Raw genomic sequence first — 144,179 nt, 5'->3', positions numbered from 1 at the left:
TTTTATTTTTTAGTTTCGCCCTGCAGTGGTAGAAACACGGTAGTAAACTGGTCTGAACTAATTTATACTGGATAAGTTTAAAATGAACTGAATCATAAGTCAGTTATACTCAAGTGAACTAAATTTGGAGCCAGAATACTAGCTCAATCGACTGAAGTTAGCTTGATTTGGATTGAATGGAGCTAAAATGAGCTAAAACAAAGGCCCGAGTGTGTGAAAAGTGAATTTGAACTGAAACTGAACCTATCAAACTTTTGATGAACTTAGATTAGACTTCTGGGGATAGTATCTACTAGATTTGGCTAACTGAGGGACAGTCTGACTAAAATTTGAGCTAAAAATGAGCTTATTTTGCCTGAAATGAACTGAATTTAGCTTGCATAAACTGACACAACTCATTCGTGAGCTCAGTGGAGCTAGAAATGACTGACATTCTAACTCTTTTGAATTTAGAATGTGTTTGGATATGATGGACGAACGTAGGGCTAAGGGTGACTCGAGGGCAAAATTAATATTTTTATTGTCAAAATGGGGTAAACTGGCCTCTAGACTGGGATAAACCTAGGGGTGAGATTCTACACTGCCCTGCAGGGGTTTGGCATCTGAGAAAAAGAATGTCTCGAATGGACCTGAAAAAATTGAGGTGTTTACACCCACGCCACAACTTAATTCATTCCACCCACTGGTACATGCTTAGGGATGTCAATGGGTATCCATCCAAGTTCGAATCCATTAGTTGCACTTTTTTATTGAATAATACAAGAGAAACTCCCCATCACCGACTACACTTTGGCTGGCCTCCTATTGATAAAACCCTTAAGGTCTTCCCTGCCCACCAAGGAGTACACCCAACTTTGACTTTGTAGCAAGGGACATCATGGGTTTCGAACTTGTGATGTCCCCTCAACTTGGTGACATTCACAAGCAAATCCTTTTAGTTGCACTTAGTAAGCCAAACCTATATCTAATTATAATAGAATGTGCTCACTCGTTGCTTTTTCTTTTTCTTGTTCCGTGAATAAATCCTCTCTTAAATAACAAAGAAGTTACACTGGAACTTACTCCCTCCTGGGTAGCTGATAACCCAGCGTGAAAAGTGTAACAGTTTTACGATATGAGTTTATCCAAAATGAATCACACTTCATTTTGGATAAGGCCCTCTTATGGGTGGTTTCACTTGTTGGAGAGAGAGTGGGCCCACCTCTCTTCAACGAGTGAGACTCTTCGTGAAACATGGCCACAAAGGTCATGTATAACCAACATCTCCCACTTGGCCATGCAAAACTATTCATGATGCAGGATTTTACCTTCCACTATTGGAGTATTTTTCTTGCATCAATATTACTGGAATGAGTTATATTTTTTAGTTTCTCATCAAGGCATATGTCTTTGTTAGACATATTTTTATTCCATACTGAATACATGTTTCAAGGATATTTTCTCTGATATGCCCTTTGTTAAAGGATCATCAATCATATCAAACATAGGTAAGTAGTTGACTTTGATTTCATTCCTTTCAATCATATCATGAATATAATGATACTTTACCATTATGTGTTTACTTTTCTAATTATTTACTCTACTCTTCATAAGAGAGATGACAACCTGATTATCACAATAAATATGAACTGACCCGTTGGTTATATCTTGCTTTAAATCATTAATGAAGCGACTTATCCAAACAATAAATGTGGCAGCTTCCTAAGTATGCGGAGCTACACAACCTTGTTTCTTACAAAACAAAAAAATTTCTCATCTTTTAAGGAGAAAAACATATTCATAAGTGGATTTACTATCATCTCTGTTGCCTGCAAAGTCAACATCAAAATATCCAATTAATTCTAAAGAATCGGTTTGAAAACATAGTTTTAAGTTTATAGTCCATTTTAAATATTGAAATATTTTTTTTACTGCTTGCCAGTGTGGCAAACCAGGATTACTTTGATAGCGACTAATAAGGCCAACAACAAAGCTGATATCAGGCGTTGTGCATAGCATAACATACATCAAGCTTCCAACAGTTTGTGCATAAGGGATATTTAGCCTTTCTTATCCATCACTAGGACTATCATTCTTACTCAATTTGATATCTTTTACCACAAGTGTTCTAACATGTTTACAATCACTCATTTTAAATTTTTTGAGTATATGATTTAGATACCTTTCTTGACTTAAGCTTAAAAGTTTGGAGTTTCTATCTCGAGTGATTTTAATTTCAAGAACATAGGATGCTTCTCCCATGTCTTTCATTTCGAATTGAGAATTCAACCATGACTTAGTTTTGACAATCATTTCGTTGTTGTTTTCAGACAAAAGAATGACATCCATATATAGTAAGAGAATAACAAATTTATTCTCACTTTTTCAGACATAAACACAGTGATCAAATTTATTTGCCACAAACCCTAATGATATGATAGCCTTATAAAACTTTAAGTACCACTGACGTGGTGATTGCTTGAGTCTATATAGGGATTTTTTCAACCTATATACTTTATCTTCTTTGTCTTTTATTATATAGTCTTCAGGTTGCTCTATAAAAATAATTTTCTTAAGTTCACCATTAAGAAAAGTGGTTTTAACATCCGTTTGATGTAGATCTAGGTCGAAGTGAGCTACTATAGCAAGAGTTATCCTTATCGAGGCAAATTTTACAACTGGTGAATATGTGTCCATATAATCTAATCCTTTTTTCTGAGAAAAACTCCTAGCAACTAATCTTGTTTTAAATTTATAAATACTATCATTAGACTTGACTTCTTTAATATCCATTTACATCCAATGGTTTTCCTTTTTCTCAGATAAAGCAATCAATTTTCAGACCTGGTTTTTCTCAATGGACTCAATTTCCTTATTCATGGCTTTTACCCAGTCTGTTGACTCACGTGAGTTTATTGCCTCACAATATGACAGGTTATCTTTCATATCATCTATGTCTAAAGCATAACATAGTTCCTTCGATAGGTAGACATAATAGTTATCTAAGTAAGACAGAGAAGCTCTAGACCTTTAATTTGTACCCAACCTGAAACTGATGAGAAGAAGAAGATGGTGAGATTTAAGAAGGTTCACTATTACTTATAGGTTCTTGCAAGTCATCAGAATCATAATACAAATCAAGAGGATCATATTCATTTATTTCAGGAATAATTTCTTTTATGTTTTGATCTTTCAAGAAGATAACATATCTACTTTCAATTAAACCCTTATCTGGGTGGTAAAATCTATTGCCTGTAGATCCTTTGAGATATCCAATAAATATACATCTTATAGACCTGGTATTGAGTTTATCTCCTGATCGCTATATAATTTTTATATAAGCTACAAAACCCCATCTATGAAGATGACTTAGATTAGGTTTTCTTGCTGTCCATGACTCATAAGGTATAGAGATAATAGCTTTACAAGGAACCCTATTTAAAACATATGTTGATGTATGTATTGCTTCTCCCTAAAATACTTTGAGTAATGAAGTGTTAGATTATATATATATCTATATCTATATCTATATCTATATATATATATAACCATACCAAGAAGAGTCCTATTAAATCTTTCAACCATACCATTTTGTTGATGCGTGACAGAAGTAGTAGTTTGCGGTATGATCCCATTGGCTTTGCAATATTCAGAAAATTCATTTAAGGTATATTCTTCTCCTCAATCAGATTGTAAAATTTTAATCTTTCTACTAAGTTGATTTTCGACTTCTTGACGATATTCCTTAAATTTATCTAATGCTTTATACTTATAAGTTATAAGATATACATAACTGTATCTAGAAAAATAGTCAATAAATAATATAAAATATTGCATTCCTTTATGAGTTTGACTCGTGAAAGGACCACAAATGTCAGTGTATATGATTTTTAATGTTACGACAATGAAGCCATACATGATACTTCAAGTACAAGGTTTTGATGATGAGCAAGTGGAATCAACTGCATTTCAGCTAAGGCTATGAAGAAATTGAAGAATTCGATGAAGAATCTTTGAAGACTAGTGTACAAATGTTTAATTCATTAAAAGTCTTATATTCTTGTAAGAGCCTTATTTAGAGTGCATATTTAGGTTGCATTTCACCTTAAAAGTCTTTAGAAAAGCTTTTCTAAAAAGAACCCTCTTGAAAATCTTTTTAGAAAACTCTTTTCTTAAATTTTCATGTTTATTAGTCGACCAATAAACTTACCAGTTGACTAATCCTTTCGCGCCATATTTTCTAATAAGTCATTTTTGTCAAATTAGTCGACCAAAGGTTTTATCAGTCGACTGGACAAAATGTCTGTTTTCTGGAAAATTAGCAGCAGTCGACTAATGGTTTTATCAGTCGACTGGACAGAACATGTGTTTTCTGAAAATTTAGCAGCAGTCGACTAATGCTTTTATCAGTCGATCAGACAAAATGTTTGTTTTTCAAGAAGATTTTAGCAACAGTCGACTGAAAGGTTTTTCAGTCTACTGATGATATTATCAGTCAACTAATTTTTCTCTAGTCGACTATGTTTCAAAAGTTCAGATTTTCAAACGGCTCGATTAACAGATCAGTCGACCGAAGATAACTGTCAGTCTACTAATAACTAACTATTAGTCAACTAACTGATATTTCAGTCGACTAATTTTGCCGTTTTCTTGAAACTTCAAAAAGGTGTGTCTTTTCATTTTTCAAACGTTTTGATCGTTCAAAATGGATGGTTTTGATACCCTTTCATACTCTCAATGTATGAAATCTTTCAACTATAAATATGAGTGCATTTTACACTCAAAACAACAAGAATTCAATTGATTTGAATCATTTACTTCTTGCTTTTCACTTCTATTCAGTCAAGTATTTATTTTCTCACTCACGTGATATTTTTTCACTTCAGTTTTTCACTCAAATCCCTTTGAGAGATAGTGAATTCGTGAGTAGAGTATTTCAACAACCTCAAAAGCTAATTGCATTTCATTTGCATTCAAAAGAAAGGCTCATAGGTTGTTTTGTAAGTTGTTTTCTGTAAAAAGAAGGACTCCTTGGTGTAAAGGAGTTGTTTGCTTTCAATAGGGTTGTTACTGAAAGTGTGACCGGTTTTGGTCTGTGTGATCTTGTAGTTAACAAGGTTGATAGTGGAAATCTCAAGCGGGTTTTGCTTGGGGACTAGATGTAGGTCGGGATAGACCGAACCAGGATAAAATCTTGTGTTCTTTGTGTGTTTGCTTTTTAAATTGCAAAATCCTTCAATATTCCGCAGACAATTTTTAAAAGCACTATTCACCCCCCCTCTAGTGCTTGTTGCCTCGATCCTAGTGCACTTTCATTTGATATCAGAGCAAGGTTTGCTATTATTTTGATTTGATCATCATCTAGCATGGCAACTACAACATCTCAGCACAAAGAAGGGTGCTCCTCTCTTTGACGGAACAAACTATGGTTACTGGAAAGTAAGAATGACAATATTCTTGCAATCCATGTTTCTAGATATTTGGAGAGTTGTTTCAGAAAAGTACCAAACTCCATCAACTGATTTCAGCCGATGGACCGATGAAGAAAAGAAGACTGCTTCACTTAATGCCAAGGCAATGAATGCATTATATTATGGTGTTGACAAGGTAGAGTTTAATCGCATCTCTCAATGCTCTACAACAAATGAAATCTGGCATACTCTTCTCGTGACACACGAAGGTACGTCAAAGGTAAAAGAATCTAAAATTGCTTCTTTAGTTCATAAATTTGAATTGTTCAAAATGAAGCAAAATGAATCTATATCGGACATGGTAACTAGAATGACCGATATAACTAACACTTTGAAATCCCTTGGAAAAGAATATTCACAAGTGGATTTAGTCAGAAAGATCCTAAGGTGTTTAACTCCTGAATGAGAGAGAAAAACCACTGCTATTGAAGAAGCAAATGATCTCAATACTCTCACTCTTAAAGATTTGGTTGGTAACCTTATGGCATATGAAGTCCAACTTCAAGACAGACAAGAAGAAGAGCCCAAGAAGAAATCTCTTGCTTTTAAGGCTACTTCTGACTCAGAAAATTCAGAAGAAGATGAAGATGAAGATGGAGATATTGCCCTCATCACAAGGCAATTCAGAAGATTCATCAAAAAGGGAAGATTTCAAAGAAAGGTAAAGAAAGCAGATTCTTCCAATCCCAATGAAGTCAAGTGCTTTAACTGCAAAAAGGCAAGACATATCAAGAAAGATTGTCCTCTTCTCAAAATCAAGCCTAAGGACCAATTCAAGAAGAAAAAGGCATTTCAAGCATGTTGGGATGATAGTGACTCCTCTTTCGATGAAGAATCAAATGAAGAAGTCGCCAACATGTGTTTTGTAGCACAAGAAGATTCGGTAAGTCAATTTGACTATGATGAATTATTTGAAGCATTTAATGATTTATATGCTAAATTTAAGAGTCTAAGTTCTAAAAATAAAGAGTTAAAAAGTGAAAATTTAACTCTTGGCTCTCAAAATAAAGTGTTACTTCAAGAGATAGAAGATCTCAAGAAGGAAAACTCTTGCCAAGCATTTGAGATAAAAGAAGTTGGAGTTAGAACCAATCTCTTACAAAAAGAAATATCTAGTCTAAAAGAAAAATCAAATGATCGTTTTTCCATAGTGACCAAATTCACAAATGGTCAAGAGAATCTACAAAAACTTCTTGGTTCTCAAAGATGCTCGGTTAATAAAACCGGATTGGGATATAGCTTCTTTGATACTCAAAATAGACCAAACTATGTGATGAAAAATCAAAGACATTATTCTCAACCTTTTGTTCATAGAACTAAACTTTCTAGTTCTAATAGAAATGCATCTAATCATGGATACACAACATAAGAAGCAAATGGATATTGGACAACAGCTGTTTCAAACATATGACTGGAAGGCCGGAGTTATTTTCCACCCTCCAAAATAAGGATGGAGGAACCGTCACCTTTGGTGACAATAACAAGGGAAAAGTAATAGGTATTGGTAATATTGGTAATCCAAAATTTCCCTTGATAGAAAATGTTCTTTTAGTAGATGGTTTAAAGCATAATTTATTATCTATTAGTCAATTATGTGATAAAGGTTTTCATGTTTCTTTTGAAAATGATTTATGCTTAATTTCTGATTTTCAATCTAAAAAGATCATTTTTAAAGGTAAAAGAAGGAACAATGTGTATGAACTATATCTAGATGAATTACCCATTTTTAATGAAAAATGTCTTATTGTTTCAAATGAAATTCAATGGTTATGGCACAAGAGACTTGGACATGTTAACTTTAAAATTATTTCAAAGTTATCCAAGAATGATCTTGTACGAGGCCTACCTAGAATACCATATAAGAAAGATCACTTATGTGATGCTTGCCAAAGGGGTAAACAAATCAAGAGTTCTTTTAAAGCAAAAGATATTGTTTCAACAAAACGTCATCTTGAACTTTTACATTTAGATCTATTTGGACCATCTAGAATTCAAAGTTTGAATGGTAGAAAGTATGCTTTTGTTATAGTAGATGATTATTCTCGGTTTACATGGATAATTTTTCCAAAAAGCAAAAATGATGCTTTTTCGGAATTTTCTAAACTTTGTAGAAGAATTACAACTGAAAAATCTACATTTATAATTAAAATTCGTAGTGATCATGGTGGTGAATTTGAAAATGAATCTTTTCTAAAGTTTTGTGATTTACATGGTATATCTCAAAACTTTGCTTTTCCTAGAGCGGCAACACAAAATGGAGTTGTTGAAAGAAAGAATAGAACTTTGCAAGAATGTGCTAGAACCATGCTTCAAGATAAAAATTTACCAAAATACTTTTGGGTTGAAGCAATAAATACAACATGTTATGTTTTGAACCGTGTTCTTATTCGACCAATTTTACATAAAACATGTTTTGAATTGTATTATGATCGTATACCAAAGATCTCATATTTCAAAATTTTTGGTAGTAAATGTTTCTTGTTAAATACCAAAGATAATCTTGATAAGTTTGATTCAAAATCAGATGAATCAATATTTCTTGGAAATTCTTCTAGAAGTAAAGCTTACCGTATTTTCAATAAAAGAACATCTTGTATTGAAGAATCTTTACATGTTGCATTTGATGAGAATTGTGAGCAGATTATACCTCTAAGCGAAGGAGAAGAAGTAATACTTCAAGAAGAACCCTTGATAGAGAGTACTTCTCAAGAAAATATTCCTCTTCAACCGGTTTGGAAAGAAGTTCCTAATCATCCACATGAACAAGTTATTGGTGAAATAAAGAGTGGTGTCCAAACTAGAAGGCAATTAGAAAAATATATTGCAAATGTTGCTTTCATATCTAAATTAGAACCAAAGAATATCAATGAGGCATGTGATGATGAATTTTGGCTTTTGGCCATGTCTGAAGAACTTAACCAATTTACTAGGAATGATGTTTGGGATCTAGTTGATAGACCAAAGGATCATCCAGTAATTGGAACAAGATGGGTCTTCCGAAATAAGCTGGACGAAAATGGTGAAGTCATTTGTAACAAAGCAAGGCTAGTAGCACAAGGCTATAATCAAGAAGAAGGCATAGATTTTGATGAAACCTATGCACCAGTGGCTCGATTAGAGTCAATTCGAATGATGCTTGCTCTTGCTAGTTACATGAACTTCAAGTTATATCAAATTGATGTTAAGAGTGCATTCTTAAATGGACACATCAATGAAGAAGTTTATGTAGAGCAACCTCCAGGCTTTGAAAATGAGAAATATCCAGAAAAAGTCTACAAATTGAAAAAAGCTTTGTATGGACTCAAACAAGCACCAAGAGCGTGGTATGAAAGACTACGAAATTTTCTAGAACAATCTGTTTTTTCCATTGGTCGGGTAGACTCCACTTTGTTTATTAAAAATCCTAATTCAGATATTCTTATTGTGCAAATTTATGTTGATGACATAATATTTGGTTCTACTAATGATTCTCTTTGTAAAGAATTTGCTAAAGCTATGCAGAAAGAGTTTGAAATGAGCTTGATGGACGAATTAAACTACTTCCTTGGACTTCAAATAAAGCAAACTGAAGAAGGAATCTTCATCAATCAGGCTAAGTATATAAAAGAACTTTTCAAGAGATTTGGGATGGACTCATCGAAATCAAGAAGGAATCCTATGAGTACAACTACTTCTCTTGATAAAGATGAAAATGGTAAAAGTGTAGATACTAAGCTCTACAGAGGTATGATCGGATCTCTATTATACTTAACTGCTAGTCGACCTGATATTATGTTTAGTGTTTGTATGTGTGCAAGATTTCAAGCTAATCCAAAGGAATCTCATTTAACTGCAGTAAAATAAATTCTTCGTTATTTGAAAGATACTTCAGATTTTAGTTTGTTTTACCCAAAATCATCTTCCTTTGATTTAGTTTCATATAGTGATGCAGATTTTGCAGGAAGTAAATCTGATCGCAAGAGTACTAGTGGAACTTGTCATTTCTTAGGAAATTCTTTAGTCTCTTGGTTTAGTAAAAAGCAAAATTCAGTGTCACTCTCAACAACTGAAGCAGAATATATAGCGGCTAGTTTAGCATGTTCACAAGTACTATGGATGAAACAAACCTTAAAAGATTTTGGTTTGAATTTCTCCACAACAAGTATTTATTGTGATAACACTAGTGCTATAAATCTTTTGAAAAATCCTGTTCAGCACTCAAGAACTAAGCATATTGAAGTTAGACATCATTTTTTAAGAGATCATGTTTTAAAAGGAGATATTTCGTTAAATTTTATTTCCACTAAAGAACAACATGCCGATATCTTCACTAAACCTCTTAAAAATGAAGATTTTATGAGAATTAGGAGAGAACTAGGTATTTGCTCATTTTTGGATTTGTAAAAATGTTGATTTTTAAACAAAATCTCAAAATCGCACTATATTAGTCGACCGACAAAATTCTAGTCGACTGATGTTTTAAAATTTTAGAATGAATCACACCATATTAGTCGACCGATATATTTCTAGTCGACTGATGTTTTTAGAATGAGTCGTACATTCTTAGTCGACCGATAAAGTTTTAGTCGACTAAATTTTTTTTTAAAATTTTAAATGAAGGGACCCGATACCCCTTGGATTTTTTTTTAAAAAAAACCCGTCTTTTTTAAATAGGCATCGTTTTAATTTCGTACCTTTTCATTTTTCTTAAAAACGAAACCCTTAAAACGAAAACCCCTTTTTGGTCTCTTTCCTCTCTCTCTTCCGAAAAACCCTCGGAGTGTCGTTCAATCCCATCTTCGTCGGGATTTTCAGGCCGTGACAGGGACACGCCGGAATCTTCTGGCCATGATCTTGAAACGCCGGAATCCTCTTGCAGTAACTGGCGCATCTTCAAAACACGCCGGAACCCTCTTGCTGTGACAGTGTATTGTCCGCCTTTGCTGGAATCCCCTTGTGGCCGACTTCACACTCGCCGTCAGCCACCGCATCTTCCTTCGTTTCTGAACGCCAGACAACATTTTCCTTTTGCCGGACGTCATTTGGAAGCCGACATTTTTTTTGGTAACTCTGTTTTTAACCATGCCTCGTACGAAGTCTGCATCTGCAAAAGGTTTAGGTTCTCCTCCTCCTACACCATCTTCAAGACATGGTTTTTCACTCATATTACTCAGAAATCCTCTTTTGTATGATACTTTTGGATCAATTTTTGCACTACCTATTTTACCAGGCCGAAATGTTCTATTTCACTTATTTTCTTGTTACAACATAAGAAAATTATTTCCAGGAATTTCACATCTTTTTGATGCTTGTGCAGATACCCTTCACTATCCTTTTCTGATTCACTTGTTTTACACGAATTTACAAATTGATCATGAAACTGAAGTTCTTTCTTCTCTTGTTTGTGATGTTGAAATCGAGTTTGATTCAAAACTATTTGGAGAAATTCTTGAAATTCCACCTTCAGACACTCTTTTCAACACTATTGAATTAAATGATGAAAGAGTTTTTGAACAAATTCTTCTTCCAGGTGCACCTCACTATCCTCCTTTCAAAAATACTAATATTTAAACTCGTGCACGCATTGCTGGACGAATCCTTGCCCACAATGTTCTTCCTAAAACTGGTTCTTTTGATTATTATTCCACAGATCTATCTACGGCTCTTTATGTTTTATTTGGAAATATTTCTGTAAATTGGGTCAATGTGTATTTTACAAATTTGTGGAAACAAAAACCATTTCTTCCTTATGGATGTCTTCTAACTCGTATTTTTAGACATTTCAAAGTTTCCTTAACAAATGAAAAATATATTGAGCAAAAAGAGTTCTTTGATCAAACAATTTTTAAAAGAATGAAAATTAAATATCTGCCTCCTTTAAATGTTGATCAAAATAAACCATCTTATTCTACTGAACCATCAATTTCTGAACCTTTACCTTTTGCGACACCTTCATCTCATGCAAAAAGAAAAAAAATTTCTACAAGTCAAGACAATGATGAAGTTATGCAGAGACTGGAAGCTTTGAAGCTGCATTAACACACTTTTCGTGAAGATGTGACTCAACAACTATCTTCGATTCAGAAAGAGATTACTTCAATCAAGGATTTGCTCAACTCACTTTTCTGATCTTTGTTGTCTAAACTTTCATACTTTATGGGTTGTAATATTTTAAACTTATATATCTATTTTGCTTATGCTATTTCTGCCCTTATTTTTTTTTATTATGACAAAGGGGGAGAAAAAGATAAAAGATAATAAAAGATAAAAGATAGCATTACATTGAAATTGCAGGAGATCTTGCAAGAGAAATGCGAAATTAAGAGAAAAAGTAAGCTTTGAATGAATGCATTTGTAAATGCATGAAGTAATGATGAATGAAAATGCAAATCAATCAATATGTGATATATGTGCTTTAAATGTGCTAACTTTTAATGTTTTGCAGCATATTGATAGGGGGAGTAAAATCTCCATCTATGCATCTAAATGCTTCATCTTTGATTAAGTTTGTCATCATAAAAAAAGGGGAGATTGTTACGACAATGAAGCCATACATGATACTTCAAGTATAAGGTTTTGATGATGAGCAAGTGGAATTAACTGCATTTCAGCTAAGGCTATGAAGAAATTGAAGAATTCGATGAAGAATCGTTGAAGACTAGTGTGCAAATGTTTAATTAATTAAAAGTCTTAGATTCTTGTAAGAGGCTTACTTAGAGTGCATATTTAGGTTGCATTTCACCTTAAAAGTCTTTAGAAAAACTTTTCTAAAAAGAACCCTCTTGAAAATCTTTTTAGAAAACTCTTTTCTTAAATTTTCATGTTTATTAGTCGACTAATCCTTTTGCGCCATATTTTCTAAAAAGTCATTTTTGTCAAATTAGTCGACCAAAGATTTTATCAGTCGACTGGACAAAATGTCTGTTTTCTGGAAAATTAGCAGCAGTCGACTAATGGTTTTATCAGTCGACTGGACAGAACATGTGTTTTCTGAAAATTTAACAGCAGTCGACTAATGCTTTTATCAGTCGACCAGACAGAATGTTTGTTTTTCAAGAAGATTTTAGCAGCAGTCGACTGAAAGGTTTTTCAGTCTACTGATGATATTATCAGTCGACTAATTTTTCTCTAGTCGACTAAGTTTCAAAAGTTTAGATTTTCAAACGGCTCGATTAAACGATCAGTCGACCGACGATAACTGTCAGTCTACTAATAACTAACTATTAGTCGACTAACTGATGTTTCAGTCGACTAATTTTGCCGTTTTCCTGAAACTTCAAAAAGGCGTGTCTTTTTATTTTTCAAACATTTTGATCGTTCAAAATGGATGGTTTTTACACCCTTTCATACTCTCAACGTATGGAATCTTTCAACTATAAATATGAGTGCATTTTACACTCAAAACAACAAGAATTCAATTGATTTGAATTATTTACTTCTTGCTTTTCACTCCTATTCAGTCAAGTATTTATTTTCTCACTCACGTGATATTTTTTCACTTCAGTTTTTCACTCAAATCCCTTTGAGAGATAGTGAATTCGTGAGTAGAGTATTTCAACAACCTCAAAAGCTAATTGCATTTCATTTGCATTCAAAAGAAAGGCTCATAGGTTGTTTTGTAAGTTGTTTTCTGTAAAAAGAAGGACTCCTTGGTGTAAAGGAGTTGTTTGCTTTCAGTAGGGTTGTTACTGAAAGTGGGACCGGTTTTGGTCTGTGTGATCTTGTAGTTAACAAGGTTGATAGTGGAAATCTCAAGCGGGCTTTGCTTGGGGACTGAATGTAGGTCAGGATAGACCGAACCAGGATAAAATCTTGTGTTCTTTGTGTGTTTGCTTTTCAAATTGCAAAATCCTTCAATATTCTGCATACAATTTTTAAAAGCACTATTCACCCCCCTCTAGTGCTCGTTGCCTCGATCCTAGTGCACTTTCATTTAATAGTTCTAATGCTCTAATAATATTTTGTGGAAAGGATTTTCTTGTCATTTTCCATAAATACATGGTTCACATCTATAAAATGAAGATTCATTAAAGTCAATTATTAATTTTAATTCAATAAGTTTCTTTATCTTTTTTAAGATAATGTGTCCAAGTCTTTGATGCCAAACATTTATATCCATATTAAAGACAATATCAATATAAGCAAAAATCAAAGGAATTTTATTCATGCAAGAATCATCAATTTTGAACAATCTATAATGTTTATCAAAAACTCCATCAAACAGAACTCTATCATGTTTCTCCGTAGCAACTTTCCCTATGAGAAACCTCACTTCAAAACCTTTGCCAACCAGGGTCAGAACATATGCTAAATTACGTCTCATGGATGGTACAAACAAGACATTAGACTATAATACATTGTTTCTTGGAGTTTCAATGTGATAAGTGCGGACACCCATAACATCAGAGTAGGTGTTGTTGCCCATATACACCCGATGTTCACCAAGCTTATACTCGACCATGTTCACCATTCCTTCCTTACTCATTGCTATATGACGTGTTGCCCCAGAGTCCACCCACCAACTAGAAAAAGCTTGGTTCGCATAAGAGCATTCCGATATCATGTAGATTATACCTCGTCTTTCCTTTTGCTGGTTATTTTTGTTATTCCTGCCAATATTGTTGTTTGATCGGCTCATGCAATCTCTCTTGAAGTGTCCAGTTTTTCCACACTTGAAGCACTTTACAAGGGAGGCAGACCTGCCTATGGCTTGCAGAATGTTGGACCTTTCTTCTTATCAAATTTGTCATTTTCTTAAAAAAAAAAATCTTACAATGTGAACGTCTAGAAGGGCTATAACAACGATTGGGAGCATCTTTCGCGAAGTGTTATTCACTTTTTCTATCTTGTTTCATATGTTGTAGCTCAATTTTTAGTTGAGCAGGAAGCTCTTCCAAGGTTAGATTTTTTGAATTCAACCTAAGAGAAGTTTGTACCATCTTCTATGAAGATGGAAGATTATGCAGAATGGTGGATTCTGCATACAATCAGGGATCATATTCCCAACTATTGCCAGATACTTTGCCATAACAAGCATTTTTTTTTCATGATCAATGACATTATCGCTTTCTTGCATCTGACATGAATTATATTGTTCTAGTAGTAATTGTATGTGTGTTTCAGAAGTAGTGTCATATTTCTTAAAAAATGCATTGAACATTGACTTAGTTGTAGGGTAATTTTCAAATACCCTAACAAGGTCATCATCCATATATGTGAGCATGATGGTTCTGGCCAACATGTTGTCCTCTTTATATTTTATAAAAGCAACTTTGGCCTCTTCAGTAACTTTAGCACCAGGGTCCCTCATTTTAGTAGTGAAGGCATTCTTGATGCCCTCTAAAGTTAAAACAAGAGGGATCCTCCTCTTTTAAATGTGAAAATTGGTGCCATTAAGTTTGTCAGTTTTGGCAAGTTCAGTGACACAACCCTACTTCTCATTTTTTTGTTTTTTGTTATTTTAAGATGGCAAAGCATGATAAGAATACATTCAACATTCAACAAGTAGATGAATAACAGAACATTAGCCATAAACTCATGAAATATAACTTTCATAATTAGCAATTTCATGAAGAACTACCTTATTATTTCATGTAAGTGCCAAATATATATATATACACACACAACAATCAATTGCTTGATTTTTAGAGAAAATGAGCAAATATGCACTTTTTAAGCACTTTTCTGTAATTGCAGAAACTACCTAGTTATTTTATGCAAGTACTAAGCAAATACGCACTTTCTAAGCATTTTTCTGTAATTTCAAAAAAACTACCTAGTTATTTCATACAAGTACTAAGCAAATATGTACTTTCTAAGCACATTTCTATAATTTCAGAAAATTAAGAAAGGAGCACTGTAATAAAAAAATTATTATCCAAAAACAAAAAAACAATTAAAAAAACAAGAGGTTTTGACTATAGCAATTGACACATGTTTTTTCACATGAATGAGATTATGCTTTCTTGAAAAAGTTATTTAGTCCAAGTGAAAGATGTTGGATATTTTATATGTCATTGCATAACTTTTATTAAAATTCATGGATATTCAAATATGACTATGATTATGTTCATGATTTGTGTTTTGGTATTGCATGCGACTATAATATTGCATGCAACTATGACTTATGTAATATTTTATCATGGTTTTGCCAATTTTGATTGCAGGATAAGCTCATCTGAAAACTTATATAAGTTGTGTCAATTTGGATGCATGAAAAAATGTTAGCCTTAAAACTTTGGATACATTGTCTTTGATGTCTCACAAATCATGTTAGGAGTGTAAGCCCAAGTGAGTTTGGATGATGTAGTGTATCTTATTCTTTTTCTGCAACAGGGTTTCTTGAAGATGTGACCTTGAAGAGATTGACCTACTCACAGTGTTAGTATGAGAAAATCACTCGAGGACCCAACACAAACCGTGGATCATGTGACACATGCTTATAGTAGACCTGACATTGTCTCTCTACCAATTAGGCAATTCGATATATGTGAGGGAAGGTAACCCTACTAAGAGACATTGATTCACAATTACACACATTAGTAGCCTTCAAGATAAGATTGACAATGTGAATTTTGGTCTAAGACAATCAACATGTCCTATATTGGTACCGTATGTTTATGCACTGCATGAGCAAAGCTTTTTTTATGCTCATAATGGTAACTAATATGAGCGTATTATATTAAGGTCAGACCTCTAGTATATTTTTCAATATGGCCTCAATTAGTATACTAGTAAGTATGTATATATTGAATGACAGTTGTGATTGTTAAACAAGTTTTTTTTTTCTCTATCACCAAATGAATATGCTTATATATTCATTCATTAAAAAATAAACATGCTTATACATACATTAATTCATTTATTCAAAAATCATATTTGTCATTTATTTTGTTCATTCTAAACCATATTTCTTATTCATTTCATTCAGTAATAAACCTCCATAACTCTAATATTTACATTTGAAACAATGTAAGAAACACAATATTTAAAGCATACATACACACACAACTATATATTTTTTTCTTCAACCCTCCATAACTCCAACCTTCAAAACTCCAATATTTGCATTTGAAGCCTTGTAAGAAACTCAACATTTAAAGCGAACAACTATATATTTTTTATTTCAACCCTCAATAACTCCAACATTCACATTTGAAACCCTGCAAAAAACACAACATTTAAAGCATACAAACATACATAATTATATATATTTCTCCGTTCAACCCTCTATAACTCCAACCTTCATAACTCCAACATTAACATTTGAAGCTTTGCAAGAAAGACAATATTTAAAGAACACACACACACACACACACACACACACACACATATATATATATTTCTTCATTGAATCCTCCATAACACTAACATTCACATTTAAAGCTCTACAAAAAATATAGCATTTAAAGCATACATACATACATACACAACTATATATATTTCTTCTTTCAACTCTCTGTAACTCTAACATTCACATTTGAACTTAAAAAATATAGAATATTAAAAAAAATCCATGAATTCACATGTTAAACAATATCAGCTAACAAATAAATAAATAAATTTTGTTTCAAATATGTACAAACAGTTTTATAGTTTATGAAATAAGGAAATGATAACATCTCATAACCTAAAGTTTTACTATTGAATATTTAACATCAATTGTAATCCCTGATGAGAAGGGATGTAAGGTGGACAGGCGCTTATCGAGAGTATTATGTTGTGTGAAGATCTTCTCAAGCTCGTATATGAAGTTTCTTCAAGCTTTTGTGTATTCCTTCAACACTCATGCTTTTATCATCTCAAGAATGTCAAACTTTTTCTACAATAACAATATATGTATCTTATAGTTGAATGAATAAATGCTAAAAATTTTAAAAATTATATTATATATATAATATACATATCAACACTAAAGTCCAAGCATCTGCCTTGTAAGAATTTGGTAATACATGTCAGGAAAAAAATTTAAAAGTGTGGTCAGAATCTCGTGTGATTGTTCCTATGAAGATACTTAGTATTTGTGCCTCTCGTCCTATGAATCCAAATTATTTATCCTCTTTGCACGAGGACTAAGGATATCATACCATTTACACTTGAATATAAAAAATCATATATTTTCACAATATTCAACTTCAATACTGTCAGTAATATATCCATAATAGATGACATCACCAATTGTTGGGTTTCTATCTCTTGCACTTGAATAACTTGAAGTTTGAGTATTGACAATGACACCATTATTTTGGGACTTTTTTCTTTCTTCATGTCATTTTGTATGAAAACAAAAACCATTTATGACAAAACTCGTGTATATCCTTTCAACTTTTCGAGGATACTGAGAAAGCCATATTATCTTATTTCAAAGTTTATCGTCGGTACCTCCATCTTGTAGTTGAGGAATTTATTACATTAAAAATATGATTAAACATATAATTTCTTGAACGAAATAAAAAATGTGCATGAGAGGATAAGGTAGTAGTTTCTTATATGGTTCCAAAACCAATCTGCAAATTTGGCCTTATGAATAGGGATGGCAGTGGACCGGGGCGGGGGCGAAGGACAAGGTCTCCACCTCCACCCCGTTTCAAAATCTGAACCTTCATCCCCGCCTCCATCCTGCACGGGGATGGATTTTAACCTCCACCCCTGTCTCCATCCCCATTTTATGTCCTCCATCCCCGATCCAAACGGGGGTGAAGCGGGGCGGGTCCCTATTTCCCCTCGGTCTATAGTCATTCCTTAAAGGATTGGGGATGGGGCGGGGAAAGGCGGGGATTGAGATGGGGGCGGGGCGGGGGAAAGTGTAAGTCCATCCCCATTTCATGCCCTTTATCCCAGGTCCAAACGGGGTGAGGCAGAGTGGGGCTCCATTGTCCCCCGGTCTACTTCCATCCCTACTTATGAATTAGCTCAAGTTCGCGTCGACCCCTTAAGCGATATTAAGTGTTGACTACAAGTCCAAAATTTGGCTCAAATGTTACAAATTTATATAAATAAATTGCAAATAACATTTGAATATAAAAACAATTGTAATCTTATGAAAGATACGACAATACAAATTCATGATTAAATAAAATGTATGTATGAACTCAGTTCAATGATGAGGGTGAGAGGTCAAACAATTCACTTGTGTCCAACGTACATTCCCTTCGCAATATTGAATTATTGTCAGCTACAACACCAACAGCTTCTTCATAATTTCTTTCTGGCCTATTGAACCTTGCCTCCATACCATGTAAATATTTGGAGCAAAATGTTAAAAGCTTTTTTTAGCCAGGTATCCCTCTGTGACTGAGCTTTTAGGCTAACTTTTGTTACACACATATGCTTTCAACTTACATAAGTACCTGGAATATGTACACATCAGTTGTAATCATTTCCTTATGATGTGTCGCATCACCTTCACTCTTTCTCCATCCTGAAATTCCACAATACCCACATTTTTCTTTTTCTTTGTCTTCTTTTCAATTTAACATGTAATGTTTGGGATATGCATCTATTTTTTCGTAACTCAATCCTAGTTTTTCACTATTTTTTTTGTCTCGTAATAATCTTTAGGTAATTATACACTAGCATGAAAAGCTTAATGCAATAGATCCAGTAACTTATTAAAGGACTTATTACTCCACCCGTTAATGCATTTCAGATAAAACAATCGCACAAGAAAATATTGTTTAGTAAACTTTGAGCATCAAGGGTATAATTCCTATGCATTTTCATTTAACAACCTGAAATAAGCATCGCCCTCTAGACTTTTACCAATAGGTACATCATTTACATGATCAGCAGTTGTCAGATTTGGATGTACTCCAAATCCATTTGCTATCAACTCGTCTATATTGATGTATTTCAGACATTTCAGTTGGCAGATCACTTGCAGGTGGTCTCATAGGTTCACTATGAAAATGCTAGTTGACATAAATTTCTAGAATCATTTCCACATTATATGATCCAACACATCTTATATTGTCTGCCACAAAATGTTGACACACTTTCAACATGGGCACTTGAGATTTTCTTGGTATACCACATTATTATTCTGAGCAACTTGTAAGAAATTCTTAACTCCTTTCAAATAACGATAAAAGTTATTCCTATGAAATAAAGGTTATCGAGGACATGTCATTATAAACTATTACATCTAAATACAATATTAACTTTGGTGAGTCACCCAAGATTTTTTGCCTTTTGAACCTTACTTTTTCTACCACTTCTTGGTAAAAACGCTACAAGAAATCAAACTTTGCTAGCACAAAATTAGTGCTAATAAAAGTCTGCTTAGCACCAGTAAAGACCTTTACTGACGGTAACGTAGCACCAATAGTTTCACTAGTAAAAGTATCGTCGGTAATACATTTATTGACACTAATGCATAGTGCCAGAAAAAAGCTTTTTCTGATAATATTTTAGTGCAAAAAAAAAAGACATTTTCTAATGCTATTTTAGCACCGGTAAATAGTTTTTATTGGCGCACTAAAAAAGTGCACCAGTAAAAGTGGCTAATAAAAAAATTATACTATAATATGGTAGTATACTTGAAAAAAATTCATAAATCATAAGCTTGAAAAACATAAATCATAAATCATACTTGAAAAAATAAGATTTAGCATACATTCACTAATATAAATAACAAAAATATAGATTAAAATGTAAAACGCCTAAAATCTAAAGCATATATGAGATAAGGAGGGACATGGTAAGTGGCTCAACAATTATGTTTTCAGATATAGATATACAAAAAATATAGACATGTAGACAAATGTAAGGCAACCTCAAGATGGAATGAACATAACATAAACAAGCTTACATGAATGATAAGTCCGACTCAAGATAAATGTTCAATAGTCAACACATTTAGCATGTGGCCACCAATATTAAGACCTGTCTGCAACAATATTATGTGGCCACCATCGTGTAAAAAACAGATTCAGTATATTTCTTCACTAGCTAATGCACCATCATATTTGAGATAAGTAGAACAAAAATGCAATATCAAATTAAAAAACAGATGACAGTAAACTAGTAGATGCAGTTATCAAAAAACATTCATCATGCATGAACTGTAGGTGTTAATGCAAAATGCCAACTTCTGCTAATGTGTAAGGCGTCGGAGATCCACCGACTCAAGCTTAACAAGAAGCTGCCAAAAAGCAACACAGAAGGATTACTTGTGTGCCTATGATAATATATATTTCTACAACTACTTGAAAACAAGGGAACACATGCATAACAGTTCATCTCTGCGCTGTAGCTTCAGCTTGTGCAGCATCAGATACCCTATTTAGATCAATTGAACTTGTTGAAATCTCACTGATTAATCAGAGTATAGGCAGATTCAAAAGTAAAAGTAGATCATAAAAGAGACTAATGAATCAAATTGGGAAGCAGATTTTTTCTTGGTGCATCATTTAATATAACATAAATCAGTTTATGCTGAAATGTTGAAAAAGAAAATCATGGCTCACATATTGAGGGAGGTAAGGTGGAAGACAAGGCAGAGCACCCAATGGTCTGGTGAAGGCTCTCTCTAGTGCTCTGTGAACATTTACAGAAATTTTAATTTTTGCGAGATTTTGCCATTTTTTATTGTCACTTGATACAATGAATCACAGAAGCATCAGTTAAATTGTAAGTATGACCTCAATGAAAAGGCCCTAAAAGAGCACGAAGACAGAGAAACCCTAGAAACTTCAACTAAACCCAACCTTTTGTCCTCAAAAAAAAAAAATGTCCCAATTTTTAGCATGCTCGATCTGAGAATCACAACGGAAATGACCAAGCCCAATATCAACAACACATCACATCTCCACTAAACCCTAGATTTGATCTAAATCCCCAAAACCGACACGTAATTCTTCCATTAAAAAAAAGAAAACTTAGATTTAACACGATCAGAGTAACAAACAGAACCGAAATAAAGAAAAACCAACCTCAATCTCTATTTCATTTCCCCTAATTTCTGGCTCCCATTCAAACACAATTCATCAAATCAAAACGAGAAAACTCGCAAGAAAAAACCTAATTCGGCATGCTCAAAGCAAAAACCAAGAACACAGAAAGCAAACCAGATTATCTCAACGAATGAAGCACCTAAAATCCCTGGATCTCTCCAGAATCTGAATGAAGAACACTTCCAACTAAAACAAAACAATCCAATGCGATTGGAAAAAGCCTAAATTAGATTCGATAACGAAAAAATTGAAGCCCTAAAATGAGGAGAACGAGAGAGAACATACCCGTAGACGAGGACGAGGCGGCATGGAGAATGCAGTGCTCCTGGATATTGGAGCAGAAGCCGACAATGATCTTGTTGAGGTCACTGCAAAGGTTCTTCACTGGCGCTAAGAAACATAGCGCCAGTGAATATGTTTTTTACTGCCAGGGGGATAGTGAATGAGATTTTTCTTGTAGTGAAAGATTGACATGGTCCATTGCCAATGTTGTGAGAGATGTAGTTAGGTTATCAATCCTGAGCATTGACCAACAAAAATCCCTCTCCTAGGACACACATGCATTGCAAAGCCAGTGTGGAAAGGATTTCATCAAAGTTAGAAGTCCTTCCCTCCATCAAAGTTGGAGACCTGTTTCTCTTGGGAAACTAGTAATGCAAATCTAGGTCAATTTCACACGAGACAACTTAGGCATTAAAGCCTGTTGGTCCTGAAAAAACAATATTGCAAAGCTAGTTCCATCTCAAGTAGATGGGTTGTCCATCTTTAGTCGGAATGATTGAAAGAGCATCCAACAATCTTTAGTCCCAAGAAATCCCTAGCCATTTAGGAATCCTAGTCTACCATAACATTTGTCCTAAACCATTTAGGAGTCTTAATTTACCATAGTAACCACCTAGGAGTTCTAGCTTATCCAATCCTAATTTTTAAAACCATCTGCAACAGTTGAAGTTCATCCTTAGAAGCCCATTAGGAGTATAATTCCGAGTCAAACTTAACTCCTAATCAACATAAGAAACCTCAAAAACTTATCTCTATTCAGTCAAAATCGTGCCAAATGACCTTCCCTAGAGTTGGACCACACCCACATCTAGCCACCATCCAAAATTAGAGACATCATTTGAAGTCATACTACATTTAGCCCAGAAATGTAGTCTGTGCACACATTTTGTTGAGACCTGCAGATGCAGAATTTCGAAAATCGTGAAGGAGTCCACACTCTCAACCCTTTCACTTTATAGATGTGAAGAGTTCAAATTTTTGGAACACAACTTTGAAAGAAATCCCTTCATCCCCCAAGTGACACTCATCTTTCATTTGAATATTGTGACTATTGGAATGACCTTGTGGCCACATGGCCTTACACATTTGGCCACTGCATCTTTATGCTATTGTAGTCCAAAATCACTATTTCAAACTGCACATTTAGTTGTTGATTGGTTTCATACTGCAATTTGTGTGGAAGTGCAGCTTGGAATCACTATTCTAAACTGCACATTTGGTCGCCATCCACATTCGGATGGCACCCCATCTTCACCCACCCAATATTGCGAAAGTTAGAGATAAGGTTATCCTAAGCCCGTTTAGAGCACTACCCTATCTCATTTACCCTCCTAAGCTACCTACAACTCGTCCTAATGAGTTAGGATATGATTAGAAAGGCTAGAATTAGCAAAACTTTAGGTTTCCTAACCTCTAGAGAGGGTCTTCCCAAAGCTTCTATAAATAGTTGTGGGATTCTCTGCTTGGGGACTCTCTCCTATCTCTAGACCTGATATCCCTAAGGTTTTTCCATCTTCTGACCATCTCCTATTCACCTGGCTCTAGCCTTCTAACATCTTATTGACAACAAGGAGGTTCTGCTTGAATGAGGATTCAAACCCACAAGTCCGAAAAAGTTACTTTCACCCTCCATCTCTTTATTTTTCCTTCTTATTTAGTTGAAAATAGGATATGAGCATATACTAACTCGGATCTTCGTTTTCATTGCAAAACTCGAATCCGGCTTAAAAGGATCCAAGCTCGAAAAGGTCAAAAAATTGTGAGGACTTTACACTCTCATTGTGAATGGGACGGTCCAAACTCGTATCCCGATCGTGGCTCCATATCTCTTCTAAAAAAGAGGAAAATTTGAGAAAAAAAGATTGGTATTTTATTTGTTTCAAAATTTTTGGATACACTACCGAATTCGAAAAATATCCAAATTTAACAAACATTTGAATCTGTTTACATGTAAGAATCTGACAAATATACAAATTTGACGGATATCAGAATCTGTTTACATGTAAAAATGTGGATCTTCTATGAGCTTTTTACCATCTGAATTTGAATCAATTAAGCACACATCCAATTAGTCAGATATGGTATTGGCTACACCCGATCCGGATCTGGACCGTTGACATTCATATTTGGAACTGTGTGATTAAGAAAAAGGTCATGCCCCATTTTCATGCTTTGCCATAACCTAAATGGGTCATGGGTCATGGCATTTAATGGGTCGGTTAGGGTCAATTTGAGCATACCCGACTGACAACTTAGTCAACGTTGTGCTGGCTGAGTCAAAACGGAGCCCACTCGCCGTCAACTTTTCACTAAACTAAGGGCACGAGCGACCCAACCTGCTTATCTAAAAAACCAAAAAAAGGGCAATGAGTGACATTGACGGCAATTATAAAAGGAACCATTTCTTAGCTTTACGGTGCTTGAAATTAATGGTCCGTTTTATTCTTTAGTATTTTCATTATGACTCTTTTGCCCCTCCATGTTTCTCCATGGCTCATCTTACTTTGAAGAATGGTTTTCAACGTATTGGGAACTAATCTCACCAAAATACTGGCGATAATTTGACTTTAAAATTAATGAAATGGTAATGAATTCAAATATAATTGTTTTTTAAAGGTAAAAGATTTAACCGTGATTCTAATGAGTTCTACTTTTTCGTATGTTTATTTATATTTATTATTTTTGTGCAATTAGTGTTTTGAATTTAAGCACATAGAGATTTTCTCGTTATTTTTCTCATAACCTTGTTTTTAATTTACCGCGAGATTTTCACTTTCCCAGAAAAAACCAGAGAAAAAGCGTGCCTCTTCTCATATTGAAATTCAAAATTCCAACTTAACGGCCTAACCACAATCACGGATTTGTGACGTTTAAAAAGGACATCCACGTATTTTTTTAATAATTGAGGGCAAAAGTGAGAAATAGTCTCCATCTTATTGGTCAAAACGGCAGACAACAATGAAACCCAATCTCCATCATTCTCATGATTGTCACAAACAAACAACGCTTTCCCCAACAAATACTCTTACCCATAATTCCAACCCTCTCAAAGACGAAAATGACCAAACTATCCCAGTTCAAAAAGTTTCTAGGGTACGTTTGGCTGCATTGGCTGACCCGAATCCATCTAATTGGATTTGTTTGATTATTTCAACATATGTTCGGAGTTTTGCTGGTTCCAAATTCAAGCCCACTAAGGATCTAGATAACAAATCAAAAGGTGTGATGGAAGCCGATCTGGATATGCCCAGATCTAAACCAAGTTGCTCCCGTATTTGAGGGGTGCACATGGGTCTTCTATTGACCAGATCGTGGTAGATTTAAATCCAAATCTGAATACCGAAAAACAAGTTTGATTCTGAGTTTGAATCAAACCAGATCAACTGTGGAATTTTTTGAATTCATCCAGTAAAAAAGGGTTGAAAATAATGGTTTTATGTTTTAAAAGTACAAACAGAATTGATTTGATATGAATCTGAACATTGATCCAAAACAAAAAAAAACTGCCAGATCTGAATAAAAAAAAAAACTCCAATTATATGTTGTCAAATCCAATACGAATATATTAATTCAGACCTTAGTTTAAGATTGATATCCTCAAACAATGTGCCATATTCAGATCAGAGTCCAATGACCCGGATCTATTAGCACCACTTTCGTGTATATACTTTCCTTCTCTATCCATGGAGCCACACTTTCAAGGGCAACACTTCATTTGCAAGAATGGTAAGTGTCTTATCCCCTCAGAAATTGCCCCTACAAACTTAAACGAAAAAAAAAATTAGCCACAAGCACTTGTATACCCAGACTAGTAGAGTGCCCCTTTTAAATTCTTCACACCACCATATTAGAATCCTTGAATGGCTTACTCACATGTATTTCTCTTGCTAGTCTTGCTGTTTTCAGGCTCACAAGGGAGAAGGCTCCACCCCAGATTGGAACAAGTGGAAATGAGTTATGAAGAGGGAGTAGTACTTGAGCATTTTCATGCAACAGTGGATGGATGGTAGAGAGTTTCTAAATGCCCTCCCCAAAGGTATACATTTTCATTTCTCTGGACCTTCTAGAAGGCACAATGACATGATTCTCTGGGAACCAAGATCCCCATGAACCAAGGAGCAGAGTTTTTGGAGCTCATCATGGCTGTTCTTCACAGTAGATTTGTTTTTCTTGGTCTGGTTTGTTTAACAAATTTGACTTGAAATGAAAGGATTGTAGGTTCAAACTAGTTCTTCTGTATATGGCTGTCATTCAAATTTTTGCATCTCTATCCTGTTAATGTTAAAAGTGGCTTTATATGATATATTTGTGACATGTTTTGGGCTTTGTTGTATGTAAAATTCTGCTCGCATGCATTGACTGTAACAGACCTTTTTTATTTTTATTTTTTGAGAGGGAGAGATGAAAAACTGTAATAGACTTGTTGGTGCACGAGTGAGCGCATGCATGAAGTCACAGATATTTTAGGTGGTTATGCCTTTGTTCATGTGTGCAGTGCTAAAAACACACACAGAGAGAGATGTCGTTTACAATATATTTGGAAATAGAATATCAATTGGCGTAGTGGAGTGGGGCCATGGCTGCTAGATGGGCAGTCAAGGTTCGATTCCCATGGGCGCCGCCGTCCCTCTGCGTAAGCCAATGCATAGCATAGGCCCCGGGGCAGGGGTCCTAGCCTCAGTGTTTTACCCTGCAGGCACCACGACCGTAGGTATGGCAGGCTGAGCCAGCACGACCAAGTCTTCGTGCCGGAGAGTGTGGTTTCTTTGGGTTATATATAAATAAAAAAAATACATTTGAAAATGTTTGATATATTATTGTGTATCGTATTGATATTGTTGATAAGGCTTTGTTTAATAAGAGGTGTATGAAGGTTTCCCCAGTGCTTTCATGCTCTCTGACTATTTGCGAGCAATTAGACTCTGTTTGGGAGCCGATGTTAGAAAAGAGATGATGAGAGTGGACAAGAAAATGAGTGATCCGTCTAAGGATGTAGTTGAAAATGACCCGTCTCCACTCTTAACACCATCCTCATCTCCCATATCACATGTGCCAGCATAGGTGATATTAATTAAACCCTCATTAAATTTGATCTCCCCTCCCAATTTTTTGGCTCCCAAGCATGGACTAGTGTTGCCAAATTAATATGGCATTGAGAATGGAATTAGCAGCCCGAACACTACTCACATCATGATTCTTTTAGCAACTCCATCCTCAACAACACCATGCTTTGGCAACACATGGAAATGGTATTTTCATCCCAATGCAAGGCTCCCACAGAGCCTAAAAGACGTACAGTGCAGGCTGTGCAGCTCCCACATGGAAATGGTGTTTTGCAGTATAGGCCATAAGGCATGCAGGATCCTGTGATCTATTCCATTTTGTTTCAAAAATTCAGAAACAGATTGGTACTCTCACCCCCCGAATCACTTTGGACAACCTTGATTTTTTTTCCAAGTTGAATATCAATCAAAATTTTGAAGACTTCGAATGTTGGAAAAACTTAGATTTGTAGGAGATAACATAAAGGCACATATACTTGAAGGCATCAATAAAGTGCACATAATACCGATGTCCCTTAGTCCACTAAACTAGGGAAGGTCCCCAAACATCAAAGAAGATGAGATCTAGGGGAGCATTTATTTTGTGAGAAGAGTTTTCAAAAGGTAGAGCGTGACTTTTACCCATTTGACACCCCTTATCCATTGGACATGCCTCACAACTGGAAGGATCGATCTTCAAGACTTTTACCCATTGTGAGAAGAGTTTTCAAAAGGTTCGTTGAGGTCCTCTCACCTGTTAGAGATAAGAATCTGGAAGGATCCATCTTCAAGACTCCCCAAATGAACTCTTAAGATAATGTCCATATGAAAGGAAAGTCATATAATGTTAAAGATCACCTGTTTGGAAAGTCGATAACGATAAGAGACTCCAAACCGTCACTTACTAAAGATCAGCTTTGCTTACCTAATCCTAAAGATAATAATAGGAAGGAAAGATCTTCAGTCAAGATTTGTATTCCTAATTCTAAGATTATTTCGGATTTTTCCAAATGTACAAAACCAGACTCTTATTATAATTTATATAAAGATAAGAAGAGAAGAGTCCCTATTCAAGTTTGAATAGTGAGACTATCATGGACGTAGGTGTTTACCGAACCACGTTATATCGGCCTTGTGTGTGTATGAGTATATTCAGTATACTAAGTATGTGCATCCTCTATTATGGTATTAGAGTCATAACGCTTTCATCGTCAATGACAAGCTCACTATCATCTACCAACAATACTCAACAACCTAGAAGTCAATAAGAAGCTTCAGGTACTCTCAATATGATTTTACCACAACTAAATTTTCAATCCGGGCTCCATCATTTTTTGACCACCAAATTAATGGCCGACAATTATTTGTTATGAGAATCACAATTTCTTCTCATCTTAAAATCATATGACCTTATTGGTCTCATTGATGGAACAAAGCCATGTCCATCGAAATTCAAAATGGACTCAAATGAAATCAATCAAGATTTCATATTATAGTATTGTCAAGACCAACTTTTACTTAGTTGGATTATCTCATCATTGTTAGAATCGGTCTATACCCATGTTGCGGGACTCTCAACATCCTATGAGGTCTAGAGTTCATTGAAGCTTGCTTATGCGGCCCAGTCTTCGGCTTGAATTATGCAGTTAAAAGTCATCTATTTGAACTAAAGAAAGGCTCTCAAACTGATGAGGAATATATAGAATGCGAAAAGAATTTTGCACCAACTGGTCATTGCATCCAAGGTAGTATATGAAGATAACTTGATGGCGCATGTTCTTCGTAGCCTACCTTCTGAATTTAATTTGTTTCGTACGGCCATTGGAACTCGTACAAAACCTATCTTACTTAATCAACTTTATGGACTTTTGTTGATCCATGACGCGCAACTAAGTGAAAATGATCCAGTTCCATATTTGTCCATGGCCACGGCTAATCTTATTACCCGCCAAAATCAAAATCCAAACTCAAATTAGTGTGGTGGCTATAAAGGCAAGACTAATAATGGAAATCGTAGTGGTTATAGAGGAAGAAATAGCGGATATTCTCCAAACAATAATCATCCTCGAAGTGAACAAACTTATGGAGGTAAATGAACTCAATCAAACAAAGTTGCTTGTCAAGCATGTGATAAATCGAGTCACACTACAAGGAAGTATTTTCAATATACCTTATCATGTCAATTAAGTTCTTCGCAAACTTATCATGTTGCCCTTGTGATGTACAGTTATGATTTTTGGTACCCCAACTCTGGCATTACTTACCATGTCACCAATGATCTAAGCAACATGTCTCTTTATTCTGAATATCAGGGCAATGACACCTTAAAAATTGACAATGGCTCAGGTTTGCAAATTCATAATGTTAATATGATTCATTTTCCTAAAGCCCATCTTCTTCTGAAAGATGTGTTGCATGTTCCTCATTTCACAAAGGATTTGATGTCAGTTAATAAATTGACTAGAGATAATAACTTATTTGTTGAGTTTCATCGTGATTGTTGTTATATTGAGGATGAGGCTTCGCAGAGACTTCTAGCCAACAGAAAGAGTGATAAAGGCCTTTATCATATTTCTCTTCAAGCAGGACAGAATAAATAAGCAATGGTGGGTGAACACACAATGTTTGATCATTGGCACTAACACCTTGGTCACCTTTCATCTAAAATTATTTAGCATGTGCTTCATTGTTTTCATTTGTCTTTTAAAAAATGGTTTCAAAATAAAGTATATGAGGCATGTCAAATTGGCAAGAGTCATAACTTTCATTTTATTTCTTTCTCTCATCAAGTGTCTATACCTTTGGACTTAATATTTTTTGATGTTCGAGGACCATCCTCTATTTCTTTAGTTAATAATGAACGCTTTTATGTCAGTTTCATTGATGCATATTCTAGGTATTGTTGGATCTATATGCTACAACATAAATCGCAAGTGTTTGATATCTTTAAGCAGTTGAAAGTACATGTTGAGAATATTTTTAACAGCAAGATTAAATTTCTTCGTACTGATTGGGATAGTGAGTATCATAATGTTTATACGTATCTGCAAGCTTGTGGGATTGGCCACCGAGTTTTTTGCCCCCCACACACATGAACAAAACGGCAGCGCCAAACACAAACATTGACACATCGTCGATGTTGGCCTTACTCTTATGGCTCATGCTGGAGTTGCCTTGAAATTTTGGAGTTATGCCTTTCAAACTATGGTCTACCTAATCAATAGGCATCCTTTGACCACCATTGCTCACAAAACTCCTTTATATGTTTTTTCATAAACATGGACCTCTCTTCAAAATCATTTAGAGGGGAGAGAGTCCACTCAAAACTCTAACTACCTAATAATTTAGGGATTAGTCCATTTTTTTGAACTTAGGTAGTTTTATCCTTTTTAACTGTAATTAACTTTTATAAATTTAGTTAATTTTTACTTTAGGTAGTTACCTAGGAATTCAAGACACCTAGCCTATCCACATGCCCAAGGTGGGACCCACTCTAAAACCATGTGAGAGTGGTTGGATTCCTTAGTAACTTCTCTTGTTCTCATTTTTATCTTTTTAATTAATTTAACCACATAGTAATTTGTTAAAAATTTAATTTATAAAATCACCATTTGTTAGGATTTTACTTTTTACTTTACCTGAGTTTCACCTAAGAGAGGGAATGACAGTTGTCTCATCCTGAGCTTGTCCAAATTTGGACATAATCCAGTTCCAGTGCCACTTGACAATTGGATCCAGGTGGGGCCCAATAAAGGGGCGACTCACCCTATGGATCTAGATCTGAATTGAATCCATTTGAAATGTCGAATTTAGATCCAACTCCAAATCAAACATTAAATTAACAACATTGTTGGATCAAATTTTGTATTAATTTAAGATAAATTAAGAACTAAATTTAAGCCATAAATGCATATAAAAAATAGTATTTATTTTAATTAAAAATTATCAAAAAATTTATGGTTGTTACAATGATATATGGGAGAAGCTTGATAAGTGGATAGATAGGGAACCAGCTTCGTAGCAAATGTATGATGCAAACCTACAATATGAAAACATGTGAAGGTAAGGACATTTACAACACATATTTATGATTGTCGGACACGTATTTTCGAACGTATGTTTATACTTTATATGAGTTTTTCGTTAAAGGATGTTCGTATGGTATCTGCACGAAAGTCATGACATTCACAAATATGTATCATGAACTTGCAATCAATAAACATGCGAAGGTAAGAACATTTGAAATATATATTTGTGAATGCCATGCAGACATTTGCGAACGTATATCTTGACTTTAAGAAAGTTTTTAGTTAAATGAGGTTTTCATGACTTTTGTATGAATGTGAGGACTATCACAAATGTATGGAGTAAAACTGCCAAGCTTGAACTTTTAAATTATGAAAGATTTGCACTATGGTTGTGAATCTCATAAGATCTATACATTTTATATGTAAATCTTCTGTGTAGGGATTCAAGTTAACCATGTTCATAAAAATTTTTTATGCAAATTTGATCAGGTCCACAAAATGTTCAAGTGAATCTTCATTGAGATGTTGTGACCTTCAGATGGTGTAAATATTTATTGTGTGATCATAAGCAAGTTTGCTTGGGAGAAGGGTAAAAATGTCTTCAAAATCAAGAATCGAAATTTTGGGCATGTAGAGAATTTCGGCAAATTGTCAAGTGTTTTCGAAATTGCACCATTTTACCAAGACAATACGGTTATTTTCCATTTTTCAAAAGTGCCTCATTACGCCACCCAACCCTTAGGATACGTTTGAAAGCAAGAAAAAAAAACTCAAAAACAAATTGTCTCTGAGAATTTTGATATGAGAACTTTTCCAAATGATTTTTTTCCCTTGTTTGTGTATAGGGCTGTCAAAATGTCGGTTTAGTAAGCAACGAAGTAGTGATGAGAGTGTAGTGAAGCTTGGTGAGCAAGAAATATCGATGGATGATTGTTTCAAATATTTGGGATCTATCATTCAAAAGTATGAAGAAATTGATCGAGATGTAAATCATATGATAAAGGTTGGGTGGATGAAATGGAAAAGTGCAACTGGAGTGTTGTGCGATCGTAGAATGCCATTGCGATTGAAGAGAAGGTTTTATAGGATGACTATTAGGCTCGCTTTACTATATGTTTTGGAATGTTGGGCTGCCAAGAGACATCATATTCAAAAAATGAGGGTAGCTAAGATGCGTATGCTTAGATGGATGTGTGAAAATACAATAAAAGATAATATTCGGAACGAGGAAATACATAAGAAGGTAGGCGTTGCACCCATTAAAAATAAGATGAGAGAGAATCGTTTACGGTGGTTTGGACATATTAGGTGAAGGCCTAATGATGCTCCGGTTAGAAGGATGGAGAAATGGAAAAATATACTAGTTAAAAGAGGTCGGGGTACGCCTAAGAAGACTTGGATGGAGATGATAGGAAAGGATATGATTGCTTTGAACCTCACCGAGGACATGGCATTGGATAAAAATGATTGGAGGAGAAGGATTCATGTGGAAGACCCAGAATGATTTTCTTTTTTGGTTCATATCACCGACCCCAATTGTTTTGGGATGAAGGCGTAGTTGTTGTTGTTGTGTATAGGGCAGTTGTTGTTGTTGTGTATAGGGTTGTCAAAGGTTCGGGTTTGTATCAGGTATGGCATGAAATTGCCAACCCAAATAATATTCGGGTTGACCTGAGCAATATGCAGGCCGGTTTGGATTATGATTTTTGCTGGGTACTCGACCCGATCGGGCATTTTTGTCATGTACCTGACCCGACCCAAGTATTTTATATGTATTTTTAGTAAAAATAAATTTCTGAAATAATGCAGGTCCATGTTTGAGATGCCATTTTTGTGACCCAACAAAAACCAAACCCAAAGCTGGTCATTAATTTTATGGGCGGATTCGAGTGAACCCTGACCCTACCCGTTGACATCCCTATTTGTGCATAACAAGAAAATTAGGGTTGGAAACTCTTCCTCCATCGAAGGAAGATCAGAAGGAGGATCGTATGGAAGTTTATTCCACCACCCCAAGTGAGAAATTTTTCCTATAAAAAATATGACTAAAAAAACTTTCCTCTCAAAAGTTTTCTCCTGTTTGGAACCGAAGGAAAAGCTTAAACTTTTTATTTCCTACTTGCATTTTTCTACCATTTTCTAGCTTCCAAGCACGAACTTGATGCTTTTTTCTTGCAAACTCACTGTCACCACCCTAATCAATATGAAAAACATCATAAATATCTACAAATTCATTATTTTTAATTTTTTTCCTAATAAATAAATTTAACTTTTTATCTTTAGACTCATGGCCAATCAATTAGTGTTTTTTTTTACCACCGCAGGGTCACCCACATGGCCAGCAGGTGGTTGTGAGGGTGTTGAGATAAAGGCACCGGATCAAATCCCGCTGGTGCACGGGTGTCTCTACAGCTTTCAAAGGTGGGCCACGTAAGAAAGGGTGGCCATGGGGCTCCACCAGGGGTTTTCTACAGTAGTCCAACGAAACCCTCGCCGAAGCATTGGAAAACCCCAGGGTGGGTCCCACGACCACACGGCCGTGTACCAGCAGGGTTTGATCCCCTGCCTTTATCTTAGCACCCTCATAACCACCCTGCTGGCCAGCAGAAAACCCAAGGTGGTAAAAATGATTGATTTCACATCTTCGCTACATTTTGGTCAAATGGCCAGCAGAAAACCCAAGGTGCTTGCAGTTAGACTATACAGAAAATAAAAATAAAATAATAATAATTCTCGTACCACCGGAGGAGGTGAAGGCCCATACAAAAGAAACTATTTGCTACAGTACCATCAGAGAGAGAGTACCCCTGTGGACCTAAATTTTTGTCAACTTGGATGTACATCGGCAATAACATTTATCAAAACCACATGGTGAATCCGTCTCAAAAAGTAACGAAGCATATGAGCACATCCGCAGGCTTTTATTTCTCAATAAAGTAAAAGGAAGGTAAAACAAGAATTGAAGGTGGAAGACAAAATTTCAGGAGTGACAAATCTCCATCTTAGTCTCAAGCTTGATGACCGGAAATGCATATGGAGCTGGTCTCCTATGAAACAATGTCCAGGGTTAAAACACAGAGTAGCTCATAACCAGGATACCTGCAATTTTACTCTTCAACTCTCGCTCTGCATCTCGAGATGCACTGTGATCTCAATAACAAAAGTTTTAAATTACATAAATGTGTACAGCACGAAGGTGTATGCTGCAGCCAAGTCTATATACAAAACCTTGCTCTGCAGAAAGAACAGTGAAACAAACCATTTGCCACCTCAGCGCAAGCCTCCTGGCTGATGTTTGCAGCTCAGCCAGATGAAAAACGAGGCAGACATCAAGAAAGCTGTCAAACAACAGCTTGAACACAACATTTTTTCTCAAAATGACCCAGATTTGTATAAACTGATACCAACTCTAACCAATGACGCCCTGATCTGCAGACAACAAAGTCCGGTAAAAAATTTAAGCCACTCTTCCCATGAAATACTGGTGCTGTCAGGAAACAGGGGGGCCATTCTTGGAGTATCTTGAAGAAGGTGGAACTCTATTGAATCCCCGGACAAACTCAGGCTTCATCCTTTTCACCGGAACGGTATGAGAGGATCTGAATAAAGAGTCAAGAAACTGAATTAGACAATTCTCATATGCAAAACAATGGTCCCAATATTCACTCTTCCTCAAAAATATACACAATAAGCAGCTCTATAATGGAGCTTACTTTTTTCTATTCATTGCTGGAACGCATGGTATATGGGCATATTACAACTGTACTCTACAGAAGTAAACAAAATATAACAGAGATCAACATTAATGTAGCAGTTTATGCCTCACCTTGGAGAACTTAACCGCCGTTGGGTGTGTTGAGCAAATGCTGTAGACTTCAAAGTAGCAACTGCCTCTTGAGCAGCCTACGAAGATATCAAACTCAGAATCAACAGGGGTTTGTAATTGACAAAAAAGTTACACATGCACAGAATGAATGCACCAATTATATTCAATGAAACCATTACCTGCTTGACCAAATTTAAAAAAAAAAGGAAAAAACTACACTACGTGGAACAACTGTTATTTAGTCTCAAAAAATCAAACAATAGGCCTGACAATATCTCCAGGTTTACTTTTTGTGCAAAATTGTGCCCTTTATTGTACCACAGAAAACATTTGGAGGCATATTGAGATACAAATGCAAACATGCATGAAAGAGAATCTGGTACAAGATTCAAATCAGAAAGACTGCATAATAAATTACAAAACTGAAAAGCACCAGCAAAATAGACAAAAACCTGCTGTTTAGCTTCTTCCCAACTTGAACCAATTCCCTTCCCCACAACCCGTCCTGCTACTTCAACCTAAAGTGGAAATTACAACCAGAATTAAATAATAGGTAAAGCAGCTTCTTGCTAAACAATAGTCCATTAAGTCAAGTAGAGTTGAAGCCCTTCAAGTGCAATGTACATCATTATAGAAATCTAAAGGCCTGAAAACTCTCAATGAATCCTCACCGCAACACACAACTTAACCAATAGAAACTAGTAAGATATGCAGCTAACCTGTGCGTATACTCGCCCGTTACTAATTGAATCAATTGAAAGTGAAGGCTGCTCTTGAAAAACTAGACTAAGGCCCTCCAACATGCACTAAGATAATTAAAGAGCTGGGATCAGAATCTCTGAAGGACCTAACCTTATTCCATAAATTCAAAAATTATGAGAAAAGATCTGGCAGTTATTTCTTACCAATTCCTTGAGAGATGAAACAGCAGAAGACTTTAGAGATCCACCAGGCCTCTGGTCGGGAAATCTGGACTGCTCAGAAGTACTTGCAATTGGCACATCTTCCCTAGATGATCCTATATGACCAAAGGAGCTGCCGGGATCATTCATAAAACCATTTTCACTTCCATCATTAATCTTGCTTGAATCCCCATGCAAAGCTCTAGGTTCCAAGGAGATGCTTGATATATATCTATCTGCAACAAAGGCATCTTGGTTCATGAAACATTTCAAGAAACATCCTAGCACCTATAATAGCAAGCATTTGATGCAAATGGTCCAACAGAGAAACATGGACATTCACATTTAAAGAGTAAAGTTTGATGATGTCTTACTAGCTAAATTTCTAAGAGATTCCTCAGCAGCCTGTAGCTGGGCTTCCCTTCTTGTTCTGCCAATCCCCTCACCAATTTTTTGCCCAACAAACCAGACCTGTGAAACATGGTAACGGGATGAAGATTTCAAATCTATACTAGGAAGAAACAACAGAACATCATTTTGGTCATCTCATCGGCAGATGCTAAACCAACGGATTCAAAAGCATTCATATACTGAAAAATATATAGCAGAAAAGATGCTGCATGAAATTTGCAGGAATCTTGAAGGGAGAAATAAAATTGTGAGCAAGTACAATGGAGAAGAAAACACAGGAAATACTCGTCACAAGTAGAAAGTAATAGAAAGTAAAACTAAAGAAATAAAAGCTTGGATGAAATAATCAAATCACTGACCTCAGAGGAAAACTGCAACTCCATGGCTGCATTTAGTAATGGCTTAAAGTCCAACTGCAAAAGTAATAAATAGTTACAATAACTGAATTGCATTTAAGAGATATAATATAATAATAGTCAATACAGCATCCATGTCTATTGCAAGGCCTCTAGTCACCTTCTCTCCAGTCTTTATTGCAATCTCTTGTAGAGCAGCAAGGGGACTTGATGGATTATGAGAAGAAACTCGACCAGTTTCAAAATGAAGATCCCTTGTGCTTGCAAATCCCCGACCAAAACCATAATGCATCTCTGAACAAAGAAATTTTTTACTTTTAGTACAAGAAACAACTGATTCAGAATGATGAATAATTCACCATAGGATTTGCAGATGGACACAAAGAGCAACCCAGTTACCTGAGAATGAGGACGTACAAAACAAATGCTACCATGAAGCAATTTCATGCAACAGTATATTCAGAAAAGAGAAATGCAGCAAATCAAGCACCAGTATGGAGATACAATATATTTATTGGTAACATCATTTTGTTACAATTTTCCATGGTGTAAACTTCCACCACTGCCAGCAACAAAGGACAGCACAAACATAATCCTTTTTCTCAACCCAAATAGCAAGGTCTTTCAGCCTTAGAATTTTTAGTATGCTCTAAAGCAATGTTGCTAAAGCATTGAGGAATAGTGAGGCATACCACCCATGAAGTGAGGCATAAGGCAGAAGCCTCACAAATAAATACTAAAAAACTTAGTAATTTTCAAAAAATACTTGAAAACACAAACACATTAACAATAAATGCATAATTATGTAATGTACATATACAATATAAATTTGCTACAGTGGTTTGTACATGCAATCTAGTAGAAAACGCCACCTTTTCACCTTTCTTGCATCTCTTTCGTAGCTCTAACCATACAGATATGATCAAAAAAGCTTTTTAGCAGAAAACAGTTTAGCGATAAAGTTCTTGCAACATGTAAGTTGGTCAAGGGCTTAAAAAATCAACAGCTCACAATGTACCAAAATTTTATGACTCAACAAAGCATATTTTTACATTGAAAAAAGATTATACAAAGTGCAATTCCTAGCAAACATACCACGGTGAAAACATCTATGAGGTCAGATTGAGTGGATACAACTTAAACTATTCTTTCCAACTAAATTGCATATACAGCAGACAGTAGAAAATACACACCAGTTACTTATAAAGGTCATGCAAATACACTTTTAAATATGTAGAAATTACCTATAGAGCAAACTCTAACATAGTTTCTCAAGCATACACACAAAAATCATGTAAACCAACATCAAACATCAATTTATTTTTATCACACACAAAAGGTGAGAAGAAAAAGAAAACGGGCACACCTTATCGTCAAAGGTGGCTAACAGGAGGATGCGATAGTAAGAGGTAAGTCACCAGTGGGTTTGGTTTTCCCCCTTTACATGTTAAAAAATAATTAAAAAAAACATAAACTGGTGACTGGATATTTAAATATTACAAACAAAACCACAAAGAATTACATGACAAATAACAACATAAAGAAAAAACAAACTATTACAATCAAGCCACGAGGTGGGAAAGACCAATTTGACCCTACCGTGACTGGATATTTAGAGAATATGTTTGAAATCACTCTTCTACAAAGCATACTTTCATGTGTCTTCCTATAGTTGCCTCACAACAATGTTTCGTAATATCCAACAGAATGGAAAATTCATAACCTAATGCCGAGTCATTAATCAAGAATTTTGGTTCCCATATAATACTATTGATTTGTGTCTAAAATAGATTCACCTCCATAATATGTTAGATCAAAAAAGCCAAGTCATTCTAGCCAACTTTTATGAGCTCGCCAAATATTCTTTTTTTTAAGAATCTATTGTCTGACTCTGCGTTAGGGAATGCATCATGACAGAATCTCGAAGGAGAAATCTAGTTACCTTAGTGAATCACACTAAGGGATGAGGGGAGCAAGGTTTGGTAGATAAAAATGAGATCACCTTTAGCCTTTAGCCCGTTGATTCTGTTCAAAATGCTGCCTGTAACCACTATGTAGCCAACATAGTCTAGCACAATAGTGATGCCAAAATTGTCATGATGAATCAACAGATAATGCATACACCAACTTATTGACTTATCACTAATCAAGACATTATACAATAATGCTAAAGGTCTTTAACATGTTTGGCATTTTCAGAACTCGGTATTGGATCCACATGCAACTCGGTGACTCGAGCAAGTCAACTCAGTGACTCAGGAAAGTCATGGTTTTTTATTAATTTATCAAAAATAAATAATAAAATATATATTTGTAATACAAAAACTTAGAAAATTAACATATAAGTGCATTTATTATATAATACAATACATCTAACATTTAAAAAATTATGTAAGTGTATATAGGGAAACTGGAATATGTAAACTAGCAAAATATGTAAACTGGTATGAACCGAGATTTTCATAGGTTTTTTTGTAAATCTAACCCTGCAGATGCATTCGGAGTGGTCCATTTGCTTGGAATCGACTATTGGATCATCGTAATTGGATCAAAAAATGTGATTTTTATGCTTGCATATTTACAAAAATTCTGAGTCGTTGATTTTCAAGCCTTAAAAGATCCGTCTTATATATAGTAATTGGATGATCCAAGAGTCTGATTCTATAAAACCATGCATCTAGATCACATCCGTACAGTGAAATTTTAGAAAAAAAAAACCTATGAAAATCTCGGTGCATACCTCTTTACATATTTGATTGGTTTAGATATTTTAGTTACCCAGTGTATATATATTACATAGTGATAACAAAGATATTTTCAAAATATTGCAAAAAAAGGATATTTAGCTCATGTTATTAAATGGCAAAATGGCATGATATTTGCAAAATATCATGATATATTTGCTAACATATAAATAGCATAATTTTATTTCGATATTTATATTTTAAACATGAGATTTTGAAAAACTAGACAGTTAACAATATGAGAGTTATTTAAGATGCATTAAAATCCCACTTTAATATCATTTTTTATTATCAAAGACTATATTCAAATCTTTCTCTATCTCTCACTTTAATAGCATATTTTATTATTAAAGATTATCAATTAATTCTCCCCCCCCCATTAATACTAATAAACTTTGCTCTATTCACGAAGGGTAGGAAATGACTTCCTAGAAAATCTAAGGTTGGAAAGTGTTAACTCTCTCTCTCTCTCTCAGCCCCCATTAATATTAATAATCTACTTACGAGGAGTACAAAATGACTTTCCAAAATCCTGTAATAGAAAGTACAAGTATAGAACTCTTTCCAAAATCCTGTTTTGGAAACCATTCTCCCTCCACCTCAATATCTGGCTATTTGTGATTGTGCATGTTTTTATGCTAAGACAACCTAAGCTACCCATATGAGTATTAATTCATAAATCACATAAGACATTTATGGTAAAAAATAAAGGTTTTGGAAATCTCTCAAGATATTCTGTTGCTAAGAACGGCATTTGTGACTATGTTTTATACTTGGCAAAAGTTGACCGAGTCTAAAATTAAACCGATGTGCCCCGACACTTGTTGACACCAACCCAGTTGTCAAATTGTTCATCTTAGGCTAAAAATATTAGTTATTTTATTAGGGGGTTCCAAGTGACTACAAAGCAATGCTTTTGCCAACTGGGTGGGTGTCAACAAGTGTCGGGGCACATCGATTTAATTTTAGACTTGGTCAACTTTTGCCAAGTATAAAACATAGTCACAAATGTCGTTCTTAGCAACAGAATATCTTGAGAGATTTCCAAAACCTTTGCTTTTTACCATACAGAATACTCAAAAGGGATCTTATTATAAAGAATCATATATTTTAAATCATAAATGTAACAATTATGTATAGTTGTATACTTATATATCTTAGTCATTGAGGTGATATGCTAAATTTAGTGAGTATGCAATTCAGAATTTTATTTTTTTCCATATCTTATTTGTGTAATAATAGTAACAAATGCATAGTCCTAACCCATTCGAGTTACCAAGTCAAACCACTGACTCATGAGTCAAGAGTGAGGTGATTCGAATCTGAGTCATGAGTTTGCCAAGTATAGCTGTTAAGAGCAAGGTTGTAAGTATTGTATCATTACCCGTATCGGTCGGGCCCAAAGTAACATCGTATCATAACTTTTTAATAAAAAAATTCCAAAAAAAATCAGAAAGCATTAGCAAAAATTGTAAAAAATCATATCACATGAAACAATGATGAATTGCACAAAATAAAACCATAAAAACACATATAAAGCATTTATGTCTCTATGAGCCGCATAAGAACATCATCAAACGTCAACTAATATAGAATCATAGATAATATTGCATGCATATCTCACAAGAACAATGTAAAATATTAAATATCTTGTAATTAAGAACATGCCACAAGACTCATACTTTCATATTAAATAAACAAAAATAAAACAACCAAGTTTATGAACAATTAAGTGTAAAATAACCAAGTTTTTTTAAAACATATTTTATAAAACCTCAATAATCATAATCATCTTCTCTATCATCATTATTTTCTTCTTTTTCGTCTTTTTCTTTTTTTTCTTCTTCTCCTCCCTCTTTGACATCCACATCGTCTCCAAGATACCTGGGGTTTTCATCATCTACCTCTTGTGCTCATTCCACGTTAATTCACTAAATGTTATTCATTCAAAAGAGTCATTGCTTCTTCAACCCATGCATCCAATTCATCAAAATGTTCTAAACTGATGGGATTGAGTTGCTCTTTGTACCTCCTTGATGAAAACTTTTTGATTTGCCTACCAACGAGGGGCTTCGCTTGTTTGGTAGGAGCTGTTAGTGCAAGTCGCCATGTGTTGGGACGTTCCAAGTTCAAAACCCAATGGTATGTTGTGTAACTGGTGGGGATCTGCCTAACCCCAGCTAGACTATAAAAAAAGTACTTATATGCACCAAGGGGGGTTGGTGTAGTGGGGTGGGGCCTTGGCTGCTAGACAAGCAGTCAAGGTGATACAGAGCATCCTAAAGATCCGCGCATTGAAGGCAAGTTGAATCCATATCCAACTCATCAAATCCGATCCGGGATGCGATCCGTGATAGATCCAATCATACAAGACTATCTGGGTCCAATTGGATCTCTGCGTACCCAGATCTACTTTAAATAGCATGTTCCAATTTCTGGGATATTTTGTTTGTTTCTCATAAATTGTATTTCTAAGTTTGATTCCATTTTGTATGTCCAGAATCATTTAGACTTTTACGTATTTTATTTTTGTTATTTTTTTTTTGTAGGTGTCGGATTCTATAGATCCGGATAGTTCTAGTGCTCTGTAGGATTGTTTTGTGGCACTAGAAGGTGTACGGGGTTGTTAAGGTAGTTTTCTTTTTTTCTACGTATTTTCCTTTTTGACAGAGTCCACATTATAGCCAGTTTGGATCTTGCCCAAGATCCAAACTAACTGAGACCCAGTTGGCACCACTTCATTTGGACAACCAAGGATCCCAGTCAAACTCCAAGTTTGACTGGGAAAAGGAGCATGTGACTATTGGGAGGCAATAATGACCATTTTCAAAAGGAGCCCATGCATTAGGCAAGTGGGCGGCAACTTGGAGAAGCCCACCCCCCTTTTGTGAGTGATTGGTGTTGGGGTGGCATCATCATTTCACCCTCTTGAGGGCTTAAGACCCTCACGGTGGTCGACCATGAGGGCTGGTGGTTGTTGTTTTGAGAAAAGAAAAAAAAATCCGAAAATGGAGTGGAGAAGAAATGTTTGAAGGTTAAAGACATTCCCAGTATTTTGGCCGTATCTCCCTAGATACTGGTCCAAATTGCATCATCTTTAGCTCGTTGGAAAGCTAAGATCATGTTCTACAAGTTTGCTTTTTACCACTTGGCCTGATTCGGCTCGGTTAAGCCGATAAAGTCCATGACAAGTTGCCTACTGATGGCATCAAGAAAGTTTGTGGGTGATGGGTTGTGAGGGATCCTAGTGAGTGTGAGAAGGAAATGAAGAAGGTGAGTGTGTGAGTGAGAAAGACTTTTGGTGAGTGTGTTTTGGTGAAAAAGGAAAGAGCTTGAACTGGTGAGGAGGACCACGATCACTGCAGCTGGAGGAGTTGGCGCATTCGAACCATCCTACCTCATCTCCATTGACATCTGCAAACTTTGTTTGCCTTTTCAAACCCTTGTTCTTATATTTTGAACTTGTTACTTTTAATTCTCTCAGCATGCAAGCACTTGACTTATGTTCATGAATGAAAGTTTGAGTTTTAAGTTTATATGTTGTTTGAAAGTATATTCCAACAATCTGCAAAACTCATGATTGCTTACTCTTCCATTTCATGTCAAAAATTCAGATTCTCGGTTTTGGAGTTGTCAGAGACAACTCCAAAGAATTGACTGTATCTGCTAAGATACTGATCCGATTCCGGTGTTCTTGGGCTTCCTGGAAAGCTAAGACACGGACCTACAACATTGTTGTTGAGGTCGCAGACTGATTCAACCAGCAGGGTCCCGAAAATTCCCTGTCAAGCAGTCGGTCGGAAAAAATCTGTCAGACCCTGTCCCGTCCAGAACACTATGAACAATGTTCCGTATTTTAGGGATTTCTCACGATTCCTTTCATGAAAATCCGATCCGTTTGATTCTGTAGAAAGCTAAGACAAAGGTCTAAATTTTTCATGTTTTTCATTTTAATCGATTAAGCCTGCAAGTAGTCTGAAAAAATCTATCTTTCTGTATTTGTGTTAGGTTTGAATATAATATTCACTGTTATAGCATTTTGTGTATGGCTGCTTAATTTTCGAATATCTGAATACGTATGGTGTGAAATTGAAATCCAAAAGTTAGTCTGGTTAGCTAACATCCGTCTTTACCATAGTGAAGTTCAGGGTTTCTTCTGAAACCCTCATCTGCATGAATGAATCTGAGGTGATTCACGTGGTCCCCTTTATCAGGTTAGGCTAGTTAACAACTAGTTCGTCAGGGATTTTAAAATTCAGTAGAGGCGCGTAGGATTGCTCAAATTTTGCGAGCCATAGCTTTCTGGAAAGGTCAGAATCTAGCCTTCAGTTCATTTGTTGGGAGTTTTCGCAAACTCCACCGTCTGAGGGGTCAAAAACCTCTCTGAATAGGCTGACCACCGAACTCAGAGAGTATGTCACAGATTTAACTATCAGTCCCGATTTTGAGTTCGTGGAGCGGACATTCCTGATCTGAATCCAGTGATTTTGGATTCGTTGGAAAGGTGTGCGTGTCGTGCGCAACTTTCCTTTGGACCGTCTCTGTTGAAACAGAGCACACGAGTCCCCAAAACCCTCTTTTCCATAGTCCTGTTTGGACTCATTTTAGTGAAAAAGCTTTCGTGCGTATTGAGATCCGTTTGGATCTTGGATTGTGGATCGGTGCATACCATGGTTGCCAGTTAAGGAAGCGGGAAGCGATACGGGAAGCGGGAGCGGGAAGCGAGGCACTTTCAAAATTTTAGGAAGCGGGGAAACGCGGGACCACTTAGGACCGATTCGGGAAGTGTCTCGGAAGCGACCTAGGAAGCGTCTCGGAAGCGAGGGGGAAGCGAAAAAAATAAAAATAAAAAATAAAAAATACAAAAAATTTAAAAAAAAAACAGGGGAAGCGAGGGGGAAGCGTGGGGGAAGCGAGGGGGAAGCGTGATGGGAAGCGTGCTTCCCATTAAAGGGAAGCATGTCCCCCATTAAAGGGAAACACATCCCCCATTAAAGGGAAGCGTGCTTCCTAAAAAAGGGGGACGCTTCAGAAGCGCGACGTTTCGGGCTTCCGAAGCGCGCTTCGGGGAAGCGCGCTTCCCCTTTTAGCTAGGCGCTTCCGGCAACCCTGGTGCATACCGAGTCTACATCACAAGGTTTGATTCTCATGGGCATCACCCCTCTACACAAGCCAATGCGTAGCATAAGCCCCGGGGGTAGGGATCTTAGCCTCGTAGTTTTACGTTGCTGGCACGACGACCGTAGGTATGGCAGGTTGAACTAGTGTGAGCAAGTCTTCGTATTAGGTGTAGTTTTTTCGGGTTATAAATTAAAAAAAAAAAGACATGAAAAATTCAAATTAGTTGGGTTTTGAATGATATAAAAAAAACTTTAAATAAACAAATGAAAATGACAAATGAACTTTATAATTTTATATACATTTGCCTTAGTCGTAAGTTGTAGCGAACATAGACAAGGTCATTAAGCCTTTTGTGCTCCAATCTATTTCTTCTTTTTTAATGTACTGGATCAAAGACACTCCAGTTTCTCTCGCATCCACTTGCACTACATGTTTGGCTAAAAATGCAAATGACAAAAGCTCTCAAATTTGAAACATCACTTCCAAACCTATCCCACCACATGTCTGAAAAAAAAAAATAAGAAATCAATAAAACAATAAAAGATATAATCATATAAAACATCATAACTAAATAACAATATGAAATTAAAATTGTAAATTATTTGGACGCATCGTGGCACAGTTTTGCACTGCTGCAGGTCTCCCCGTATCATACAATGCATTATCGTATGTTTTTATTTCCTTATGAATTTGATCTTGAATGTTATAATTAGGGTTCAACCTTTCGATGCAATCCAAAAGTCTCTTACTGACTTCCCTATCCATTTTAAACATGGGAAAGTATCTAAATACAGGATTTTAAATAATATATTGCAGCAAGAAGAGGTTGATGAAGTTGCCAAGTCCACCTATGATCCATGATGTTCCATATATGTATGTACAATTTTTTCTTCCTCTTCAAATTATCTCTAATGGCCTTTTTTGTCTTATCCATGGCCTCATAGAAATAACTCATAAATGGTTTGTCTTTATTGTCAATCAATTAAAGCACATTCACCAAATGTATAGTTATTCTCAACAACTTCATGCATGAACCACAAAATTTACTTCTGAATATAATATCTACAATTTCTTTGAGCTTTCTTTTTTTTGCATGGGGATATAAATTTCAATCATATGATGAAACATTTTTTTAGTACAACTCTATTATTTACTAGACTTTGCACTGTCAAAAAATTCGTAGCAAATCTAGTAACCGCACTGCGAATCAACTCAACGCCACCAATGTACTTTTTCATTAGGTTGAAACCCATGCAAGATTGTAAATAAATTTAGTAATTTTTTGGCAATATTCAACTATTTGTTTTATCTCATCCATGTTGTCGATGTCCTCAATCATGAGGTCTATGCAATGGGCAACACACAAGGTCCAAAAGAATGACCCAAAATTTTGTCAATTCTTTACCTAATGCCCTATTTACGATAGTGATGGATGAGCTTACGAGATCAATTCAAGAAAATGTACCGTGGTGTATGTTGTTTGCTGATATTGTTTTGATTGATGAGTCTAGAGCTGGGGTTAATGCTAAGTTAGAATTATGGAAACAGACATTGGAAGCTAGAGGTTTTAAGTTGAGTAAGAGTAAGACTGAATATATGGAATGTCGGTTTAGTAAGCAACGAAGTAGTGATGGGAGTGTAGTGAAGCTTGGTGAGCAAGAAATACCGGTGAATGATTATTTCAAATATTTGGGATCCATCATTCAAAAGTATGGAGAAATTGATGGAGATGTAAATCATAGGATAAAGGTTGGGTGGATGAAATGGAAAAGTGCAACTGGAGTGTTGTGCGATCGTAGAATGCCATTGCGGTTGAAGGGAAAGTTTTATAGGACGACTATTAGACCCGCTTTACTATATGGTACAGAATGTTGGGCTGCCAAGAGACATCATATTCAAAAAATGAGTGTAGCTGAGATGCGGATGCTTAGATGGATGTGTGGAAATACAATAAAAGATAAGATTCGGAACGAGGAGATACGTAAGAAGGTAGGTGTTGCACCCATTGAAAATAAGATGCGAGAGAATCGTTTACGGTGGTTTGGACATATTCGGCGAAGGCCTAATGATGCTCCAGTTAGAAGGTTGGAGAAATGGGAAAATATATTAGTTAAAAGAGGTCGGGGTAGGCCTAGGAAGACTTGGATGGAGATGATAGGAAAGGATATGAATGCTTTAAACCTCACCGAGGACATGGCATTGGATAGAAATGATTGGAGGAAAAGGATTCATGTGGAAGACCCAAAATGAATTTCTTTTTTGGTTCATATCGCTGACCCCAATTGTTTTGGGATGAAGGCGTAGTTGTTGTTGTTGTTGTTGTTTACCTAATGCCCTATAATTTGTTACATTATCAGTAATGAATTGCACAATATTTTGAGGTTGAACCTATTCCACAACTTAATAAAAAACTCTAAGCAATACATATGTTGTCTTGGGCATATCAGATAGATCAAATGACTTCAAAACATGTTCCTTTGGGACAATAGACAAGGAAATTTATCAAGGTCCTTGACCTTCTGCCTGTCCACAGATCTGCCATGATACTACACTCATTTTCTCTCCATGAATGACTCATTTCATCACAATATGACTTAACTTCTTTCATATTAATATCTAAAACTTTTTCTCTCAAAGCATGATATGAAGACAACTTGTATCCAAACTCGATACTGGTTACTGCATCTGCCATGAGTCATGACCTGACAATGAAAAGAATTTGCCACATTGAAAGGAATGCAGACATCATAGAACCATCTCCCAACCGCGACATTTGCCTGCTCGACTAAATGTTGAGGATTCATAGCAGTATGAATGTCGTGTTGCACCCCAGGGGCAAGCTTAGGAGGGAAAAAAACCCTACCAGACCCTCTAGCTCTACCTCCTCTCAAATAACTCCCTCCTCCTCTTCTTTCTCCTCCTCTTCTTTTTGTGTTTATGGTGGCACTACTACTGGTACTAGCCACACCCTTCCCCTTCGCTACAGAAATTCCTACTTTTAATCCTATGCTAGGGGTTGTAAGATCAAAAGTAGGGAGCTCATCTTTGTAATACACATCTTTTCAGAGCTCTGCATGCCCTATTTTTGCATCATTCAATGCTCTTGTCTTTTTCCTTTTAGATCATCAAATAATTGTTGGCATTATCATTTCACAACATCCAACAATTTTCTTGAAGTGCATGTTTGCACATTATAATGTGTTCAAGCTAAATGATGCTTCAACTAAGAGATACCACCCAAAAAATAATTTTGGCAATATTTGTACTTGATTTTTAATCGGTTTTCACTCATTACTTGAGTGCCCCATTGCCATGTTGGATCCTCTGATATCATCTTCTCCAAAAAAACTCAATAAAAAGCAAAGAATGAGAATTTTTTACTTTAACCCACTTTCTTGAGTGGAAATCGGTGGAAATGCACTCTTATTTGAGAAAAACGCAAAATCCCTCTCCTTTGCGCACGAATCGGACCTCAAATCGATCTCAGAGCTCTTACAGTGTGTGGGTTCCCTTCTAACAGCATCTAGACAACACCACAAGAGGCCTTTAAAACTCAAAACTCAAAACTCAAAAAGTTAGTGTCACACCTGCACAATACAGGGGTGTATCAAATGATACACCTGATACTGGTGCAATACAGTGTGTATCGTATCATATTTCCAAAAAGTATCGTATTGTATCGTACAATACGATACGATACTTACAACACTCATTAATAGTAAGAGTGAGGGGAATGCTTTATACGGTATCGATGCTAAGAGTAAAAGTAAGGGACAAGGGGATGACTTTCCTTCCCACTTCTATTTAAGAGGCATGTTCCCTCTATGCATGTTACATTCAAATTTAAGTGGTTCATGTGGAGACACGTGAAAAGTACCCCCGGATTATTACTATTTCTTGAAAAGTGCCTTTATAGCCTACTGGAAAAAAGAAAAGGCATTATAATGCCACAGCTTCTAATAAATTTTTTTGGCATGCAAGGTGGGTTTAAATCCGTGATAAAGGTGTGATAGTATTGTGAGATATTCAAGATAAGTGAGATTTTAAAAATCTCACCAAATTAACAGGATTACCATGGACTATGATTGTATCAAAAGATTATCAATATCTCAGCAGTATTTGTGACTATGGTCTAAAATTGTCCAAGTTTAAAAAAAAGCCCTAAAAACTTACAAATGCTTATAACATATAGCTAAAACTCACATGTACAAGTTTTATTTCAACAATTTGACCCCATAGATGCATTCAGCGTGGTCCATTTCAGTGTTTTAAAACTCGCCGAGTCAACTCGTTGACTTGGCTGACTCGGCTCGGCTCGCCCCTCCAGCGAGTCAACCCAGCAAGGCAAACTCGGTTTGCCAAAACTCGGGCTTGACTCGGGCTTGACTCGGCTTGACTCGGCCTGACTCGGGCGAGTTTTGGGATGTTTGAAATTTGTTTTTTGAGTTTCAAATTACAGTTTCGAAATATATAAGTACATATATTTTAACAAGGGTTACCCCCAGATTTTGTATAAAAAAGAAAATAAAAATCATTTAAAGATAAAAAAGCATTTAAATCCATAGAATAAAATCGCCATGTTGTTCGAACTATTGTTCACCTTGTGTTATCAATTTATTCTAGCAAAATATTTTAAAGAAAAGATTCTCACTATATATGACGGGTCAACTGTGCCTATGGAAAGTCACATTTAGGTTTCATCATCCATTTGTTATGTGAACAAGCATTATACATATTCAAATATTAGTAGTCTTTTTATAGTTGTGCCATTAATATATTTCCTGCATAGTTTTATACATGAGAAAATTGCTTATTTATGTTGATATTGGGCATTCTGTAAACTTTCAATATGCACATATATCCCTGTTTTACATTTATGAATTTGTTAGAGAGGGAATTAAAACTTTTAAAACAAGCTAGCATATATGATTGGCCATTTTAGGAACCTTAGGTAGTGGCAGACTTAACTCATGGTGACCAAATCCTCTAATTCAAGTCATGAATTAGTCAAAGTGCTTGTATAGATATCAAATTCAATTATTCAAGCAAACCTCTATAGCTCTTTGCAGTTGTTTTTATATTCTTACAGACGTTTGGAGACTATGTTTACTCAAAAACATGGTTTCAGACAAATTATATATTGTTTTTCTTTTAAAATCAAAAGTTAACAAAACCCGGTCCGAGTCACCGAGTTGACCTGCCGAGTCACGAGTCAATAAGAACGAGTCAGACTCCATTTACTAAGGAATGCACTTTTATATGACATTAAAATTGTTTTTAACTTTATATATATATATGTATATGTATATATATATATGTATATATATATATATATATATGGAAAAATATTGGCTACACTCAAGAGTACCATACTATTTAGCTAAAACTCATAAGTGCAAGTTTTATTTGACCAAATTGACCCCACAGATGCATTCAGCACGGTCCATTTACTAAGAATGCACTTTTGATCGAGTGGTTTCATCATAAAAACATGACTTTTTCAATCATGAAAAGTTTTACACATTATGGACCATTGAATTTTGAATTCCTTAAAAAAATTGCTTATATAATGTGATTGGACAATCTAAAACATATTTAGCTAAAACTCATAGGTGCAAGTTTTATTTGACCAATCTAAAACATATATATATGTATATATATATATATATGGAAAAATATTGGCTACACTCAAGAGTACCATACTATTTAGCTAAAACTCATAGGTGCAAGTTTTATTTGACCAAATTGACCCCACAGATGCATTCAGCACGGTCCATTTACTAAGAATGCACTTTTGATCGAGTGGTTTCATCATAAAAACATGACTTTTTCAATCATGAAAAGTTTTACACATTATGGACCATTGAATTTTGAATTCCTTAAAAAAATTGCTTATATAATGTGATTGGACAATCTAAAACATATTTTGTCTAAACAAACTATATAGATCCTGCTCATAGAATTTGATCCACAAAAAAATCAAGAAAATGTAATGGAACGAGGTGTTTCAACTAGAGGGTACGGTACAGTCAAACCCAAAACCCAACCCATTCGTGAAGGCCCTTTGTGTGAGAGATTCCTGCTTTTATAATTAATGGAGAGCACCTCACCCGCTCTCCTAGACAATATGGGATTATTCTTCCCATCATCTCATGAAGCTCATTCATAATGGTGCATAAGAAAGGTAAAGTGTATTTCTTTTTATAGATGCATTTGCATTTAATGCATTCTCTCTCTTATAAATACTTCATTATTTATGTTCTTTCCCAATGTCAAAGAAGGAATATAACTGTTAAAATATATGTGGATTATATATATATTGAGTATTTATGTATTTCCTTTTGTTATGCCCACTAGGGACAATTTAGTTTTTTTGTTCACACGTAAATAGCATGTCCACTAGGGACTTTTTTGTAATCATTTATTTTTTGTCTTTTTATTTTTTATTTATTTGTTTAAGGGCTAATAAACGGACCTCCCAAAAGAGTTGTTGTGACCCTCCCTAATAGTCACAAATGTGGCCATTGGGGAGCTCCCAACGTCTCTTTTGGGAGCTACCTCTGACCCCCAAAAGCTTGTATAAATAGGGAACTTCTCCTCTACTTCTTGTAATGCCTTTTCAAGCATTTTCTATAATATTATCTATCATTATTTTTAAGGATTTTCTCTCATTGTGTGTGATTTGCTCTTAGCCCTTTGAGACTTATTGAATTTTTCCCATTAGTAGCTTCTTGTTTATATACTTGCATTTATTTTTGCAGGAGTATACATACTTAGTTGACACTTTGTTGTCAACTGACTATGTGCATAAGTATATATACTTTTCTATCAACCGACTAATGACTATGTGCATAAGTAATATATACTTTGTTGTCAACCGATCATATGCATGAACCTGATCATAGTATGCTGATCATATGCATAAATCTGATCGTAAGTAGATCATTTGCATGTTTGTTAATCATGTGCATAAATCTGATCATAAATAGATCATTGGCATATGAAACTGACCATAAATAGATGTTTGCATGGCTGCTTATCATATGCATAAATCTGATCTTGAGTAGATTGTTTGTAAGTGTATTGATCATATGCATAAATTTGATCATATATAGATAGGTCTACAAGCTTTCCATATGCATGTGTATGTGCATGTGCTTGATATGTGTTCTTTTTGTGTTGTGAATATGCATTGTGTACATAAATTATTGAACTTTATGTGTTTTATGTTCACTAAAATTTTGCAATGGCAAAGGCCCAAAATTAATTACATTATTGAATTGTTAGAGCAAGGTTCCGAAATTGTTATTGCATGTGGATTTGCATAATTGATTTTGTGTAAAGAACTTGTAGTTGATTTAAATAGTAAAAGAGATCAAACTGTGTAATAATGCTCTTCCTTGATGTCCCTTTTATAGTGTGAGAATATTGGATGATGGTCATGGGGAATCGTGAAGATACTAAAACTCTGTGTGCAATTATGTCCCAAAAAACCCGATGTTAGGTTTATGTTCCCGATCATGATTTTAAGAAGCTTTCAACACTTCGCCTGAGGGTGGTGGTGTTGACTCAACTGTAGTTATTTATATACCAAGAAAGTAGCATCAATGGTTGAGGATTTTCATTGATGAACCGACATTAGGTGAGGATTTCTAATGTTCCGATGGAAGATAAGGATTCCTGATATCGGTTGAGGAACAAGTGTGCAGCCCAGTAATTAAAATACAAATTGTGTGTTAACCTACAACCTAGAATTACCTTGAACTTCAAAAACTTTATCCATTTTGAGTATCCACCGGTTTGTAAGACTGAAAATTAAATTTATGTGCATTTAATAGGAACGTGCATGCAAAAGCAACTCTGATAAATAACTTAAGAAGTTATTCATGCATGTGCATTGAATCATGCATCCTTTACTTTTCAGCATTAGTTCTATGCATTTTTTAATATTTGATTTAACATGATATGGTTCAATGCTTGAATGGTAAGTTAATTCTGGTATACTATTGCTTGTGATTTCCTCTTAAATTTGTGCATGATTTAATTTATATTATTTTTTTACTGGCGGATTTTTAGAAGAATTTGTACAAAGACTTCGATTCTTACCCATTTTTTAAAATTATTTTTCAGGCACAGAGGCTCAGTGTGTTAAGATGCTATATCCATTTATTACATTGTCCTGGATTTGGGTTTCGATCTAATGTGGATCCGAGATCCAAACATGCTGTGTAATTAGATTGTATAGTTAAGGGCTATTTAGTCCATTGTATGATAGCCTTAATTAGAGGCTGTAATATAAATTAAACAGATTAATGTCAGGGCTACTGTTGAAGCCTGTGAAATTTGAGCCACTCAGCATGTCGTCCTCCTGAACTTCACGACTTTATCAACTTCTGCATATTCGATCCAGGTACACATACACACCTTGTTGTTCTATCATGGTATCAGAGCAAGGTTCGTGATTGGGCGTGATCAAATCTGCGTCGATTATTGATCAGATTTGACTAGGTGTGATCAGATATGCGACGATCAGTGATCAGATCTACAACGAGGTTCCATCTTATTGGATTAATTTTTTCTTGTCTGATTTTCGGTCGTTATGACTAGTATTGAGTTTCTAGTCAGAATCGTTACACTTTGTATCACGAATCTGGCTATTCCCTGCATCGTGAATCTGGGCACCATTTTATGTTTTTTTTTGGGTTGTTATTCTCTCTATCGTGAATCTGGCCAGAATCGTCATTTTCTGTATAGCAAATCTGGTTTCCTTTGTCTGGCCATTATTAAATTTTTTGTGTTGTGAATATTTATCTTTGTGTCGTTTCCTGTGTCGTTAATTTATTTTATTTATTTTTTGTTTTCCCTATGTTGATACCGTGAATCTGATTTCTCAATCACTGTGTCGTGGATCTGTTTCAATTGGTTGTATCATGAAATTTTGGTTCCCGTTTTATTTCTTTATTGTCACATCTTTTGGTTGTTTCAGTAGTTTTCTCTATTCTTGAGTTTAAATTCCATCAGAAATAATCAAAATCTTTGTTAAGCGTATTTTCTGTCATCATTTTTTTGTTGTTTTCCTTCGTATATTTCTCATGGACACTAATGTTCCACAACCCATGTTGTCTTTTAGTTTTCTACCTCAACTTGTCTAAGAAAAAACTGAATAACAGTAATTTTCTAACTTGGAAAAGGCAAATTATCTCTTTTATCAAAAGTCATGATCTATCTAGCCATCTTGATGGGTCAATTAAAATGCCACCTGAGTTTATCATGCAGGAGCAGAGAGACGACAAAGGGGCAGTGAATGTGGTCTACATCAGGAATCCTGAATGTGCTATGGGTTAAAAGGGATCAAGCAGTCGTAACCTATCTCACTTCTACCCTGTCACAAAAAGTTCTTGTTGGAATCCTGGATGACTGTACAGCCAAAGAGTTATGGGACAGGGTAGAAGTAAGATAGGTCACGGGACAATAGTCAAGACATATTCTCAAATTTCAAAATCTAGAGTTATGTATATGAAGAAAGAGTTTCAAAGCCTCAAGAAGGGATCTTCAACTATTATGGAATATTTGAATAAAGTGAAAGAAATCATTGGATCAGTTAGCCTTGGCCGGAGAAACTGTTTCTGATCGTGACAAAGTCCAACAAACTCTTACTGACCTAGGAGACGAGTATCATGTTATCTCCACTACGTTGCAATGCTTTCCTATTCTCCCATCCTTTAAAGATATCAGGGCACAATTACTTCAGTTTGAGATGCACCTTTGTCGCATGACTCTCATGAGGTGTTGTTTACAAGGACAAATAGAGGGAGAGGAGGCTACCGAGGAGATTGTACCGTGGAAGAGCTAGGAATTAGCAAGGTAGAGGTATTTTATCTTTTCCTAATGTTTCAAACACAAACAGTGTTAATATTGGGGGGCAGACGAGTCCCAATTTGCTTTATATGCAGAAAGCCTAGGCAAGATGATCCGAACTATAATGCAGAGAACAACTCTACTTATCATAAAAAGCACCCAGTTAGACCAACTATGAGTCAGTCACTTGTGGGAGGCGAGAAAAAATGTAGGTGATCTGAATGCATTGCTTGTTACCCTAAATTCTCTAAATCTAAAGCGGGATGATTAAGAAGTTTGGTATGTTAATTCCAGAGCAGCTAATCACATCACTGGAGATGCAAGTAAACTTTCTAGTCCCATTAGATATTCTGGAAAGGGTAGTATTGCCATGGGAGACGGTGCCAAACATCCCATCACTTATTTTGAAAATATTTTTGTTCCCTCTTCCAAGTCTAAGTTTATTAAACTTTTTGATGTTTTTGTGCACCCAATATCAAGAAAAACCTGGTAGCGGTTTCTAAACTTGTTGGTGATATTAATTATTGTGTTGTTTTCACCCCTTCTGTATATGTGAAGGATCTTCGCATGAAGACAACATACATTAAAGGAGAGCGACGTGGGAACATGTACATCTTCAAAGAAAATCTACTGCAAAAAGTGTTCCTCTTCGTCCTCAACATTGACTCCTAAGAAGTCCCTTGCTTTCACAGTCAGTATTGTCAATAATATCAATCTTTGGCACAGTCTGTCGGTTCATTATAGTCATAAACTTATTGAAAATCTTGTCTCTTATAAGTTGATTGCAGAGACAAGTTTGAGTCATGGTTTAAATAAGACATTGTGTTCCAGTTATCAAGTTTGCAAAAGTCATGTAATTCCTTTTCATTTCATAGATGAAAGGGCTTTTAAACCTTTTGAAATTGTGCATTCTGATGTTTAGGGTCCTGCTTCAGAAAACTCCTTCTCTGGAAGTAGATATTATGTTATATTTGTTGATGACTATTCTCGCTATTCGTGAATCTTTCTTATGAAACAAAAGTCCAAAGTTTTTGACATTTTTCGCAAGTTTCATGCTTATATCAAAAATCAATTTTCCTCAATTATTCTTAATTTCCAAAGTGATGGAGGTGGGGAGTATGTCTCCAACGATTTCATTGAATTTTTGCAACTGAATGGAATTGTTCGAAGGGTGGCATGTCCTCACACCCTTTAGCAAAATGGGCTTGCAGAACGAAAACATCGTCATATTGTAGAAAGTGTCCTTACTATGATGCATGCCAGTGATTTACCAATGGGACTGTGGACAAAAGCCTTTTATTTTGCAGTTTATGTAATAAATTGTCTTCCCATGAAAGCTCTGAACAGAAGATCCTTATATTTCATGCTATATAGTAAACATCCTGATTATGCACTTTTGAAGTCCTTTGGTTGTGTCTGTTATGTTCATATTGATAAGACTCAGCGAAATAAGTTTGGAAACAAAGCCAATGTTTGCAGATTCGTTGGATATGTAGATAGTTATAAAGGGTATTGATGCTATGAGATTGCCACCAAAACCATTTGTATCTCACGAAATGTTGTTTTTTATGAGAACTATTTTTAGTATAAAGATAACGCCAATATGCTTCAAGATCGGCAATCCAAGATTGAATATTATCAACCTTGGCTCAGTGCAGAATTATTTCCACATGCTCAAAAGGAGGGTATTGTTTTTGTTGAATCAGATACGGCAGGAACGGACTATAAAGACAAGGCAAAGAAGCAAACACACAATAGATTTATAGAGGGGCAGGTTTACACCAGCGGTAGGAAATCCTGTTTTATGCCTCAAGTATCAGAACTGAAAGAATCTGTGACGACATATGATAACTCCATAACCTTAAGAAGGTCGGCACGAATACGTCATCCTGTAGAGAGGTGGATCAGTTATGAAAGTTTTAGTGCGGATCATCAAGCATTTCTTGCAGCCATAGAATCCTAAAAAGAACCTAAGTGTTTCTATCAGGCTTATCAAAATAAGAGATGGGTTGATGTAATGAATGAAGAAATGGAAGCACTCATAAATGTCAAACATGGAAAATAGTTTGAAGACTTTTGAATAAGAATGTAGTTGGATCCAAATGGGTTTATAAAATAAAATATAGGCCTGACGGTAGTATAGAGAGATACAAAGCATGACTCATGGTAAAAGGATTTACTCAAGAGCATGGATTGGATTATGATGAAACATTTAGCCCTGTGATAAAAATGGGCACCATTCACATTGTCATGTCTTTAGCTATTGATTATGACCAGACACTCAACCAGATGGATGTTAAAAACACACTTCTTCATGGCGACCTGAAAGAAGAGGTGTATATGGAATAACCAGAAGGCTACACTCAAGGTGATCCAAATGCTTACGTGTGAAGACTACAAAAATCCATTTATGGATTAAAACAGGCATCACACTCATGGTTTGAAAGTTTTTCTCAAGAAATTTAGAAGCGTGGATTTGTTCATTCATATCTTGATTACTCCCTATTCATCTATAAAAGAGAAGATTGCATAACATTGCTTATTATATATGTTAATGACATGATAATCACAAGAAATTCAAAAGAACACATTCAAAATATCAAAAGGCTCCTTAGTAGCAGGTTTCAAATGAAAGATCTTGGAGAATTAAAGTACTTCCTTGGGATGGAAGTAACAGACAAGAGGAAAAGTTAACAATGACTCAACATAAATATACTATTGACCTACTTGCTAAATGTGGAGTGTCACCAATTATCAAAGCATAGTCGGTATGCTTCAATATTTGACCTTCACTAGGCCATATATAGTTTATGATTTGAATCAAGTGCCTTAGTTCATGCATGAACCAAGAAATGTGCATATGGAGGTCGTCAAAAGGATCTTGTGGTATTTGAAAGACACAATAGGAGACAATTTGGTGTATGAGAGAAGACAAAATTATAACACATTAATGTTGATGGCATACTCAGATGCAGATTGGGCTGGAGATCCAGATGATCAATAACTGGTTATTGTGTTTTTCTTGGAGAAAACTTGGTTTCGTGGAGCAGTAAAAAGCAAAGAGTTGTTGCAAGATCAAACACAGAAGCGGAATATCATGTGATGGCTTTCGTCACATCCGAATTAACATGGATTAGACATCTTTTGGTTGAGCTGGGAGAATTTTTACCGAAATCTATTTTATTGTGATAATAAAAGTGTTATAAAGATCTCAGTGAATCCTATACATCATGGAAGAACAAAGCATATTGGGATGGATCAACACTTCATCAAGCAGAAGATTGAAGATCAAGAAATAGAAGATATATTGGAACGGAGAATCAAATTGCAAACTTGAAAAGATTCTGGTTTCTTAAAGGCAAGATGAGCATGATCCAAATGCACGCTCATCTTGAGGGAGGCTGTTAAGATGTTATATCCATTTATTATATTGTCTCGGGTTTGGGTTTGGATCTGATATGGATCCGAGATCCAAACATGTGTAATTAGATTGTATAGTTAAGGGCTATTTAGTCATTTGTATGATAGCCCTAATTAGAGGTTGTAATACAAATTAAACAGATTAACGTAGGGTTGTTGCTGAAGCCTGTGAGATTTGAGCTACTTAGCATGTCGTTCTCCTGAACTTCACGACTTAATAAACTTCTGCAGATTCGATCTAGATATGCATATGCACCTTGTTGCTCTATCACAGTGATGCGTGGGATTGGCTGGCTAGAGGACTCGAGGCCTTGTGATTGTGTGGCTTGGGTTCTGACTTGTGTGCAGGATTTAGATGGAGTCAATTTTAGTTTTGAACTTTTGATTTATTCATTAATTAAATGAAGTTCAATTTATTAATTTTAATTGGCTCTATGCTTGGAATAGTTTATGGAATGGATATATTAAATTTGTGATGTACCTCGAGTCCTTGGAAGGTTTTTCGCAATTGTTTGAAAAAAAAATCCATGTTTTTCGAGAGTCAGTTACATGGTATCAGAACCCCTAGGCGATTGAGCACTCTTGGGACTGTCTTTTATTCTATTTTTTGTGTGCTTGTATTTGCACACATGTTAACTTCTTCTCTTCCATAATGGCCGACAAGGATGCAAAGATTGATCTCTCATTCAAATTGAAAGGGACTAACTATAGAATATAAGCGGCCGCTATGGAAAACGACCTCAAAGGTAAAAAACTTTGGGGATTTATATGTGGTACGATTCTGGAACCTCAACTAAAGCTCACCAAGAAGGAATGAAGAAGAAAAAGCCTTGAATGAAGGAGAAAAAGCCAAAGTCATTGAAGAATACCAATCCAAAGTTGAAGAATGGGAAAGTAACCATGCCAACATGGTTTATAAATGATGTAGAGCTCAAAATTTGTGTTAATCTAGCCAAATTCAAGAAGGCAAATGAAGCATGGTTCTTCATGAAAGATATATACACTCAAAGAGACCTTGCTAGACACTTTTTTTTTCAAGAAAAAATGAGAGCAACCAAGCAAGGAGTGTAATGAAGTATGCGGAAATGTAAAATAAGAATGCTAATACATTCACAATGTCCAACAATGGACAAGCACTAAGGCACAAGAGAGAGATAAGAGTCCACTATGGGATAATACAAAAGGCCTTTAAAAGGCTACACACATAAGTAAAAAATATGAAATCTTTATTGTAGAGGAGCTCAAAAGCTTAAAGAATACAAGGGGAGAACCCCCTATTTATACACAAAAGAACAAGCCAAAAGGAGGCCATTGGGGGCTCCCACATGTAAGTCGGTGGGAGCCCCCAACGGTCATATTTATGACCGTTGGGGGGTCCCAACGACTATATGTGGGACCCCCTTTGACTATTCAAATGAAAAATAAAAAAAAAATAGAAAAATAAGCAAAAAAATCTAATCCTATTTGAAATAGTTGTTTCTAGAAACAACTATATAAAAAGACAAAAATACCCCTATCGGTATTGTACATATATATTAACACCCCCCTCAAACTTTACACGGAGATGATCAAAAGTTTGCTAAGAAGGAAAATAAAACGAAGAGCTTTAGTTAATAAGTCCGCCAACTATACTCTGATATGACATATAACAGTGTAATCGTTCCTCTCAAATATTCATCTAGTACATAGTGGCAATCTATGTCTATATGCTTAGTGCGCTCATGGAAGGTATGATTGTTGGCAATGTAAATTGTACTTTTGTTGTCGCAATACAGTTTCGAAGGATCGGAGATGTCTACGCCCATATCTTTGAGAAAACTTCGTAGCCAAACAAGTTCCATAGTGGTAATTGTCATAGCTCGGTATTCTGCTTCAGTAGAGGATAGCGATATTTTTTGTTGCTTCTTGCATCTTCAGGCAATCAAAGAATCTCCTAAAAAGACACAAAAACCAGTAGTTGAGATTCTATCATTAGGGTTTCCTCCTCAATCAGCATCAGTATAAGTAAATTTAATGATGAGGATGAGGATAGAAATAGCTCTTTAGTGATTGTGTACTTGATGTATCTGATGATTCGCAACACAACTCATATGAACAGTGGTAAGAGTATACTGAAACTTGTTAGCAGAGTGAACGGCATACGCAATATATTGCTGGTAATGGACACATAGAGAGTCAATGAGTTGTCCGTAGGGTGTGGGATCTTCTAGAAGAACCCCATCCTCAAGTCTTAATTTAGCATTGATCACTTCAGAAGTTTCGACCTTCTTGTGATCCGAAATTCCAGATTTAGTACATATATCTGCAACAAGTTTAATTTGAGAAAGTGTATAACCTCGAAGAGAGTATACAACTTCAATTCCTAAGAAATATCTCAAGAATCCTAAGTCAGACAAATCAAAACTATCTTTTAACATATTTTTTACCTATGTCACATGGGTGCGGGTGCGGGGATGCGGCACTTCCAAAAATCCCAAGTGCAGGGGTGCGGCAGGGGCAAAAATGTATATATATATATATATATATATATATATATATATATATATATATATATATATATATATAATTTTGAAGGTTTAATAGTTTAACATTTAACAGTTAACATTGTCATAATATCATTCATCATGCATGCATGCAGTATATCAACTTAAATATCAAATTATCAATCAAATAAGTAAAGCAATTACATAAATCAACCTAAATATCAATCAAATAAGTAAAGCATAAAAGAACTAAATTACATATCAAAGTATATCCTGATGAAGCAATGGATGTTAATAATTTTCTTCTTCATCATCAAATGCATCATTAGAAGGAATATTGGGCTTAGCTAAATCCATGTTTGTTATGTTGAAATCATGCTCTCCCTCAAAGTCACACTCTTCTGGGTTTACGTCCCAAAATTTGGATGTTCCTTATCTGCGTTACAAACCCAATTTGAAAATGTTAAATACAATACAAGTATATTTAAATGAAAAACTAAGAAATAATTAAATAACTAAGAGAGCAAATTAGTACCTGTATTCATCATTGGTTCGCGAAAGTAATCAAAGATTTGAATGAACATATACTAAATCCTCTGCACGCTTGTTGGTGAGTTTGTTTCTCTTCATGTTATGGATTTAAGAATATGTGCTCAAATTTTTTTCACAAGATAAACTAGCAGGCTGCGATAGCAATCTTAATGCAAGACATTAGAGAAGAGGTGTTTCTGATCCAAATGTTGACCACCATGTGATAGGATCTATATTATCTTCTTCTCTCGCGAATAATGTCGGTCCATATAATCTCGAAGATGAAAATTTTTCAAACTCTTGTGTGATTTGACGTAGAAGATATGCTTCTGAAAAAAGTCTTGTCATACACATATTTCTATGTCTTGATAGCTCTGGGTCTAAATTTGGAGGGACACGACCAATACCACCAGCCCGCCACTTATTTGCATAATATTTTGGATTAAGAGAATGTGTCATGCAATGCAAAGGAGTGTTGCTCTTATCCCATCTTCTGACTAAAATTGAATGAATATACAACAACAACTACGCCTTCATCTCAAAACAATTGGGGTCAGCGATATGAACCAAAAAAGAAAATCATTTTGGGTCTTCCACATGAATCATTCTCCTCCAATCATTTCTATCCAATGCCATGTCCTCGGTGGGGTTCAAAGCATTCATATCCTTTCCTATCATCTCCATCCAAGTCTTCCTAGGCCTACCCCGACCTCTTTTAACTAATATATTTTCTCATTTCTCCATCCTTCTAACTGGAGCACCATTAGGCCTTCGCTGAATATGTCCAAACCACCGTAAACGATTCTCTCATCTTATTTTCAATGGGTGCAACGCCTACCTTCTTACGTATCTCCTCGTTTCGAATCTTATCTTTTATTGTATTTTCGCACATCCATCTAAGCATACGCATCTCAGATACACTCATTTTTTGAATATGTTGTCTCTTGGCAGCCCAACATTCCGTACCATATAGTAAAGCGGGCCTAATAGTCGTCCTATAAAACTTTCCTTTCAACCGCAATGGCATTCTACGATCGCACAACACTCCAGTTGCACTTTTCCATTTCATCCACTCAACCTTTATCCTATGATTTACATCTCCATCAATTTCTCCATATTTTTGAATGATAGATCCCAAATATTTGAAACAGTCATCCACCGATATTTCTTGCTCACCAAGCTTCACTACACTCCCATCACTACTTCGTTGCTTACTAAACCGACATTCCATATATTATGTCTTACTCTTACTCAACTTAAAACCTCTTGCTTCCAATGTCTGTCTCCATAATTCTAACTTAGCATTGACCCCAACTCTAGACTCATCAATCAAAACAATATCATCAGCAAACAACATACACCATGGCACATTTTCTTGAATTGATCTCGTAAGCTCTGCAGATCCTTGATGTAACCCAACCATTATAAGAAAATTGGTTGTCACCCCTCCACAAGTGCAGACATTGGTTACTGCTCCTTCATACATATCTTTAATTATACTAATGTACTTGAGAGAAACACCTTTCTTTATCATTGTCCACCAGAGAACGTCCCTAGGTACTCTATCGTATGCCTTCTCCAAATCAATAAAAACCATATGCAAATCTTTGTTCCTCTCTCTATATCTCCAAATCAATAAAAATTGAATGAATAAGATTAAAAAAAATTTGAATCATCCAATGCAGAATTTTTTTCTTCATGCTTGAAAACTATAGCTTGTATTTTTTCAATCATATTATCCCACATTTCATAAACTCTGTGAAGCATGGGCTCATCCTTATCAACTTCTCTTAACATTTCCAAAATAGGTTGCGTAAATTGAAGGAAGTATACCACTTTGTCCCAAAACTCATCATCAAGAATGAATTTTTTAATTTCTTGAGCCTTGATATCATCATCAGCACGATAGAATGTCCAATTTTCATCAGTCACCATGTTAATCAAAGCATACATCACTGTTTTAATCCTCTTCACCAACACAATGATGGATGCAAAACGTGTTTCAACGACCTTCAACAATTTCAAGTCAGAATGCCTATTAAATATAGCATTAGCACGATGGTGGTTAACAACAAAATTCCTAATGCTTTTGACATTTCTTTCTAAATCTTCAATCCATGAACATAAAGCATATGCTTGTGAATTTTCTTCTTCTTTGGGGTTGCAGATGCTCTTTAGGGCTAGATTTAAGATATGTGCTACACAGGGAGTCCAAAAAATATGAGGGTACTCACTCTCCAAACTCAACGCTGCACTTTTACAAATTGAAACGTTGTCTGTAATGATTTGTATCACTTTCTGATCACACACTTCTTTTATCACTTCTATAAACAATCTCTTCAACTACTCTGCATTTTTATATTCCTCAGATGCATCAACTGCTTTCAAGAATATTGAGTCACTAAGCGAACAAGCAATGAAATTGATTAATGGACGCCTTTGAATATCGGTTCATCCATCAGACACAATAGAAACTCCATTTTGCTCCCATGAATATCTTTTAATCTCCAGCAACCTCTCCACATTTGCCCTCTCTTCTGCAAGAACTGTGGTTCATATTTTTTCTGAACTTGGAGGTACATAACCACTCAAATTACAATTTGCCAAGGATGTTATTAAATCCTTCCAATAAGAATTTTTAGCCACATTAAATGGGAGTGAACCAGAATAAAAATACCTCCCAACTTTTCTATCTAATTCTTTTCTTCCATATGTATTGAATGATGCTTATATCGTTCCTCTACCTCCTACATTGACTTTTCTTTTTTTTTCAGCATCTTCTTGGTGGCTTGCAAATGGCACACTAACTGCACAAGAATCAGTCATTGCATTTCTCTTCTCATATTCTTCTTGTATTGTCTTCGCATTGCCTCATCAACTTTTCTGCAAGCTGAAATGCCATGTCCTGGTATCTTTAACAAATGAGCCATCACTCTTGTGTAAGACCCAACAAAATCTCTTTCGCAGAGCTTGCATAAAAATCTCTTGTTTCCACCACTTCTTCAATTTTTGCAAGTTTATCTACATGTACCCATAGTGGCCCCACATCATCAATCTCACTACAACTATCAACAAAACTTGTAGCAGAACTCACATGTTGGGATGAGGATGACGCAAGTCCTTTCCCTTTATCCATCATTTTTATCCTGAAATCACAAAAAAAATACATTCAAAATTTTAAATCAATTATACAGACTGACATTATCTTGATATAAAATCACCAAGGGGGATCTGCCCCTCCCCTGTCAACCCAACAAGAGAGCGAGAGGGGGGGCTCCGCCCCTCCCCTGCCGAAAACAGAGGAAGCAGGGAGGGGCTCAGCCCCTCCCCTGCCGACCCAACAAGAGAGTGAGAGGGGGGGCTCGGCCCCTCCCCTGACGAAATCAAAGGGAGCAGGGGGGGCTCGACACCTCCCCCGCCGAAATCAAAGGGAGCAGGGGGGCTCGACCCCTCCCCTGCCGAACCACCTTTAGAGCGAGAGGGCGCAGGGAGGCTCGACCCCTCCCCTGCCGACCCAACAAGAGAAAGAGAGGGCGCAGGGGGGGCTCGGCCCCTCCCTTGCCGACACAAGCAGAGAGCGAGAGGGACGTACCTGCGACGAGGGAGAGGAGGAGATTAGGAGGTGGCATCGGGGCATCGAGAGGAGAGGGCTCGAGCTGAGCTGCGCGGGAGAGGAGAGGAGAGGAGAGGAGTGATTTGGGAAAAAAAAAATTGCCCTAATCACTCCTTTTCATCGGGTTTTTTTTAAACATCCAAAATGTGGATGAAAATGACCCTGGGTGCGTTGACCGCACCCAGTGCCGCAACCGCGCCGCGTTGCGTCGACGAGGGTGCGGCACCTGCTTTGCTAAGTCCCTGTTACTCAGCTTTTTACATTACAAACACCAACTTGATCATTTCCTGTAATAATCATATCATCGACATAAAGTAAAATAATAACAATACTAGTTTCTGCATTTTTCACAAAAAGAGTAGTGTCAATACAACATGAACAAAAACCCGGACTAATCATGGCATCACTAAATCTATCATACCAAGCCTTGAGAGCTTGCTTAAGGCCATATAATGCTTTTAAAAGTTTAAGAGTTTTACCTTGTTCAATGTCAAATTCCGACGGAGGATCCATATAAACTTCTTCATTTAGTTTTTCATTAAAGAAAACATTTTTAACATCTAATTGATATATAGGTCAATTTTTAGTTGGTGCCATAGCTATTAAGGTCCTAACATTAGTCATTCTAGCTATGAGTGCAAAACTTTTCTCATAGTCAATCTCGTATTCTTGTGAGTATCTTTTACCTACTTATCTTGATTTATATCGTTCTAAAGTACCATCACTTTTAGTCTTTAACTTTAAAAATCCACCGTCATCCAATAGGTTTCTTATTTGGAGGAAGTTTAACTATTTCCCAAGTGTTGGCTTTCTTGGGAGCATCTAATTCAATTTTCATGGCTTTAATCCAATGTGGTATATTTTTTGCTTGATTATAATGTGCGGGCTCATGATAGGAGTGTAGAGTTATTAGGCAAGCTCTATAATTAGGTGTAAGCGATTCATATGACACAAACCTATTTGGTGGAATGAATTCTCTAGTAGATCTCATAAGAGAGGTTTCTTCCAGAGACACATTATTTTGAGAAAATTTTTTTAAAGCACTAATAGGTTTATTTTGTTCACGCTGGGTATAAACTTGAAGATTTTTATCAATGATGTCGTCACTACTTGGTGGTGTTTCAATATTAGATACTTCATGAGGTGTATCATCTATTATCTCAAAATGATTTAAAGAATCATCAAAAATATCTTTTGTTGGGAAAAGATCATACAAAAACATATAGTCAATTTCATCTTTTTTATCAAAATTTTCAAACCCATTTTCATCTTCTAAGAAGGTCATATCTTTGGAAACATAAAGTTTATTATTTTTGTAATCAAAGCATCTATATCTTTTTTTTATTTTCACTGTATCCAAGAAAGAGACATTCAATCGCTTTTGGAGACAACGTATCTCTTTTATGCAAAAGTACAAAGCATTTACAACCAAAAATATGAAGGCGATTGAAGTCGGGTGTGATGTTGAAAAGTTTTTTATAAGGAGAGATATTTTTAAATTTGATGCGGGCATACGATTTATTGAATACGTGAAAGTTAAAATGGCTTTGGCCCAAAAATTCTTAGGAATATTTTTAGAAATAAGCACCGTTCTTATGGTTTCTATAATATGCCTATGTTTTCTTTCCGCTAGGTCGTTTTATTGAGGAGTTCTAAGGCATGATCTTTGATAACAAATTTCATTTTGCTTTAAATAATTTTGAAAATCATTGGATAAATATTCTCCACCCGAATCGGATCTAAGAATGGATATATTACTTTGAAATTGATTTTTAATTTTCAGGCAAAATTCTTTAAAGAAGGAAAAAACTTTTGATTTAAGATTAAGGAAATAAATCTATACATATCTAGTAAAGTCATCGATGAATGTTACATAGTATAAATAACCACCCTTAGATATAACTGAAGATAAACCCCAAACATCTGAGTGCACCAATTCAAAAGGTTATCAATACTTTTGTCTTGGACATAAGTACGAAAAAGGTTTGAAAGAAGAGTCAATTGATCCATAAAGTAGAGGTCTCCCTTCCTATGGCCTTGCCCCAATCTGCTTCCCGGACTGGAGATCCTACACAAAGCAACCATTAGATGAGAAAGACAGTTCACATCCATAGTCGACAATTTGGGAAACCGAAAAAAGGTTTAGGTTTAATTTTGGAACTCTTATTTTTTGAACGAAAAAAATTTGAAAATTTCTAGGATCTAGTGTTCCTATACTTTTATTTTTAAAAAAGTTCCATCAGCCGTAGAGACAAAAGATAATTTTGAATTGGTGCATACATCAGTTAAAGCATTTTCATAAAATCCAAGAATATGAAAAGAAACTCCAGAATATAAAATCCAAAAATACGTATCGGGTTGTGATGTGGAGGCAATGGTGGCACCCGATGTAGAGGAGGTAGCTTTAAGTATTTGTTGAAGAACCATGAAAATTTGTGCAAAATGTTTATTTAAAATCTCCACTTTTGCCTTCATCTTCCTTTTCGGTGGTTGATTCTTCAATAGAAGCAACCTTAGACTTGAAAGTTCCATTCAATTTGGGGCAAGAGGGTTTAATATGTCCCGGCTCATAAGAATGATGACAAACAATCATCTTTCTACCTCCACCATAGTTATTATTGTAGTTACCTTGCTTCCCAAAGTGTGGGGGTTTGTATGTTTTAACATTGTTGCCGAGTTTAAACACGACTAGGACCTCATCAACACTTTTATTCATGTCAAGCAGAGTTTATTCTTAAGTAATTTCGGCAATGGCATCCTTCAAAGGAAGAAGAGTGAATCTATATAAAATGGAGGATCTTACTTGCTCAAATTTGGGACGAAGCCCAAATAGAAATTGAAACAATCTTTTTTGTTCCATCTGTTTTTGCCTAAATTTCATATCCTCAACGGCCACCCACTTCGGCTCTAAAAGAGCTAACTCATCCCATAGAGGATTTAGAGTACCATAATAATCTTGAATGCTCAAATCCCCTTGTTTAGTGGTTTTTACTTTTTCTTACAAAAAATAAGCTATTGCAAGATCTTTTTTATTATATATACCCTTCATAAAGAACCAAGCTTCATCAGCTCTACAAAATTTATCTATATTAGCACATACCTTGAGTTCAACATTATTCATAAACCATGCGAAAAAATTTGCATGATTGCTCTCCCAATCTTCCACCTTTCCTTGATGTTCTTCAATGACTTTGAAGCGAGCATCTCCCTCAAGAGCCTTTTCTTGATCTCCTTCTATCTTGGTGAGCTTTAGTTGAGGTTCCGAAATAGAACCCATTACATAACCCCAAAGTTTTTTACCTTTGAAATTATTCTCCATTGTTGATGCCCACATGATGTAATTCTTGCCATTTAGCTTGAAGGATAGGTTGATCTTTGGATTCCATTGTACGGATACAATATGAGGAGAAAGAAGGAGAGTGAAGTCACGATTTAACTCCAAGAAATGTAAAATAAAAATGCTAATGCATTCACAATGGACAAGCACTAAGGCACAAGAGAGAGATAAAAGGAGTCCACTATGGGACAATACAAATGGCCTTTAAAAGGCTACACACATAAGTAAAAAATACTAAATCTTTATTGTAGAGGAGATCAAAAGCTTAAAGAATACAAGGGGTTTTGACTATTCAAAAAGAAAAAGAAAAAAGAAAAAATAAGAAAAAAGAATCTAATCCTATTTGAAATAGTTGTTTTTAGAAACAACTATGTAAAAAAACAAAAATACCCCTATCATGTATATATATATATAATGTTAATACCATGGTTGCCAATCGAGGAAGCGGGAGCGGGAAGCGAGGCACTTTCAAAATTTTAAGCGAGAAGCGTGGGACGACTTAGAAGCGAATCATGAACCATCTCGAAAGCGACCTAGGAAGTGAACCGGATGCCAGGGGGAAGCGAAAAAAGAAGAAAAATAAATAAAAAATGAAAAAAAAAGAGAGAAGCGAGGGGGGAAGCGTGTTTCCCATAAAAGGAAAGTGTGTTTCCCATAAAAGGGAAACGTGCTTCTCATAAAAGGAAAGTGCGCTTCCCATAAAAGGGAAATGTGCTTCCCATAAAAGGAAAGCGTGCTTCCCCAAAAAAAGGGACGCCTTCCCACGCATTTCGAAAGCGCGACATTTCGTGATTCTGAAACGTGTATTGGGGAAGCGTGCTTCCCCTACTATATAGGTGCTTCAAGTAACTCTGGTTAATACATATATTTTAACAAGATATGAATATTAGAGATTACTATAGCACTTTATCTCCTCTATGGGATGAGTTTGTTCTCCTTGAACCCCAATGGGAAGGAAGTCTTATTGCTATGAGGCAAGAACAAATGAAAAGATTCTTTCAATTCATTCATGAGCTTAAGCCCGAATTTGAATAACTATGAGGATCCCTACTTCATAGGGTTTCAACTCCTCTTAGTGAAATTCTTGTCGATTTATGCCAAGAGGAAACACTCTTAGATCTAAAAAAGGATATTGATAAAGTACATGTGATATCTAAACCGGGCAATAATATGAAGACATATAAGCCTCCTCACTTCTGAAAAAATAACTATAACAACAATGGTGGTGGAAGAAAAATTATGTGTCATCATCGTAATGAACTGGGGCATCTTAGACCCGATTGTCATAAGAGAAAAGTGGCTTCCATTGGAGAGAACTCAAGCAACTCAAATGGAGATAAAAAAAAGGGATGGAGATATCAAGGACTCCATTGCACAACTTACGAAAGCATTTCAACAATTTGTGAGAAACTATTTCACACTACTTTAGGTGTCGCGCTTTCATCAACTCCCGGTATGTCTTCTTAGATTCTTGATTTGGGTGTTTCATTTCATATGACTCCAAATGCATCGCTTTTATCCGAACCAAGCACTAACTCTTTTAAATCTTTTGTTTCTACGACCGATGGTACATCTTTGGATATTAAGGAAATAGGAACTCTTGAAACCACTTTAAGAAATGACAAAAAATTCTTTGTTCCAAAAATTAAAATCATTCCAAACTTAACTTTAACTTTTTTCGGTTTCTCAAATATCTGATTTTGGTAGTAGTGTCTTGTTTTTATCTTTAAATTGCCATGTGCGATCTCCGATCCAAAAAGCAGATTGAGCAAGGTCATAGAAGAGGAGACCTATACTATATGGATTTTTTGTCATTACCATCTAAGTCTTTTTGCAATCATGTTCAAACAAAAGATGTTGTCACTTGGCACAAAAGACTTGGTCATCCTAGTCTCTCTAAGATGTATCTCTTTCCTCCTATTGAGAAATTTTGTAATAAAAAGGAATTTACATGCAATGATTGTATCCTTGAAAAAATGCAGTTATCTTTATTTTCAACATGGCAACTTCATTTCGAAAAAACCCTTTGAGTTAGTGCATTCGGATGTATGAAGACCGCCATTGGTCATGTTTAAAGGAGGATATTCATATTATGTTGTCTTTATTGATGATTTCACTAGATATACTTATGTTTACTTTCTCAATAACAATCCGATGCTTTTTCTACTTCCAAAGAATTTCATATCCTTATTCAAAATCAATTTCAACATAATATAGCTATCTTTAGATTAGACTCTGGAGGGGAATACATGTCAAAAGAATTTCAAAATTATCTCAAACAAAATGGCATTATTCATCAAAGATCTTGTCCCAAAACTCCACAATAAAATGGCTTTGCCGAAAAAAAGCATAGGCATCTTATTGAAACCACAAGAACACTTATTATCTCTAAAAATGTTCCAAAAATTTTTTGGGCCGAAGCCTCTCTTTCCGCAACATTTCTTATAAATAGGATGCCATCCTCATCTTTAAAAAATGTTTCTCCCTTTGAAAATTTGTTTAAAATATCTTCGGATTTCAAAAGATTAAGAATCTTTGGTTGTAAATGTTTTATTCTTTTTCAAGGACAAGACAAACTCACACCAAAGGTTGTTGAATGTGCTTTTATTGGTTATGGTGAAAATAAATAAGGATATAGGTGTTATAATGTTAAAAGGAACAAACTTTATGTTTCAAGAAATGACTTTTCTTGAATATTTCATTTTTATTTGACTTACTTCCTAGAGATGACTAAAAAATTTAATGATACAATTTGTGATAGTGAGATTATTTGTGATAATGAGAATGTTTGTGATAACCATTCTCATCAAAGAGATGATTCGCCTAGTGAGAATCCTAATGATATTAATGGATATACTCAGCGTGAGGGAAATGAGCATCAAAATGATTTTCACATATATTCACAAAATCTTACATTAAATGACCAAGTTAAGGAATCCTTACATCGATGATCCTCTAGAAGCATTAGACCTCCTCAAAAATTTGTATCATATGACTCTTTTTCCTCAAAATATAGACTTTGTCTAATGATGATCCATTCCTATCATGAGCCTTCAAACTTTAATGAAGTTAAACTACTCCCATTGGATAGATGCCATGCACCTAGAATTATAAGCACTCAACAAGGCCAACACTTGGAAAATTGTAACTATCCCTTTAGGTAAAAGGGTGATTGGTTGTAGGTGGGTCTATAAAATAAAAACTAAAAGTGATGGGTATTAGAAAGATACAAAGCTAGCTTAGTTGTTAAGGGATAAGTACAATAATACGAAATTGATTAGGAAAAAATGTTTGCTCAAATTGCAAGAATGACGAGTGTTAGAACTCTAAATCAAACAATCGCCTATTTACCAATTAGATGTCAAGAATATTTTTTTAAATAGGGATCTTTGTGAATAAGTTTATATTGATTCTCCGTCGGGTCTTGAAATAAAAAAAGAAAAAACACTTAAACTTAATAAAGTTTTTTATGGTCTTAAGCAAGCTCCAAAAGCTTGGTATGATTGCTTCAATAAAGTTATTCTTGATAGTGGATTTACTTCTTATTACACTGACACTGCTCTTTTTGTTAAGAATGCAGGGGACCACATAACTATCTTACTTTTGTATGTTGATGATATGATCACATAAAAGGAGGATTGAGTCTATTAAAAATGTTCTTAAAAACAATTTTGATATATCCGACCTTGGATTTCCAAGGTATTTTTTAGGGATTGAAGTTGCATATTCTCCTCGAGGATATGTTCTTTTTCAGATGAAGCTTGCATCATATATTATTGCAAGTCTGACTTAACTAACAGAAAGAAAGTGGAGACTCCAGAAGTAATCAACACTAAGATGAGAGTTGACGATGGAACTTCTTTAGAAGATCCCACTCCTTATCGTCAATTGATTGGGTCACTAACATATTTATCTATTACCAGGCCAGATATTGCTCATGTCATTCACAAGGCAAGTCAATTCCAAAATGCTCTCACTACTATTCACATGGTTGTTATCATGTGAATTATCAAATATCTGAAGGAAACAATAACAAAAAAGTTATTTTTATCCTCTTTTTCATCTCTTAATTTAATTGTTTATACTGACTCTGATTGGGGTGGCAACCCCAATGATCGTATTTCTACCACAGGTTATTGTGTTTTTCTTGGAGAATCAGTAATTTCTTGGAGATAGAAGAAACAACAAAAGGTATCATTGTCTTCCATGAAAGTCGAGTAAAGGGCGATAGCCACAACTACAACTAAACTTGTCAGGTTGCAAAGTCTACTCAAAGATATAGGAGTCAACATCTTTATTCCCTCAAAGCTGTGTTGCGACAACAAAAGTGCTATCTACATTGTCAGCAATCACACATATAAACAAACAAAACACATCGAGATGGATTGTCACTATGTTCAAGATAAATTTTAGCGAGACACCATTCAACTCCAGTATGTTACTTCAGAATATCAACTCACTGATTTCTTTACCAAAGATTTGTCATCCCCCGTTTCTGCTTTCTCCTAAGCAAACTCTCGGTGCTCTCACCATCAATTTGAGGGAGGATGTTAATATATATATATATATATATATATATATATCGAGTATTTATGTATTTCCTTTTGTAATGCCCACTAGGGGCAATTTAGTCTTTTTTCACATGTAAATAGGCATGTCCACTAGGGACTTTTTTGTAATCATTTGTTTTTTGTCTTTTTATTTTTTATTTATTTTTTAGGGGTAATAAAGGGGCCTCCCAAAAGAGTTTTTGGGACCCTCCCCATGTGACCGTTGGAGAGCTTCCAACGTCTCTTTTGGGATCTCCCTTTGACCCCCAAAAGCTTGTATAAATAAGGGACTTCTCCCCTACTTCTTGTAATGTTTTTTCAAGCATTTTCAATAATATTCTCTCTCATTATTTTTAAGGGTTCTCTATCATTGTGTGTGATTTTCTCTTAGCCCCTTGAGGCTCATTGTGTAATATCGCGTATTTTCGTACTTGGTCATTTTAAAAAATTTAGCTAAGTTTGGGAGAAAAATCGTTTGAGCCTCGGTTTTAGACTAATGTCCTGGAGTCTGGGCTTGACCCAGGTCCCATCGACAAGGTCGTAATGAGCCAATCGAAGCGAGATAGAGAGCTTTATTTTTGACTTTTAAATTCAAGCAAAATTTGAGCAAACTTCGAGTTATTTTCGCGCAAAATTCAGAATTTGATATTAGTGTAATATGTCGTTGGATGCGTCTCGAAATGTCGAGCGCCATGGTATATTACTTTGTCAAATTTAACTTCTGGTTGGCCTGAAAATCGCATTTTTCCAAAAACAGAGTAGTTTGTTGAATTGGATCTTAATTTGGATCGGATCCAATAGGTTTGACTCAAATTAATATGGATTTGAACTCTATCCAAGACCCATATTAATTTGGATTGGTCCAATCCAAAGTCTATTAGGATTTTTGGAGTTGATTTGGATCTTGGATCCGGATCCATGTCCAACGTTTCTACAGCTTTAAATTCAGTTAGGAGCTTTAAATTGGAGTTAATTAAGTATAAAAAGTCTTCCTAGTCAATTTGACTATTTTTGGAAGCTTTTAAATAATTAATAATTAATAAATACTTAAAAATTATTTATTTATTTATTTAACTTTTATTAATTTCGGGTTTGTAATTAGGGTTGATTAGGGCTTCCTAAAATGGGTCCTCATGCTTACATAAGAGGGCTTGAGAGGTTTTTAAGAAAGGAGATTTAAAAAGAAATGGAAACTTTAAAAAAAAAAAAAGTAAAGTGTTGAAAAAGGAAAATTTTGAAAATCTGGAAAGAAGGGAAGCAAGGGCCAACAAATGGGGAAACCACCCATCTCCAGCCCATCTAGAAGGGGCTTGAGAAGGGGCGGCCTCACCTCCCCTCTCTCTCTTTACATAAAGAAAGGAAAAAGAGAAAAAAAAAAAGAGGGAGAGAGAAAGAGAAGAGGAAGGGCGAAGAAGTAGAGGAGAATCTTCTCCACCACCCACGTTTTTGCACCTCAGGCCCAATTTTTCTTCGATTTTTGTAAAGGTATGGGTCTCCTTTCTTGAGTCAAGTGAGATATTGAGTATAGAGGGGTTCCATGTATGTTTTTTTTTCTGATTTTCCCAATTTGTTGTAAGAAATGGACTTGTCTACCTTAGTTGGTATTTTCATTAAAAGCTTAATGGATTAATATGACCGTGGTCTATTTTGGTTTTCAGCGGTAGGTCAGTGGGTTCTTGTGGTCGTAATTTATTTATGTACAATACTCAATACATGAAACTTAAGATAGAGTCATATTTTTATGTTGTGCGATGTGTTAAACTTATGATTGACTTTTCATACTTGTACATACATAAAATTTTGCTAGTGGTTAAATATGTATATTCTGGTTGCTGTGTAGATTTTACTGAAGAATTTCCTGTATCCTTCATGAAGTTGCATATTTCCTTGCTGTAGTGGCAAAATGTGATTTTTTTTTAAATTTGTTTGTTTTCTTTTCACATCATGTGACTTCACTCTCAACGGAGTTCTGCTTGAAATTATATTGGTCATCTGGTCACTTTTTGTGTAATGCCCCGTTCATTGCTAATCAAAATAGGTACATGTGGTACTTAGAATCATAGTCAATAAGTGCTAAACATGCTAATATATATACATCACTGCTCTGTTAGGGTGGATCTATCTCACAACAGCGCTTCAACATCCACTTCATTTCAGCAAATAGCTAAATGAAAAATTGGTCTCACATATGACCACTGGTGGCAGAAGTTCGGTCAAGGATATACCATTATAATCCTATACGAGATGCCTTTCCTTTTGATGGAGTATAATGGAAGGAATGAAAGTAGGTGCCACCATGAGTTTCATTAGGAATATCTTAACTAGAATGTTGTAAACACTTCCAGGTTAATAACATATTCACAGGATTATTCCACTATCTTGGTTGAAGAACCATCGAAGAGAAGTTACACAGGGCCGGTTCTTTGTATGTTTAGACAGGTGTATTGCCTTGGGCTGCTTTTACTTTCTTGCAAATTTTGTTGCTCGCAAGAATAATACTTTACAATAATTCCCTAGGTTTCTTAAGGACACTTTTTGGAATCAAGACAAGGTGACTAGTCTGTTTTAGAGGCAGGCATTTCAGACGTCATTTTACATATTTTAAGAGAGGCATTGGAATAGTCTAGCACAGCATCATTAGAGCTGACTGCCAGGCCCTGGCAGCAGCCTACACAGGCCCTGACAGGGCCTGTGCACTGGCTGTCAGGCCTGGGCTGGCCTGACAGTCCAGTGTTGGACCCAGTAGGGGCCCTGCCAGGCCTGCACAGGCCCGGCCTGTGCAGGGTACCCTGACCCCTCCCAGCTGAGTCGACTCGGCTGGGACTGTGCCAATGGCTCCAGCCGAGTGGGGCTCGGCTGGGGCTGCACTCAGTCCAATATATATATATATATAATCTTCCTCAGTTATGCATTTCCAGATTTGTAATTAAATTAAATTTGGCTTTGTGCATGAAAAAAAAATGGAATTTTCACATGTATTAAAAAAGAAGGAAACTTCTAATTTCGGTATATGATTTTTTCAAGGTGTTTAACAGAGACTAAAAAATATATATATATATATTGCCACATGAATGTAAGAAATTGAGTATGGTGTTAGATACAGTGGTATGCATGTAAAAGGATAAAAAACTTGCACTCTGGTATATCGTGCTTAATCAAAATGTTACTACACAATTGTTCTTATGTGCACGAGCATTCTTGAAATCGATGTAATTTGCATGTGAGTAATCGTTTGAATATTCATATGCTTAAAATGGATATGCTATGCTGAATTTAAGTGTTAATATAAGGTTTTTTTCTTATGCATAAGCATACGTGAAATTGATGCGTTGTTGCATGTAAATAATCGCATGAGTGCTCGCATGTTTTAAGAGAAATGATTCGTGAATGAAATTATACACATGGATTAAATGAAAGCATGCAATTAGTATGAACATGTGAACTCATGTACAAGCATATGTATATGGTTGTTATATACTCATCCTTAAATTGGCATGAATGGATGTGCATTGAGAATCATTTAAAAAGAATGCATAGTGGCATTGTCATTCATGATTTTTGCATATAAATGTATCAATGGTCAAAATGAATCATCGTGGGCCGGTGAGCCTTGAACTTGGGATGCTCCTTCTTTACTTGTTTTTTATGCATCACAAAAAAAATCACATTGATATTGTTTTTTATATTGGAATGTTCTATGTTTTTCACGGGGGTGGTCCCGTGATTAGCCTCACATTTAAAAATTAGAATTTGTGGTATTAATTTGGCATACTGAATTGCAAATTAATGAAATGGTTATTAATAATAAGATAAAGAAAAAGAATAGTGTAATATACTTTCTGAAATGTCTCGTCGGGAGTATGGAACTCTTGAAGTTGCGGTTTTGGGAAAACCGAAAGGATACAAAAACTCTGTGTGCATTATTGTTACTCCTGAACTAGATATTGAGGTTTTTTCTTCTAGCCACGGTTTTAGGAAGCTTCTGTCACTTTGCTTGGGAGTGGTATGCAGACACAGTTATTGTTTTAGTATACCAAGAAAAGTAGTACTTGTGGATGGGTGGTCCCTGGTGTCCCCGACATTAGATGATTGGTCTAATGTTTCGAAGGTTGTTTCGATCGATGACTAAGTTTGGAACCCAATAATAAAATACAAATTGTGTGCTAAGTTACCCGGAGAACCTAACTTGACCTCGGGGATTTTACCCGTTTAGTGTATCCGCGGGCAACGGTAATTAAAAAGAAGAACTTAAATTGTGTGCATTTAATAGGGACATGCATATGAAAAGAAAATTCTAATAAGAGGTAATAATTTACTTATGCATTTCACTGAAGCCATGCATAATCGTGTTATGCATTAGATCATGCATGTTTACATGTTCTCTTAACTGTTAAATGTTGGTGAATGCATAATGTTGATCCCTAATATATGTTAAATGATTTTATTGCTTAAGTTGTGATCTATGTTATTTATTAAATGTTCCCTCATGCTTAATAATTGTCTATAGTGCATAATGCTTAATCGAATTATGAATTTGTCATAATTGTTTACCTTTAAGTTATTGCATGAATTTTTATCTGTATTCGTTATGCTTATTTATTTCATTAGAAGGATTCGTATGCAGAATTCTTCAGATTTCTGACACCCCTACTTTTATGGTTTTTGCAGCCACAGGGGATCAATGAAACGACTTGCTTCTAAGAAAGCTACGAGTGTTACACGTTTGCTAGACAGCTTCACAGATGGACATCGTAACTCTGCTTTTTCTTACTTTTAATTTATATTTAATTATTCATGCACTCTGAATTTTCTTATGCAAATTGTCTCGAGACTATCATTAATTATTCAATAAAAGTTTAGTTTGGTTTGGTATGGATGATAAATGTAAAGTCGCTTGTGGTTGGTTGTTTTATCCAATTGAGAGTGAAACTGTAAAGGCCCCGGTCTCTGAAAATATTTCTGCAATGGTTTTAAAAAAAATCGCATTTTCAAGGGGTATGAGTTGGGGTCGTTACATGGGTAATAAAGGGGGCTCCCAAAAGAGTTGTTAGGACCCTCACCAACAGTCACAAATGTGACCGTTGAAGAGCTTCCAACGTCTCCTTTGAGAGCTCCCTTTTACCTCAAAAGCTTGTATAAATAAGGGACTTCTCCCCTACTTCTTGTAATGTTTTTTCAAACATTTTCAATAATATTCTCTCATTATTTTTAAGGATTGTCTCTCATTGTGTGTGATTTGCTCTTAGCCCTTTGAGGCTTATTGTATTTTGCCCATTAGTGGCTTCTTGTTTGTATACTTGTGTATTTGACTTTGCACTAGTGTTTCACTACAATAACTTGTATCTCTTCAACGTGGAATAATCCCACATCATTCAGGAAAGAAAAGCATGATCACCCAAATGGGGTATAAAACAAGCTCACCCTACCCCATTTACACGGTTCATGGGTTCGTCTTGTTTGGCCTGACCCAATCCAACTAAGTCAAGTTGGCCCGACCTGTACATATTTCAGCAGGTCTTGGGCTGATTTTTCAAACCCGATCCTGAATAATTTTGGACTCAGCCTGACCTGATCATATGTTCGTGTTGGGTCCATCAGGACCTAATGGGTAGCAAATAGGGCCAGCTCGGCCCAACCCAATGGCCACCCCTAGTCACCCCCTTGGGTCTCCCATAGTGGATGATTTGTGTTGTATAATTGAAAAAGGTGTATAGGCATTGGATCTGACCCGATCCATGTACCCGATATATAACATGTAACTATTTTTACATTTATCGGGTCTGGATACACCAGACCCGGACCCATACTGTAATGTATCTTAAATACACAAGTTAGGTCACGATTTCTTTTTACAGAAATCGTGACATCCGTAATTGTTTTCTCTCTCCCTCTCTCTCTCTCTTCTCTTTCTCAACGCAGGTGCAGAGGAAAATTTTCATGGTATCAGAGCGAAGATCCATCTAGGGGTTGCGGAGGATTCCAAAGGTGCGACAGATCAAAGGTTTGAGGTTTCTTTCTTCTCCCATCTTCTTTTCTTCTTCAGTTTTCTTCTCTCTACCTCCATTCCCAATCTCCATCTCTCGTTTTTCCCCACTTCAGTCTTTTCTTTTCCTTTAGTGGATTCACGCCTCACGTGAATTCCTAATCTGTTCACGAAGAGCTCACGTGAACCCTGGTTCACGGTGATCCTGTACATCAAGAAAGGGAAAAGCCTGTTTCGCGTGAATTCCTTTTCTGCGTATCCCTTCAAAAAAAAATTCTTCTCTTTTCTGTGTATCCCTTCTTATACTGAGCTGGATATCGGGCAGGTCTGCGACATCAAATTTCTTGGAATACAGCCAGCGTATCCCTCTTCTTATACAGGGCTTGGATATCGGGCAGGGCTGGATATTGACTCTCAAAACCCCTTTCTCGTATCATATTTCTTCTGACTGTTACGAGTGGGATCCACATTGAAAATACAGTTTTTTTTCTTCCTTTCCTCATTGCTTTGAAAATACAGTTTGATTTTCTTTCCATTGCGTAAATATCCGACCTTTCAAAAGTAGAAAAGAAAACTCAGTCTTGGAATACAGCCTGAATTTCTTCTGACAGCCTCTGGTCGCAGATTTTTGAATTTCTCAGCCGTAAAAAAAAAAAGGGGACGATCAACAAACATCTCTGGCTGCAGACTGAGCACTCTATGGATACTCTGGTAACACAAAAAGGGTTCCTTTTTCTTTTTAAAACTCTTCCTCATGGATATTCATTCTTCTTCATCCAATCTTTCTTCAAGTTTTCTCACTCAACTCGTTTCTGAAAAGTTAACTACCTCAAACTTCTTGATCTGGAAGAGACAAATCATTCCTTTTATAAGGAGTCAAGGTCTCTTGGGTCACCTTGATGGAACCACTCCTGCTCCACTCGAATTTGTTACGAGAGAGGAAAAAGATGACAAAGGAGTAAGTTCAATTGTGTATGTCAAGAACATAGAGTACCTCAACTGGGAAAGGAAAGATCAGTCGGTGGTTGCATATATCATTTCCACCCTGTCCAAAGAGGTCCTTGTTGCAATTCCCGACTGCTCTCCAACTTTGGGAAAAATTGGTTAAAACATATTCACAAGTTTCGCAGGCACGAATGGTTTTTCTCAAGAGGGAATTTCAAATGCTGAGAAAAGATTCCATGACCATCATGGAATATCTGAACAAGATGAAGATTATCACAGACCAACTTGCAGTTATAGGGTGCGCGGTGAGTGACAGTGATATGGTACAACAGACTCTGAGTGGATTGGGATCCGACTACAATATGATCGTCACTTCACTATTGTGTCTCCCTGCTCTTCCTACCTTTGATGAGTTGCGAGCAAAATTGATTTAGTATGAGATGACTCTGAAAGGGTTCTCTGAGGAATCTCACATTCACACAAATTCTCAGGAAGTTTTTGCCACAGGAGTAACTTATGGTAGAGGACGAGGACGAGAAGGACAAGGGCGAAGTGGACACGGAGGGCGTGGTCTGCTTCCCACTCCAAATACGTTCGCTCATGGGCAGGGATCAAGATTCATTCCTACTTGCTTCCTTTGTAACAAAAAGGGGCATATCAAAACGAATTGTTGGCATAATCCAGAGAATAAAGGAAAGGGTCCACAGACAGAAAACAAAAGGAAGTTCTCAAATAATGGAGAGATTAAAGATCTGCTGATATATGCGTTGTCAGAGTTGAAATTGAAGCAGAGTGATGAAGGCACTTGGTTTGTCGACTCAGGGGCAGCCACTCATGTGACAGGTGATGCAGGTAAGATTTCTAATCCCATTCCTTATTTTGGAAAAAGTAAGATTATCACTGGAGATGGATCCCACCATCCTGTTTCTCATGTTGGAAAAACTGTCATTCCCATGTCATATTCCACTCTTACTCTTTCAGACGTTCTTCATGCCCCTGACATTAAGAAAAATATTGTCTTTGTTTCCAAACTTATTGATGATAATAATGCTTCAGTTGAATTCACTCCCTTCTCTGTGCAGGTCAAGGACCTACGCACGAGGGAAACATTCGCTGAAGGAAAGAGACGAGGCAATATGTATGTCTTTGAAGAAGCTCCTTGTCATGTTGTTCGCCCTGTCCACCTGAATTCAAAGCCCTCATTAGAGTCGTGTTCATCCTCTTCTGCTAATGTTTTTAGTATTTCTGAATGTAATAAGTCATTCTTATGGCATAGTCGATTAGCCCATTGTGGGAGTCATTTTATTGAGAAACTTGTATCTAATAATCTCATTTCAAAAGAAAGTCTCAATAGGGATGAGAACAGTCACAAATGTTCCAGTTGTCTTTCCTGCAAGAGTCATGTATTGCCTTTTCATTCCATTAATAAGAGAGCTTCAAAACCTTTTGAGATAATCTGTTCTGATGTATGGGGACCCGCCCCAATTGCTTCTGGATCTGGAAGTAAATACTATCTAATATTTGTTGATAACTATTCTCGATACACTTGGATATATTTCATAAAAAATAAGTTGGAAGTCTTCTCTTTGTTTCAAAATTTTCTTTCCCTTGTCAAAAATCAATTTTCTGAGTCCATTCAATTTTTCCAATGTGATGGAGGTGGGGAATTCTCATCCCGTGATTTTATTTCTTTTCTTCAAAATAACGAAATAGGAAGAAGGGTGTCATGTTCTCACACCCCTCAACAAAATGGAATTGCTGAACGAAAACACAGGCATATCGTTGAAAGTGCCATGAGTATGCTCAATGACAGCAATCTTCCCATCAACCTATGGACAGAAGCTTTTCATTGAGCCGTGCATGTGATAAATAGATTGCCTATGGTTGTTCTGGAAAATAAGTCTCCTTATCACTGTCTTTTTGGAACTCATCCTAGTTATTATGATCTGCGTGTTTTTGGATGTGTCTGCTATGTGCATATCGATCAGTCTCTGAGAAACAAGTTTCAAGACAAGGCTCAAAAGTGCAGATTTGTGGGATATGCAGATGATTACAAAGGATATAGGTGTTATGATCCCACCAACAAACGCATCAGAACCTCAAGAAACGTTGTCTTTGATGAACAAAATTTTGATCACGGAGCTGACACAACGAATATGCCAACTGAAATTTACTATCCTTGGCTGAGCTCAGAACTTTTTGTTGGCTCCAATGAAGCATGTTCCTCAGATTGTGTGCAACAAGGAGAGGTGTTTGAGAACACTGGGACGTCGGGGTCACAGAATGCAGAGGAAGTATCGGGCAGATACAAAGGCATTGTCTATTCTAGATAGAGACCGACAACATCAAGTCATCCAGATCATGTCTCAGTCGCCAATCCTGCGTCTTCTCATACTCTTGCAGCCAGAAAATCAAACCGCATACGACATCCTATTGATAGATGGGTTAGTTATAACAGCTTCTCCTTGGATCTTCAATTATTTTTAACTGCCATCAATAAGGACAAAGAGCCCATCATGTATTCTCAGGCAGCCGCTTCTATGAAATGGGTAGAAGCCATGAATGATGAAATGCAAGCCTTGCATGAATATGGAACATGGGAAGTTGTTCCCACTGATAAAAATGTTGTCGGATGCAAATGGGTCTACAAAATCAAGTACAAACCAGATGGAACCATTGAACGATATAAGGCCAGGCTTGTAACAAAAAGATTCACCCAAGAAGCAGGGCAAGACTATGATGAGACTTTTAGTCTGGTTGTAAGAATGGGAACGATTCGAATCATCATCTCCCTGGCTGTTGAACATGGATGGAAGTTGAGTCAGCTTGATGTAAAAAATGCATTTTTACATGGGAATTTAAAGGAGGAAGTATACATGGAACAACCCCCTGGATATCAAGAACAAAATTGTAAAACCCATGTATGCAAGCTAAAAAGAGCCATCTACGGCCTGAAGCAAGCATCTCGCTCTTGGTTTGATAGCTTCTCGCTAGAGATTCAGAAGCATGGATTTTCACGTTCCATGCTGGACCACTCATTATTTATTTTTAAAAGCCCGTCTGTGACCACTCTACTATTAATTTATGCCGATGATATCATCATCACAGGAAACTCTGCGGACCATATCCAAGAAATAAAAGACTTATTAGGTCAAAGGTTCAAAATGAAAGATCTTGGAGTTCTATGCTATTTCCTTGGTGTAGAAGTTGATAACCAGGCTCATGGCTTGACAGTCACTCAACACAAGTACACCGTAGACGTTCTCAATAAGGCAGGCATGAAAGACTGCAAACCTCTGGGAACACCGAGTGTACTTCATCAAAAACTTAGCGCTCATGATGGAGATCTGTGTGATGACCCCACCAGGTATCGTAGCATAATAGGAATGTTACAATACCTCACATTCACTAGACCTGATATTGTTTATTCAGTCAATCAAGTGTCTCAATTTATGCATGCGCCACGTACTGGACATATACATATGGAAGCAGTCAAGAGGATCCTTCGATATCTGAAAGGGACTATTGGAGATGGATTGATATATTTACCACAGTCATATGGCCAAGACGAGCACGAAATTACTGTATATTGTGATGCAGACTGGGCAGGAGATCCTGACGAACGAAGATCTACATCAGGATATTGTGCCTTCATTGGAAGAAATTTAGTCTCTTGGAGCAGTAGAAAACAAAAAGCTATCGCTAGATCAAGCACTGAGGCTGAATATAGATCCATGGTTGCTGCCACTGCCGAAGTCACATGGATCAGGCATCTTCTAACTGAAGTAGGAGAAAAGATCTCCCACACTACCTTGCTCTGTGACAATCAAAGAGCCATCAACATGTCTTTCAATCTGGTACATCACAGTCGTGCCAAGCACATTGAGATCGACCAACACTTTGTGAGACAGAAGGTTGAAGAAAAAGAGATTGAGCCTAAGTTTGTCAGCACTGAAAGACAGGTTGCAGACATATTTACCAAAGGGTTAACCAAGGAACGCTTTTGGATGCTTAAAAGCAAGTTGTTCATGGTTCAAAACCATAATCAACTTGAGGGAGGATGAAAAAGGTGTATAGGCATTGGATCTGACCCGATCCATGTACCCGATATGTAACATGTAACTATTTTTACATTTATCGGGTCTGGATACACCAGACCCGGACCCATACTGTAATGTATCTTAAATACACAAGTTAGGTCACGATTTCTTTTTACAGAAATCGTGACAGCCGTAATTGTTTTCTCTCTCCCTCTCTCTCTCTCTCTCTTCTCTTTCTCAACGCAGGTGCAGAGGAAAACTTTCAATAATAACTACATGGTGAATTACAAAAGTACCCTTGTCTACAATCACAAAGTGTAAACACACCCCAATCAAACTTGAAAGGCGATATTGCCCCTCATACTAATACACAAGTACAAACACAATTCTTAAAACCTGTTCTTAACACAAACTTGCACATAAAGTGATGCTATGCAGCAGTGACCTCACACAGTGATGATTCATGATGAGGCCTTGCCAGTTTTACTAAAAGATATACAAGTTATACAAAGAAGCAGAACGTCTTTAGAGAACCACACTTGAAGGTGATAGGCCAAACCTTGAACTGCAATTAATTTATGAAAGCACGCCTCATTATCAATGTTTTTGAAGAAGGATGGCATCAGCACAATGTAACAGGGATTCGGCTAGCGGGGTGCCGCACCCACGTTGACGCGACTCGACACGGGTATGGGTGCGGTCAACCCGACCCTCGGTGCGGTCAATTTTTTGGATTTTTTTTTTTAAAATGCCCTATGAAATGGGCTGCGGAATTTAAAAAAAAAAATCTTGGGCGGTGGGGGGGCTGCCCCCCTATAACCCCCTGCCAGGGGCGCCCCCCCCCCCTTGACCCCCGCCCGCTGACCGCGCAGCGGGGCCCGCGCCAGGGGAACCGCCGGAACCCATATATATATATATATATATATATATATATATATATATATATATATATATATATATATATATATATATATATATATTACATTTTTGCCCCTGCCGCACCCCCGCACCCAAGGTTTTTGAAAGTGCTGCACCCGCACCCATGTGACATAGCATCAGCATAAAGGAACTTATGATTCAGCAATCTTCCATCAAAAGAAAAGTACTAGACAACAGAGTCCAAGAAATAGATTCCATTAAAATCAGTCCCCATGCTCCGAAGGGGACACCAACAATACTTTTGTGTACTTATCATAGAAAAAGACTAAACTGAAAGGTACCTGGGAAGGGTGCATGATTTGAGTGTGAACGATTTTGCCTCAGGCAGTCGTCTCCAAAATGTACCTACCATTCATTACATATTTAGCTTTATGCACATGCTTTCTTTTTCAATTATATTAGACAGAGACATAAGCAAATCTTATACCAATTTACCTCTTTTAATGGTCTTTGTGACTCATACAAAGTTTTATCAGAAATTGAATTTTCCACACTAGGGTAAAATAGTGGATGACGAAAACGCGCAGAAAATGCTTCTTGCTCTAAAGGAAAATCTCTATGAAGTCTGTTAAGCTGCCTTGGGCTCATCTCTTCCTCCATCCCAATCCAGTTTCCTTGTGACTGTGTGGATGGTGCCGGGATATGAAGGGAGGCTCTTAATTGAAAAGGATTATCAGCCACAGCAAGTTCCCTAGTGTCCTGACCATGTTGCAAAATAAGCAACCTTCTTCGTGTATCAGGGTCTAATTCTGATTCAGGGACCTCTCCTTCTTCTCTGCCAGGAGAAGCCTGCAAACTAGATTCTGAAGGAGCAAGATGACCTGATGGTCTTTGTGATGTATTTGCATATTGACTACCAAGTGAAAAACCCTGAGAACATGGTTGTGACACAATGTTAGAAGCAGCAGCCAGCACGAGTTGAGAAGATTGAGTTCTTGGATCAGGATTATTAACAGCAGGAGCAGAAGCAGCTTGAGCAACAAAATTTCCATCCTGGAAGAAGAACGGAATAACAATTTTTAATAAAATAAATGCAAATCATAACCTTCCTAAATCTAACTTTGCAAACACAATTCATGAGTGAAATGTCGACATTAATCTTTTGTCAACTAGAAACAGCACATGGCATCAGACGGAATTCAGCAAGAAAAACATGTTAAGGAAAAAGAACCTTCAATCTTCTCTCGACTTCAGCATCAGTCAAGCCCTCTGGAATAGGAGGATCCTTATTTCCAATTGACAGAGAAGAATCATCCTACGCATATAGCATGAATGCATAAAAACTTTGAGTATGCTAGCACACGTAGAAATAATCATACTAGGAAATAAAACAACACTTTAGAATCTTTAGAAACCAAAAAGAATTTAACACTTACCTCTGATTTTAAGTAGTTGCTCACATCAGGTGCACTTGGCAAATCTCCAAAATCATCCTCATAGAATACACCAGAGATATGTTGCAATAGACCATCATCGAACTCTCTAGCAATCATAACCATAACACATGAAAGACAAATTAGATTCTACAAATACAGAACTATGTATGATAAAATATAGAAAAGCAGGATAAATTAACTAAGTGTGAACAAAATGCCGCAAGTACTTGTTTTTTTTCTTACTTGAAAAAGCCACCTCTAACATTACATGCAACATTTCTTGCAACACATAAAACTGGAACAGCGTTGCTTGCCTACAGAAAAGACAAAGATTGAGAAAGCAAGACTAGGAAGAGAAACATATAAAAGACCGTAAATGTTCCAACACTAAACACTCAAATTGTTGCACTTAGAAAAAAACCTATATACCTCTGCTTGAGGAGCATAATATGGGGCGTATGCAGGGACAACATGAACTCGTGGTTGATCTTTATCATCCCACACCTTTAGCCGATCATCTATGACCATTGCCATTTTAGGATGGCAGATTCCATCTTCAAATACATTGAGCAGTGATTTCTTTGAACCTATTGAGTACCATAGATCAACAATTTAGCATTGTTTAAAAAAGTAACAAGTGGAGTCAAAAGGATAAAACAGCACCTTCTCCATGCAACATGAAAGCAAACAAAGTTTCTCTGATTTGGCATCTATAAGAGGTGAAATGACATGAAAGATTTCAATATTGAAGCATTCTTAAATCAATGCTTTGAAAGCCATAGAACTGAAAAACATCTGACAAGAAGTGATGCCAGGGCATGAGACTGACAAGAAGTGATGCCAGGGGCATAATCATCTGTTTAAATCATAACATTACACAATGGTGAACTTCAGATTATTTGTAAAGTGACCTGTCTATGAGGTTAGATTAGTCTTTTATGATGTATTCTGGCTCTAAATATACTCAAATAACATGGGTCGCCAATGCCAATGAGAACTAGTGGACTGTTTACTCAGAAAAAGTGGGTCCCTAACTTCCTTCTACCTCTTTTAGATGACATTAGAGCATACACACCTGGGTTGGAAAAAGTGCTTGATGCACTTCATTATCTCGTATCCGTTCTTTATTTTTTCTGACCTCTCGATTGTTAGTCCTTTTCCTTCCTTTCCATTCATCTTCAGTTTCTTCTTACTATTCTCTTTTAGAGCACATAGCTTATACCCCTGTGAGAATCATTCTCTCAAGTTTTTGAGAGAATCGTTCTCCTGAGAACCATTTCTCACGTCACTGCAAACATGAGAAAATGGGTCTCCTATAGTTTTATGAGAGAATGCTTCAAGAAAAAATAATTTCCCAATTCCCTGAGAAAGGGAGTCACGGTTGACCCAAGACTCTCTTTCTCAGAGAAAGATTCTTTTGTGATTCAAACTCACAATTTCAAAGTGCTTGAAAGTGCAGCCTTAGTTTCTCCTCCTCCATTTCTTTAGGGCCTGTCTATTTCAGCCATGTGAAAGGGCACATTGTTTGAGAAAAGCCCACACACGGTGTTTCCCAGGGAAAAGAGCTTCCCCAGCCAACCCCCTCCCTGCAAGCAAACTTTTTTATATGAAACAAGCAGGCCCTGCAGGAAAATGGCGGGGTCCACTGCACCGCCATGTGGGCCAACTTTTTCCCCACTGGGTGTGTTCGTTTCATGTGCCATGAGAAAAAACTCCTTTGTTCCTTTCTTCTTCTCATACTTCCTTTTCCTTATTGTTCCCATTCACTGATGTCCATCTCAGATCTGTTTTATCAGCCAACAATTGTATCTGAAGCACATTAAGCCATCTCAGATCTGTTCTATCAACCTATAATCAGATCTGAGTTTCCTCTACTTAATTATTATTTGATCTCCTATTCAGCTCAAGTTTATTAGTCAATGAACAATAATCATACTGGAACCTCATTAAGCTTGTATTCAATCTTTTACAGCCACTAGAATTGGGTCCATAACTTATTTTCTTCATTAATCTTCATTGCTCCAGAACTAATACAAACTGGAACAGTCGCACCTCATTAAGCCTGTGTGCTACCTATATCACAGGTGGGTCGAAATCTCCTTCAACCATTAGCTTTATTGTTCCATAACTGAACACAAACTGGAAGTCAGACCTGAAGCCTTTGCTGACATTATACTTTCTGTATTGTTAACATCATCTTTTTACAAATTGTTGATTGTTTTTATCCACTGCACATTTTGTTATGAGTGCCAAAAGGTCTCTACTAAATGCTTCCATCTCATCCTTTTTCTGGAGTGAACTTGTTGAAGTGCCAAAAGTTCTCTATCCAGTCCGCTTCTATGGACAAACTGAGACATAAATTAGATTAAGCATGAATACTTGCCTCTAATCTTACCACTAGATCTAATTTATTAATTTGCTCGTATTGCATGTGTCTATGAGAAGGTCTACTCCACTTAAAATCAAGACATCAAATCTGATCTCATTCAGGATTAAATTTGACATCAGATTTTTTTCCTTCTTTTTACGGTCAAATCATCATTTCCATCTGAATGGGTTCTTGAATAATTGACCCCTATCAGTTGCCTCATGTAGAAACAAGAAACTACTCCCTTCATAGAGAGTTTAGATCTACTGAGGCATCTAGAAGTACTGATCTTGTTTCACCACAATATGTTAAAGAATACCACCAGGAGAACAAATAATCCCCCCCCACTGCCTTCTTCCAGCAATTTTTTTCTCAATCCTGCTTACCATGCCTGGTATCACCAAGATATTGGTAACATAGAGCTTATCTACTATGTTGTAAGACATTTGATCCGTGTGAAAGACAGTTTAACTATCAGTGATCTTTGGCATAAACTGCATGCTAGCTATTCACACACAAGTATCTGAATCTCGAGCCATGCATCTTATGACCAAAGTTTTGGAATACAAATAGAATGGATATGTCAATAATGGAACATTTGGATAAACCAGAGTTACCGGAAGCTTCTTAGGTAGGTGGGGAGCATGCTTCCCAAAAACTCGTTTCGAAAGCGCGATACTCCTTGCTTTTGAAACTTCATGGGAATTTCAATTCCCTTATGCTTCTCACACACATTGTCCATGCTTCCTATATGTGTTTCTCACATTTTTTTTCTTGTTTTCCTTGTACTTCCTCTCACACTTTCACTTACTTCTCATGTGCTTTCTCTAAATTAAACAATATGAGAACTGAATAGGAATTGAACAAGAAGCAAATAAAAACTAAAATAAAATTGATTATTCTTATATTTCATGATTTTTCAGTAAAAGAATTAAAATTTTGTTATTCTTTTGTATTCATGTCTCGCTTTTAAATTGATATTTCGCCTCTCCCTTCCTATAAATTTTAAAATGTCTCACTTCTCGCTTATGCTTCTCGTATCATATCCCGCTTCAGCTTCCCAGTCTGGCAACCTTGGGATAAACTAAAGAGTGTTGTTGGCCAATTGGCTCTCATTGGTCAATACATGTCTAAAAAAGATGGCGCATGCTAAGTGTTAATAGGCATAAGAGCTGTTTATCAAATGCTCTTGTGTCCCTTGAGTGCCAGACTTAGTTATGCATTTTGGAGGTTTTGTGAACAATACTCCTACAACATGAGGTAGCACATCAGCACACATTGGTTTGGTAGCAAGAACAATGCAGGTTTTGGTACAAGTACAGGTAAGAGGGTATGACAGCAATTTCAAAAACAGAAGGTAGAGGGTTACGGCCGTGTGTGTGTGTGTGTGTGTGTGGGGGGGGGGGGGGGGGGGGGGGGGCCTGTCGTCGCCTCTCGTCGACAGGGGGACTTCCCCCCTGCCTCTCTCTTTGGGTCGACCAACAGGGGGGCGGAGCTCCTGTCGTCGCCTCTCGTCGGCAGGAGAACTCCCCTCCTGCCTCTCGTTTTGGATCGACCGACAAGGAGGCGGAGCCCCCTGTCGTCGCCTCTCGTTGGCAGTGGGACTTCCCCCCTGTCTCCCTCTTTGGTTCGACCGACAGGGGAGCAGAGCCCCCTGTCGTTGTTCTTTTGCGTCAGGCAGGGCGGGACAGAGCCCCTTGCCTGTGTCTTTTCTTTAGCCGGTGGGAGGACTGGGTCCCTTCCCGTCACCCTATGCTTGCAGGGTAGGGAAGGGTTGATCCCTCCCTATGTTCTATTTCTGCTTGGCAAACAGGGGCTCATCCCTTGTCTTTGTATCTTTTTGCAGGACGGAACAGATTCGTCGTCGCTGCCCTTTTGCAGAGATGGCAGAGGACCGAGCCCCTGGCCCTCTTTGTTGTTCGGCATGAGGGGAGCAAGGCTCTCTGCCTCTGCCACCATTTGTCGCCCGCATCCTACTGCCTTGTTGCCTCCCTGTTTCTCGCTGACAACAGGGGCTCGCAACCCCTCCCCCTACTTCTAGCGCTATAGCAAGTGTGCAAGAGCAAGATGCCCCTGTCTCTGCTTACTTCGCGTTAGGTCAGTGGCAGTACCCCTGACCTTTTGTTTTTTGTGTTAGCTTGCTAAGATTGTCGCTTTTGCAGCTCGTACGACGGATTCCGCTCGCGCTCCGCGACCCGAGTCGTCCATCGCTTACACATGCAAACGCCATTAAGCTTGCAACTCCCCAAGGTAGGAGAAGATTGCACGGAGGACTTGGACAATTGAATTGAGTTCAATTAACTAAAAAGGATAATTAAATAAATATATATTTATACGAGTACACATTTAACTCAAAGACGCGGTTTTGTGATCCTTGTCCTTACTTTCTGTCAAGTCTTTACCTTGTCGTCGCGCTTTGCGCTCAAGCTCTCGCTTTTGCAAATATTTTGTTACTGCCTTGCCATTGCAGATGACGCTCAGGTTTTCGCTCATTGCACGTGCTATAAAGGCATCCTCGTGGAGGATGCAAGAGGCTTTTACCGCTCTCTCGCTCTCTCTTGCAACAAGAGTTGAGTCGAGAGCTTGACGATTCATCCTCGTCTAAGGAGAGGGATAGCTAGTAGGGATCATGGCTCTTCGAGTATGCAGTTCCTGCATAATAGAGTTGAGATTTAGGGAGTTGCGCAAAAGCATCAAAAACTACCTAAATCGAAGCATTTGGAAGGATGTGATTGGTTGGTTCTGTTCGTCTTTTCGACATATCTCGGGTGATCCCAAATTGGGGCTTGAGCGAACTTCTTAGCGAGGGGGTTCTGTTGAGAAACCCGTATCCCGTCTATCGAGGTCGGTATCGAGTCATGCGAGGCATGTAGATACACCGATAGCGGATGAGATTCGAGATAATCACATGCCAGATGTTGGCAAAAGTTGGTGGTGGTTTCAAAAGATAAAGAATGCAAAGTAAAGTTTGAGAAACATTACATCTTTGTGAAACACTTCTGTTGAGGCTCCTGTTGAGGAGCTATACCCCTTTCATCCTAGAGTACTTGTAGTCGTGCACTACACGCTAGTACTGCGATGATCGGATGAGACGGTCGTGCGACCTCGAACAGTGTTAAATGCACAATGTTATAATCACATAAAATTGTGACTATTCACCTTCTAAGGAAAGATGCTCGAGTGGTTTAAAGACCATAACATAGAATGGGTCGTTAGTTAAGCAACCCCTAACGCACCCATCCGCTTCTTGTTGTCTGTCAAGGGAGAGGACAGAACGGTACAAAACTCCGATGGACAGGCCATTAATGGCAGTTATGGGCGAAAGACCCAACTTCCCCAGTCATCGGAGGTTAGGGGAAAGGAGCTACAAAAGTTAGCTCAACACTTCTGCAGAAGTTGAATGCATCTGTGGCACTGCTTACCTGCCTTTGGGGAATCCTCTCTCGGCTAAAGTCGTCCCCTTAGGAGCGGACTCAACTAGCTATTCGGGTTATTGAAAATACATAGAATAACAGACGCCCGAACTAGTCTCAGTTGTTTCTACGTTTCGATTGCGCGTACCCGCAGGCAGTAATATCGAAACATAATGTCTGTTCACACTGGTTGATTGCTCGCTTGCTCGATAGTTCAGTATGCTACTCGTTGAGCTATGCACGTCTGTCAAGGCGTTACTCTATTTGGTTAAACTGCTTACGCAGTTCTTTGCTGAGTAATAATTAGTTTCTCATACTAGTTAAGTGCTTATAATAATAGCATTAGGCCAGTTGCTACATATTAGCATGTGACTTGCTTTACCCTTTGGTCGAAGTGCTTGGTGCCTGTTGTAACGTAACACTTGTTGGCTTGCATCTCTTATGATTGATGTGATTGCACACAACTTGTAATCTACGAACTGGTGGCAACTAGGACTGATGTAGCCGCTTGCCTTATAAGCTGCTTACATATTGTGATATAACTACTACCGTATGATTGCTTTTCATGTGTAACTTATGAATTGTTTGTGATGCAATAGCTTGTGCCTTACGATTAATTTAATTACTTGTTGATGGACTGAGCCATTTGATGGTAATTGTATGATTTACGAGCATTGTTATGAGTGTTTGTCTTATTCAGTTGTTTTGTTTGGCTCTCGGATAGAGTTAGTTACTCTTCGCTTATAGAATCAACTGGATTGCCATATCTGCGTGTTCTCATGTGTCATTTACGCATGCTTATGCTTTGAGGTCATATTTGAGGATTGCAATGTTCCTTGTGGCAATAATACGATGCGTAGTATTATATGCTTCTATGTGATGTGATTGATATGCCACGTGATAAGAAATGTTGAAAGTATGTGATAATATGTTCATAGTTCATGGAACCTTATTGGAGGAATGGGTGATCTTGTGTTTTGTTTTACCATGTGAAGTAATACGATGCATATTGCTGATATACATGCTTGTTCCCATATTGGTGGCTACTGACCCCAAGAGCGGTCAATTGTTCAGAGCAGTCGATTGTATTGATGCATGTATCACTGAGTATGGTATCTGTAGAGGACCTAATCTCCAAAAGATTATAGGCGAGGGCGTGTATGATCAAGACCAGGTAACCGGCTAGAGTGGTAGAATCTCTATGAGGATGTACATTGTCCACGAACGGGTAGCCGCAAAAACGGTGAACTCCTGCGAGGAAGTGTATGGTCCAAGATCAGGTATACCATCTAGGGCAGAATTCCTTGTGAGGATGCGTGTATCGCAATAGTTTTCATTGCATATAGCATTTGTTGGGGACCGGGTTCCCAAAGGATTCTCTATGAGGGTATGTATGATCAAGACCAGGTGGCCCGGCTAGAGCGGTAGAATCTTTGTGAGGATGTACACTGTCCACGAACGGGTAGCCGCAAAGACGGTGAACTCCTGTGAGGAAGTGTATGATCTAAGACCAGGTATACCATCTAGGGCGGCGTTTCCTTGTGAGGTTGTACTTTTCCCATATCAAGTAACCGACTAGAGTGGTAGATTCTCTGTGAGGATGTATATTTTCCACGAACGGGTAGTCGCAAAGACGGTGAAATCCTATGAGAAAGTGTACGATCTAAGACCAGGTATACCATCTAGGGCGATAATTTCCTTGTGAGGTTGTACTTTTTCCCAGACCTAACGATCCGACGTGGAACTTGTGTTTTTTATTACCATAAAAAGTTACGGTGAGCTGTGATGATCTTCCGAGATTGTTTGGGATAGCCACTTATGAATCTATAGTTTTGGCTTTCTGCTTTAGCATCATTACATGTTGAACCCTGATGCGAGAACGGATCTTTAGCGATTTTAGATTATGATCATGTTTTGGACCTTCTATGAAAGGGTGGGTTTTTCTAAGAAAGTATGACGCCTTAGGTGAGTCATAACAGATGATAGTTGGTCGTGTAAGTACTCGAGAGATTGGAATAAATTAAGGTTGTTCAGGACAAAGAGTTTGTTAGAAATAGTAAGAGCGACAAACGATGTCCTGATAATGATTAAATGCAGAGACCCCGTTCAAGGAACAAAATCAAGCTAGTTGTGTGGTAGTTCACAACTTACAATCAAATGAATTGTCATGCTACGTTTTTTACAGTTGCATTGCTTACTTGCTTGAACTGCTTACCCGTTTGCACTGCTTACCTGTTTAATTGCATATCTGCTTTAAACTGAATTAAATGCACTTAATTCGGTTTTTCGTAGTCTCGCTTGTGCACCTACTGGTTTTTCGCGAAATTAACTCATTCTATGGGTTCAGGTGATAATTAGGTACACCATAGGTGATTGCGCGATTGCAAGATGACTTCAAGACTTCTTCTTCCTGCTCTTAGCTCGTGTCCTGGACGTTTTGGGTTTTGTAACGGATTTTCCTTGGGATATCCGAATTTTGTGAGTTTTGGTTCTTTTAGCTAACGTACTAAAAGTTGTCAGCTAGCCTTTCTGAATTTAACAAAAAGATAGTCTTCCGCTGATTTCATAAACAAACTCGGAAGGAAAGAGATTTTTTCTAGTTTCTTGCCTGTTTTCTAAAAGGTTCGCAAGTTTGAAATTTTGGGGTGTTACACTAACCATGATGCAAAGAGCTTGAATCAACCTTTATCTATTGAAATCTCGTTGAAATCTATAAACTGTAACTTTTTTCTATTGAAATCTCATTGAATCTATAAACTGACACATAGGTATGCATGCAATAACATAGGAGAGAAGAGGATGACAGAGGAGAGAGGTTCATAGACGAGGCTGACAGAGGAGCAGTCCTTGTCTTCTATTTCTTCTTCTTCTTCTTAGGTTGATAGATGAGCAAGAGGTGGGAGACGAGTGAGAGGTGGGAGAGAGCAGAGAGTGAGATAATGGGGAGACGAGATGTGGGAGACAAGCAAGGAGGTGGGAGAGAGGTGAGATAATGAGGGGCCCCGACAAAATAACCTTATTTTTTGGTCAAATGGAGGCTTTGACCCCCATTTGACCAAAACAAGGTGAGGCGTGTACACCTTGAGCCGCGCCTTACCCTGAGGTGTACGCTTCAAGGCGTGCGCCTCAGGGCTTTTGCACCTTATGCATGCGCCTCAAGGCACAAAGCCCCTCGCCTTGAGGCGAGGCATGCTTTTTGTGCCTTGAGGCACGCTTTTAATAACACGGGTTAAAACCCACATTATCCCTTTAATTTCCTCCTGGTTAATAAAGGGTCGTTGCAGTTTTCCTGCCACAGGCTCTATATACAACATAATATATGCATACATATATAATTCAAGGTAAATAAAGGATTTAATAACAGGATTAAAATCGAATGAAACTCACTTACTTGCTTTTGATTGAAATGGCCTCATTAGACCTGTGGGGTCTGCTCTGTTAAGATAGATTAGTGTATATATATAAACTATTTATGTCATGTAATTTGTTTTTCGAGTCAAGGGTATTTTGGTCTTTTTTCCTTATAATAAAACAATATTTAGGGACTGCATGTAGCCCTTTTTTCCTTTTCTTATTTTTTATTTTTTCTTTTTTTTTCCTTGACCAAAAAGATCAAGGCTCTTTGGTCTTTTGACCAAAGAGCTGTTGGGAGCTGCCCAACAGTCATATTTATGAAATTGCTATTAAAGTAGGTGTTATTACAGATACAACCATACTCAACTCAATGGAATTGTTTGATCCTAAAGGATATCTATAATTTTGTATGTGAAGGGTTATTTCTTTGTTTCCTCCGGTCATTAGTAACTAGATTATTTTTAAATAATAGCAAATAGAAACATCCTTGGGGGAGTCCTCTTGAGAGAGAGAGAGAGTACAACTACAACTACAAACTCAATCTCAGCCTTTTACCAAGGTTATATTGTTATGATGTATATATATATAGATATATATTTATGTGTATGTAAACTGAAATACCCATCAGGGTGTTTCGGTCATTTCACCTATGCAATAGGTGCCAGTCCACTAGTGACTGACATCTTTTTTTATTTTATTTTTTCTGTTTTTTTTTTACTTTTCTTTTGTAAAATATAGCTGTTGGAGCTGGTCCAACTAGCTATTGGTAGGGATGGCAGTGGGGCGGGGTGGGGCGGGGGACAAGGTCTCCACCCCCGCCTCGCCTCAAGATTTTATCCTCCACCCCCGCCTCGCCTCAAGATTTTATCCTCCACCCCCGCCTCCATCCCCGGCGGGGATGTATTTTATCCTCCACCCCCGCCTTCATCCCCGTTTCATGTCCTCCATCCCCGGTTCAAACGGGGATGAGGCGGGGCGGGGCAGGGATATTGCGGGGAAAAGTGGTCGGGGCGGGGATCGTGGCGGGGACGGGGCGGGGCGGGGAAAAGTGCACGTCCATCCCCGCCTCCATCCCCGGACGGGGATGGATTTTAACCTTCATCCCCGCCTCCATCCCCGTTTCATATCCTTCATCCCCGGTCCAAACGGGGCGAGGCGGGGCGGGGACCCGCTTTCCCCCAATCCACTGCCATCCCTAGCTATTGGAGCTGGTCCACAACTAGTTGTTGGACCAGTCCCAACGGCTATAAATATAGCCATTGGAGCTGGTCCAATAGCTAGTTGGGCCAGCCCCCTTGTGTCTCCCTCTCTTGTATTTCTTAATGCTTTCTAAGTATTTTCATAAATGAAGATCATTATTTTGTGTTGTGGGTGCCCCTTGTGGCTTTTTATATGCACATAATGTGCCTTGTGATTGTTCTAATTTGAATGTTGTATTGTCCCATAGTGGACGATTGCTAGTATAATTTCTTTTGTTTGTTGTAATTCCTTTGTGGATTTGTCATTTGTATTTTGCTTATTTCATTACATGGTATCGGAGCCTTCAACGCTTGGTATTGTGTGAGACTTCTCCAAAGATCATGATTACAAGGAAAGAGACTTCTCCAAAGATCGTGATTGCAAAGAAGGTTTCTTCTCAAACTTCTCTCTATTACAATGGGCAAAAAAGAATCCATGACAATGGTTGCATTTAACTTAAATGACTCAAATTATTTGATGTGGGTCGTCGCTATGGAGCACTATGTCAAGGGAAAGAAGTTATGGGGACGTGAGTGGTACTTCATGTAAACCTCAACTCTCTCACCAAAATTGACGGTGAAGAAGCAAGAGAGAAAGCACTTAAGGATCATCTCATCAAAGTGAAGAATTAGGAAACCGAAAATGCCCAAATTCTCTCTTGGTTCCTTAATAGTATGGAACTCAAAATTGCAGCAAGTATAGTTAAATTCAAAAAAGCATGTGAGGCTTGGAATTTTCTCAAGAAAATGTTTGCGCAAAAAGATTTGGCACGAAAGTATTTTATTCAAGAGAAAATTTGTATGATTAAACAAGGTGATAAGAGTGTGAGAGAGTTGGAATGAGTTAGCATTACTAGAGCCTAAGTGGAATGGCCCTGCTATTGAAATGAGGCAAAAGCAACTCAAGGAAGAACATTTGTTTTCTTTTCTATATGGGTTAAGACCCGAGTTTGAGCAAGTTAGGTTCAATATCTTACATAGGACCAAAATTATCTCTATTGATGATGCTCTTGGAGGGATATATCAAATCGAGATCCAACTTGGCATGATTAAGTGAGGGGGTTCTTGTCGTGTCAAGACCCGATAACAATGTCAAAGCATATAAACCTCTTCAATTTTGGAGAAATAACAACAGAGGAGGAACGTATAACCATGAAGGAAGAAGAGTTACTTGTTACAATGGACAAGAAGCAAGACACATTAGACTAGGTTATCCCAAGCTCAAAAAAAAGGTAGCAATTATTGAAGAAACACCACCCAAAAGAGGTGGTGAAGGTAACGTGAAAGAAGAAAAACTTAAAGATCATATTAAACATCTAACGGAAGCATTTCAACTATTCCTTAAGAACTCCTCCACTTCTACTTTCAGTGGTATTGTGTCTACTTCCTCTCCTTTAGGTATGCTTTCTTAGATTCTTAACTTTTGTGCCTCCTTTCACATGATTCCTTTAGAATCCCTAGTATCTGATTGCACAAAATCCTTTTATGATTCTTGTGTTTCTATGGCCGATGGAACTAATTTAGAAATCAAAACTATTGGAATATTTTCAAATATTTCAAAAAAAAAATCAAATTCCTAAAGTTAGAGTTGTTCCAAAACTCAATTTAAACTTACTATTTGTTTCTCAAATTTCAAATTATGGGCATAAGGTTTCCTTCTCGTCAAAAAAATGTTGGGTGCAGGATTGTCAGTCAGATAAGCTAATTGGGGAAGGATATAGGAGGGGAAACCTTTACTACATGGACTTTCTTCATCTTCCTAAAGAATCATTTTGTAATTTTGTTAAAAAAAATTTATTTTTGTGTGGCATCAAAGATTAGGACATCCTAATATATCTAGGTTAGTTCTTTTTCTTTTTTTGAAAAACTCTTGTTCTAGAGAGTTCACATGTAATGAATGTATTCTTGAAAAAATGAAGAAAAATTCTTTTGGTCCAGACCTTTTGAACTTGTGCATTCGGATATATGGGGACCAACTTTGGGCTCTCTTATTATGTTGTATTAATTGACGATTATACTAGGTATACTTGGATCTATTTTCTTAGGCAAAAATCTGATGTACTCTCTTGTTTCAAAGAATTTTACAAAATTGTGTAAAATCAATTTCAAAGTAATATTATAGAATATTTTGTAATGAAGTGCCGGATGAAGTCTCCAAGAGCAAAACAAGAGAGCACGCACATACACAAATAGCCACTAATGGGCAAAAGAACAACTCAACCACTTAAAGTGGTAAGGTACCCAAAAGAAGAGGAAAAATATATATTCCACTCAAAAGGCTTCAAAGAAGCATGCTTTACAATGGGGGAGAAACCCCTTTATTTATAGACAAAAGAGGAGGCCTTGGAAGGGCTCCTAGAGGGACGTTGGAGCCCTTCCAACGGTCATAAATATGACCGTTGGATGCTCCAACGTCCTCCTAGGTGGGGCCCATTCCAAGGTGGAAAAGAAAAAGAATAAAGAAAATAAAAAAAGAAAAAAAAAAAGGAAATAAAGAAAAAGGAGAAAAATTACAATATGCGATAAGAAGTAAAAAGACTGTTTTACCCCTATATGGGTCTATTTACAAAAGATATAAATATATATATATATATTTATATATGTAGATAGACACATAGACATATATATAATTAATATACATATGTGTATGTGTCGTGATCTATATATATAAATATATATATGTACAACATATTTTAACACCCCCCCTCAAACACACGGTGAGATCACCGAGAGTTTGCTAAGGAGAAAGAAGAAACGAGGCGATGGCAAAGCTTTGGTGAAGAAGTCCGCCAACTGGTACTCGGTTGGAACATAAGGCAATTGAATGGTGCCTCGTAGGAACTCATCACGAACATAATGGCAATCCATCTCAATGTGCTTTGTTCTTTCATGAAAGGTGTGATTGCTGGCAATGTAGATAGAGCTCTTGTTGTCGCAGCACAGCTTTGAGGGAGTTGAGAATGAGACTCCCATATCTTTAAGCAAACTTCTTAACCATACGATCTCCGTGGTGGTAGTGGCCATCGCACGATACTCTGCTTCAGTAGAAGAGAGTGAAACTTTCTGTTGCTTCTTACACCTCCAAGAGATAAGTGACTCTCCAAGAAACACACAATACCCTGTGGTAGAAATACGATCATCGGGGTTACCACCCCAATCAGAGTCAGTATAAGCAAGTAAAGTAAGAGGTGAAGAAGAGGGTAAGAATAATCCTTTTGTTATGGTGCCTTTCAAATATCTGATAATTCTCATGACAGCAGCCATGTGAATGGTGGAGGGAGCAGTCTGAAATTGACTTGCACTATGAACTGCATGAGAAATATCGGGCCTAGTGATGGATAAGTATGTGAGCGACCCAATCAATTGACGATAAGGTGTGGGATCAGCTAAAGGAGTGCCATCACTGGCTCTCATCTTGGCATTGATTATTTCTGGCGTCTCCACCTTCTTGTCATCAGTCAGTCCAGACCTGTCAATAATGTCGGAGGCAAGCTTCATCTGAGAGAGGACATACCCTTTGGGAGAGTATGCAACTTCAATACCTAAAAAATATCTTAGATAACCAAGATCAGACATATCAAAATTTTCTTTGAGAATATTCTTAATAAGGTTAATACCTCTCTTATCATTACCTGTGATAATCATGTCATCAACATATAATAACAGAATTGTAATGTGATCATTAGAATTTTTAACAAACAAAGCAGTATCAGTATAACATGAGGAGAAACCATTATCAAGAACTACTTTGCTAAAAAGATCATACCAAGCTTTAGGTGCTTGTTTAAGACCATAGAGAGCTTTATTTAACTTTAGAATATTTCCTTTACCAATTTCAAGACCTGGCGGAGGATCCATAAGCACTTCTTCATATAAATTTACATTTAAAAAAGCATTTTTAACGTCAAGTTGATATATAGGCCATTGTTTAATGGAGGCTAAGGCAATTAAAGTTCGCACACTAGTCATCCTAGCTACGGGAGCAAAGGTTTCCTCATAATCAATTCCATATTCTTGGGCATAGCCTTTTGCAACCAAACGAGCTTTGTATCTCTCAAGAGATCCATCACACTTGGTTTTAACTTTATATACCCATCTACACCCAATTGCCTTTTTTCTTAATGGTTGGGGAATAATACTCCAAGTTTGAGCTTTGTTAAGAGCCTCTAATTCAACTTTCATTGCTTCAATCCAATGTGGATGATCTTTAGCTTCTTTAAAGGAAGTAGGCTCATGATATGAATGAATTAACATGAGACAAGCCCTATAATTAGGTGAGAAAGATTCATAAGATACAAATTTTTGTGGAGGTCTACTATTACGAGAAGATCTCCTAGGTGCATTAATAGGTTCTTCTAATGAGAGATCTTGAGAATATCTTTCAAGAGCAGGTTGATGTTCAATTCCTGACCGCCGGGTATATACATTCATTTCATTAAGATTCTCAACTTGAGAATCATTACCATGTTGGAGTATATCATTATGATGGGAGATGCCATCACAAGTATTATCGCAAGTACTTGCATCTGGTGTTTCAATTCTAGGAGCAAGATCAAATAGGAAGGAATAGTCAAGGTTTTCTCTAGATGTGTGAATATCAAATCCATTTTGTTCTTCAAGAAAGTTTACATTTCTTGATATATAGAGTTTATTATTTCGAGTGTCATAGCATCTATAACCTTTTTTATTTTCACCATATCCAATGAATGCACATTCAATAGCTTTAGGTGATAGTTTATCTTGTCCTTGAACAAGCACAAAACATTTACATCCGAATATCCTTAATCTATTAAAATCTGGAGTAATTTTGAATAATTTTTCAAAAGGTGATACATTTTTTAAAGAAGCAGAGGGCATACGATTGATTAAATATGTTGCGGTAAGAAGAGCTTCGGCCCAAAAGTTTTTAGGAACATTTTTAGAAACAAGAAGTGTTCTTGTAGTTTCAATTAAATGTCTATGTTTTCTTTCCGCAAGACCATTTTGTTGTGGGGTTTTAGGACAAGATCGTTGATGTAAAATTCCATTTGTTTTGAAATAATTTTGAAAATCTTTAGACATGTATTCTCCTCCAGAGTCGGATCTAAATATAGCTATATTGTTTTGAAATTGGTTTTGAATAAGAATATGAAATTCTTTAAAATTATTAAAGACATCGGATTTGTTTTTAATAATGTATACCCATGTATATCTAGTAAAGTCATCAACAAAACTAACATAGTAGGAGTAACCTCCCTTGGACAGAACGGGTGCCGGTCCCCATACATCGGAATGCATAAGTTCAAAAGGCCTTTTTGACACAAAATTACTATGAGAATACGGAAGCGAATGAATTTTTCCAAGGATACAATCATTGCATGTGAATGTATTTGTATTACAAAATTTTTCCAAAAAAGGAAAGAGATACAATTTAGAAACACTAGGATGTCCAAGTCTTTTATGTCAAGTCTCAATATCTTTGGATTGAACATGATTACAAAATGATTTGGTTGGCAATGACAAAAAATCCATATAATAAAGATCCCCTCTTCTATGGCCTTGCCCAATCCGCTTCACGGACCGGAGATCCTGCACATAGCAATGGGTAGGTGAAAAAGTGACATTACATTCAAAATCGGTAATTTGGGAAACGGAAAATAGATTTAAATTAAGTTTTGGAATAATCCGAATTTTGGGAACAAAAAATTCTTTGTTTTCATTATAAGTTTTCTCAAGATTCCCAATGCCTTCAACATCCAAGGATGTTCCATCGGCAGTGGAGACAAAAGATTTAAATTTGTTGAGACTTGTTTTTTATAAGAGTGATGCATTCGGAGTCATATGAAAGGAGGCACCCGAATCAAGAATCCAAGAGGTCATACCTGGGAAGGAGGAGATAGCGGCGCCGGAAGTGGATGGTGTAGAGGAAAACTGAGAGGAGATCATCTTCATGAATTGTTGAAGAGTTTTGGTAAGATGAGCAAGAGACTCTTTTATGTCACCATCTTTCTTTGAATCTTCATTTGGAGGAGCTTCACCAACGGAGGCCACCTTCTTTTTAAATCTTGGGCAATCCGGACGAATATGGCCCGGTTCATTACAATTATGGCAAATGATTTTCCTTCCTCCACCACCATTATTTTTGAAAAAATGAGGTGGTTTGTATGGCCTTACATTGTTGCCGGGTCTAGATACGGCATGAACTTCATCAACATCTCGTTTTAATGCCAAACGAGTCTCTTCTTGACATAAGTCGGCCAAAATATCACTTAGAGGAGTAGAGGCCCTATGGAGAAGGGATCCTCTAAGTTGCTCAAATTCGGGGCGAAGCCCATGAATAAATTGGAAAAATCTTTCTTTTTCCATTTGCTCTTGCCTCATAGCAATAGCACTACCTTCCCATTGGGGTTCGAGAAGGACAAGTTCATCCCATAAAGAAGATAGGGCACTATAGTAGTCCCTAATACTCAAATCACCTTGTTTGGTAGCTCTTACCTTTTCTTGTAGAAAGAAATGCCTAGCAAGGTCTCTTTGAGTGTACATGCCTTTCATAAAGAACCAAGCTTCATTAGCCTTCTTGAATTTGGCGAGATTTGCACAAATCTTTAATTCAACATTGTTCATGAACCATGCTAAAATTTTAGCATGCTCACTTTCCCAATCTTCTAATTTAGAAGAGTAATCAAGAATAGCCTTCTCTTTTCATCTTCGTTCAAAGCTTTTTCCTCATTACCTTCAAACTTAGTCAACTTCAATTGTGGTTCCGGAATGGTTCCACATGCATAACCCCAAAGTTTTTTACCTTTGAGATTGTTTTCCATAGCGGCCGCCCACATGCGATAATTGGTCCCATCCAATTTGAATGAGAGGTCGATTTTTGCATCCTTGTTGGCCATTTGTAGAAGAGGAATATAAATGCACGAAAGAGAAGGATATTACTTGTCAAAAGAAGATCCGATGAAGCTTTATCAACCAAGGCTCTGATACCATGTAATGAAGTGCCGGATGAAGTCTCCAAGAGCAAAACAAGAGAGCACGCACATACACAAATAGCCACTAATGGGCAAAAGAACAACTCAACCACTTAAAGTGGTAAGGTACCCAAAAGAAGAGGAAAAATATATATTTCACTCAAAAGGCTTCAAAGAAGCATGCTTTACAATGGGGAGAAACCCCTTTATTTATAGACAAAAGAGGAGGCCTTGGAAGGGCTCCTAGAGGGACGTTGGAGCCCTTCCAACGGTCATAAATATGACCGTTGGATGCTCCAACGTCCTCCTAGGTGGGGCCCATTCCAAGGTGGAAAAGAAAAAGAATAAAGAAAATAAAAAAAGAAAGAAAAAAAAGGAAATAAAGAAAAAGGAGAAAAATTACAATATGCGATAAGAAGTAAAAAGACTGTTTTACCCCTATATGGGTCTATTTACAAAAGATATAAATATATATATATATTTATATATGTAGATAGACACATAGACATATATATAATTAATATATATATGTGTATGTGTCGTGATCTATATATATAAATATATATATGTACAACATATTTTAACATATTTGTCCAATGATTTCAAAAATTATTTAAAAGAAAGTGGAATTTTACATAATAAATCTTGTCCAAATACCCTTCAACAAAATAGTTTGGTTGAGAGAAAGCATCGTCATATTATTGAAACTACGAGAACTTTGTTTATCTCTAAAAATGTTCCAAAAAAATTTTGGTTGAAAGGTGCCTTAACCGCGATATATCTTATCAACTGAATCCCTTCATCCTCTTTATAAAACATTTCTCCTTTTGGAAAACTTTATCAAATGTCTCCAAATTTAAAACTTCTAATAATTTTTTGATGTAAGTGTTTTTTTGTACTTATAAAAAAAAGATACAAATTATCCCCCAAAGCCATCGAATGTGTGTTTCTTGGTTACACAACTAATAAAAAAGGGGACAGATGCGATGATAAGAAAAATAACAAACTATATGTTTTAAGAACTATTAACTTTCTCGAAAATGAAAATGGTTTTGATAAGCCTAAGGATGATCTTAAGTATTCCTTTTTATTTAATTTGTTGCCAAACAAAGCTTCTGATGAAGTTATTCATGTTTATAATGATATTGATGATATGCATATTGATGACTATGGGGTTTCCATAGAAGATACTCAGAATCAAGATATTCAAAGTTATTCTAGAAGAACCGTTGAACACACTCTATGTGCACTAGATAAGTATTCTCAAAACCAAAAACTATGAGAAACTTATAATGAAACAAGAGTGCACAAATACAATGCCAACAAAGGGCTACACTAGTGCACAAATATAACATGGTCTCTAATGGACCGATAACAATCTTATAAAAGAGATACACAAAAATATGAAATCCACAATATCACAAAGGCACAAGGCTCGCAAGAGCATAATAAAAAATATTCTTCATCAAATGCTTTAGAAAAGCATAGGAATACAAAGGGAGGTGAGGCTCTATTTATGGAGCCTCACATGCTCTAAGGGAGGCAGTCCTACAGTCGTTGGACTGCCTCCAACGATCATATTTATGACTTTTGGGGACAGTCCAACGACTAGTTAGACTGTCCAAGAGTCATATTGATTGTACTTATTAAATAAACAAAAATAAAAATAAAGACTTTTCAGTGCCTAATGGACTGTACTAAAATACATTTTATAAAATAACCAAAATCCCTGATATACATATATTGTATAAATATATGTATATCAATCAGGTATGAATATATACACAATATTTTAACACTCCCCCTCAAACTTACGGTGAAATCACCGAAAGTTTGCTAAAAAGATACAAGAATCTTAGTAGAAGAGCTTTGGTGAAAAAGTCTGCAATCTGATACTCGAATTGAACAGATGGCAAAGTAATCGTTCATTTCAAATATTCTTCTCGAACATAGTGACAATCCATCTCAATATATTTTGTCCGCTCATGAAATATGTGATTGTTGGTTATATATATGACGCTTTTGTTATCACAGCATAGTTTTGAAGGTTCGGAAACATCAACACCCATATCTAAAAGTAATGATCTCATCCACACGACCTCGGTGGTTGTAGCCATCGCCCTATACTCAGCATCCGTGAAAGATAAAGACATTTTCTATTGTTTTTTGCATCACCAAAAAATGAAGGAATCACCTACAAACACACAAAAACCTGTAGTTGAGTGATGGTTATTGGAATCTCCTCCCCAGTCAAAAACAGTATAAGCAATAAAATTTAAAGATGATGAAGAGGATAAGAAAAGCCCTTTAGATATAGTTTTCTTGATGTATCGAATTATTCTTAATACAGCACTCATGTTAACCAATGTGGGCACATCTTGAAACTGACTTGCAGTGTATACTGCATGCACAATGTCTGGCCTGGTAATAGACAGGTACATTAATGATTCGATAAGTTGCCTATAAAGAGTTGGATCATCTAATAACACTCTATCTTCAACTCTCATTTTTGCATTTTTCACTTCAGGAGTATCAACATATTTTGTGTCAATGATTCTCAAACGTGCAACAATATCAGCTACAAACTTGATTTGAGACAAAATGTACCCTCTTGGTGAATATGCCACTTCAATTCCTAAACAATATCTCAAAAAACCAAGGTCAGTCATATCAAAAGATTTTTTAAGCATAATTTTAATTTCTTCAATTTCCTTCTGATCATTCTCAGTGATGATCATATCATCAACATACAAAAGGAGAATGATAAGTGAGGTACCTGTAGATCTTACAAAAAGAGCAGTGTCAGTGTAACAAGATTTAAATCCAAGGTTCAACACAGTACCACTAAAACGATCATATCATGCTTTAGGGGCTTATTTAAGCCCATATAAAGCTTTTCATTTAAATGAGACCAGGGGGAGGATCCATGTACACTTCTTCATTTAAATTTTTATTTAAAAAAGGATTTTTAACGTCTAACTGATATATAGGTCATTGCAACTATAGCCTTAACTGTGGTCATGCGAGCTACTAGGGCAAATGTTTTCTTATAATCTATTCCATATTCCTAAGGGTATCATTTTACAACTAATCTTGCTTTATATCTTTCTAGGGACCCGTCAGTTTTTTTTAAAGACTCTTTTACACCATATTGTCTTCTTTCCCTTGGAAAGAGGTTGAATTTATTAAGATTATATATGTTCATACGGGTCCAGATCTAGACTTGTATCTTTGTACATCCATCTTGGGTCTGGACTGAAGGATCACAAACCCGATCCAATATGTACTTAATATATATGAAGGAATGTAGGGCACGATTATTATTCAAGAATCGTGTTACCCCATTGCCGCCACTCTCTTCTCTCGTCTTCTACAATACAAACGACTGAAGAACGAAGGTGCATGATTTATCTTTTCTTACATGGTATCAGAGCAAGCTTGAGGTCCATCGATCAGGTCAGGCTTTCTTTTCTTCCTTTGATTCTAAACTTGTTTCTTCTCCTCTTTCTGAAAATCGATTTGATTGTATTGAATCAAAAAATTTCTTTCTCATTTAATCATCTTGTCTCTCCTCAGTGTCCTTTTAAATCTGATCATGTCAAATCAGATTTCCCCTTTTACTTAATCACCCTATTTCTTATATCATCTCCTTACTTTTCCCTAACGTTGGATCTGATCATTTCAGATCAGATCTTAGAGTTTCAAGACAAATCAATTTAGATCCGGTTAGGTTACGGCAAATCAAGTTTCCTTCCACGTGTGTGACTCATATTTCCACATCCCAATCTTCTAAATCTCGTTCATTCTCCTATTCGTTTCTTAAATTTCAGATCTAATAATTTCACATCAGATTAGAACAAATCATTCCTATAAAAAAAAATCTGCTTTCACGTGTGTGACTCCTAAAGTTCAAAAGTTTATTTCTGTATCAACTAAATTTTTTATCAAATCCGAAATTACTCAAATCAAGTTTTCGAAGATTATTTCTGACTGACTGTAACCATACTATCCGTGTAAAAAAAGAGGGTAAAAAGTATCGGACAGTTGTTGGTTTGTTGCACGGCTAGACAAAGACTTCCCTGCTTATTATTGTTTCCTTGGATTCTTTTTATTGAATCAATTTGGGTTTATCATTCCTCATGGATTTCCCTTCGCTCCCGTCCAGTTTTCTTGTTCAACTCATTTCTGAGAATTTGAATAACTCGAATTACTTGACTAGAAGAGGCAAATTTTGCCTTTTATTCATAGTTTGGATCTCTCTGGATACCTCGATGGAGCGATTCATGCACCACCAAAGTTTGTCTTGCAGGAAGAGCGAGACGATAAAGGGGAGGTTTCTAATAAACTAGTGCGCAATCCAGAGTTTGCAACTTGAAAAAGGAAAGATCAGGCGGTTGTGGCTTACATTACCTATACACTCTCTCAAGAGGTATTAGTGGCCATTCCAGATGAATGTTCAGCTAGTGAACAGTGGCAGATACTAGCACAGACCTATTCACGGATTTCAGAGGCTAGGATTCTGCATTTAAAGAGAGAGTTTCAGCTCTTGAAGAAAGAGAATTTATCGGTTACAGAATACATAAACAAAGTCAAGAACATCACAGATCAATTAGCCATGGTGGGTTGTATAATTCCTGACAAAGAGAAAGTTCAATAGGCGCTGAATGGTCTTGGATCTGACTATCATATGTTGGTCACCTCTCTTGTATGTCTTCCTTCATTGTCTAACTTTGATGATATGCGCGCGAAACTACTATTAGAATATGGAATATGGACTAGATATGGATCCGATAAATGATCCATATCCATTCACGAGCTTTGTTTGTTTTGTATTCTAATGTAACATGTGTTACTAATATAGGGCATCTTTGTCCTTGTAAAAAGTTATTGTAACCCTATTAAGACTAATGAAGCATTACTGGAGCCATAGAGAAAAGTGTGGCTGCCGATTTCTGAAAGCTCTCCCCTTTCCCTTCATCTTTTCTCATACTTTCAGCAGAACACGTCAGTGCATAAGCAAATTTATCATGGTATCAGAGCAGCGGATCCTCTGGGTGTGAAAAGCTTTGCTCAGTCGACGTGAATATCGACTTCTCCTTGCCGTCAACAAACAACAGAACTTCTGGGTGTGAAAAGCTTCTCTTACTTCTCTTTGCTGCCAACAGGTCTCGTTCCTGCTGCACCAGGTCTCGTTCCTCTCCAGTTATCCTCTTACCAACAGGTCTCGTTCCTCTCCAAGTATCCTCTTGCCAACAGGTCTCTCATCTCCTTTATCGTATTTCCTTCCTGTCGTCATCATCTACCAGCAGATTCCTCAACTCCTATTGCCTTCTTCTTATTCTTTTATCTTCAGTCTTCTTTGGATTTCTATCACAGATCTGAAATATTTTCAGATTTGCTATCTATTTCCACCGATCTGAAATAAAATTACATTTCAGCATCTTCAGTCTTCTTTGGATTTCTATCACAGATCTGAAATATTTTCAGATTTGCTATCTGTTTCCACCTATCTGAAATAAAATTACATTTCAGCATCTTCAGTCTTCTTTGGATTTCTATCACAGATCTGAAATATTTTCAGATTTGCTATCTATTTCCACCGATCTAAAATAAAATTACATTTCAGCATCTTGGTTTATTTTTCTACTTCTTTTTTTTTTTTGCTGAAGCTATCTGTCGCAGATCTGAAACATATTCAGATCTGAAACATATTTTGTCACACCTGTTCCAACATATTCTGTCAGCACTGTCATCTTGTGATAAAACATACTAGTATCAGCCACTAGTGTCTTTCGTTTCAATTCCTGTCAACAAATCTACTAATGGATACTTCAGCCACTTCAGGTCTCTCTTCCAGCTTCCTGGGGCAATTAGTTTCAGAAAAGCTAACTACCAACAACTATCTGACTTGGAAAAGGCAGATTGCTCCTTTTATTCGGAGTCAAGATCTTTCCGGCCACTTGGAAGGATCCACTCCAATGCCTCCAGAATTTTTCACAACTGAAACCAAAGAGGATGGAGGATTGCCGAATATTATTCGCAACCCTGCGTTTGTTACGTGGATGAAGCGCGATCAGGCCCTCATCGCGTACATCACTTCCACATTGTCACAAGAAGTCTTGATTTTCATTCCTAATGATTGCACGTCTAAAGTTTTGTGGGAGGCTTTAGCTCAGACCTACTCTCAGATATCGGAGGCTAAAGTGTTGTTTCTTAAATGCAAATTTCAGATGTTAAAAAATGGTGCAATGAGCATTATTGAATTCTTAAATCAAGTCAAAAGCATCACAGATCAATTAGCCATGGTTGGGTATCCAATGTCAGATAAAGAAAAAGTGCAACAGACACTGAATGCACTAGGTTCAGAATATCATGTTCTTGTTACATCCTTACTATGCTTGCCTGCGTTGCTCAGTTTTGAGGAATTACGCGCCAAACTCTTTCAGTATGAGATGACACTGAAAAGCATGATTGAAGCTTCAACAGGACAATCATCTACGCATGAGGTTCTTGCCACAGGGGTGATAGTTGATCGTGCACAAGGAGGACGTGGCAGAGGCAAGGGAAATCCAATCCAGGGTGGACGTGGGTTACTACCTACACCAAATTCCACTGTCAGTTTTTCAAAGAATGTTCTCACATGCTATCAGTGTAACAAACGAGGTCACATCAAAGTCAACTGCTAGTTCAACCCACAAAACCGAAATAGAATGCAAAATACTAGAAATGTTGGTACATCAGGAACTGCAGGTACATTTCGGGTCAGTGATGATGCTAAGGATCTTCTACTATCTGCAATGGCCAACTTGAATCTGAAGCAAAATGATGATGGAATATGGTATGTTGACTCTTGGGCAGCAACCCATGTCACTGGCAATGCAGGTAAGTTCTCTACTTTAACTCCCTATTTTGGAAAATCTAATATTATAACTGGAGATGGGACTCACCACCCTATTTCAAACATAGGCAACGTCCTCATTCCTTTGTCTGAGTCATCTATCCCTTTATCTGATGTTGTTCATGCACCAAATATAAAGAAAAATATTGTCTATGTTTCTAAGTTTGTTGATTCTACCAATTCATCTGTGGAATTTACTCTTACTTCTGTCTTTGTCAAGGATCTTCAAACGAAGGAGATGTTCGCTAAAGGAGAGTGACGTGGAGACATGTATGTCTTTAATGAAGATCCAGCCATCAGTGTCATGAAGCGCAAGTCTGATCTCGTCTCTAAAAGCGTCCTAAGTACATCCAAATGTAATAAGTCAGATCTCTGGCATTCTCGTCTTGGTCATTGTAGTCAAGTCTTTATTGAAAAGTTAGTGTCAACGGTTTTCTTTCAGAGTCTGTTTCACCTTCATTGAAGGATAAAATGTCTTAGTTGTCAGGTCTGCAAAAGTCATGTACTCCCTTTTCATCAAATAAATAAAAGAGCCTCCATGCCCTTTGAGATAATATGTTCTGATGTTTGGGGCCCAGCCCCAATCCTTCCTCTTCTGGAAGTAAATATTATGTTTCTTTTATTGACAGTTTCTCTCGTTTTACCTGGATATTCTTTATGAAACACAAATCAGAGGTTTTTTTCATTTTCCGTCACTTTCATGCCTATGTTGAAATCAATTCTCTCAAAATATTCAAATTCTCCAATGTGATGGAGGTGGTGAGTATTCCTCCAAAGAGTTTTTAGATTTTCTCCAAGATAATGGGATGTATCGTAGAGTTTCTTGCCCGTACACTCCACAACAAAATGGAATTGTTGAACGTAAACACAGACATATTGTGGAAAGTACAATGAGTATGATACATGGGAGCAACTTACCCATTAGTCTTTGGACTGAAGCTTTTCAAATTGCCACCCATGTGATAAATCGTCTTCCTATGCCTATTCTTGAAAATCAATCTCCTTATTATGTTCTCTTTGGTGCACATCCCAATTATAATGAGTTGCGAGTTTTTGGATGCACATGTTATGTACATATTGACAAATCTATGAGGACTAAATTCCAGGACAAAGCCTCTATATGCCAATTTGTAGGTTATGTTGATGAACACAAGGGTTACAGGTGCTATGATCCTGCCAATAAGAAGATTAGAATTTCCAGAAATGTTTTTGATGAAAATAGTTTTCTGGGAAAAGAAGCAGACGTCAATCGTGAACATATTGGTGCAGTTGCTAATTGGTATGATCCATGGCTTAGTGTTGAACTTATTTCACATGTTGTCGAGCATACTATTTTGACTCCTGAAAGCATACATGACAGTTTCAGATGATGCATCACAAACAGAATGTCTGAGATACAAAGGTAATGTGTATACCAGGAGACCCAGAGAGCAAACAAATGTACCTGTTGAAGAACACATTGCATTGTCTAATAACAGAGAAGCACCAAGAAGATCAGGCAGGATAAGGCATCCTATTGAAAAGTGGGTTAGTTATGACAACTTTTTTATGGACTTTCAGATTTTTCTATCCAAAATTGAAAAACACGATGAACCACTTGGTTTTCATCAAGCTATCCAATCCAACAAATGGATTGAAGCGATGAATGAGGAGATCGATGCACTTCATGAGTGTCAAACATGGGAGATAGTTGGCCGTCCTCCAAATAAAAATGTTGTTGGTTCTAAATGGGTTTATAAAATTAAATATAAACCGGATGGCAGCATTGAACGGTACAAGGCGTGTATTGTAGCCAAGGGTTTCACTCAAGAATATGGTCAGGATTATGATGAGACATTCAGCCCAGTGGTGAAAATGGGAACTATTCGCATTATACTTGGTCTGGCGATTGAACATGGTTGGATCCTTAGTCAGCTTGATGTTAAGAATGCATTCCTTCATGGGGACTTAAAGGAAGAGGTCTACATGGAGCACCCTCAAGGTTATGCAGAGGGAGACCCAAAAGAATATGTATGCAAATTAACCAGAGCTTTGTATGGTTTGAAGCAAGCTTTTAGGTCCTGGTTTGAAAGCTTCTCCTTAGAAATACAGAAACATGGTTTCTTTCGTTCCCAACTTGATCATTCTCTGTTTATATACAGGAACGAAACCACAATGGTTTTCTTACTCATATATGTTGATGATATTGTCATCACTGGTAATGCTCCAGACCACATTCAACGAATTAAAGCTCTATTGAGTATGCGGTTCAAAATGAAAGACCTTGGGGAGCTGAGATATTTTGTTGGTGTAGAGGTGGACAAACAAGATAAAAAAATGTCATTAACACAACACAAATACACTCTTGATCTTCTGGCTAAAGCAGGAATGATAGATTGTAAACCTCTACCCACACCCAGTGTTGTCAACCAAAAGCTCAGTATTTGTGATGGTGAGTTATATCTTGATGCAGTCAAGTATCGCAGTTTAGTAGGTATGCTACAATACCTTACTTTTACTAAACCAGACATTGTACATTCTGTTAATCAAGTATCTCAATTCATGCATGAACTAAAGACTGGTCACATAGATGTCGTCAAACGCATCCTTCGCTATCTAAAAGGAACAGTGGGTGATGGACTCACATATATTCAATCTTCATGAAAGTCACCAAAACATGACATATTGGCCTATACAGATGCAGACTGAGCAGGGGATCCAGATGAGAGGAGGTCTGTTTCAAGATACTGCGTTTTCATAGAGAGAAATCTTGTCTCATGGAGTAGCAGAAAACAGAAGGTTGTGGCAAGATCTAGCACAGAGGCAGAGTATAGATCTATGGCAGCTGCCACAGCAGAAGTGACCTAGATTAGGCATCTACTTACAGAGATGAGAGAGGATATCTCAAATTCGACACTTATGTGTGATAATAGAAGTGCTATACAAATTGCATTCAATCCTATTCATCACAGTCGAACTAAGCATATTGAGATTGATCAACATTTCATCAGACAAAAGATAGCCGACAAAGAGATTGAACCAGTTTATGTGCCTTCAGAAGACCAAGTTGCCGATATGTTTACAAAGGGTCTTACAAGTCACCGCTTCTGGTATCTGAAGAACAAGTTGCACATGGTTCACTCCCATGCACAACTTGAGGGAGGGTATTAGAATATGGAATACGGATTGGATATGGATCCGATAAAGGATCCATATCCATTCACGAGCTTTGTTTGTTTTGTATTCTAATGTAACATGTGTTACTAATACAGGGCATTTTTGTCCTTGTAAAAAGTTATTGTAACCCTATTAAGACTAATGAAGCATTACTGGAGCCATAGAGAAAAGTGTGGCTGCCGATTTCTGAAAGCTCTCCCCTTTCCCTTCATCTTTTCTCATACTTTCAGCAGAACACGTCAGTGCATAAGCAAATTTATCAACTACTACATTATGAAGTCACTATTAGAGGTGAGGAGTTTGCTCTAAATTCCAGTAATCATGAGGTTCTTGTCACAGGCATGGTGGAAGGTCGAGGACGTGGAGGTTTTCGAGGTGAACGTGGACAAGGAAGAGGTAATCAAGGAGGTCGTGGATTACTTCCCACGCCCAATGTGTCACCCAATTCATTCTCAGGGAATCAATCTTCTAGACATATACCAACATGTTTTCAGTGTAATAAAAAGGGACACATTAAGGCAAATTGCTGGCATAACCCGCAAAACAGAGGCAGATTTAATGGTGCTAGGCCTTCCATTAGAGGACAAGCAAGGGATGAAAAGGAGAATGTGATGAATCTCTTAATTTCTGCTCTTTCCGAGTTGAGCTTCAAGCAGTCTGAGCAGGAGACTTGGTACATCGACTCTGGAGCTACTGCACATGTGACAGGAGATGTTGGTAAGATTTCACAACTTATCCCTTATCGTGGTAAATTTAGTATTAAAACCGGAGATGGTGTTCTCCATCCTATATCTCATGTTGAAAACATTTTCCTTTCACTCCCTAATTCTTCACTTTGTTTATCTGATGTTTATCACTCACCTAGCATTGTTAAAAATATTGTTTCTGTTTCTAAACTTGTCGATGATACTAATTTTTATGTCGAATTTACTCCTTCTGTATGTGTCAAGGATCTTCTCACGAAGAAGACGCTCGTTGAAGGAGAACGACAGGGAAATATGTATGTCCTCAAGGAGTCTCCTTTCGTTCGTGTTGCTCAAATAAATTCACAGCCAGTTCAGCCAGTGTCATTCAAAGATTGTTTTAGTCTGTCTCAGTGTAATAAGCCAGAAATTTGGCATCATCGTTTAGGTCATTGTAATCGTTCATTCATTGAAAGACTTGTGTCTAGCGGACTTGTTCCACAGTCTAGTTTGAATATTGAGTCTGATATTTCTCTTTGTTCTAGTTGTCATTTATGTAAGAGTCATATTCTTTCATTTCAATCAATAAATCAAAAAGCTTCTGTGCCTTTTGAAATTGTTTATTCTGATGTTTGGGGACCTGCCCCGCAATCCTCTGTATCGGGCAGCTGCTATTATGTCACTTTTATCGATAGTTATTCTAGATACACTTGGATCTACTTTATGAAACACAAATCTGAAGTGTTGAAACTTTTTCGCTCATTTTGTGCCCTAGTTCGTAATCAATTCTCATCTCAAATTCAACATTTTCAATGTGACGGTGGGGGAGAATATCTATCAAAGGAATTTATTGAATTTCTCAAGGATAATGGAATAAGTCGTCGAATATCTTATCCTCACACACCGCAACAAAATGGTGTAGCGGAAAGAAAACACTGGCACATTGTAGAAAGTGCATTGAGCATGATACATGACACTCATGTTCCTTTAAGCTTGTAGACGGAAGCTTTTCATTCTGTCGTGTATGTCATAAATGGATTGCCAATTAAATTACTTGCAAATCAATCTCCTTATTTTACACTCTTTGGGATTCATCCAGATTATAATGAACTGCGAGTGTTTGGTTGCATATGTTATGTTCATATTGACAATTCCCAACGTGACAAGTTCCAAAACAAGGCATGCAAGTGTAAGTTCGTTGGATATGTTGATCAGTACAGAGGTTATCGTTGTTACGATCCCACTACTAATCGCATCAGAGTTTCACGAAATGTTGTGTTTGATGAAAATCATACTGAGAGCTCAGAAAAGGTAGAAGAACACAACGTGAATGATGAAGGTTATCAGTCGTGGCTCGTTATTGAGATGTTCGATCAAATAGCTACTCACGATGCTTCTTCATGTCATATACTATCGGCTGAACAGAATAAACCTGATGTGCAATTACAAAGGGAAGAATCGCCAAATATGTAGGACACTATGCCTAGCATTTCAGATATTGCAAAGTTCCAAGGTGTTGTATATGTTTGGCGAAATAAAGACAATGCTCAGTGAACTGATGTGCAGACTAGAAGGCCTGAGAGGATTCGTCATCCTGTTGAAAGATGGGTTAGTTATAACAACTTCTCTACAGACTTACAACTGTTTGTCTCCCAGATTGAAAAGTAGGATTAACCTATTAGTTTTTCACAAGCATCTATGTCACTCAAATGGGTTGAAGCCATGAATGAGGAAATGAAAGCCTTAGATGAGTGTGGGACTTGAGAGATTGTTCCCAGACCATCAAACAAAAATGTTGTAGGGTCTAAATGGGTCTATAAAATAAAGTATAAACCTGATGGATCTATTGAACGCTATAAGGCGAGGTTGGTGGCAAAATGTTTCACTCAAGAATATGGGCAAGATTACGATGAGACTTTTAGTCCTCTGGTCAAGATGAGAACTATTCGATTAATTTTGTCTTTGTCGATTCAGTATGGATGGACTCTCAATCAGCTTGATGTCAAAAATGCATTTTTGCATGGTAGCCTGAAAGAAGAGGTGTATATGGAGCAACCATCTAGTTATGCAAAATACAGCCCCAACACACATGTTTGCAAACTACGAAGAGTCATTTATGGGTTAAAGAAGGCTTCTCGTTCATGGTTTGACAGTTTTTCTCTTGAAGTTCAACGATATGGTTTCATTCGTTCTCATCTCGATCATTCTTTGTTTATTTTTTGCGATCGTCAGGTACGTGTCTTGATTCTTATATACGTGGATGATATTATTATTACTGGGAATTCAGATGAACACATAGAAGCTACCAAGGCCTTACTGAGTCGACAGTTCAAGATAAAAGATTTGGGAGTCTTGCGTTATTTCTTAGGAGTTGAAGTGGATAGACAGAATGAATCTCTTTCATTAACCCAATACAAATATACCTTGGATTTGTTGGAAAAGGCAGGCATGACAGATTGTAAACGACTATCCACTCCTAGTGTATTAAATCACAAGCTCAACTCTCAGGATGGGGAATCATATAAAGACTCCAGGCAATACCGTAGTCTCATGGGTATGCTTCAATACTTCACCTTCATCAGACCAGACATCGTGTATGCAGTGAATCAAGTGTCACAATTCACGCATGACCCACGAACAGAGCATATGAATGTTGTTAAGAGAATCCTTCGATATTTAAAAGGGACTCTTGGAGATGGTCTAGTTTACCATCAGTCAAAGTCCAAAGGGGAGCGACATCAATTAGATGTGTACACAGATGCAGATTGGGCTGGAGATCCAGATGACAAGCGATCGGTTTCTGAATATTGCGTTTTTCTTGACGAGAACTTGATAGCATGGAGTAGCAGAAAACAGCATGAAATTGCACGATTCAGTACAGAAGCTGAGTACCGATCTATGGCAGCTGCCACAGCAGAGGCTACATATGTAAGATATCTTTTGACTGAGATCGGAGAAACTATTATGCCCACCAATCTCTTTTGTGATAATCAAAGTGCCATACAAATTGCCTTCAACCCCATTCATCACAGTCGTACCAAGCATATAGAGATTGATCAACACTTCATTCGACAAAAGATCGAAGATAGAGAAGTTGAACCAGCCTACGTTCCCACAGCTGATCAAGTGGCAGATTTGTTTACTAAGGGGCTTACCAGAATTCACTTTTGATTTTTGAAGAACAAGTTGTCCATGGTACAAAACCATGCGCAACTTGAGGGAGACTATTAAGATTGTATATGTTCATACGGGTCTAGATCTGGACCCGTATCTCTGTATATCCATCTCGGGTCTGGACTGAAGGATCCCAGACCCGATCCAATATGTACTTAATATATATATGAAGGAATGTAGGGCACGATTATTATTCAAGAATCGTGTTACTCCATTGCCGCCACTCTCTCCTCTCATCTTCTCTTGTCTTCTACAGTACAGTCGACTGAAGAACAACGAAGGTGCATGATTTGTCTTTTCTTACAGAATTCCCCAAGTATGAGATTGTGTAATGTATCTAATTCTATTTTCATAGCTTCAACCCATTCTTTTATGTTTTTAACTTCTTTATAGTTAGGTGGTTTATGATATGAATGAATTGGTAGAAGACAAGCCCTATAGTTTTGAGAAAATGATTCATAAGAGACAAATCTATTTGGAGGCCTACGTATTCGTTCAGATCTTCTAACACTAGTTTCTTCAACATTTGTTGATTGATTATACCTTTCAAAAGTACATGGATGTTCTCCTTTATCTCATCTAGGGTATTGTAAAAGAGATCATGAATTGGTTCTCTTTCTTCACTTGAGTCATTAATAGACTCAAAATTATCAATGTCATTATCATCAATAATCTCATTATTTGATTTAAGTAACAAATCAAATAAGAAGGCATACTCAGGTTTTCCTTAGGTTTTTCAAAATCAAATCCATTTTCAATTTCAAGAAAAGTAACATTTCTAGAGACATAAAGTTTATATTTGTTTGATCATAACATCAATAGCCATTTTTATTTTCAACATATCCAAGAAAAACACATTTTATAGCTTTAGGAAAGAGTTTGTTATATTTTCCAAGAAGCACAAAATATTTACATTCAAATACTCTTAGTCTTTTCAAATCGGGAGAAATTTTAAAAAGTTTTCCAATAGGAGATTTGTTTTCCAACGTTTGAGAAGGCATTTTATTTATAAGATATACCACGATGAGAGCGGCTTCAGCCCAAAAAATTTTTGAATTTTCTTTTAAAATAAATAGGGTCCTAGTAGTTTCAATAATGTGTTGATGCTTTCTTTCGAAAATACTATTTTATTGGGAGGTCCTAGCACAAGAACTTTATGTACAATACCATGAGTTTTTAGATATAATTGAAATTCATTTGAAAGAAACTCTCCCCCTAAGTTGAAAGTGGAAGACTTTAGTATTTGTTTTTCAAATTGAATTTTAACAAGATTATGAAAGTTTTTAAAACACGAAAAGACTTCGGATTTGAGTTTAAGTATATCCAAGTGTGTCTACTAAAATTATCTACGAATGTAATATAATATGAATAACCACCTTTTGACATAATGGGAGCAGGACCCCATACATCCTAATGCACTAATTCAAAATTTTCATTAGTCAAGGAGGTTCCAGATGCAAAAGGCATCATTTGCATTTTTCCAAGTATACAATCTTCACATACAAAATCTTTATCGTTACAAAATTTTACCAAAAATGAAAAATGAGATAATTTGGATATACTTGAGTGTCCTAATCTTTTATGCCAAAGATCTAAATTACTGTCTTTGACATGATTAGATAAAGAGTTTTTGGGTAAACATAAAGAATCCATATAGTAAAGATCTCATCTTTTATGGTCTTGCCCAATCAGCTTCCCTGATTGGGGATCCTGCACCCAACAAGCCTTACATGAGAAGAATACTTTACACCCATAATCAAAAATTTGAGAAACCGAAAAAGATTTAAGTCTAATTTTGGAATAACCCTCACATTTGGAACAAAGAAGTTTTTTGAAATATTGTTGAGGTTTCTTATACTTTTAACTTTTAAAGTACCATTGGCGGTTGATACACATGAAAAATATGAATTGGTGCAATCGGATAATAGACACTCATTATGAGTCATGTGAAAAGAGGCACTCGAATCCAAAATCCAAGAAGACTTACCCGAAAGAGAAGAGGAGGAAATGGCGGCACCGGATGTAGGAGTGGCTTTAAGAATTTGTGAAACGACCTCTATTTGGGCAATTGCCAAATCATTGAAGTTGCCCCCTTTCTTTGATTCTTGAGGTTCTTCACTTATGGCGGCTACTTTCTTGAATTTTAGACAATCTGGTCTTATATGCCCCGGTTCCTTACAATGATGACAAATGATTTTACCTTTGTATCCTCCCCCATTATGTCCTTTTCCATTGAATTTTCTTTCCAAGCGAGGTGGTTTATACGTTTTTACAAAAATTTTGGGTCTTGATACCGCAAAAACCTCATCATTAGACTTGTGCATTCCAAGTCTTGTTTATTCTTGACAAATTTAAGCAAGGGACTCCCTTATAGAAGGAGTTAAAGTCCTATAAAGCAAGGAGGACCTAACTTGCTCAAATTTCAGTCAGAGACCATAAAGAAAAGAAAAAAGATTTTCTCCTTCTACTTCTGATCTTCTCGTCTCAATAGACAAACCTTCCCATTTTGGTTCTAACATGGCTAGTTCATCCCAAATAGGAGATAAAATACCATAAAAGTCTCTTACACTTTTATCGCCTTGTTTGGTATTATGTACCTTGTCTTAAATATAATATAGCCTAGCCATATCTTTTTGGATGAAGGTGCTCTTTAGGAAAATATATGCATCACATGCCCTTTTAAATTTGATGATGTTGGTGGCGATTTTGAACTCCATGGCATTCATGAACCATGAGAGAATTTGAGCATTGCTAGATTCTCAATCCTCCAACTTGTTTTGATATTCTTGCAAAGCTTTCTCTTTTTCTTTTTTGAATAAAGTTTGGGATCTCTTTCTCTTCTTGTCAATTTGAGTTGGGGTTCATTAGTGGTTACACTAACAAAACCCCATAGCTTTTTACCTTTGATTCGATTCTTCATAGCAGTTACCCACATCAAATAATTGTTTTCGTTTAGCTGGTAGGAGATGACAAAGGCAAAATCTCTTTCTCACATAATGAAGAATTCTTGTGTAGACAGAAAGGATGAGAACTAAAGGTTGAAGAGCACCACCACAAGAAGGATAATCTCAAGATATCTTTCACTACTTCAAGAGCCAAGCTCTGATACCATGTAATGAAACAAGAGTGTCCAAATATAATGCCAACAAAGGGCTACACTAGGTGCACAAATATAATATGGTCTCTAATGGACCGCTAACAATCTCATAAAAGAGATACACAAAAATATGAAATCCACAAGATCACAAAAGCACAAGGCTCACACGAGCATAATAAAAAATAATGTATTAAGACTTCATCAAATGCTTTAGAAAAGTATAGGAATACAAGGGGAGGGAAGGCTCTTTTTATGGAGCCTCATGCTCTACTGCCCCCAACACTCATAACCTCCAATAGTCATATTGATTGTACACATTAAATAAACAAAATTAAAAAAGACTTTTCAGTCCCTAATAGACTATATTAAAATACATTTTATGGAATGACCAAAATACCCCTAATATACGTATATTGTATAAATATATGCTTATCAGTCAGGTATGAATATATACACAATATTTTAACAAAACTAGCACTAGGAAATCTAGTAGAACTTCTAGCATTCTGAAAGATTTGTGTCATATGAAAACTTTTCACTAAGATATAGAGTATGTCTTATGTCTATCCATTCCTTCTACGAACCCTCAACCTACAAAGAGCCTAAAGAAATCCTTGAATGGATTGATACCATGAACCTAAAGTTAAGGGCACTCGAGAGAGCCAAGACCCAGGAAATCCAACCATTACCTATAGGAAAAAAGACTATAAGATATAGGTGGGTACACAAAGTCAAAACCAAAGAAGATGGATTATTAGAAATATATAAGGCTAGGTCAGTGGCCAAAAGTTATCAAAAGAATACGGGATAGACTATGAAGAGAGCTAGTGTTAGAACACTTGTTGCCTTAGCATCCATTAGAAAATGGCATATTTACCATCTTGATGTTAAGAATGCCTTTATGAATGGTGACTTAAATGAAATAGTGTACATGAATCATCCTCTCAGTCTTGAGGTTGAGAGAAGGAAAGTTCTTCAGTTAAAGAAAATTTTGCACGGGCTTAAGCAAGCCCCCAAAGCTTGGTACGATAGATTTAACAATGTTATGTTAAACTTGGGATACAAGTCATGTTAGTTATACTGACATTCTATGTCACACGGACTCGGCTCCAAGGTCGCCGCACCCGCGTCGACACGCACCGACACGGGTGCGGACACGGGTGCGGCTCGGACTCGGTCAACCCGACCCTGGGTGTGGTCAACGCACCCAGGGTCATTTTGGTCCATTTTTTGGAAATTTTTTTTTTTTGAAATTTTTTTTTTTTAAATTTTCTGGGCTACAGCTGTAAGGAAAAAAACCCATCACAACTAAAAAACCTGTACACTTTCAAGTTTTAAGTACAGAATGGGCACAACTCAAGTTTTTGTGGTTTTTTCCTGTATGAAGAAAGTGAATTATTACAGTGTATGAAGAAAGTGCCCAAAAGTGAATTATTTCTGTATGAAGAAAGTGTACAGAATGCCTTCACAACTCATCACCTGTCCCCTAATGGGCACAACTTTGACCGAGTCTTATTTATATATATATATATATATATTTTTTTTTTTTTAATATATATATAGCCGAGTCCCCGTGTCCAAAATTTTTGAAATTGCGCCGCACCCGTGTCGCACCCGCACCCGCACCCATGTGACATAGCTGACATTGCTCTTTGTGTTAAAAATACAGGTACTGATATTATCATACTTCTATTATATGTTGATGATATGATCATTACAGGGAGTGACAAAAAGCGAGTTAGTGAAATTAAAAATATTCTTAAAAAACATTTTGATATGTCTAACCTTGGTTTTCTAAAATATTTGCTAGGTATTGAAGTGGCTTGCTCACCTAGAGGATATATATTGTCTCAAATGAAGTTGGCTGCAAATATTATTGTCAAATCTAGAATTTTCGATGATAAAAAGGTTGACACGCCAAAAGTTGTAAATGCAAAACTAAGATTGGAGGATGGAACTCCTCTTGAAGATCCAACTCCATATCAGCAATTGGTTGGACCAATTGGTTGGACCCTTGACCTACTTATCCATAACAAGACCAGGCATTGCCATGCAATACACTCAGGCAGTCATTTCCAACATGCACCATCTATGGTGCATATGAGTGGTTATGTGGATTATCAAATATATCAAGAATTTTATAACGAAAATGTTATTTTTATCCTTCTCTTTTTCTTTAGATTTAATTGCTTATATTGATGCAGATTAGAGAGGTAATCTTAATGATAAAGTCTCAACTACTGGTTTGTGTATATTTTTAGGGGACTCTCATATCTTGGAGGTGTAAGAAGCAAAATAAGATCTCTCTGTCATCCACCGAAGTTGAATATCGAACAATGACAACGACAACTATGAAAATTATTTGATTACAAAGTCTTCTCAAAGACATGGGCTTAGAAATCTCTAGTCCTTCAAAGATGTATTGCGACAATAAGAGTGTTATCTACGTTGCAAGCAACCACACCTTTCACAAACGAACTAAGCACATAAAGATGGACTGCCACTATGTCCGACAAAAACATTTGAGAGGAACTATTGAGTTACCTTATATAACTTCAGAATGTCAGTTGGCGGATTTTTTTACTAAGGCCTTGCCTTCACCTCGTTTTTTGTCTCTTATATATATATATATATATATATATATATATATATATATATATATATATATATATATATATATATATATTGTATATGTAAACTGAAATACCCATCAGGGGTATTTCACCTAGTAATAGGTGTCAGTCCACTAGGGACTGACATCTTTTTTTTCTGTTTCTTTTTAAATTTTCTTTTGTAAAATATAGTTGTTGGAGCTGGTCCAACTAGCTGTTGGACCAGTCCCAACGGCTATAAATACAGCCGTTGGGGCTGGTCCAATAGCTAGTTGGGCCAGCCCCCTTCTGTCTTGGATTGCCTATTTAAACACACTCCCTCTCTTGTATTCCATAATGCTTTCTAAGCATTTTTATAAGTGAAGATCATTACATTTTATGTGTTGTGTGTGCCCTTTGTGGCTTTTTTATGCACATATTGTGCCTTGGTGATTGTTCTCATTTGAATGTTGTATTGTCCCATAGTGGACTATTGCTTGTGTAATTTCTTTTGTTTGTTGTAATCGCTTTGTGGATTTGCCATTTGTATTTTCGCTTGTTTCATAACATATATATATATATATATACCAGCCTAGAAACTCCGCTCAAATGTTTTAATGTTTTAGGTAAGAAGGCAGCATTGGGCAAGGCATGCAATATACAAGCTCCATACCAAGTTTCATATCAAACACTAGTCCAAAACCCACAACAGATTATGCATAAAAACTAGGGTTGTACATACATCTTATTCATTTGGATTTGAATCCAAATACATCTCAGCAAGTGTCAAAAATCAAGTAAAACTGGAATATGGTACATATGCATAGCAATGATGTGTCAGCATCATTGATAACACATAAGATGGAGTGTTATATTGGGTAAATACATATATACACACATACATACAAACATATATATAGAATTACACCTATATATAGTTTCAGAACTTGATGGGTGGGTTGTACAACATTAGATGACATCCACACAAGCTTTTGGCATCTGTTGGTGCTGGAATTGTTTCAAGAAAAAGAATAGAAATCATTTCAAAACTCCAAACCCTTAAAGTAAAAGTGGGCAAGGTTATCGTTTGATACTGATAATAATGAAAATCAGCATGGGTTGTGTTATCCAAGATAGTCAGTAACTTTAATGTTGGATTTGTGCAGAAGGCCCTATTAGGGTCACACGCATGGGAACACACAGACACCCCCCACAGATACACATGCATTCATGCACACATGCACACACACACACACACACACGCATGCACATGAAGACACCACACGCACACACACAACACATGCCCGCAGAGACACATACAGTGTCATGGACCATGGTTTAAGTAAATTTACTTTACTATCAATTCACAAAATGTTATGGTGCATTATGCCCTCGGTCCGAGTATATACTGCTATTAATTGTCAAGACATAGTATACACTCCTCTGATTTGTTTTTTCTTTGACATTTTACTAATTAGATCTTATAACCCATATGCTTTAGTCAGACCCACCAAAATAGCAAATAGGCCATGTCAAGGCTAGATCTAGCATTTAATAAGAAGATTGTAATTCCATGATTTTTAAAGTTGAAAATATAATTTTTAAATTATATATTTATATAATTTTGATAAATTTGTGGGAAAATACCTAGAATAGAGGTGACATCAGCAGGGTCTGGGCATGGCCCAGAGCCCACTGATATGAGCTAATTGAGTTATGTATAACTTGAGAATTTTTTTGTTTTCAGCCTTTAAATTCGAGCAAAATTCAAGTTAAATTCAGGCAAAATTCAAAAGCGAAATTCAGGTATGACCACCGTTAGATCCGCATCGGAATGTAGATCACGTAGGCCACCTGTTTTTCCGAAATCAGATTATGGTTGGCCCGAAAAAGGCGTTTTTCAAAAATAACCAGAGTCTATTTTGAAACTTTTTCTGAATTGAGTCGGACTGGATTTGTTACTTTTGATCTAAGTTAGTATGGATCTGGACCCAGTCCAGGATCCATATTGATTGGGATCAAGTCCAGGTTGGGATCTATATGGATTTGGATCTTGGATCCAAATTTAGATCTGAAATCCATCCATGGCAATTTTAAAACTGCTTTGAATTTAAATTTTTAAAAACACCTTTAAAATAAAATATGGATGAGGTAGAGTTTTACTTGGGGTAGAACTCTACCCCATGAGAAAGAGCCCCCTCTGGAATATTCTTTTAGAATATTTAAAAAAATATATATTTAAATAAAGTTTAAGAAGATAATATCTAAAAAGATAAAGGAGTAGAGTTCTACACTAGGTAGAACTCTACCCATGTGAGAAGTCTCTAGAGGGGATGTCACCCTCTCTCTAGAACCATTAAAAATAATATAAAAAGGAGACTTAGAAGCCTTTCTCTAGAACTCGAGTTCTAGGGAGAGTGTGATAGAGAGAGAAAAAAAAAGGAAGAGAGCAAAAATCGTGTGAGAGAATTTAAAAAAAAAAAGAGAAAATAAAAGAAGAAGAAAATAATGTATCCATCGATTTTTTTTTAAGTTCTTCACATTTCAATTCAAGGTACGGGTTTCTCTAATTTCTCACGGGAAGGAATATGTATAAACTGATTCAGGCATAGGTTTAGAGCAGGAAAAAAGGGAATATCTGATTTCAAAAGCAATATATATATAAAGATATATATATTGTTGATTATATATATATATATATATATATATATATTTGTTTATTTATTTATTTAATGCTTTTTATGATTGTGGATTTTCCCTTGTGCATGTAATATGAAAATATGCATGTCGATTTTATGAAGCATGCATCTAAATACATATTTGTCGATTTTCTCATGTTCATGCAAATATATATATATATATATATATATATATATATATATATATATATATATATATATATATTCTAGGTTTGTCAATTCTTATAAATCTGAATATACTTTATGGTTCAGACTTGTTGAATTCCTCTTGCTCATGCATACTGCATATATATATGTATATATTTGGGATAATTTTGTCGAGTTTTCATGCTCACGCAATCTAAATATATATGTATCTATATATTCCAGGTTGCCGAATTTCATGCTTATGCAATATGAATATATATTTCAGATCTGTCCATTTCCTTATGCATTAAAATATACATATCTGGTTCAGATTTTGTCTATTGTTCATGCATCTGAAAAATCTGTATGAAAATTCAATTTTGTCGATTTTCTGATTTATGAATCTGATTATATAAAGATAGGTATATGTTCAAATTTGTTGATTTTGTCTATCATGCATCTGAATGTATTTTTGTGTTTTCAAACATATCAAGTTTAATACTCATGCATCTGAACATGTATTTGTTATTTTTGGACATATCGAGTTTAGTACTCATGCATCTGAACACATATTTAAAATTTTCAGGCTTATTGAGTTTGTACTCATGTGTTTATCCAGCCAGCATGTTGTGCGCAAAATTATTTTTGGTCCGGCCGACTCATGTACATGATTTTGATCATATACATAGACCAGCCAGCATGTTTTACATGTTTGTACAGGTCTGGCCAACCCATGTAAATGATTATTATCATGTACATGGATCAGTGAGCATGTTGTACATGTTTATACAGGTTTGGCCGATCAACATATATATATATATATATATATATATATTGGTTTGGCCAACCCATGTACATGATTTTTGTTAAATGTTTATTTGCAGTCTAGCTCAAACCCGATGTGGTTTATATGTGAATTCTTGTCTGGCCGACCCATGTACATGAATTTGATTATGTACATGGATCAGCTCAGCAACGATATGTTTATTTTCTGAGTGGCCGATTCATATACATGAATCCGATCCGTGGATTGCACATCTCTTGATATGGTTGATACACGTACGTAATTCTGAGTATGTACAAGAATCAGACCAGCACAATGATATTTTCTGTTTTGCCGATTTGTGAAGATGATTTAAGTATGTACATTAATTTGATCGACACTTTAAAAAAATTTGCATAGCCGATTTGATTACATGCAGATGGACATGTACATGTTTATTATTGGAATATGTATTTTCTGAGTTGATACATAAATCTAATTCTGATTTGACTAGTTTGCAATTGTGCCTATCATACACATGAATCTGAAAATAATTTGATGTTTACATAACTATCATCATGTGCATGTTTGATTGATTATATGCATAGAATTAATCATGAATGTTGTGGCCAGCAAGTATTTATTTGCATGCATATGTACTTAGCTTAATGTGCATTCATTTTGTGTTTTGAATGTGCATTGTAAATATGTTTGAAAACTGTGTTGCATGTTCACTGAAATTTTGCAATTTGCATAAATCATTTTTTAAATGTATGAGTGGTCAAACATGAACCAGTGCAAGCCGTGTAGGCCAGGAGCATGTGTTGCTCCAAATGTTGATGATTTTATTTATACAACAACAACTACGCCTTCATCCCAAAACAATTGGGGTCGGCGATATGAACCAACAAAGAAAATCATTATGGGTCTTCCACATGAATCCTTCTCCTCCATTCATTTCTATCCAATGTCATGTCCTCGGTGAGGTTCAAAGCATTCATACATTGCAAAATTTATTTTATTTCTGAAAAAAAAATTGTTTTCCAAATTTAATTACATTATTAAATTGTGAGGACCAGGATCCAAAATTGTTTGTTTTGCATGTAGATTTGCAAAACGGTTCTTGCATAAAGAACTTGAAATTGTTTTAAAATGATAAAAGAGACTAAAAAGTATAATTAATCTCTTTCTTAATGTCCCTTTCACAGTGTGATAATATTTGATGGCGGTCACGGGAGACCGTGAGGATACTAAAATACTATATACGATTGTGCCCAGAACTCGATATGGTGGTTTAACTCCCGACTATAGTTTTAGGAAGATTTCAACCACTTTGCCTGGGGTGATGTTGTTGACTCAGCTGTAGTTATTGGTATACCAAGAAAGTGGCATCAATGGTTGAATATTTTTATTGATGTCCTGGCATTAGGTGAGGATTTCTGATATCAATCGAGGAACAATTGTGGAACCTAGTAATAAAATACAAATTGTGTGTTAAGCTATAACTGGAAACCTAGCTTGAACTTGGCGAATTGTGCATGTTTTGAGTATCTGCGGGTTTAAGCAAAAGTATAAATTAAATTTGTATGCATTTAATAGGGACATGCATGCAAAAGCAACTCTGTTATGCATATACATTCAATCATGCATATTTTACTGTTCAACATTAGTTCATGCATTTATGTATATTTGGTTTTGTATAATATTTAGTTCTACATGATATTTTGTTAAATGCTTGAATGGTAAAACGATTGTGGTAAGTTATTGCTTGTGTTATTCCTTTAAAATTTATGTGTGAATTTGTTTATACTATTTCTTTTATTGTTTGGATTTTTAGAAGAATTTGTACGAAGACTTCGGTTTTTACCCATTTTCTTAAACCTATTTTATAGGCACAGATGCTCAATGATGTCTTGGACTAGCTATGTGGAGACTGCGAGACTTGTGACTGGGGACTGAGTTCTGACAGATATAGCATGGATATTAATATAGTCGAATTTGATATTCTAGACTCTTCTACTTTTTGATGAATTAATAAAGTTTGATTTATTATTTCAGTATTGATTTAATGCATGGGATGGTTTGTGGTTTGGTATATTAAATTTATGATGTGCCCCAAATTCGTGGGAGTGATTTCGCAAATATTTTTAAAAACCAAAAAATCACTATTTTTTAGGGTCAGTTAGGGTCGTTACAAAGATTCACCCACAAACAATAAGTAGCCATATAACACAAAAAACAATAAAATGATAAAGAACATCACTCGAAAAGATTCACCATAACTAGATAGTCTTAAAAGCAAACATAGGGAAGGCCTTTAATATGATCATAGAAGTGTGGGAGAAAGGCTTGAGCTTTAAATTTCCTTAAAAGTGTATAAAACTAATGCTAAATATCTCCAAGAAAATGGTCAACTCCTTTCAAATTATTTAGATCTCCACTATAAAAAATCTCTAAATGGTTTACCATTCCAGCTCATCAGCTTATCAGTCGAACTGGGTGAGTGATGCAGTTCAAGTAGTTTTATCAAAAAGGAATTACAACACAAGGATCAGACAAGGAACCTGTTCAGGAGGCAGGAACAGTATGGTGCCAAAACATTGTATTAAATGCCATTATGGAATCTGTGCAATTGCATCAGGTAATAGAAATATACAAACAGCAGAATAAGATTCTAGCACTTTCTATTAGTGCTTCTTGGAGAGATCCTAGACATGTACTATATAACAACATGATAGTTACCTGATTTGACACACACTATTCGATTCAAGAGTTCTTTTGAACTTATTAAGTGTGATTCTGGATCAAGTAACCTCCACATCTCCAAAGCATAATCCCGTTCAGCCATTGTGCAAACATAAACCTCAAAACGTTTCCGTCCCTTCGCAGTTAAGTAACTACGCAGTTCATCCCATGCAGGCCGCAGTCTAACAAGAACACTCGTATCACGTATCTGTGAACATCAAAAGATGATATTTAGGTCACTCGAGATTCTATATTAAGCGAACAAACACTAGAGAAATTGCCAGTCATTCTTAATATATCATCAATAGATGAGAACCAAGGGGAACATGGATTCAACCATGAAACAAACCAACAAATACTTAAAAAACTAATGACAGGAATTGAAAAATCATGAGACCAATAACAGAAGCAGGAGGGATATTGCTCACTGAATAGACAACATGCACAATACAATGACTGCTAAAGTCAGCATAGTGAAAAGGTTAGACACACTTGAAATACTAATGTAAATGAAGCTTAGGGAGAAACACAAGGAAAAAAAAATTTGTCCGCAAACACAAGGACCACGTGCATATATATATATCATTCATGTCCAAGATTGTGCAATTATACATTTTTATTAGAAGGTACCCTCCAAGACAATGTGTTTCAATGTACATCTCCAAGAGTTTAAGAAGAGAACAGGCTGCTAACATGAAAAGCAAGATAAAACATGCAACCCACAAATTTGTTGCTTAAAGTCACCAATCAACTTTGGTCAATGAATATAAGAAGCATGAAAATAAACATGGAACTGAATCAACTAAAAGTCTTAAATATAACGCAGAAAAGTTTTTAACCATGATTCAAATACAAGCTCATTTCCTGTAATCACAGACAAAGAGATTGTCATGAATATTGGAAGATGAACATGAAAAAGAATCAACCGAAAAGGTCAAATATACTCCACAGTTTCTATCAACGGAGTAAGGACGAGCTTATTCACTGTAATAAGGGACAAAACACAAAGCAATGAATATAGGAGAAAAACTCATCTAGGAAAATTGGATTGGTGAATTTGAAGTTTACCGATGGGTTAATGCGAGTTAAAATGATATTTCGTTCATGTAATCTTATAATTGGTCGGACAATAGATTGGTGGCTGTCAGATATAGGTGGAACTATCTCCGACTGAACCTTCACCACTCTCCCATTCTCAACAACCTGGTCATTTTCGACATATTGTTTCAATATTAATTTGTCATCTTGGTAGCGCTTAACCTCTGCTAGCATACCAGCAATACGCTGAGTATCCGGCTCAGTACTTATTTTACGCTGAATAGCTTCGATTCGGTCCTCAAACGAACGCATTGTGTTTGCAACAATAAGTGTCTCGTCAAGATCAAATACAATGCCAAGGCATCTTAAGTTCAGCAGTCTCAAACAAGCACCATACAACCTCGACAATACACTAAATCCCCAAAAACATGAAACTTGTTCGAGTTTGTTTCTTGGAGGCATGGCTACTAAATGCAGTTCTTCTTCTCCAAGCGGCACGATCGCAGTCTGCAGCAAATAAAGTAGCCAATAAACATATGAATAGAAAAAAGGCAAGACATAAACAGATACAGAGATACATGGCGACATGGGGAGCATATTTTATATAAAAGTCAAGATAAAACTCTAATAATTGCTTCAAAAGACCAGTTCTTCATATGTATAGCAACAAAGATTTCTAAACATGATCAGTGGCACGCTCATTGGCACTGTGTAGAGATAATAAGTTTTCGATTTCAGATAGTTGTACCATCTGGAATGCGCCTCCCTTTCAGCTAATCCCATAGTCACAATTTTCAGGGAAAAATAAACCGAAAAAGAAGAGACAAAAACAACACATGAACAATAAGCAACAATTTTGCAGCATACCCACCTCCCAGTATCACATTAGCAAGTTCTTGGCACAAAAATTCCAGGCAATTTGCAAAAACAAGACATGATAACAGGTGTAAAGGCGTCCTTATATCTAGTTACAGAGAGAGAGAGTTGTGCACATCGTTTAGAGAGGGTTTTAGGTGGGGTGAGTTTCTGGCGGCTGTTGGGTACCTTGTTCTCTCTGAGGCAGGTGCTGTAGAGGCCAAATAGTGGGGAGGAGTCCTGAGCCTGGGATTTCGCTTCTATTTTGAAGCAGACCCCACAAGACGCGATGGTGTGAAGAACCGCCAAGGGGGGGCACCTTTCGCTCGGTGGGGAGACGTGGGTGATCCGAATTTCCTTCTTAAATGCACCCATCGCCTCAAATCTCTCGTTCTGTGGGTAAATCTCCGCCTCCCCCAACAGGGTGTCCCCATGATAGACACCCACCATCAGTTTCATCGTTACTCTCTTTCCTTCTTTCTTTCTTTTTTCCTCTTTCTATCTCCTCAGAAAAAAAACCTAACCCTAATATGTGCAAAATAAGATAAAAACCAAAAACCCTTCGCAGATCCGGAGGAGGATCGTGGTGCCCTCTTTTACGTCTCTGTTAGGGTTCTTATCGAAAGATGGGTAGGTTTTGTTTCGTTTCGGCAGCCATTGAAGGTACTGTCTGTACATCGATGGTGACGATGAAGATGATGGTGGTGGTGGTGGTAGTGGGAAATCCTTCTTGTCGTCTTGATGGCTTTTCTATATTTTAATGATTGCCCGCGATCATTTTTCAGGTTCGATCGAGTTTTATGCATCAATGGGCGATTGACGATCTGCTTGGGAAAGGGGGTTAGAAACCCCAGAGCGACCCAAACCCTAAGGGCAAAACCAGAACAGAAAGGTAGGGAAAAAAGGGAAAGAATAGGATGGTATCATCATCCAAAGAAAAACCAATAATCATATGACATTTAGAAACTTGAGAGAGAGAGATGGGTAACAACAAATAATATAAAACGAACAATATGGATGGTCATACGATATTTAAATCATGATAATGATCATATTAATAATAATTGAATAAAAAAGGGTCATAAACCGGGGTTCCCTTCCCAAGTCCAAATTGAGTGAAATCTTAGGGCGTCCCCATGGCACGTTTCCTTAGAAAATGGAGATTGATGTAATTAATGGGCACTCAATAATATCCAAACAAAGTCTTTACTCTCCTTGTTTATGTTTTGACATGGTATTCTATCACCGCTATACTTTTCTCCTTATATGTCTACCGTTACCTTTTGCTTTTTAGATGAGCAATGCTGGCTGTATCTACGATTACTGTGATCTAAATATACATAGTTACCTGTTACGCTATAAATACATAAATATGTAGAGACAGAGAGAGGAAGTATGCAACTGTTTAAGGGATGGCTGATAAATAAGATATTAGTTACATGCACTGTTGCACATGTGGTACAACTGATGGCAAGAGAGAGGAAGATTACTGTGGTCTAAATATGCACAGTTTTTTAGTGAGAGAGAAGTATACATAGTTACATAATATTATATAGAGAGAGAGTGTGTGTGTGTGCAACTGTTGAAGTGATGGCTGATAAATAAGATATTAGGTACATGAACATGTGGAAAACTGATGGCAGGATATATATATATATATATAACTGTTGTCTAAATATATATAGGTTTTTAGTGCTTTGAGAAATACAATTAATTACATACTATTATATATATATGTATGCATACGTACGTACACATATATACAGAGAGAGAGTATGCACATGTGGTATAACTGATGGCAAGAGAGAGAAAAGAGAGATTATACCACGCAACTTGGGCACATAAATTGTTAGTCTTGATGAAACTCCTTTGCACACCTGTTTTTTTTTTTTAAGAAACCACAGCATCGCCATTGTGTATGTTTAACATTCGTTGGCCTTGCTGTATTGATCTGTTTTCATTAAACCTGAGCCATTTCCTAATAAAACAACGGTTTGGCGAAGCCTTCGAAGTGGAAATAAAACTAGATCACCTTTGTTTTCTCTGCTGTCCAAAACAGATAGCTGTGAGGGAGCATGTCCTTCGGATATATAAGGATGAGGATCACCCAACCGTATGGAGATGGCGAATGTTTGTGTTCACCTCTCTCTCTCTCTCTCTCTCTCTCTCTCTCTCTCTCTCTCTCTTATGAAAAATATCTATTTCTTGGAACAAATCGTTACCTATTGTGTGAATGTGTGTGTTCACCCGCTGGGATGGGTTTGCCTATTTATTGTAGAGATGACAATCTGCTTTTATTGTTTCCCTGTGTAGGGAGTGGTTTCCACAGGATCAAAGTCCAAGTCCAAAGCCAAATAAGATGTTTTATGAGATGTAAAATTGTTCAAAATAAAGTGATAACAAGATTGGTCAAAGTCAAACCAAGAACAAGACCGAACCAAATCAAAACTCAATCCAAAGTCCAAAGTTCAATTGACAAGCTCCCTGAGGGCCTTGTTCTCTCAGTAAACTCTACACATTTTAAACTCAATGTGTTTCTAAAAAAAATATTCAATTTAGAATTAAATATTTGTCATAAAGTAAACTTTCTCTCCAAAATCTATTTTCTAAAAATCTAGGCAAAGAGCAAGTTATTTGACCAAAGTGTTTGGTTTAAAAAAACAATAAACTTTGAGTCAAACAACAACAATCCTTCACTTTGGGTCAAAATTATAACAGGTAAAACATGAAGTTGTTCATGAAAGTCATATGCATAAATAAAAGAATCTTTTGGGCTTGAACCTTCACTTGTGAATAAAATACAGATGATCTAAAAAATTGAGTAGTTAAGCTTTGAACTTAGTCCCTAATATGAACTTTCTAAGCTCATTCACACATACATCTCTTTCAGGTGAGCATATATGTCATCATATATTTACGGTTCTATGTAGTATCCCACTTAACAAGTGCTCTACAAACAACTTGAATCTCACGGAAGGCAAAAACATGGTTTAACTACTTTAGCCAAATTAGCCTACATATATAATTAAGTGTTATGAAACTCATCCTTATATCATAGGTTTTAGATCTCTTACGTAGAATGAGACATGAAGGTACTATCTTCGTATATAATTTAATGTTCTCCCAATCACTTCAAATGACTTGTTCTTTTCATTGAACCAATAACTAGATGACCTGAGTCACTTAGTTAGGTTTCCATAATGGGTAATTTTTTTAGTAGGTTTTAATCACATTCCCTCATACACATTTTTAATGATTTTTCGTGAAAGACCTTTCATATGTGGATCTACCCAATTTTGTCAAGATTTCACATATTCTACTAAAATCACTTTTTACTTTAATAAATTATTCACAATGTTGTGCTTTCGACTGATATTTCTATATTTGACATTATATAGCTATCACAATAAATCGCTACAGAAGAAAAGGCTTTGCTACTCAATGGAATCCCAATCAAGAGTTTTCTCAGGCATTCAATTTACATACTAGTAGATGGTAGTGCTATAAGCTCAGCCTCTATAGTTGATTGGGTTATGATGGTTTGTTTATTGGGTGCCCAGGATATTGCCCCAAATCCAAGTGTAAAAACTCATCTACTTGTGGATATGAAATTATCTTTATATGAATTCCAATTTGCATCACTATACCTCTCAAGGTTAGTGAGTTTTCTCACATAAAATAATTCATAATTCAATTTTCCTTTAAGGTACTTCAGGACCCCGAAGATTGCATCCCAATGCTAAGGTCACGAATTGCTAGTATATCTGCTTAGTTTACTTACGCAAAATAATGTTTGGTCTAGTTTCATTTATAGCATACATAAGACTATAAATAATACTAGCATACTCAAGTTGAGAAATAGTTCCTTTAGTGTATTTAGGTAATTTGATACTGAAATCAACAATCAAAATTTTTAAATATAATGTGATTGAGTTGGACTATGTTCATGCTTATATCTAACAAGTTCGATTCCAAGAATCACAAGAAGTCCCCATATCCATCCATCATATCAAAATTAACTGACAAAAATTCCTTGGTGTCATTTGTGCATTTTATATTATTGTTATGTACTAATATGTCATCTATGTATAAGCAAATTATGATAATGTTTTCATGATCAAACTTAAAATAAGTGCATTTTTCGTATTTAAGGGTGTTAAACCTATAACTAAAAATTACTTGGTCAAAATTTTCATGTCATTGTTTTGGAGTTTGTTTTAATCTGTAAAACGATTTAAGCAATTTGTAAAATTTGTTTTCTTGACCAAAAACTATAAAACTCTTAGGTTGTTTTATGTAAATATCTTCTTCTATATTATCATTTAGAGAAATTGATTTAACATTCATTTGATGAATTTCAAACTTGAAAGTTGAAACTAGGGCTATAAGAACTCTAATTAAAGCAATTCTAGAGACTGGACCATACATGTCAAAATAGTTAATCCCAAATTTTTGTTTAAAACGTTTTGCTACCAATCTTGTTTAAATTTATCAATTGATTCATCAACTTTAAGTTTTCTTTTGAAAATCCATTTACAACCATGCAGTTTAAAACCAGGTGATAAATATGCTAAAGCACGTGTTTTGATTTTAAGAATAGAATCAATTTAACTTTAAATAACTTCTTTCCAAGATGCAACATCAAGTGAAGACATAGCTTTAGAAAAGATTGTTGCATCTCTGTCAATCATATAGAGATTAAAATTTGTCTCCTAATCCTTTGATTTTCTAATTATCTTATTTTTTGTAATTTCTAAATTTTGAGGTTTCAAAATATGCATTTTGAATATAGGTTTACGAAAAGCATTGGGAGAAGAAAGATTTTGCAAATCTTTGAAAGTTTAATCTTCTCTAATTCGATTTATACATATTCACAAATTACTTTAGCTTCTTGGTTCATAAATCTATATAATTTATTATTTTAAAAATAGCTAATAAAAACATGTGCTCGTTTTAGGTCCTAATTTAGTTTGTCTAGGTTCTTTCAATCTAACATAAGCAATACAACCTCAAATCTTAAGAAAACTTAAATTTGATTTTCTATTTTCTCATAATTTATAAAGAGTAACATCTAATTTTGAGTAAGGCACATAATTTAAATATAGCATGCATTAAGTAAATATTATCCTCTCAAATTAAAATCAAGTCTAGAACTAAGAAGCATTGTATTCATCATATTAATTAAAGTTTTATTTTTACGTTCGACATCACTATTATGCTTGGGAGTGTACGCTACAATCTTTTGTTTGTGTATGCTATGTTCACAAAATTTGATAAAATCATGAAATAAGTATTCTCCACCTTTATTTGACCTAATTGAAGCAATTTGGCAGTTATAAAAAATCTTAACTTCAGCCTTAAACATCTCGAAATTTTCAAATGACTCATTTTTGCTTGTCATAAGATAAACATAAACAAATTTAAAAAAAATCATCAACAAAAGTTATGAAATAAAGATTACCCCTACGAGTTTGAGTGTTTTTTAAATTACAAACATCACTATATATGGGATAAAGAATTTTAAAACTCCTTTCTACTCCATGAAAAGACTTTTCAAAAAATATTACTTAAATGCACATATTTATTATTATGATTATGTGCTTGCATATAAGAAATAAGCCTAAATTACTCATTTTCTTAATAGAACCAAAATGCACATGATTAAGTCTATCATGCCATACTTCAAGAGAGTCAAGCAAATAAGCAAAAACAGAAGCAGTCTAATTGATCACATTTAGTTTGAACGTCATGAAAAATAAAGCTTTTACCAACAAACATATGATTCTTCGACAATATTAAATTGTTGGATTCAAACACAAGCTTAAAACCATGTGTGGTTAGCAAGAAGGCTAATGCAAGATTCTTAGTCACGGTGTGTACATGATATAAATTCATCAGGGTAAGGCATTTTTCATATATGAGTTAGAGTTCCAGAGTTATTTTTTATTCAACCTTTGCAGGATGAGAGTCTTCCATGTAAACTCGATTGTGTTCCCCAATGACATCATATGTTTTAAACATACTTTGATCATTACAAATGTGAATTGTAAATCTTGAATCCACATACCACCATTTATCCATTTAAACCAAATTTTTGAGGGCACTCTTTGTAGTTGGATTTGTTAGCGTAGTTATGATCATGATTCCATATTTGTTGCTGTCACAACCAAATTGGCAGCATTCAGCTTACTGGCCCACATTCACAATTTACTGGTTCCTGAAGATTGCTTACTCTATGCCATAAAAATGTTCAACAGTGGTGCTTGAATTGAAGATTGTTCTTTGTTGTGCAGTTTATTTTTAGAAATCCCATAAGCGATCAGTCCAGATCAGGGATTTGTGAGCAGACACATTGCATGCTAGATTTTCAAAGATAATGTTTGTAGTAGTGTTGGGTCAGTTATGGGCATGATTCCATGTTTTTGCTTTTGGTTGGTTCTTACGTACTCTCCATGGAAATGTACCAGAAATGGTAAATGGATTATTTACTTCCACATGTGGTGGTTCATCTGCAGTAACTCTCATAGACTCAGTTAAGTTCAGGGCTTTACTTTGTTCATCAGGCATTTTTGCATATCTTGGTGAAGCTGATTGGGTTTGTTGTAGCTTGGTGGTTTCTATCACTTCAAATCGTACGGGCATACTGAGTTGGTAATTCCTAAAATAGTAAATATGTTAAAGGTTTTTGTTAGAGTTCATATTATGTAATGGGTTTGGTTTTACTGAAAAGTCTAGTATTGGTTCATTAATCCACATCTACCAACGTTCATGCATCTTCGTTTATAATCAGTTACCTCACCATCACAGCCTGACCTCATTTTTTACTTCACATTCACCACTATTGCTCTGCTACTTATCAGCACCCACCTGAGCTTCATGATCATGAATGCTGTTAAATCTCTTTTTCCTGCATATAGCATATAGTAGCATATCAAATCATTTGCACAGGATGCTGCTGAAGGCTTTCATAGGTATGTCCCCTACTATTCTTCCATCTTTCCCTGCACTTCATTCTCAAGCATCCCACCTTCCTGCATATGCATATGTACTAGTGGTTAGTTGGTTCAAGTAGGTTAGATAAAAGTAATGATTAGCAGCAAAGGTCGGGTGAGTGGTATTGTATGATTAATAGTAGCAGTATAAAGGCATTAACAGTTCGTGTGGGTTTGGTCTGAAAGTTATCACATATCTTTCATCTGGATTAGAATACTACATGTTAGCAATATATTAGATAGAGTGGGTCCATACAGTCAACATTGTGTTAGTACGTCAGATGAAGTGTTATAGTTGTTGTTTCACCTTGGGTTTCTACACCTGAGTCTTGTAGCTGAGTTAGCTACTTGATACCTCTGAATATTATTGTGCTTTGCTTACTGTGGAATAGTAGTTTTCAATGCCCTTTTGATTGTTGACCATCATAGTAGATATTTTATTAGTCCTTAACATTTTCTTAATGTTTTCCCATCAAGCATACACATTAACAGTTTCAGCATGTTGTAACATATGTTAACATCAGCCTTAGCATACATTTAGTCCTTTGTATTTGCCTAATATGCTTTAGCATTACCATGCATATCATAATATACACCAGTTTAGCATATCACATGCATATTTTAATATCCATCCCTTCATTAAACATTCAGATATCATCACTTATATTCTAGTTCTAACATAACCTCTGAATTCTTCTTTATGCCTTGCATTTTACTAACTCTGTTTCGCAGAAATATATGAAGGATTTAGAGTTTTTCTTCTCAAGTTAGATTTTCTTTTATCTTTTCAAGATCCATTTAAAGTTGTAATAGCTAGACATCAACAAGAATGTTATATTTCCAGCTTTTAGATAAAATATATGAGTATGCATATTTGCTAGAAATACTTGTTTCATATTATTTTTCTCTTTTCTTTCAAAAATCCACATAATGGAACACGGATGGCACATGCACCATTCTAATGAGAGGTAATTAATCCTAAGCAAATGACTCACATTGATGGCCATAGTCAAAATGTGGGCAATGCTTAGGATTCTTATCTTTTATGAATAACATTGGATCCTCTTAAAAAATCATCATATTTTCAAATATTTTTCTTCTTTTATCAGAGTTTAACTTAAAATTAACCCAAAATATATATCAATGACCATAGTTAGGATATATTGAGAGTTAATTTCATTTTAAACTCTATAAAAGCACAAAAATATGTTTTATTCAACACCTGAATTCAAATATGATTATTATATAATACATTCAATGACCATAGTCAGGGATGTATCATATTTTCAATCTCATTTTAATTCACTTAAAGAATAAAATTAAATTTTCAAATCCAATTTCAAAATTCATTAAATTCATTCATCATTTAGGATAGAATTACATCATATTTTCAAAAATTCTTTTCAAAACCCAAGTGATCTTGAATATCTTTCTTCAAGTTTTTATTTCAATTCATCAATTCTATCTCATTTCAAGATTCAAAAATTCAATTTCAAAGTCCAATTTGACTTTGAAGTTTCAAAATTCATTTTTATATTCAAAATTCTATTTCAAATTCAAATCAAATTTCAAAGTTCAATTCAACTTTGGAATTCTAAAATTCATTTTTCAGAATTCAAATTCGAATTCAAATTTCTCAAATTCAAATTTTTAAAGTTCAATTTTGACTTTAAAACTCCAAAATCAATTCAAAACCAATTCAGATCAACATCTCAAAATACAATTTCAAAATTCAATTTAACTTTGAAATTTCTTATTCATCTTCTGATTTCAAAACTCAAGCTTTAAATCAAGTCCATCCTTTATTTTCTATCGAGTCTTGATTCTCAAATCAAAGTTTTGAGATTGATTCTAAATCTCAAAATTCATTTTTTCCTAAAGCTTTAAATTCAATTTGGGTTTTCAAAACCCAGATCCATCTTCAAAAGTCCCACTTTGGACTTTCAAAATCCAAACTCCATTTTAGGGATCCAGATTTCCAAAGTCCAATCTCCATTTTGGATCTCAGACTTCAGATCCAGATTATATTTAAAATCCCAGACTACAAATCCAACTTCATTTAGGATTCTAGAATTCAACCCCATCTTTGGATCTCAAACTTCAGATCCAATTCCATTTAAGGTTCCATATTTCAAAATCCCATTCTATTCCCAACTTCAGATTTCAAAGCCAAATTCCTTTTTCAGATCCCATATGAACTTCTTAAAACCATCTCTATTTTTAGACTCCATTTTGGATTTTCCAAATCCTAATTCCATCCTGATTTGAAACCTTGATTCCAGAATTCAATTCCATTCCAAAATTCATCTCCTCCTCTAAATCCAGATTCAAAGTCCAATTTCTAACTTTGAAATTTCCTTTCTTTTCCTTTTATCTCAGCTTCAAATCACTCCTTTCAAAGTCAAGATTTATTTTCCCAAAAACTCTGATTATTTCAAAGACTTAGAACTTTAAAGCATCTTTTTTGATCTATCTCAAGTTCTAAGTTAGAAACCATCTTTTCATTCTATTATCAAATTCATCTCAGAAACACTTAGAGATTTCCAAATCATTTAAAAAAAAAGAGCATACATCCTTGCATTGCACAAGCATGATTCTTTGTGCATTTAAATTTAGGATAAATTCTTAGATAATCTTTTAGCAAAGCAAAAAGGCATAAATTCGATCCTTGGTTCGATTACCCCTGGTAAAGGCACCAGGAATGGTCGAACCTCGTACCGACGAGAGAATCTCGTCTCCCAATTTTTCCGCAAATATTTTAAAACGGAGGCGAGTTATTTTCCTAAATATTTTTAAAAAATAAGGTCAAGTGAGACCTTCGCAGAAGATTTCCTCTCTCTTCTTTTCTGTCTTTTATTTTCTCCCTTTAAAAAGGAGAAATAGGGATTATAAAGAAAAAGAGAAGGAAGAGAGAGAAATACTAAGAGAGGAAAATTTTTGCGATGATCATAGGGGCATGCATTATCACTAATCTTGAATAATTTTTCGCAACCCTTGAAAGGTCTCATTTCCACAGCACCATCAAAAAACTTCATCGAACTGACAAAACGAGTCAAGTGGCTCGAGTTAAGCATAGAAAATGGAGTTTATGAAGGTTTCATCTTTACAAAAGGTAACAATCAAAATCAGCAGAAGAAGAAGGCTCACTTCACTCTTTCTGCCGATGATAGCAAAAGCAATAAGAAAAATCATGATAACTATTCAGAGGGATCCAATGGCCAAAAAGGAAAGTTCTCCAACAATGATAAGCCTCTTCAATCTAGTCCTCAGCATAAAGGGAAAGATTAAGAAAAGCCAAAGCGCAAGGATTGGAGTACAGATCGAAAATTCACCCCTCTGGACCAGCCACTAGAGAGTGTTCTGAAATACATGCTCGCAAAAGATATGATCCGTTTACCTAAAGCAGCTGATCCCGCAACAATCATGGGCAGATTCAAAGAAAAATTCTGCAAATTTCATCGGGTAGTAGGGCATGACACTGAAAATTGTTTTGTCCTGAAGAATATCATTCAATATTGCATCAACAAGAATATCCTTATTGAAGATGAGGAAGACACCAATCGACCATCCTGAGCAAGTTTTCTAAAAAATGACAATGTCGAGACTATGTCACTTTCATCATTTTGTCATTTTAAAGGGACAATGCAGTCCCGGTTCTTCTATCAATCTATTACTTCCTTCTTCAATGCATTAATAAATTTGTCAATTTTCCTTATGGCCTGACGCCATCTTTTATATTTCTCCTTTGCAAATGTTTAATGTCTTCTTACAAGGGGTAACCTTTTTCAGAGTGCCTCTCCGATCAACCAAGAAGCTCATTGTCAGTTTTTACCTTGTTATCTTCAAAGAATTCTCATCAAATATCAATTATTTATCCTTTCGTCTAACACCTTATTCCCCAGTTACACTGGGGCATTTTTCTTGAAAATTTGTTTTTTTTTTCAAAATGTTCTGTATGCAAGCAGGATCAAACCAATCTCCCATTTTGCACGCATGTGCACCCATTTACATCATTTTGCATTCATTTGCATTTGCATGCATGCATCTACATTCATTTGCATACATTTGCATTTGCATGCATTCAGCAACATTTTCATCAAGCTTTCCCGCTCAAGATAAAGGGTTAATCCTGAAAAAAAGCCATGAGCAGCTAACTATGATGGTCCATTCAAATCATGAACTAAGATTTTTTTTTATCAAAAAATTTTTCATTTTCCAAATTCAAAACCCATAAATTGAACCCTTTCTTAAATTGTGATTCTTAGGTTAAATCCTTATGAAATTGATAAGTTCGTAGGTCGAACTCCTGCGGAACCAATGTGGTCCTTAGGTTAAATCCCTATGGAATTGATAGTTCGTAGGTCAAACCCCTGCGAAACCAATGTGATTTATAGGTTGAATGTCTGTCAAACCAGTACGGCTCATAGGTTGAACCCCTTTGTGAACCAAAAGTCCTTCTCAATCCAGTGGTTCTTAGGTTGAACCCCTTTCGAACCAATCTCATTCTAAAAAAATTGATCTGTAGGTTGAATTTCTACTGATCCAATATTCTTTACAGTCCTTAGGTCGAACCCCTTTTGGATTGGTATTTTTCAGAAATATGATTTGTAGGTTGAAGTCCTTCTGATACACGTTCTTAGGCTGAATCCCTATTGAACCCATGTCGTTCTCAATTGAACCAATGTCGTTCTTAGGCTGAATCCCTATTGAACCGATGTCGTTTCCAGTAAACCAATGTCATTCTCAATTGAACCAATGTCGTTCTTAGGCTAAATCTCTATTGAACCCATGTCGTTCCCAGTGAATCAATGTCGTTCTCAATTGAACCAATGTCGTTCTTAGGCTGAATCCCTATTGAACCCATGTCGTTCCCAGTGAACCAATGTTGTTCTCAAGTGAACCAATGTCGTTCTTAGGCTGAATCTCTATTGAACCCATGTCATTCCCAGTGAACCAATGTCGTTATCAACTGAACCAATGTCGTTCTTAGGCTGAATCCCTACTGAACCCATGTCGTTCCCAATGAACCAATATCGTTCTCCAGTGAACCAATGTCGTTCTTAGGTTGAATTCCTATTGAACCCATGTTGTTCCTAGTAAACCAATTCCAATTTGGACCTTCGAGTCAATCAATTTCCAAATTCCCAATTTCGACCCTCGGGTCAATCAATTTTCAATCTCCAATTTCTAAATTCCAATTTTGACCTTTTGGTCACCCAATACCAATTTTAATCATTTTCTCTTGCGAGAGATCCTTTTTACAGGGAGAGTTCTAGGGAGCTCATTATTTTTGTATGATATATTTTTTTATTCGCTTAGCCCCTTTTCAGGGAGAGTTTGAAGGGACTCGTGTCTTTGTGAACCGTTTATAAAACAAAATTCCAATTTTATACAAGAAACCCTTAGTTCAGGGAGAGCTCCGACGAAAGTTCGCCTTCCTTGTGACCACAATTTCATGCTAGGCCATTTCATCATGAAGGACCCTCTTTTCGAGGAAAGTGTGATGGACTCGTTTCTTCGTGACCAATTCACCAACCTCACCGTTACCGGCCCCCTTTCCATAAGAGAAGCCTAATGTTAGAAAGTTTTGACGAGAGTTTAATTTCTCTTCGAAAGTTCGTTTTGCAAACACTTTCTCTTCAGAGAAGAGAGGAGTAATTTCTATTTCCCATTTCTGAATCTTCTCCTTTGGGGAAAGAAGAAAAAAATTTCTGTCATGGATGCGTTGAGTCGTGCTTCAAATGCTCGCTTCCACAAAGGATTTCAAAAAACATTTGCTAATTTGTTATTAAATATTTGTTGACTTCAAAAATTTTATCGCACAAAAACACTACTTCATAATACCTCTAGTATTATTTCTGAAAGGACAAAGCTTTCGCAAAGAAGGATTCAAAATTCAAAATCTTTCTATTAACCAACCAAAGGAATGAAGAATAAATCATCGATATGGCAAACAAAGAAGATTCAATTTTGTTGCAAAGTTATAAGTGATCAATATTGATCGCAGTCAATGACACATTTTTAAAGATCATTCTAGTAAAAATAAGGCAGTCAAAATATCCTAGGTGATACAGAAAAATCCATTCAATTTCCATATCTCCTCAATCACCCAAGTTGCAATTAAATATCTGCAAAAGGGATTTCTCAATTGTCGTCAAGATGAAGACAAATTATGCGAGTTAGACCCCTGAAGCCAAAGAAGATTTGAATCATCTCCAAGATGAAGGAGTTTGTGACGGATCCTTCTAGGGAAAGTTCAGAGCACCGTCAAGATGAAGGCGACTGCAATGAGCCTCCCGACAAACCCTAAAAGGTATTTAATTTCAGCTATCATCAAGAGACCACCAGCCAATGAGCCAATATCGTCAATATAATCTCTGAGGCAAAGAAGGATCGAAACATCTCCAAGTTGAAGGAGTTTGTGACGTACCCTTCCAAAAGAAGAGAGAGAGAGAAAAAGAAAGAGAGAAAAAGTCAAGACATCTCCAAAATGAAGGATGATGTAATAAACTCTCCCGAAGCCCAAGAGAGCCCAAAAGAGTGAAGAAAGATTATCATGAGAAAAGCTCCCAGGATATCAAACTGCCAAATCTATCAAGAATCTTCTTTAATTTTGTGAAATTCTATTATCAATATTCTTTCATCAATTGTTTTCATAATATTAAATTCTCACTTTCCTATTCATATCAAGAAAATTGACAGCTTATTTGAAGAAGTTCAATCACAAGCAATTTGAATTCCGAATCTTGATTCTATGAAGTCAATCTCATTTGGAGGTAATACTTTAGGTAGAAGAAATATTTTGCAACAATGTGTATCTTTTTCAAATACTTTGAATCAACAAGAAAATTTTCAACATTTTGACAATAT

General features: G+C 36.3%; 1 protein-coding gene across 4 annotated transcripts; it reads right to left on the bottom strand.

Moving 5' to 3' along the window:
* Positions 1 to 33,636: 33,636 nt before the first annotated feature.
* LOC149813252 (RNA polymerase II C-terminal domain phosphatase-like 1) lies at positions 33,637 to 131,252 on the bottom strand. Of its 4 annotated transcripts, XM_089991796.1 has the most exons (17): positions 130,507 to 131,252; positions 129,493 to 129,969; positions 128,422 to 128,632; positions 85,599 to 85,756; positions 85,413 to 85,483; positions 85,170 to 85,275; positions 84,965 to 85,048; positions 84,229 to 84,786; positions 84,075 to 84,138; positions 36,390 to 36,523; positions 36,233 to 36,286; positions 35,837 to 35,933; positions 35,466 to 35,698; positions 35,280 to 35,366; positions 35,013 to 35,078; positions 34,561 to 34,637; positions 33,637 to 34,333 (listed from the first exon to the last, which is right to left on the bottom strand). In XM_089991796.1, the coding sequence occupies exons 1-17, from the start codon at positions 130,774 to 130,776 to the stop codon at positions 34,225 to 34,227; spliced, it is 2,856 nt and encodes a 951-aa protein (XP_089847922.1). In that variant the 5' UTR covers positions 130,777 to 131,252; the 3' UTR covers positions 33,637 to 34,224. The 4 variants fall into 4 exon arrangements, with proteins under 4 accessions (XP_089847922.1, XP_089847923.1, XP_089847925.1 ...); XM_089991797.1 differs by lacking the exon at positions 35,280 to 35,366 and having other exon boundaries at positions 130,507 to 131,242; XM_089991799.1 differs by lacking the exon at positions 129,493 to 129,969 and having other exon boundaries at positions 130,507 to 130,892.
* Between the last annotated feature and the right edge of the window lie 12,927 nt (positions 131,253 to 144,179).

Source organism: Nuphar pumila, chromosome 16 (assembly GCF_984573655.1).
Source record: "Nuphar pumila chromosome 16, dmNupPumi1.hap1.1, whole genome shotgun sequence".
Taxonomy (NCBI): Eukaryota; Viridiplantae; Streptophyta; class Magnoliopsida; order Nymphaeales; family Nymphaeaceae; genus Nuphar; species Nuphar pumila.
Note: the sequence above shows the minus strand (reverse complement) of the source record. Positions and strands in the feature narration are given on the sequence as shown.

Excerpts from the sequence above, each read along its gene's own strand:
- LOC149813252 (XM_089991796.1), bottom strand. The coding sequence starts at position 130,776 with ATGAAACTGATGGTGGGTGTCTATCATGGGGACACCCTGTTGGGGGAG. Across the intron at positions 85,757-128,421 it reads AATAGTGTGTGTCAAATCAG|GTTCAAAGAAATCACTGCTC; the intron begins GTAACTATCATG and ends GGTACTCAATAG. Across the intron at positions 36,287-36,389 it reads CAATAAAGACTGGAGAGAAG|TTGGACTTTAAGCCATTACT; the intron begins GTGACTAGAGGC and ends TTACTTTTGCAG.